This window comes from Mytilus galloprovincialis, chromosome 1, assembly GCF_965363235.1.
Source record: "Mytilus galloprovincialis chromosome 1, xbMytGall1.hap1.1, whole genome shotgun sequence".
NCBI lineage: Eukaryota > Metazoa > Mollusca > Bivalvia > Mytilida > Mytilidae > Mytilus > Mytilus galloprovincialis.
Window position 1 is genome coordinate 28,802,395 of NC_134838.1, and position 144,179 is coordinate 28,946,573.

The window sequence follows — 144,179 nt, forward strand, 5'->3', positions numbered from 1 at the left end:
ATAGTTTTAATATACATTTCCTTGTAGACAAGAATTCAAATTAATCTGAAGTTTTCTGCATTTGTTGCAGATTATTGTTTATATTTAGTTCTTTTGTCTTTTGACCATATGTATTGTATAATAATCGTTCGCCCTTTTCGTTTAATGCTATTTGGTAATTTTTAGATTTTTTAAGAGAAATAATTAGTTATCAAGAACAGATGTGAATTTGTAATTTTGAGTTTGATACTTTGTTTTGCGTTTGTGCTTAGAAGTTTGTCCGATTCATTTGATAAAGAGCAACCCCCTAATTGGACCTCTCGAAAAGTAGAAAAATGAAACAAACCTTTATGGTGGCGGTAATTGACAGTCACATACCTTGATATTTCTTATAGAGGCAAGCACTTGGTAGCTTCTGACGACTACTTGTATAAAGTGGCTACCGTAGAACATAGTGTTCTTGTCATATGTTCTTAGTTTCAGTATGTATTGTTTGTGAGAAAATACACCCTCTAGTTTCATGAAAGGTTCAGTGAATACCAGGAGAATAATCAATGACTTAGGTCGTACAAATTTATAAGACAAACATATTTGTATATATTTTTATATGCCAATTCTTAACATACACCCTCCAACCAAATACACAATTCTTCTCAATAAAAAATAAACAGTTACCCCAAACTTCCAAAACATATTTGTTTAGGAAGGCAGAAGGGGGAGTAGTTTTTTTTTACACAAATTGTTTGATTCTTATTTAAGCGTTCCTTAAGGAAATCACTTGTTTTAAAAAGAAAATGCAAATGTAAATTATTTCTTTCAAGATTATTTAGAAAATGTGATTTAAACTAAGTGTAATATAGAAGATGATATAAAAGTAAAAAAAAGCTATTAAATTTTGTTTTAATTTGTCTTATCAGTTTATTTTCCATTTATGAGTTTGACTGTCCCTCTGGTATCTTTCGTCCCTCTTTTAAATTTATGATGCACATCTCTACACAACAAAGCATGCGAAGCGTAACAGTTTACAACAGTAGTTCACAAAGTTGAATCTCATTAATGTATTTGATATGATACATTTATTATGATAAATCGGAAATTAAATGAATATAAAGTTGTAAAGTTCATTCTTTGTTAAAATTCGTTCACCGTATCAATGACTGAAATGCTATTTTTGAACTAATTGAAAACTGTTATGGTCCGAATGCTATCTGTGTTAAATACATGCATCATAACCAGAATCGGATGTCAGTTTGTGTGAACTCAAATAAATTCAGCTATTCGTTTAATTTCTTTTTCAAGGTTTGACCTGGGAGTCTGTAGTGGTGCGTGAAGACACGATTAACCTGGTACAATGTTTGAACAATTTTGAAGTACGATTTATTTACACGTGTGAATGACTAAGGGTGCATTTCTTTCTAACACAAACATGCAAACGGCTAAGCGCGCACATGTTTTGATCATTTGTTTCTAACATAAACTTTGACAAACTATGCACTCGCTAGAAATGCGTCTATAGTTAGTCTTTCATCGTTTGTTAGTACAAACTCTAAATTTGTTTCTATCTTCAACCTGATTAACCGATGTATTTGTGTCTCGTTTGTAAAAAAAAGTCTGTTTATCAATAACATATGTGCATGCATTATTGAAAGTTCAAACAGGGTCAATAACCACTGATTAAACGATGTATCTGTTTCTACTTTTGTAGCGTTTAGAAAACAACAACAAACGCCACACAACGTTTACAAAATTTTGATTAGACAGAAATGCACTCTATCGACTGTAGCCAACTAGATATATCATGTCAGCAGGAAGACCCCTGCTTTGATATCGCTAGCTGTTGTGTCGGCTTATTGGATGTTATAATCATGCAGCCATAGTTTTAGTAATTTTTCAACTCGTTACTTTATATTCGATGTTCTGTTTTAACTATTTTGATAACTATTAAGACCGTGTTAATTATTCTGCTTGTAAAAGGTCTCTTGTAATAACTCTTCTATGGTCCATGATAAAACGAAATTCTGACCAATAACTACATGTAAGATCCCAGCAAAAAGTGGTCATACACCGTATTGACTTGAATTGTGTATACATTCTGATTAATTTGTCCGAAATGTGCAATATAGTTTCAAATAACGATTTTTTAAATTTGTTTCTCTTCAAAATAATGCACATCTTTGCTGAGCATTATCCAGATTATAGCACAATAAGAACAAAGAGATTTTACCCATGTCATGTGTTAATTTTCTAATAATAACGGTTGACACGAAGAAACGTTCAAAAAAGCGAGAAGTGTTAATTGAAATAGAGGAAGAGGCGGATTTCATTGAACTCCTCTGAAATCATACAAAGTAAAAAATATTTGTGATATGACGTACGAACGTACCGTTTTGTACTTTTTTTAACCTTTTCTTTTTCACAGGGAACACAATCTTTTTCAAATCGAAAGAGAGTTTCCTTCTGTCGATCCCAATGTTGTGTTAATTAATATGACATTAGATCTATACTACTAAAGAAAAAAAAAACAATTGCCTGGAGCAGCAAATCCTCTGAAATCATCCATATGAAAGTTGGAAATAACTGTTTTTTGACATATAAATCATGTAGTGTTTCGTACCTCCTAAATTTGGGGTGACCATGGAATGAATTTCGCTTCCCTCCTCCTTACAACTTTTTTTTTATCACTGAAGCATACATTATCCCTTGTTCTCTCCATCTGGTTCTCGCTCCCTTAATTGACTGTATGACGGGGTAAACATTGGGTTATTTCAACATCTCTCCCCCTTCATAATTTTTTTTTGGTGAAGCATAAATTATCCCTTTTTTACTACCCTCGTTACCTGGTTCCCGTCTGTCTCTCAATTCCCTCCAACCGAACTCCCAATCATTCCCAGGCTCCGATTCCAGAACGGATCATGGGGAGCCCGATCGGTTTTGGAGGGTGGATAGGGGGTTGAAACATTCTTTTTTGAATCCCCTTTTTTGAACGATCAATTAATATGTATGGGGCATATGGTTGGAATCGGCATCTGCTAGTAAGGTTAAAAGGATACTGAGCTACATGTATATGTCAAATACGTAGAAAGTCCAATAAATGATCCAGACGAAAAATGTGAAGTTTATAAAAATTGGAAGTGACTTTTTTTTTTATCCAAGAAATAAAATCCAAAAATCCTAAATTTCTAAAAATCGAGAGAGAGCTTACACCAACAGATACTTATTTATAAACAATACACCGAAGTTTCTATATAATTGTATACAGCTGAAGTCTTCAATCATGCAATTTACTCAATAATAGTTTGTTTGATGTTTGGTTTTGAGTTAAAATTACTACTACCAAAATGATACCTGTTAATGATGGAGTGAACATTTGACATTCCCACTTCTCTCTCCCTTACTTTTTTTTGTCAGTGAGGCATACATTATCTCTTGTTTCCTACCCACTTCATCTTGTTCCCCCTGTAGTCGAGGGGTGAACATAGGGTTTTTACTTCCATACCCCTTACTTTTTTGTGCGAAGCATATATTTTTTTCTATTTTACTACCCTCGTCACCTGGTGCCCGACGACTCCGAATTCCCTCTAACGTAACTCCCGCCCATTCTAAAGCCTCGTTTCAAGGATTTGACCCCACACTTTCTCCTTGTTTCGGAACCCCCTTAAAAAATGACTGGATCCACCTGCTCGTATTTTTAAGCATAATTGATACAAGTACAATACATCTACATTTGTAGCACCCGTCGCTTTTAATTGAGTGGTGCAAATTGGGTTTTCACTTCCATCCCCTTACTTTTTTTGTGAATCGTAGAATTTTAGAATTTTTCTATTTTACTACCCTCGTCACCTGGTTCCCGCAAGTCTCAATTTCCTCACACTTTACTTTCACTGATTCCCAAGCCTCGATTTAAGAATCCTGTCCCCGTCAGTGGAGGATTAGGAATGGGAAGGTCCGAGGGTTGGAACAGGATTGGAACCCCCATTTTATCATGGTTTAGGAATCCCCTTTAAATATGGCTGGATCCACCCGCTCGCATTTGTAATGAGTATCATAATTGATATATGTTCAATACAATAGGAATCATATTTGGGAAAACATTTAATTTGAATCAAATAGGAATAACAGCTAAAGGAAACCTTCCGTATCAAAGACATTGTCAACCACAGTCAAGCGGTATGATGACCATAATTGTTTACTGATTACTTAAACAGATAATAGTAACCTTTATGTAGACTAAGACTATTGAACATGAAATGAAATATAAAAAGAAAGGAATATATATATGAAAAAGACACCTAGTTCAGCAATTGCCCTGTCCCATTGGTACGTGCATTTCGAATTGCCTTAAATTACACAGTGTGACCTCTGACACTTTCGATCGGCCAGTTTGTCACATATTATGCATCCTAGGCTAGTCGAATCGATTATGAAGGGGTATTCAGAAAACAAAAAAAATATCATATAATAAATTAAATGATACGTTTTACGGAAGCGAAGAGAAACCAATTTTTTAAAGCATGTTTTAATAGTATAAATTCCTTGATGGATATTTAATGATTAAGTATAAATATCCTGATGGAGAGCTTATTCGATTCTTTAATTGAGGGGTGTATCGTGTCTATTTTGATGGAAACATTTGAATTTACCTGGATGGACATTTTTGAAAATTTGACCTATTTGGTCAAATGAATATTATTTTTGTTTAAATCGTTGTTAATAACTTCTAAGAAAACCCATAGAGCAGATACATAATTTTGATTTTTTTACCCATATAGTTTGCAGTTTAGTCGAAATTGGATGAGTCGAAATTTCGGTTGAGTCGAACTAAATTTACAGTCCCAAGGTTAACAAAAGCATTCAAAATTCATTATTTATCTCGAACTAATACAAATATGTCAAAACATGACCTCCGGGATTTAAATGGATTGAAGAGTTAATCTGACAATACACGTGTAATTAAATTTCCAGTCACTGACCACTGTAATTGATTTATGACATTCTATTTCCACGACTGTTTACTTTAGATTATCTTTTATAGAATTTTCATAAATGATTAGCATTATTTGTGATACATTGTTAATGTTCATGACAAAGTATTTAAAATGTTTACAAAACAATTAAGGATAATGTACCCTTGTGTTGATGCAATGCTAAACATATGGGAATTTATAGAAAATCCACAGCCTTTATCCTTGTTTTATCATATTTGACAATTTGATGACTGATATGTATAGGACTACTGCATGCAGTGCTAGCATTAATTTCATTAAAACAAGTTTATTAATGTAGTTGTTGGTTAAAACAAATAATAATAGGGACCAAATCAAGTACACCTTTTAGGGTGCACTCAACTTCAGTGACTCATCACGAGGTATTTTGGAATAAACAGGTTGATTAGAACTTTTTGTAAAAGATAAACACTAGCACATCATCGAAAAGCAAGGGAGTAATCTATGTTTCAAATTTTATAACACAAATCTCTATTTTTAAGGCTGTGGATTTTCTATAAAAATCTTGGTTTATTTGCCTTAAAGTACTCTTTTTTTATTTTTCTGTTTCCTCTGGGTATATGTACAAAATGGCATATATCCATTATTCATTATATCTGTAGTTTTAGTGTGTACAGAAATGGCTACAGAAGGGGTCATAACGGTTGCGGGAATTTCTCGCTACATTGAAGACCTGTTGGTGACCTTCTGCTGTTTTTTTATTCTATGGTCGGGTTGTTGTCTCTTTGGAACATTCCCCATTTCCATTCTCAATTTTATAAACCTTAATCATGATTTACCCTAATGAGCTTGGTGTGTATAAAGTGGGGATTAAGACTTCTGTTGATGATAAACTAAAAACTACTCAATCGGCGTCTTTTATCTTGTTGTATTTTCTATTGAAAAGAAAGAGTGAGATGAAACAAAATGAAGAGAAATCTAAATTTTCTATAATCTCTTGTATCGAGAATAAACATTTTTGGCAACTTTTAACGACCTAAATAACTCTAAGATCGATTGGAAATTACTCTCTCGGATAAAGGCCATAGGAAAAAATTGTAACTGAAACAATTGAATAAGTAAAAATAATTTTGTTTTAATAATGAAAGACCATCGATCTAATACCAGAATATCGATCCCCTTCCCATATTAATCAAGATTTATTTAAGCTTTACCAACCTAAAGCTAAGCAAAAGTTGCGTCTCTTGGTCTTTCAAACATCTGGTTTTCGTTTGAGTCGAACTACGTGTATCTCGAAATAATTCTCTGGTCCGACTGACTTCGAGATAACGAGAGTCGACTGTTTATTAAAGGAACTGTTTAAATCACACAAGGGATTGCCATGCTTTCTTCAAAGGGGAGGAGGGGAGCAGGAGTATTTTGAAAATAAATAACTAAGCCTTGATAATAACAAAAAAAAAATGGTTTGTTCTGGGTTAGTTTGAAAATAAATAACCTGGCTGATGGTGTATTAAAAAAAAAATGGTAGGTCTTCCACTTTATGATAAATGCTATTCTTTAAGTATGAGATGGCACCAGGTTTCTCTCAAAATTCGTCTTTTTTCATATTTTTTTCTGGAAAAACTTGCCAAATCTTTATATAATACAATGTATGAATATAAATTTACTTGAAATGTCCAAAAATTGGTTTCATTTAACCAGGGACTTTCTATACTAAAACGATACGTCTAAGTTTAATAATTCATCATTCTTTCAAAATCTTATATTTTTGTCATCGTAAATGACTTTTAATCAGATTTTGTATTAACAACTAATAATATTTATATATTTACAATATACTGTGAAATACGCAAATAACTACTGGCATCGTATATCAGAGATACGAAACTAACTTTATTGTTGGTTGGTAGTTTTAACAGGCGGCTTAATAATCAGTTAAAATCATAAAGACTAGTCCCGTTAGTATGAAAGTCCCTGATTTAACCTAAGGTATATTGTCTCGGGAACATTTACCTCTTTTTTTACGGGGCTGTAAATACATAAAGGCAAACGCCTCATGTAGGAAATTTCAAAAGCAAAAGCTAGTCTACATCAAATTGTTTTCACGGCGAGTGTCTAGCAAGAAGCAAGTTCTGTTCACCCTCTGACGTAGCCCCAGTTTTTCGGGATCCATGTTTCTCATTAATATTTAGTTTCCAGTGCTATCTGTCTTTTGTTTGTTGTTTGGGGTTTTATTTGTTGCCGTGTTTGTTTTGTTCATTTGTTGCCCTTCTTTATTCTCTTAGTTTTGCATTCCAATTGTTAATTTAGTAATTTTGTTTTAAACATGAGTTTTATTTTATTTTATATCTAATTTTATGAACTTCTTTAAATTGTATTCCAGTTAGGAGATACATCAAGTTGTAGTTAAAATGTGTTGTATCAATGATAATCAGCCCCCTTTTAACTTAATTTGACAACCCAAATAATTGACAGGTATGAAAAATTATCTGCAGGCAAAACATCGCTAAAGAAACCAGCCGCCAGATACTTAACTGTGTGAATTAAAACTATGTGAATTACATGTTTTGCTTTATCCTACAAATTGGTCTTTTAGATTATCAAATCGTCTTCCCCTTATTGTATATTAAAATTTACTTTTAATCAAATGGTATCAAATTAAATATGTGTTCATTTGTTCAACTTTATGAAGTTCTTTGTTATGTCGACCCTTATTTCAGAGGTTACATATAGTCGATAAACTTTCGACCCAAACACGATTACATTTTCGTTGTCAGTTACAAATTGCAACAACAACAAAAAACAGTCCTCCGTTCACAAGTTAATCGCATTTGAGTTGCATTAACTTATGCTGCGTTCACACACAATACCGAATTAGTAATTAGTTTAGTTCGCATTCGAAACATTTTATGTCCTAACGTAAATTCTGATACGAATTGCAATGCGCGTCAAATTCCCTTTACTGTCCTAACGACGTTAACTTTTAAATCGCATTATAAATTAAACCACCGTATAATTAATTCGAATTAATGCGAATTAGCCAATCCTTATTCGATTAGAAAAAGAAGAGAGTGATAACGCAATTAGCGAATTCGATTCGCAATCGAATCGAATGTACGTGTGATCGAGGTCTTATTCGAATTAGTTTAATTCGCATTCGAAACGCTACAGGTCTCACAACGCAAATTCTTATACGAATTGTAATGTGCGTCTAATTCGCTTTAATGTCCTAACGACGTAAACTTTAAATTCGCATTATCAATAAATTACTGATAACTTAAATCGATTTACAATTTAGAAGTGTCCATACCATCGTTTAATTTGAATTAATGCGAATTAACTAATTCGAACGAAAATGCTTTTCTAATGAGAATTGGATAATGCGTATAATTTAATTCTATCTCGATTCGAACCAAAGATAAGAGGAGTTTGTGAACGAGTTTAACAAATTCGATTCGTATTTGATTCAAATTAAATTCGGTTAAATGTACGTGTGAACAAGGCATACATCTTTTTATCTTCTTTTTGTTCACTCGAAAACATAAAAACACAGTTGCATATTCAACACACATTTTTTTAAAGACGAAAATTGTTATGTAATGTTTCTTTGGCCTGTAATAGTTTAGTTTTACAAATTGTGACTTGGATTGAGATTTGTCTCATTGGCACTCGTACCACATTTTCTTATATCTGATAATAGTTTGACCGCCGTATGTGTCTTGTTAATTGATTAGGATTTTTGCTTTGTAGGCCTCAAAGTTTTTTTAAGGCTTATTTTAACAAAGATCTACATTGTTTACATCGCCCTGAAGGTATGTTATTTCGACTAAAGGGAAATGTTTTATAATGTTTGGTGAATATTCTTATATTCAAACTTATTAAATTTGCATTTGAAATATTAAATCAAAACTGGTTAAGCTGGGACGAAAACCCGTTTTACAGGGATGACAAACTAGGTGCAAAAACATTTACGAGCAGAATAATGAAAACTGTCTTAAACGGAACATGTAATTTTAAGTTGACATATTATCAAAACTATCATTGCGTGATTGTACATTATATAAACAGCACAACAACTAGCGCCATCAAAGCAAGGGTCTTTGTTTAGACATGGATATATCTAGATGACTATATGTCAATACCCGATTCACGCTTGGATTTGATACAGTTTAAAGATAGTCCTATGTCATTCAGACGTGGTAATTAAACATACTTTGAAATTACCATGTTATCCGTGTTGGAGACACACATCACTTCAGAATCAAGATCAAACTTTGAAAAGTAAGATAAAACGAATAGCTAAATTAAATTGAAATCATACAGATTTGACCTTAGATTATGTTAAACGATGTGTGTACTTAACACAAATAGCATGCGGACCATAACCGATTTAAATAAGTTAAAAAAATAACATCTCAAATATATCACGTTTGATACGGTGAACTAAATATAACAATGAATGAACTTTACACCTTTATATTTATTATATCTGAACCGTCTTTGTAAAACCATTAATTTACAAATCAATTCATATTAAAATACCCGATTAAACGTTTTCGACACAATATAGAGAGTCAAAGTGAATGGTTTTACCTTCATTACAAAATTGTTTTGATGCGTTTTAAGTCTGAATTAAACTTCATATTAATAGATTATTTGCATTAATCAAGTATTTGCTGGCGTATCCGTATCGACGTATCGTATAACACGTATATGAGGAAAGGATAAATTAAGTCAAATTGGTCCCGATGAAAATATTATATAATGCATTTTATTTTAATTGAGATCGGGGTAAAATCATTATTGTAAACAAATCTGTTCGATACGTATACGTCGATCCGTGCACGTATCCTGATACGTGAATAATGCAAATGCTCTAATATTAGAGCATTTCATTAATCAAGTATAACACGTATATGTGGAAAGGGTAAATTAAGTCAAGTTGGTTCCGATGAAAATATTGTATAATGCATTTTATTTTGATTGAGATCGGGGTAAAATCATTATTGTAAACAAATCTGGTCGATACGTATACGTCGATCCGTGCACGTATCCTGATACGTGAATAATGCAAATGCTCTATTAGAGGTCGGTCATTTGAAAACGTATCAACCGTATCGTATACGTTGACGTATCCGCATCTGCAGATTTATCAAAAAATATTATGTGATCCCGAGCTTAAGAACACTTTACGTTCGAAACAATCAAACATTCACTTTCAAAATATGAAATCGTGGTGTTTTGTAAAAATAATAATAAGGGGGTCTATCAACTACTTTTACATGCCCTTAAAAGGGAGCCAATGTGGGGCAGTTACACGAATATTGTACACAATCCTTTAATAATCTAGTTAAAAAATATTTCAAGATCTTACACGAATAAACACACACAAGAAATCAAATGTACTACTTATATACATGTAAGGAACTTTGAATATTGTTCATTTGCGATGTTGTCATAAGAGGTAATAGAAACACGAGTTGTCTTCAGATGTCATATAAATGCATGTACATTTAATAAAGGAGTACTGAGTATCACTCTATTTTGTCAAATAACAATTTGGTTCTACGTGAGCACAAGTTAGCACATAAATAAACGATTTTAACGATTATCACTCCTATCATGCCTGTAAACTGTTCCAACTACCTGGAATATCTTTAAAAGTCGGATTACATGTTCCACAAAAACTCATTATTGCCTAATTGTTTTATTAATTTTTGCATTAGAAATTAATCAGTTGCTCATTTGCATTATCTCAGATGGTGCCATTAAAACAAAATACATATATGGTTTGGCGATATCTGGCCACAGCTTTTATTCATAATATGATAGATTCATATAATATATAATATACATATATAGATAGATAGACCATAGACCATGTATATGCGATCATATGTAGATAGATCTATGGTCGGTTACCCGAAGATAATATGGCAACCAGGTAGATAGATAGATATATATGAAGATAGATATATGTGAAGATAGATATATATGAAAATGTAAAGATGCACCGTGGGATACACTGGTGCTTTAAATTTAGAAAACACCGTGGGATACACAAGTGTAGTCTGTATCATCCAAAAACCTAAAATTTCATAGTTAACATTAAGATTCTATGCAGCGAATTCTGCCACATTGACAGAAGATAACAGAGACTCTGTCAACCGCCAAAAAAAGGACGGTTCGCTGCAAAGCTGTGAACCAGATATGAGATAACTACAGATAGGTAGATAGATAGATATTTTTATTTACCGGACAACTTGGTACATATATATATATTAAATAATCTAGATAGATATATAGATATTATTTAACGTACTACTTGGTACATATATATATATTAAATAATCTAGGTAGATAGATAGATAGTTTATTTAACGCACAACTTGGTCCATATATATGATAAATGTCTAGATAGATAAATAGATATTTTTATTTAAAGTACAACGGTACATAATATATGTTAAATAATCTAGATGAAGTTTTGTGAACAACTGTTCAAAACATATTTACCTACACAGATAAGAATACTAACCAAAAATAAGGCAAACCATAAGATAGTTGATTGTATTTGTATATCATAAAATATAGTACATTATGGTATATCAACAAATAATTTAAAGATGTTTAAGAATTCATTTCATAAGCAGGTTAAGGGTGACAAGTGTAAAACATCCAGTTGAAAAAGTTCTGGTCTGATCGAACATCATAATATTTTATGTAGCAACCCGACAGCTTATTATAAAGGCAATAAATAGTTGTAAATTCTATAGCAGCACCAGTCCATGTTTGCATTGGTCTAAATTAAGACCATCCTTACTTAAGAATGATGAATCTCACACTCCATCTGATCATGTTCTTCATCTCATTGGCAATGACCCACTCTAGAACTACATGTGTCAATACCACTACAAGGTTATTAAAAATATGTTGGATCCTTATAGTTTCATTATATATTCTGAGTTAACTTTTAACATGCGCCAAAATGCCACCACAAAAATTCTTTTCCATCCCTAGACCTAAGTCAACCCCTTTTGGAGGATGTCAGTCTGCTACAAAAACATACTTACTATTGAGGATTCTACTATTCAAACATCAAACATTAAAAATCTCCTACAATTCTGTACGGCAAATAGCAACATGGAATTATATATGCTACATAGTAATACGAATACAATTTAAAGCATAATAAATCAAGAAAAATAATAATTCTTCTGTAAAACACTGTATTAAGTGTCAGTATTGGATCTCCAACCCATTTAAAAATCCTCCAAAATCAATGAAAGGACAGCTTCAAATACACTGAATTCATACCAACACAAGATAAGAAAATATTGCTAGACTTCAGCATGACTCTGGTTGTGGTAAATTTAAAGGCCTGGAGTGTTTAATACCTTCTCAATTTTGACACACATTAAATTACTAAAAAAAAATATCCAATCCTAGTAAATTAGTAATGTCACAATTTTTGTTGAGAGATATACAAAATGTACAAGTAAACAATACCTTAACAATTCATAAAGAGATAGGAAATGTATTCAATAACTATAAATAGAGAACCGAACTCATGAAAAAAAGAAAGACTGTCCTCTCTGATACATGATATGTACGAGTGGTGTGAAACTTACAAATAAACGGTTACTAAAGGTCTGAAATAACTGTAAAAATTCCCGTAGGGTAAAAGCAGGATAAACATCTACAGTTAGGGCCAAGCATCTGAAGCAATCCCTCTAAAAACCAGACATGGCTTCATCCATAATGATTTTTTGTAACAGATTAGTGATAATGAATGTCATAATAAACTGTTATCTAAAATAAAAGTTCATCCCAAGCTCACATAGGCCAGAGGCCCCAGACTTGGAACAGATACTTAAATGCCGAGAGGTTAAACAAGTTTTTCAAAATCTCAACTAAATGAAGAAGAAGCAACGCACAACAATACGCACAGTAAAAATCACACAGTTTAAACTAATAAAGAGTCCAATATCAGAATAAGTAACAAATTAAACAAAACAAAAATTGAAAATGACGACATTACAAAAATCAACAACGCACTACGAACAGTTACCGACATGTCAGCTCCAGACCTCAATTAAACTGTTCGAAAAAATATGTCTTGAATATATACGAAAATCTAGCACCATCCCGTCATGGGGGTTTAATATCATATCACCATCAAATATATTAGAGAAACATAACTCTTATTATACCTGCAACTGGTTTAAAAATAAAGGAGTTTTAGCCTGATGCATAGATGGCAAGGGAATCAATATTGAAGCCAAAATAAGCCGTATATATGCAGACAACAGTATTTCTACTTTATATAAAAATGCTTTTATGTTTTGTTACTTTTTGAGGTAAAAGCTGACATTTGTCCGTTGTAAAGTGTATTACCATAAAAGATTGGATGGTCAAATACCTGAACGTGTAAGATGCCTATGTAGGAGTGAAATTCTTATAATGTAAACGCTCATAAATACAAAGCAGAATAACTGGATCAACTCAGGCAAACGCAAATTAAAAGAATGACTATGAGAACCCTATACTACAGTCTAAATCCATGTAAGCAGAAACAAACATTTAGTATAACAGCAGCAACCACTCTCTCTCTCTCTCATCTTGTGTTTGAACCAGGTTGCCCAAATGAAACCTTATTTCCATTAAATGACAAGGTGATTTGAACTTGGATATCACAAGAAAGCCTAGATTAATCAAAGTAAACCTGGTTAAAGTTACCTGTTAGGACATCCAAAAGTTATAAAGGATGACCTGTGTTACACAAAAAAAAACCACACAAACAAGTGCTTAACAACATCTATATATCCTCTTAATTAAAAGCATAACATTTTAAATCGTCCCAGCGTTCATGCTAACTGTTACTGAAATTCAACCTGTACTATAATTTTCATAATAAATAACAACCATAATGGAATCAACTGTTGTCAAGCAACCAGTAGGGCCAATGATTTATGCAAATGAAAAGTTCCTCATAATGCACCAGCCTAAAATAACAACGCCACCTAAACATACAGCGTACGATACTCATTAATTGGGCAACTTCTAGAATCTCCCAGGATGAAGATTACAATAAATTCTACACTAGTATATATATATATATATATAAATTAAAGCTGTTTTCGACACCTAAATACTAAAGATTGTTAACGGTGGAGCAGACTGCAAGACAAGCTGTAAATAATTACATAGTTTGTACAAGATTTGCTAATATTACATGTACATACATGTATATAACCGTTTCACTGCGACTGACAAATTTAAATTACACAAATAGTTATCAAAGGTACCAGGATTATAATTTAGTACGCCAGACGCGCGTTTCGTCTACATAAGACTCATCAGTAACGCTCAAATCGAAATATTTATAAAGCCAACAGGAACATAACAATGTCTGGGAAATACTTCGAGGCTCTACATGTATTTTCTAGTTTCTGTTGTAATGTGTTGTAAGGAAAAGTGTTAATTCCTGAATACTGATTTGAACCCATCAAGCATCTGGGGTTAATAACAAATCTATGGTAGTGTCTTTTTCTTTACTCGCAAAGTATTCACCTCAATCATGTTTTATTTATGAAAATTGCTCATTGCTGGCGAATGTTAAACATTGATATCTAAAGATATAAACGCGACACCGTACGAGAGTCGTTATTTTACATAAACTATTAGTATTTTTTTCTTTAACCAAAACGAAATACGAAACCACTTCTCGCAATTCGCTTTGGAGTTATTGTGCTTGTCTTTAAAATATAGCATTGTTTCAAAAACAAAACGTATAAAGGTAATATATAAAACTGAACTAGAGTGAAGAGTTGGGAAGTAGGAATTCCGAATTTTAATTGAATGTTCTAAATCTTAGTGTATTTCTGATATTATACAAAATATAGCCTTTGTATGAGGTCGATACAAGGATATATTGACCTGAAAGAAGTATATTGACTGAGGACGAAGTCCGAGGTCGATATACTTCTTTGGGTCGATATATCCTGTATTGACCTCATACAAAGGCTATTTTTGTTATATTATTAATTTCAGACCATTATGTATATTTGTATCAAAATCGTCATTTGATTTTGTTTGAATTTTATACATCATATTGTCTCCTTGACAATAACAACATATTAGTTGTTATTTAATTATTTTGTTTGTTTGTTTGACATCTTAGGTATTTGAAAACTTTTTTCGTCAAATAATCGATTACAGATATCATTTGTTTCAAAACGTTTAACGATATCATGAAAGTCATTACATGACGTCACAAAGTAAATCGGTTTTTAGATATTCTAAAAATAACCGTGCAATATGCTCTGTGCAATATGCTTTTTGCTATCCGCCGTTTTCTCTCTGCCTTCGAAAATATAGTTTAACATGTGACTATCCCTAAACGAATCAAATTTGTTAAAATATACGAATTAATAATATATGATTGTACAGACTCAAAAATGTCTTTGTTTTGCTGAAATGAAAGGTCACCGTCACCAGCCAATAAAAGCTAAATGGATATAGTAGATCTTTCTAATTTTGAAAACAACATTTCTCTTGCTTCGTTGATAAAAGGGCACTTAAAAATAGTGAATACTATCCTCAACAGAATGACCACAGCTGCTTGCGGGATTGGGTTTAATATTGATAAGGTTTACATCTGCATTTGAATAACTGCACCATATTTCTCAACTGCACTGGTATTAAACTGATAACCGTAACTGGAATTACGACTATCCCAATATGGCGACGGCAGATATAGGTAAAATCTTAACAGCCATTTTTCTAAAATGTAGCATGTTTTTGTCAACAATTACAAAACTGCAAGGTTTTCTATACCATTACATCATATTTGAATCGTAACGGTGCACTGGAATTGTCTAAGCACTTTGAAAATTGCCGTTGTAAAATACTGCCAAGATCTGTTACAGAATAAGGTTGTCAAAGTTTATAAATAACATTGAAAGTACAACAGCTCAAAACGATAATCATTGATAACATTAATGTAAATGAGCCACTCTTTCTCAGGTTGAGATGGAATATGTTCGTTATTTGATTTAACGAGTTTAACAATCGAAACCCCGGAAATTTCGTCTTATGACAAGCACGAAAAATGGCGAAACTGAACTTCCAACAGCGGACAATGATTTATAATTATACAATGTTCTTTCAATGGATGTTTTAAATGCAATGTAGAACTTATCAATTAAGACAATTCTTATCCCTTTTGAAATATATATATATATGAAGTCAGATGCACGAAGAAGTTTGTCTGACGTATGAAAATTGAAAAGAAAAAAAGTCATGACAGGAGTTAAGAGAAAAAAGGCAGTATGGCCATCTTGCCAAAAAGAAAAGTCATGACAAACTTATGAAAAACAAGTCAGGATACATTAATAACTAAGAAAGGCAGGACAGAATAGAGTGTAAAATAAAATAAAACAGGATTACATTTACATTGAGATTACATTGAAGAAAAAAAAAGGACAACATTTTTCATCCTGGCCACAACTCCCCCACCCCTACCCTGTACAAATTTAATGGTATCTCCCTAGTGTTGATTTCGACAACGATCTTTAATTGTAACCGCAGAGAAATATTCAATTGTAAGTCGGTGTGACTCTATCCACCACCAACACATAACCACAAGCTGAGTGAGGAGACTTTCTTGCTATTAGACCTCTAGAACTATTTCCGACCTTGTCGTCTTATTTTTTAAATTACGTCATTGATGATCTGATCACTACAACGTTTTAACAAAATATTCGTTCCCGTGAAAACTAAGATTTGTTTAACTTTCAAATTTCATCGTGGTCTCTTCTCAGGATATAGCGGCTATCTTTATGTTGGCTTTACAGCTAATTTCCTAATGCATGTAAAGCGAGACTTTGGTAGCTTGATTGCTTAGTTTGTATCATTTACAATTGTAATTTGGATAATTTCCAATCAAATTTAAATATAATATATACAGATTAAAATATACCTCTATATTGTTTGAAGATGTCAATGTTATTTACAAAGCTTGAATTCATGTTCATACAAACAGAGCAAGCAAGCTTACCAAAGTTTTACTCTACAAGCAGTAGGAAATTAGCTGTAAAGTTGACAAGATAACAGGTTAATGTATTCAAGTGAATTTAAGATTTGTTGCAATTCTAAAGTACAATGGTTAAATCAATCTTAACTTTGATGTGCCACATGGGCATCCCTATAAAATAAGACAGTCCATGCGTGACCCATGGCATTAGATATTATGCATGTCAGTGGATATTTTTTTTGTAAAGCTAGCACTGATAACCTAAATGTATATTATTTACGTGTTTGAAATATTTTGAAAAGTTAAACTAAACTCTTGAACAGACCATTCATGAACGTCGTTTGTGTGGATTCTGGATTTACACGTATGAAAAACTCTTCACTTTTCGGGATTCGAGGAAAACAAATTTAGCAAACACTGTTGAGGAACACAAATAAAAAAATAATTCTGTATCATAAATTTAATTTGTTAATATTTGCAACTCTTAAAACCAGCTGATAATTTTTTATTCATCATGTTGAATAACCTAACAAATGGGGATACATGTAAACACGACTTCCCAAATTTAATCTAAAATTCAACTACAATGTACGTTACCCAACACTTTTAATATTGAAACAATACAAGATATAAATATTTTTTTTTTATCAAATTCGAATACTGGGAGCTATCTGAAGTCTGTTCATAGGATCTCATTTTTAATATAGGCGTGGCAATCCATCACTTTAATCCAATCAACTGTCCTCAATAATAAAGATTGACGTGCAATTGTGTCTGTGTCAAGTTAGATTAATATATTCATATTTCTGGACGTACATATGTCAGGGTTTAGGCTATTTCATTCGATAGAAGTATATGAAAAAAAAGGATTTTCTGATATTCTATCTTTAACTGAAATAAATGGCATTAAATCGTAGAGGCAGTCCCACTTTATGTGAAGAATAGAACATATTGGGCTTTTTTTGGATTTTCTTTGTCCACTAGCAAATGTCTGCCTGTACCACTGATTATATATATAACTTCCGGACTAGCAAACACAGGCAACCCAGTTATTAATATTCCTGCTTCCAACTGAACGACATATTCCAGATTGTTGGAATCTTGTTTAGTCATTCTTTAACTCACGTGCATATTACATAATTGATCTTATAAGTGTATGCGAATAAGATAATTCCTAGTCAATGCATATTTCATTTTTTTTAGAAATTTAATCTTGTGCTTACATGCACACTTTAAAACGTTTTCTATATTGTATAGAATTTACCATTGGAATCAAAAGTAATACTTAAATGTTTATGACAGGAGACAATTCTACCGGTGTGTAGAAATACCGGAAAGGACTTCTTAGTGCACTAAGAAGAAAGCTTTGGCACTAAGGACATTAAAACGATGTTTTGAGACCCCAAAGAACGTGGATATAAGAGGCTATGAGTATATAACTCATATTTATAAAGTTTGGTATCAAAAGATGTTGTAATTTTGAATTAAAATGCTTTTTAATCGGCGCGTGCCACTCGGCAATCATCATGTTCAATAAACCTTATCCAATAAACAATTGTCATGCCACCCACCAATCATCATGTTCAATCAACCTTATCCAATTAAAAATTGTCTTTTGATCGTTACTAATTGATTAATTAATGGTTGTTGTTGAATGCACCTAACGGTTTAGCATGGTATAATTTCAAGTTGATGAAAGAAAAATAAAAAATTGAATTTTGTGTTTACTTTGCCTTTGTTAAAATTTGTTTTTAAGGAAACTGATTTTTTTTTAAGAGGCCAATTTTGAGATACAAATTGAGAAAAACAATGCTTCTGAGCTTTCATTTCCTATACATACTTTCATTATACTTTGAAAGACATATGAAAGTATGTGGCGTCCTTAGGGTTCTTCAAAACCCGATTACAAAAGTAGTATAGAAATTTTAAAACTTCAAGTCTGACCGGCTTTAGAAACGCAACGCTAGATTATTCTTTTCAATTTTCATTTTTAATTATGCATTTTTTTGTAAACAAACTTATGAATAGAAAGTTCTGTCATTACTTACAGTAAATGTTTGAAAAAAAATGCAGTTCGAAAGTTGAATTGATTACGTCATTTTCGATGTTCAAATATTGTGGTATACACTGAAACCCTGGTTTTCCCCTTACCAATGAACGTGTCACCGTCAAAAGCAATGACTGCCTGTAACAAACGCCAAAATGATAGTCAGAAAGGTCAACCATTTCTGTTCGGCACGTTTTGGTTTCTGTTTTGCACCTTCTGATTTTGCCGTTGATCCACCCATTACAATGTGTTTTGTCAATTATGCGGTTTAAACTTTAAGGCTCTAAATGTTTTTCTGCAGTCGATTCTTTGCCAGTTCAGTTAATGGGAAACATTTATGGCATTAATCTGTGCAAAATTTCATTCATCAATTTGGTTAGCAGTTGACGTTCCGGCCGTAGATCTGTCTCACAAATGACGTTGTCTAATCAAATTCTATTGACGTTGCATTGTCACTACATGTTGATCTAGTCTTTGATGGTCTTCAACAAATCCAGTCTACCGGTATCATTGTCGGAAAGACAGTAAGACGAGTTTCTGACGTCAATTTTTTGTGTTGCAGCACGTTCACGTTTTCCTGTTTGCAGAATTCTAATGAGTTGATTCAGCTTTTCATTCCTGAGTTTTGTCAATATGGAGATGCAACATTTTTTAAATGATTAAAGTGTGTCCACAGATTGAACGAACTGTTTCTCAAAGAAAAAAACCGGAAAAAATCTTTTATTGGCTCGAAATTTCTCTTTCTGAAATTTCGTGCGATCTAAAAAATCTGGTATGTTCAATAACCACAGGTAAGTCAGATGTTTATTTTTCGAAAGGAAAAGACATATGATGAGCATGAATAGTAGTTGCATGAGGATCAAACATTATTTGGTGAAAAAAATCTACAAAATGAGTATTGCGTTTTTAAAGCCAGTCAGTATACTATTTTATGTTTAAAAAGAGAATATAAATCATAAGTGTCTTCTATGAACGATAAATTTATCATTGAATAAACAAAAATTCATCTTTATTTTAACAATTGAAGATAAATACCATTTTCATTTATAATGTAATAAGCATAGTGATGTAAGAAATATAATGCACAATGTGGGAGAACTTAATAATTTAGTTAACTAAATCATATGGCTCTAGAGCCCTTTCTGCCATGATTATTAATTTAAGAGACGCTAAAGAACTGGACAACTGTGAAAATAAATGATTTTAAGATTTTAAAATAAATGAAAGTGATGTATGAATATATGAATATATACAACAAAAATAAGCGAAAGGAGATGTGGTATGGTTTTCCACAAAAGTTAAAATAAAGTAGATGGAAATAAATAAGTCATATTTACACTCTTAAAATGTGTTTAGGGCCTAAACATCAAACTATACATATTTTTACTTGTAATGCATTTGTAAATAAGTTCTTATCCTCAATATGTTCCTCTCCTAAACACGTGAAGGAAAGTGTTTAAATTTAAATATGTTTAACCCTATATGTATTTAACCTGACAACATGTTAAAGATAAACATGTTTTGGTGCTGCCTCTTATCAACAAAAATGATACATTCTCAGTAAATCACATCAGAAATTAGATTAGACTAAAACCTCATTGAAACTGAATATATTTGTTTTTGTAGAACATGAGTTTAGTCTCCCTTAAAACATAATAAATCATCATATAGAGACCAAGGCAGCAAAGATAGTCAAAATAATCTTTTTGCATTTGCCAGTATTCTATCCTTTTAAAATCCTTGCTGTGAGGTTTGATTGACATCAGAAAAATGAATGAAATATTGGCCACTGGACCTTAAGCAACCAAATATCATCCTCACTTTTCCGTGAAGAGTTCACAATTATTTGTCTTTTTAAAATTAAAAGGATAAAAAAAATATATGAGTTGAAAATACGCCATTACATTAGAAGTAAAAAAAATATAACAGACAGAAATACAGAATAAACACGGCAGGAACAAACAAACGGAAAAAAAACCAGAACAACTTGAAATACCATATACATGTTTAATCAGTATACAAGCGGATTATAAACGGGTCAAGGTTGGGCGAACACGAATTTCTACCGATTACACAGGTGACAATCAACTGATTGAGGCACGTGTCGAGAAAACCTTAAATAACTCTCTAATAAAAAAAGATATAATTATGAAATTTTTACAAAGTCTATTTCTTGATGCCATGTCCCTTGTGACAGTTGTATCATTCCATCAGGTCCTTAATGCACACTTTTGTTCTTAGTGCACCAAGGAGGTCCTTTGCGGTATTTCTACGGACCCCAATTTTACACTTGATTTTGAAGTCCTTATTTTAATATCTTCTGGAGAAGAATTACAGGAGAATAGCATAGTAATTGTCTTGTTCCGATTAAAATCAATAAACCAATCCTTAGACCATGCTAAAATTTGTTCTAAATCGCTATTTAAGACATTCGCTATTGTGTAAGGACTAGTTCTTGAATAAGAAAGGGATGTTTCATCAGCACACAATCGAGTTAGACTTATCAAATTACCAGCTATGTCATATACATGAATAAGGAATAGTAGGGAACCGAATACAGAGCCTTGTGGAACTCCTGCATTAGTATTCTCAAAAGGCAAATATGAAACAGAAACGCATTTTGTATATTTGAAATATAACTAATTAAGTGATTAAATACATTTTTAAATACAATTTCTTTTTAAATACTTTGCCCACTGCTGAAAATAATGAGATTGGTCTAAAATTGAGAAATCAGTGATTTGTCCCTGGTTTTGAAAATAAACATATGCTCAAAGTCAACTCATTTTAAAGAAGTTTTGAAAATAAAATGGCTAAATGCATTTTGTTTTTACATAAAGCACAAATAGATTTACATGTTACATTCTGAGATCAAAATATCTTAAATTCCCCAGTCCAGAGATACCATGTATATTCGCCTGAATATACCATATCGAGAATTTTACATTCATACTTGTTACGTAATAAGATATTTGCCCAGGTAAAAAGATCCAGCAGGTGATGTATATTCTAAAGTGTTTATCGCCTTCCATAATAAATGCTGACGATGACATTTAGCTTTAGGGACATTTTGTTTTCGCAAAGAAAAACAAAAATATACTGGTGTGTCAAAAATTAAACAGTTTTATGCATATAATATTCTGTTGAAAAATCATTTTTAAAATTAAAGGTAAACAGGTAAACAGATAAGCATAACGACTTCGCAATTTCTTGTTCAGATCCATGGACACAGATGTCAGAATGAATAAGAAAACACTAAACTCTTAAACAATATATTGTTAAATGGACACCAAACACATTTTGATAGAATAGTGTACTGATAGATTTCTTGTGTATTTTCTATGTTCTGAAAACTTCAACATCCCATCAACAATACTTAAATTAAAGTCCTAAGTTTTATAAAGTAAACATATTTTTTTTAAATATCATTGGCAAGGCTGCATGTACATTGAACTATCGTTTTCATATATTTCTTTTCCGCCATGCATAAGTTTAATCTTTACTTTGACTTAATTCTCATGATATAATTTTTTTATGTATAATTTGTTTCAGAGATCGATTTATAAACGTTATGCTTAAAATAGTTAACCGACACAGAGCGATAGCACAGACAGATGTAGTAGTCTCAGCCGAAAACAATACGTAATATTGATAATATAAGCAAGTGTGACAAACCAATCCCAAATTTGTTGTTTTGGATTATTCATGGTTGACTAGTTCTATATTAACCAGTGACACGTGTCCTAATTTTTAAGAAAAGGGACAGAAAAAGTATTTAACAAAAATAACCGGTTTTTCAAAACTATATTTTCAAAATGCACTGCATAATTTATACAGCTTTAAAGTGTTTCATTTTATTTTATGTTTGTGTCAATGTTCATGACTTACGAGTATTATATTTCTTGTGAAATTGATAGATGAGCGTTTTTTTACAACTACCGAACAAAAGAATATAGCGTAAACGTCAATTAATGGACAAGCAACCCAACGAGAAAAATAAAATTTAAGAGGCATCTACATGTACATGTATAACTAGTTTGGAGATAGAGAAATCATTCAATGCCATATGATTCTATTCAGATTTGTGCGTTTTTCCGATTTACGAATAAGTCAATAAGATAAAAAAGTAATTGAAGCCAAAAAAAAAAAAAAGGTACATGAAATAACGTAATAACATAAGATTACATATACATATGTACCTAGTAGCATTTAATAAAACAACATTTGAACTTATTATTACCATTTTTTTTCAATTGTAATTTTATGTTTATGTATATTTAATGTTACCCGATATGGAGTTCTTCTAAAAATGAAAATCATTTGAATGGGTATTTCTTGTGTATATACATGTATCACACATGCTATCTACATGTACAACATACGGAAATGACACGGCTGGGTATTGTAAAGTTACTGAAGGAAGATTAATGTCAGGTGTATATCCCCGGACGAAGAATTTACTGGTGTGTCAAAACGTTTAAGTGTAATTTGTCATATTGTAAAGGTTTGAATCGCGCTCGTCTCTTCTTTTTTTATAATATGAATTGCGCCAATAAATGGAATTTGCCACATTCCCCATTTCCATTCTCTAATTTATTAATTGTTTTATAATAACCTCGAAACGATTAACCTATTTACACCTTCATGTTACATTAGAATACTGACTTCAACTGTTAAATAACTTTATAATTACTAAAATTACTAAAATTTGAAAGTATGTACTTTAAGAAAGTCTCCTTCTGTATGCCATGTTTTTTGTCTCAATTCTATCATTCCATCAGGTCCTTAATGCACTATTTTGTTCTAAGTGCATGCACTAATTAAGGAGGCGCTTTGCGGTATTTCTTCTTGTACCTTTAAATACCGGAAAGGACCTCCTCGGTGCACTAAGAACAAACATTTGAAAACAAGTCTATAATATTTGCGCAATTAAATGATTGTTTTATTGGCGCAAATGAATGCTGCAGTTGTTACAATAAAGTGATGCAAAATAAAATTGGCGTAATTAAGTTGTGGCGCAAATTAATTCTTTTTTAGCGAAACTGGATATCGACCTTCAAAACACATCCATGGTATTTGTTCTCCTCAAATGTCAGACTCTGACATTGAGGAGAACAAATACCATGGATGTGTTGTCTTTTTTTCTAATACATTTAGATATAAAACGTTTACTTCATATAAAGCCTCATTTATATAACATTATATATAATTTATTGTGTCAAAGAAATATTTGGATCAGTGAAATATTTGGCGGAGGAGAGAGAGAGACATATAGACTTATATCGCGGTATTTGGTCTCTTGTTGTTCATGTCAAAATGTGATGGGAGGAAACGTTTCCCCTTCGTTTTATATATATTCCATAATGATATTAGTTAGAGATTTAATCCAATCCAAACTAATAATTGTTTTTTTTTTATCTCGCATCTTTTTATATCAAATCATTTTAACTCAACACTATAATAATTGAAATAACTTTCTGAAATAAAACCCTAACATACTTGTATATCAGACGCTTAACAAAACGATATACCATACGATTGATGAAACGCTAAACGATATTACATACCATACGATAAACGAAACGCTAAACGATACCATAAACCATACGACAAATAAAACGATTAACGATACCATGAAGCATACGCTATACAAAACCCTCAACGGTGACATTTACCATACGATGAACGAACGATGTACGAATGCTGACCGAACGTTGTACGGACGATGACCGATCTCTATACGAACGATTACCGAACGCTGTACGTACGATTCCCGAACGAAAAAAGTGTTAACTTTTACGTTACAGGGACTGTAAATGAAAGGCAATTCAACCTCATCGTAATAACTATTACATTGTAGTGATATAAATCAGTATTCTCTGGTTTGTTGTTATACATTATTTTTTTTCAAATATTTGTATATACCAGTAACATGTTTATATAATTTTCATCCATTTGTATATCATTCTATTCTTATATTTTAATTATAGAGCAGTGCATATGCATGGTGGACACTTTTCTGTAATAATTTATCTAATCGATTGAATTTAAGTCGGCATTCATATTTTCCCACAAAACGCTTTTGAGATATTCTGTCTTGTGTGTTAACATATTTGTTTCTGTATGTGTGCATATATATTAATGATTTATATATATATATATATATATACATTTCTAACGTCGAATGACATTTACATATTATTTATTTGTGTTCTAATTTTGTTTTGTTTTGAGTATTCATTGAAGAAATTAATTTGTAACAAGCGATACGGATTGTTATTTTGCACTAAGAAATGTCCGCGTATTTATACGATCGGTTACCAGTCAAAAACGAAAGTCAAATATCTGTAGCAACAATACATCGGAATGCCCTCACGATCATCGCGATGTAAAAGAGCGTCCAAACGGCGAGCTGATTATGTTCATAGAGATATGGAATTACCATCGGATAAAGTCTTTGATATCCAACAATAACTGTTTTCATTCTCAATATTTTTTCAATGTTAATAATAATATAGGGTTATTGCATGAATATTGGGAAATATTGTCCCGAGTAGAATTTTATATTGCACGAGCTTGCGAGTGCAATATATGTTCTACGAGGGACAATATTCCCAAATATTCATGCAATAACCCTTTTATTATATAGCAATATAATATTTGAAAGTAAAAATTGTTTTAAACTAAAAGGAGTAGGGGCAATAAGGCCCTTATTTGGCCCAAAAATTACTGCACATTTTAAAGTTATCATACATATTCTTTAAATACTGAAAACTTGTCTAAGCTATAAGGTACTTAGAAAAACCATACAGATTTGACCTCGAACAAGTTTCTATGGCAACACATCATAACCTAATTTGCATATTTTGTTAAATTTCGTGATTTTCCTTGTTTTTTCATCAAATTTCAAGTACATTTTAGACTGAAAAAGTATGTGCGCACCTAAGAAACAAGTTTATATTTGGTGAGATAATGCCAATAGTTATAATAAAGCTTTTGCTAAATTATTTTGTTGTTTCTCGGCTGCGCAGGATATTTCCCCAACGGAATTAAAGTCAGAAAATTGCATAAATTCTGTATTTTTCATCGTTTTTGTGAAAACAGTACATATCATGACGTAATTGTGACGTCATCAGATAAAAATCTTAATGTTTTCCATTTATATTTCTTGACCCCATGCATTTCTAAACATTATGTGGCAATTTGAAAAAGTTATCAAACATTTATTTTTCTTGGGCCAAAACTAGGCCTTAATGCCTCTACTCCTTTGGTTGTGGGTGACGTCATGAATTTTGAAGATTTATTGCACTAGTGCAATATTAGAATTTATTGCACGCTAACTTTTGGTTACTTTCTGTGGGAAATATTATATTGCTATACAATAAATACATTTTTTGATCGACAAGATTTTTGATTCTCGTGGTATCTGAAGTTGTTCAATTTATAGTTTGAGGCTACTCAACTGGTATCTTCAAATTTCGGATCATCAGCATTTGTACATTTTAATTTGTTTGGAATATTTATTCTCCCATTTGAATATTCATTGTCAAATGTAATTGAAACTGTATTGGATTGGATTGTTTAAATGAATTGTTTTTTTTTTCTTTCAAGTAATGATAGTTTTTGTGTATTTCGATATTACCCATGTGAATAGGCTATAGCAGTGTGACATATATTAGATTCTGATATGTCGGTAGACTATTTACAGCCGCATTTAAATTCCACCATTGCATCGTCACTTCAAACAGAATTAGTCGGTTAAACCATATGATTGAAAACAATGGACTGATCAGGTTGTTAACACTGTCAACTATCAATAGGGTCAAGCAGCATTTTCGAAACGTTAAGTTTATGTAAGCGCTAATGTTGTTACAGGTACGAAATTTTAGTGATATTGATACTCGAACATTAAACTGGTTATGACATAGTTTGTGAATTATGTTTGCGGTTTTCTTGACATGCATTGTGACGTGTTATCGTATTCATTTTAAATTAGAAAGCTATAGCAGTTATATAAGAAAAGTATCGCATTCATAAAATGTTGATATCAAACACACATCGCTATTAAATGAGGCAAACATCGCATTGATATAATAAAATATAGCAATATCTTCGACTTATAGGTGATTTTGGCTTAGCAGACAATTGGATTTATCTCAATTGCATTCCACTGGATTTGCTACATGATATTTATTAAATGTGTACATCTACAAATGATAAATCGTGCATTTATGTTTCATTTATTCAACAATTCAATTTTCTCGTTTAAATACACCTTGTTTGTTATTATATAAAATAGTTCATGGAAATTTTACAGCAGATGTATGTCGTGTTAAATGTCACCCTGTTTTAGGAAAAGAGTCATTTCTTTATACCGATAAATCTGCCTTTCTTCGTACAAATCATAACATTCGTCTGAAATTTCCCATCATGCAACTCGTTGATATAAGACAATATCGCTCGTTGATATAAAAAAACGTTTATATTGATTCGCTTCTTCCATAGACTGAAAAATCAATAATTTTTAATCCCCCGTTTTCATAACCGCCAATTAGTGTATTTCTTTTTACTTTGTCATTTTTACAACCCAAATATATTTAAAACAGCATCTTACAATCTCTTCAGTGAATTTGTTTTGAACAATACACGAAGTGGCAAAGAATGTAAATTTTGGTTAGGTCCAATATTTAATAACTGATATTGTTACAATTATTGTTAGTTTCCTATTTCCCATGCCTTAAGTATGGATTTTATTTTATCAATTTGAGTTCTCAATTTAACTTTTCACATTCGTTTGTGTTTTAACCAAAATAAATTTATAACCTTTAACTGGTTTGTTCATCCAGCATAATCTCTGCATTGTATCATTACTATGTTTAAGCTCCCCTATCCATATTCCTTCTGTTTTACTACGATTTAATCTCAGACCTAAAAAAAAACCCAAACGTTTCTATCGGATTCATAGCAATTCATTTATCAGATTTTGAACTTCAAAAAAAAGTTGTATCATCCTCCAATTGAGATACTTCTATGTTATGTGTTTTTTTTATCAATAGTAATTCGAATACCTTTGATGTCAGGGTTTTGTCGTAATCTTAAAGCCATAATTTCTACTGACAAAGCAAAAAGTAAAGCAGATAATGGGCATCCTTGACAGATTTTTGGAGTTTTCAAAAATCTCAGATATCCATCCATTATCTATTGTACATGTTTGTATTCCCTTATATAAATTTTCCATCCATGATATACATGTTTCATTAAAACCAATTTTTTAAGAACGCTTAACATGAATTCCCATTCCCATACGATACTGCATAATCCATAATGTCTTGAATTTGCCTTCAATTGAATCCAATAATATGATTGTTTGCACATCCAGTTTGATCTTCATTTATTAGTTTAAGAAGCTGTTTTTTAAGTCTCTATGCCAAAACATGGGTAAGTTTTTTTCTTCAAATCTACGTTTAATATTGATATAGGACAATAATTGTCCAACAATAATGGGTCATTCTTTATAAATAATAAAGATAGTACACCTGTTTGTTGGGTATACGATACAAGATTTTCCTCGTGTCCCTTATTAAGAACTTGAACTAACATTAGTTTGAATTTTTCCAAGAAAGTCTTATGAAATTCCAAAATCAAGCCTTTAAGACCTGGTTATTTATTTAGCTTCATCGTGTTTATAGCACCAATGCATCCATCTATAGTTACTTCCCCATCACATTCTTTAAAGTCATCAACATTTATATCCCTTTCAATGATAATATCAGAAATGTATGAATGTAACAAAGGAGTAGGTCCGGTAAGGACCGATTTTGGCCTCAAATTTCAGGTTCATCTGATGAAAGATTTTGACCACTTTTTAAACACTTAAGTGTCCATTTCATTTGATTCAATTAGTTTATGCGAAAGATTTTAACTGATTTAGTCATTAAAAACGATCCGATTCAAGCTCAAATATGAAAAATCTACCAAATATGCCGAAAAATGTCACTTTTCAGATGGGTTTTGTCAAAGATGAAAGTGGCCGCATCCGTGTTCATCCACAACCTTTATATATGTTATGTATTATCATCAAATACAACTTACATTACTCAATATTAAGTATGAACACGAATGCGGCCAATTTCGTTTTACACGGAAACCGTCTAAAATTTAACTAAAATGCTAGAATTGTGGATATTTCAGTAATTTAGCATGACTTTCTAGTGCTACTACCCGATATATGTGCATTGTATTGTAAAAACAGCCCATATGTATGTAGCAGAAGCATTCTTCTGTCCGATAAATAACTAAAGGTTTACATTTTTACAATTTTGTAAAACTGCTATATTTTGGGGCCAAAAAGGGGTCTTACTGGATCTACTCCTTTTTATCGAGGCATGTTGTAGTGTATAATAATTCTTTATTTTTTTCAACATTTCTTCCTGGTTTGTTGTTACTTCGTTTAATATATATATGTAATTGTCTTAACCCTTCACGTAAATAGTTGTCCTTGTCAAGAATACATAGTGTTGAGTTTTTGTCTGCCTTACGTATTATAATGCTGTATTTTTTTCCTTTTGATTCCGAATAGCCAACAATTCCGCGACAGATATATTTCTAATATGTTTGTTTATTTTCTTTCTACTAAGTTCGATATTTGTGGAGAATATGTAATTTTCAATTGCTGGACAAGAATCCAACGGTTCGTACCCGGAATTTTTGTAAAAAGGGTGTATTTTGTATATTATACCGTTTTTGAAGAGAAACCGACATCTAAGTTTTCTTGATAATTCGTCAAAGTCCTTCAAAACGTTTTGTATGGCATTTTTGTTCGAAGGGTTGATGATGAATGTTACACCTTTTGAAAGTTATAAAGTGAGCTGTCAGGTTATGTCCCGATAAATTTTTCACAAATAATCTGGCATTTTTTACCAACTTAGTATGTAATTTCGTAAGTCCTTTTATTGTTCTTGTTTCCTATAGGTTTATATGATACGTTTTTGCTTTTAATAGTTCGTTTCAAGTGTCCTGCAATGTTGATTGTAAAGAAGTGAATAATTGATACGGGACACGTGTTATGTTAGCCTCATTTCACGAATTATACAGCGATCACCTGCAGATAATGTTAGGGTCTGATTTGTAATAAAAAATAGAATAACTTGTTGAAAGTTAATTAGTTGAATACTTATGAACGGAATATCTGTCCTTCTAAGACCTTCACATAACTTAAGTAATTGTAATTTTTGATTTTGATTAATAAAAAAATTAATGTTACATTTTTCTGAGCATCCCTGAACAATGGGTTATAATACAGATGATACCGTTTATTTTATTACATTGTATATATAATGTATACATGTTTAATTGTTGTAATCGTTGCTAAAATGATATTTGTTTTAAATATATTAACTGGTACACTCTGTATCATAATTAATGTTTGCAAGGTTGAGAGATAAGTCATATTGAGTGAATTTATATCGTTATTCAAATCGATTTTCTAAATCATTATTATTACTTCAGACTTTCATGAAAACATTGACTATAACAATCAATCTCGATACAATAGTTAGATAGCCTTAAATAGTTATGAATACCAATAGAATATCAAAAGATTGCCAAATATAAATGTGGAAAACCCCCTAGTTTTGAATAATAACATCAACGGTACCAATTTTTCTGCGCCAGATGCGCATTTCTACAATACATGTCTCTTAACATAGACTCAGACTCCAGAAAATATCAGTCACTGATATCACCGTTTTATGACAAAATAATTACTGGAACTCTGTAAATAAAATACAAATACGTACTTTAACAAGCTTTCGATAATTGAATAATCGATCTAAATGGATCCCCAATTTAGAAAAAGGCTTTGCTTTCAGAAAAACATCCGATCAGCTGGGTATTCAAGTTTTGCTTCCCGATTTTTTTTTAAAAAGTAACGGATTAAGTCAAAACACGCCTTTTCCCCGTAAAACCAAATGACTCGCATAATTTATATCAATAGGTACTGAAAGTAACTAAAATGATACACAATTTAACGTAAGACAATTCATATAATTTATCATACAATATTTACAATATTAAATCAAAAATGAACACACATTTAACCGGTTTATTCATGGAATATTTACCATTCAAGAAAGGATAACTTGTACATGAAAGTCCGTAATGAACTTTTCGACTTTATTAAAAGTAAGCCTTTCAACATAACTAAACATTCTAGCAATGATAGAACATAATAAAGTCCAACGTGATCACAGCAATATCATAGTTTTAAATAGTTTAAACTACGCTCACCACTGAGTTTATATTCAAAACATCGCGGTTTTTAAGGGGAAATTTTAAAGGTTTATAGATATAAGAAGATGGTGTATGAGATCGAATGAGACAACTTTCCATCAAAGTAATAATTTGCTTAAAGTAAACCACTATGGATCAAAGTACGGCCTTTATATAGTGATATAAAAGTCCAAAAACTAAGTTAGAACACATAGCATAATATACCCAAATGCACATTGTATCTTCATTTTAGTTTGCCCCAAGTGTGACTAGGGGATTTTGGTCACTAAGGTACTTCCGATCGCCAGTAGAACGCTTGCCAAAGTGGGACGTTCATTTGGCTGTGCGGGGTGTATCCAATTTGCAGCCACGTCCGATTAGAATGAAGACGTTACATCCGATGCCTCGTGTAAAGAGAGTACCACGCTCTTTGCACGCTATGAAACCTTTCAACAACTCTTGAGGGGTCCGTAGGTGGCCTGTTGCAAAATGTTTGTCCCAATCCAATATACCCTCATTTTCTAGTGGCAGTATAAACTTCCCCGATCACCATCCAGAATGGCCTCTATTACAAGACCTACCATTTGTATTTATTGTTAACTTGTTATCGTCCTGCAATATTTGCCATTGCATGTAAGCAACCAACAATCAATCAATCTGTTAATTTTGTCGGTAGATTCGTGCCTGTTGTAGTAAGAGTGCTTTAGATTTCCATTAAACTTGGTGGAATTACTGGATGTTGAGTTCACTCTGTTAACACTTGTTTTTAAGTTTAAGTATTTCATCATTGAACTCGGTGAGCCTTATTTCCAAATTTATAACCCGAGGTTAATTCTTTGTAAGCTCAAGTTTTAGTTTATCTGCGTTAAAAGTCTAAAGTCAATGTCTGTATTAAAAAATATGGGTGTTCTTGTTAGGTCCTTTCTAATTGTATATTATTCCAGTGTAAAAATATGAACGTCTGCTTGCAATGATACCTGTATTTGAACTCTCAATAGTTAATGTCACAACTACGGTGACTTCGTGTACATAGAGAACGGTAGCCGAAACACCTCATATGCAATCCTTAACATTCTGGGGCCCGCAAATGAATTAAATTACAAAAAATGCTGAAAATTTTACTTTTACTGTCTCTGATAAATATGAAACTTTAAATATATTTAACTGTCTTTGATAATTCACACGAAAAACATAAAAAAAGGTTCATAGTCTATAATTAAGCACGATTAAACTCATTAGGGTATAAACTACATCTTTTAATATAAAAAAGAAGATTTGGTATGATTGCCAATGAGACAACTGTCCACAATAGACCAAATGAAACAGACATTAACAACTATAGGTCACCGTACGGCCTTTAACAATGAGCAAAGCCCATATCGCATAGTCAGCTATAAAAGGCCCCGATAAGACAATGAAAAACAATTCAAACGAGAAAACTAACGGCCTTATTTATATAAAAAAATGAACGAAAAACAAATATGTAACACATAAACAAACGACAACTACTGAATTACAGGCTCTTGACTTGGGACAGGCACATACTTAAATAATGTGGCGGGGTTAAACATGTTAGTTAAACATATTTTATTTGCTGAATTATAGCAAAATGGATTAGACACAAATAAATCATACTTATAAAGTCTTCTCCATAATACAATATTAAATTTTAATAATAGTATAATATAATGGACATACAAATAAAGCAAACAGTAAGAATATAATGCTAGCTTTCATAGGTAAAAAGAGGAGAGAGAGAAAAAAAGAGGAAAAAAAGTATGAAAAGTCATATTATTCTGTGATGATGACAATGATGTTCCATGCCAGTAACAATAACGCTCAATCAAGACATGAAAAAATCTGTTTGACCTTTTTATGAAATTTGGAACATGTTTGAAAATTTTAATATTTTTTCGTTCGAAAGTTCCAAGTGTCCGCAAATCAATTTTGTATCTAAAACAAAGTTTAAGATAGCCAGTCAATATTATTGAATAAGGTTTTTTCTTTTTCTATATGATGTGTATTTTGGGCAAACGAAGAAGTAATGGTGGACATCCTCAATATCTGCCCGATTCCTTCGCTTTGTGTTGTATGGTACTTACGTTTACATTGTCTTGATTAATTATTTGTATATTATCTTTAAGCAGACTCGTGTGATGTCGATTTTGACAATTTCTGCATGATTTGATTGACTGACAATCAACCAAGTTGTGATGTTCTTAACAGATAAAACATAAGTGGTCTCTTTTTTATATACACATCCGGTCTTTATATTCCAGTTGTTTGGTACAATTTAATGAGGTGTGGGACTCGCAGCAATAAACACACGGTTTAATATGGAAGTTAGCATTTTTGTAAACCTTATTTGGTTGGATGTGACTTTGTTATGGATTGCACGGTTCCGTGTTTGGCAAAATTGCTGGAGTAGCTGTGGGATTTCAAGGCTGTCTATTGAGTAACCGGCTTCCGTGATATTTTATTCATTAAATATGCCCTTTCGTAAGTTGGCCAAGCGTATGTTAGAAGACCCCAATTCTCTTACAAGGTTTTTTAAAATTTCCCCTGGTAGTTTGCTCAATATTGTTGTTACTAATAGCGCTTCGTAGGAATCGTCACTTTGTCCTAATGATGCTACACCTCGTATGTAAATTTCAATGTTATTATAAAAATATCGGAGGCTGGGATGGGGATGGGGGTGTTGATTGCTTGGACTAACCGACAAACCATCAATACTATAAAATAAGAAGTCTCCCATTTTTTTACGTGAATGATCATTTAAACATAAACGAATGTCAATCGTTTTACAGCGGATGACCGTGAGGGCATTCCGGTGTATTTCTATCGCCTAGATTTCCATTACGTAATATTCGTTTTGGGTTTTTAACCGATCTATAAACATGATGATACTTAGACATCATCAAGGGCAAACGAATTTTCCTTATCGATTGTTATAAAGTCATTTCTTCAATGAATACTCATCAAATACTTTTTAAAGAAGATAAATGGATAATATTAAAATGTGTTATTAAATGTATATAAATATAACTGAAACATCATTAATATATATGCACACGCATGCGGGAGTATATCTCAAGAACGTTTGCAATCTCAAGGAACGATAACTCTGCATGGATGGTTAAACATTTCTTGCGGGAAAATACGAAGGCTACTCAAATCCATTCCATTAGAAAAATCAAATTATTACAGAAGAGTGACGCGTCCAACAAATACTTACACTGCACTATTATCAATATAGTAGAATAAAATGATATACAAATGCATGAAAATATTTTGTACATGTACCAGTAATATCCAAGTATTAATATAATATATAACAATAAACCAAAGTATACTGATTATATCTGTACATTAACATCACTTTCAGGTATAGAGATGTGATTTTTTTTTCTGAAACAAGTGTTTTTCGGACCATCCACAAGAACTTGCGGTCATCCAATTTCAGTAATTCCGTACTTTGATTATCAATTGAATTCTCTGATCTACCTCTCACTAATTGAGATATTATTTTTTTTGAATATCTGTTTCACATGTGACGACGGATATGTTCCAGTTGCCGTAACCATAATACCGTCATCTTTTCCTCGAGTGTGAACTACCAAACAAAAGCAAATCGCTGGGTTTGTACTTTCACGAATAACACGACGGGTGCCTAACATCGAGCAGAATCTCTTAAATTTTTGGAGCACCTGAGATCAACCCGATGTATTTATATTACCCAATCATAGCGATCTATTGAGTCGGCCAATTGAAACTGTTTTTTTATGCCCCTGCAACTGAAAGTGTGGGGGGAGGATAATGTTTCACCCCATCCACCCGTCCGTCCCATTATGTGTATATAGTTATTCCGCATAACTTATCCTACAGTTTGAATCTTAGGAAGATTTCTCTTTATTGTCTGTTTGAACATATATTGAAGGTGTGCATGTGGTCAGGGTTTTTAGTTTTATTAATTTTTGCTCTTTTGGGAGGTAATTGAACTCATTTTTTGGGGTATAAGCAGTTGAATGTTATAGTTATTTTTAAATTACACTTTGCATCTGCAGGGGCAGCAATTGTGTCTCCCAGACACAATAATATCCCAAGAAAAGTCATACGTTGACTTCGTTATAATACAGTTGCTTTAGAGTGAACTGCGGGGAGTATCACTTTTGTCTATTGAAGGCTGTACGGTTGCCTATACATGATTTCGTACATCCACTACATTTAAACTCTGGTGGCAATTGGCAATCACACCACATCTAACTTTATTTCAACTTCTATGTTGCGTTTTGTATACTGTAACATTGTTTATCTCAGTTTGTACGCATTCCTCGGAGCCCTCTTTTCGGAAGCCCTAGCAAAAGCTCTTGGTCCACGATAGAAAATTTAAATACGAACTCATATAAGATAGCTCGAATTTCAACTCGAAATCTTAATTAATCTAAATGAGACTTAAATTTGAATCTTACTCAGACTCTACCTCAAAAAGTGACTCAGATTCGAAGTTATAACTAGAACTCTACCTTTAGATATGACTCAAACTAAAGTTCAACTCGAAACGCAATGCTTACTAGAACTTTAATTTTATAATGATGGCTTGAATTCGAAATCGAAGACTGACTCATAGTTTTCCTTAACAGTAACCCGAACTTTATCATTACGTAATGTCAAAACCATATTAAGTAAAGACAAAATATAATTAAGTTATAGTAGGACAACATAACGTTTTATCGTCCTTCCCTCTGCCTATATCAACCAGCTCTGTTGCTCCGGAATTCTCGTATCAAGACTTCAAAACGAGTCCAGGCATTATCAGTGACGTCACAATGTGAGAGGAGAAGTTTTCAGCGACGTCACAATGTGAGAGGAGACGTTATCAAGCTTGCTTTTTGCAAGCGTTAAACGGTCTTAGGGAAAGAAACGACCAGTAATAGAACGATAAAAAGATAATCGGATTTTCTTCGTATAGATATCATAAAATATCAGCCGCTCGACACGATGTGAAACTTTTTAGCTCGTTCGCTACGCTCACTCGCCAAAAAGGTTCACATTGTAGCTCGCGGCTGATATTTTACGATATCAATGTGTAGAAAACCCGATAATCTATACATATCAGAGTTCCACATAAGACAGCTGTGGCGTTCCATATAATGTAGTTGTTTCATTACCTAATGTGGTTTTGTTATTTCGTAATGATGATTTGTCTATTCTTTATATGGTTTTAACATTACGTAATAAGTTCCACATAAGACAGCCCAGCACTTCTATGTTGACATGAGTTATCATTGATATGGTCATACGTATAAACTAAAAGTGAAAACAACTTTGAAATATGAAATACTAAGGCTTTTTTACCTCAGAAATAGAGTACCTTAGCTGTATTTTACAAAACTTTTAGGAGGTTTGGTCATCAGTGCTCTTCAATTTCGTACTTTATTTGCCTCTTTTAACATTTTTGTATTCGAGTGTCGCTGATAAGTCTTTTGTAGACGAAAGGCTCGTCTGGTGCAAATACGAGATATCAATCCTGGTATCTATGATGAGTCTATTTACAACCACTTGGTCGATTCCACTGCTGGTAGAGTTTTTATTGCCCTAGGGTATCACGAGCCCAGTATTCAGCAATTATGTGTTGACATAAATTATCATAATTATACATTAATAGTTAGCACAACTTTGAATGTTTGAAATACTTAAGCTTTTATACATCAGGTATCGATTACTTGTTTTGTATTTTGCAAAATGTTAGGAATTTGTGGTTCTCAGTGCTCTTCAACTTCGTACATTTGTTGGCTTTCTTTTAACAGTATTGAGGGTCATAGATGAGTCTTTTGTAGACAAAACATCCTGTAAATATCCTGTACCTAGGAATATGGCAGTTGTTATCTATTATAATTCGTTTATATGTATGTTGGCATTTGTTTTTGTTGCACGTCAGTGTGTCTGTTGTTTTGTTGTTTTCCTCTTAGATAGTTGATGTGTGTCCCTCGGTTTAAGTTTGTTATCCGGATTTGTGTTCTCTCAATCGATTGATGACTTTAGAACAGAGTATACTTATGTTGACTTTATATAACGTTACATATAGTAAAATAATGGTATGAACAAACATGTTCGCTGGGTCATACCTAATAAGGATAACCTTAACCGTTATCAATAAAGACATATAAGTCATAGGGTTTTAGTAAACAACGTTTAAGTAAGATTGCAAAATGCAAAGATCATATCTGCTTGTTCATTTAAATTACATGCTGACAAAATATATCTCGATGAAATATTATTTAATCATCATATCATCATATTTATCCAGTTGGTAATGTGCAAAATATACCTTCGTATTTTTTTGTGAAAACATATCGAGGCCCGTAATTTTTAATTACTTTCGTTGTACAAATAACCATACAATGTTCATAAGTCAATGAGGTAGCATCCATGCACAATATATAATCAGACATCTAATCCTAGTTCCATAAAAAAGGGTATTGTGTAAGTTCGTTTGAAGGTCATGATAATGTGGGAAATATAAACTTTGTGTAGCTTTGAATGAATAGTACTATGATTGGGATATAATTCCCTGTATTTGTTCCAGTGATTTTTTTTGCTGTAGACTATTCATTTACACAGGTTGATAGTACGGATAATTTATTTAGGGCGAGCTGTTTATTCTCACTTTTTGAACACAACCTTTTTTGCAAAGTCAGTAGGACAAAATTTACATTTTCATCATGTCCTTGCTAAGGGTATTTTCACAGTAAGTACTAGTCCAGCACATGCATTTCCCAAATCACCTTACGTGTGACAGATGAATAGAAATATAGTCATTTAGATTTTTATCCGATTGCCCGTGGTGCCCTTGCCAAAGAAGGGTGTCCGTTTGGCTTTGCGGGATGAGCAGGTGCTCAGCCACGTCCATCTTCGTCTCGGACAGTCTCTATAACAGGTTAAACATAGTGTATGCATTGTGGATTTGTTCTTGTCCTTAAAATGCATGAAATGTTTGCAACTAGATATTTATCAATCCAAATCAATCAATTAATTATTTTACCAATTTTTGCTTATAATGCGCTGTTTTAGCAAACGTAATTAGGATATCTCTAGAACTGTAAAATGTGCATAAATTTATAAAAAAAGAGTGCTTCAAATGCAACCATTCTGGTGTTTAAAGTTAGAGTAGAACGGAATGCAACCTTTGAGATATGATATTAATTTTGGTCAAATGTCAAACACGACCACACAAGCGCCGTCTATTTTTAAAAAACACTGTCGACACGGTTGGTTGAAAGTTTTTAAATGCATATTATATCTTTTAATGTACTTAATGTATTTGCATATATATACTAAGAAAATTGAGAGTACATTACAATGACATTTTTTTTAGGTCTTACAAGAAACGGAACAATTCATATTGCAACATGGAACGACAACATTGGTGTTTATATTGTCTTATCCCTTTTCAGAATAAGTACAGTTTAAGAGGTCATCTTTATATCCATTCAAAGCAACCACGCGTTCCTTGTAGTATATGTCCGTTAACATTTGCGCATTATAGTCAATTAGGGAAACATCTCAGATATATGCATTCAGATTATATCATCAACACGTTTGTTGAAAATGCTGAAAGTATTTATAGAAAAGATATAACAGGCATCACACCTGGGATAGAATCGGGTTCCGAATGGGCAGACAGTTCCGAAGAAGAAACTATAACGAGCAGTGAGGAAGAAAATATTTCGGAGGATACAGATTCTGAAAATGTGGAAGAGTCCGTTGAAAACTTTTCGAATGAAACACAATACATCTTAGCAACAAATGTAAATGATGTTTCTGACAATAAAAATACTGTAGGCGAATTCGTTTCGAAAGGAGTCAATACTAAACATATGAATAATTCAGTTGGACATAATAGAAATGTAAAGAGTTGTGATGTTTCATTTCTTGTCGAATTAGAAAGGGGAAAAGCAGGAATACATCATTTGAATATCACAAGAAACATTTCTAATTCAAAAGATAATTCTAAACGACACATATTACAGCAGCATATGGAGTCGGAGTTCCTCAGTACAGATGATAGAGTGTCTTTTCAACGTCCTCGTGATGGAAACACAGACCCTGATTTAAGGTTTGTAGGAAACTTAAACATTAAGATACACATTGATTGTTATTTTTACAACACCACTTCATTGTTTCCCTTAACTATTACGTGAACTTGTACGGTGTATATCATATAAGATAAAATGATCATTGGAGTGCCGCTTGAACGAATCTCTACTAAACACGTATATATTATGTTTGTTTTTTATTCTATATCTTTCTCGAAGGATATACGTTAAGCTGTTAACAATAACTCTAAATCATAATATTTTACAAAATCAGTTTTACATGTCATTTGTCAACATGTGATTGTCAAATAATTTAAGACACAATAATGACTCTCTATGACTTAATATATAAAAACTCCTGTTATAGCATATTTGATTTAGGTTATTCAAATATTATATCTAAGTAAATGCCTGAAAATGTAGACGAAATTAATAAACAGGTTTAATTACAACTGCTGAATACATTAGACTTACAGATCGATAGTATAATAATCGCATGGTGAATCAGTATTTTGTTATGTCAGGATGGATCGCATGATACAAAAGTCTGCAATATTGGACCACATGACTACAAGTTTCTGTCTGCATCAATTTAGATTGTCAATATACCATCTTTTAATACAAAATAGTGGCTCGTAACAAACTTTTATTAGTTTTGATACCTTGGCTTTCTGGTATATTACAATTATTTGAAGCATCAATTAAAACTGACCATATTTTGAAACACAAATTCAGAAGTTTCGATACTTCAGGAAAGCTCGTATAAGAAAATCACGTGCTTTCATCGACTAACACTGCCCATGTTTCCACTTTAATGTGAAAGTTAACATGGCCAACAAATCAGAATAATAAATCAAAAAGTTGTTTTGTGTCAAGATTGATTGTATAATACAGGTGAGACAGGTTTTGGAACACAATGACTACCAAATAGTGTCTGCATCAATTTCGTGTACTCTTTTTATTCGACATATTTACTCCCTCTAGTCAGGAGCCTGTAATTCAATAGTTGTTGTTTATTTATGTGTTACATATTTGTTTTTAGTTCATTTTTTCTACACGAACAAGGCCTTTAGTTAGTTTCGTTTAAACATATTTATTTATAGTGGATTGGGAAACAAGTTTTGCAACTTATATTAATCCCTTTTCACTTTGCGGGTGCGAGTGCTGCCTTGTAGCGGCATTAGCCTGCTCTTTTTCGAAATCTACAAGGATGTCTTTAGCGTGCAAGAGATATGGCTCTCTCTTAACACGGATCAGCCATATATCGTCCCCTTCCGACGGACTATCATCGTTTCTTCGAGATCATACTCGCAAATGGTGTCTAGGGAGAGCCGAAAATGCAGTTCCTGAAATTTTCATCCCAGACGGGAATCGAACCAGGAACCTTTGTGTTAGTAGTCCGATGCACTAACCACTACACCACGGCTTTCTAAGTGGCCGTTAGTTTTCTCGGTTGAACTGTTTTACATTGTCATTTCTGGGCCTTTTATAGCGGACTATGCGGTATGGGCTTTGCTCATTGTTGAAGGCCGTACGGTGACCTGTAGTTAATAATTTCTATGGTATATGATATCTTGTGGAGAGTTGTCTGATTGGTTATCATACCACATCTTCTTTTTGATATCATAACAATAGTCATAATAGTCTTGACTGGCCGGCTGGCTTGTATAACGAAAAATATTTGCACTTTATTTTGAAAATGTACATAAATGTATCATAAATCAGTAATTTTAATTCTTATTATGCCAGGACTGGTCGTTTGATAAAGGTGACTATAATATTGTAACACAATGACTACAAAATGTTGTCTTCATCAATTAAGTGTGCCAAGATGTTCACGCTTTATTCAAAATATTGGCTTGTCAAACAAATTCAGTAGTTTTGATACCTCAGACTAGTTTACATAACAGAATCATTTAACTGCACCAACCTAAACTGGTCGTATTTGCACTTTAAATTCATATGGACGCATAATCATGATGACAGATTACAATTTATTTTTATGTCAGGATGGATTGTATAATAAAAATGACAGCAATACTGGTAGACAATAAGAACAAAATTTTCTCCGCATTAATTTAAAGTGCAAGCATGATTTCTTTTATTCAAAATGTTGACGCATCACAAAAAAATCAGCACTTTAAATATATCAGGCTAGCTGACAACAAAGTTTGACGGCAACATCGATAACAGATATGCATATCAAAATAAAATGTGGTATTATTGCCAATGATACGCAAGAGATCAAATGACACAAACATTAACAACTATAGGTCAACATACGGCAAAGCCCATACCTCATAGTCAGCTTTAAAAAGCCTCTAAATAAAAAAATGTAAAACATTTTAAAAAAGAACACAAACAGTCGAATTTTTGCTAATAAAAAACAAAAAAATAAATAAATGCAACACATCAATGACTGATTATTTATGTACTTTACAATGAAAAGTATGAGAAGGTATCATCTGGGAATAGTGAACTGACTGACTCTCAGTATACAATGACGCTTTATTGTTTTTATTGGTAGCTTGATGTCAAGTGGCAAATATAACATTCCAAACCAGGACGAGTACATCTTATTTTCGAACGTCCGAGATATCGTAATGCGTGATGATTGCACAAGGTTTTGTAATTTGAATTTTTACTACAATCAAGTCGATGTCAAGCTTCTCCATAGAAGACACTTTACTGCTCTTGGATTATTCCCCGAGGGCATCATTAACTTGGTAGCTTGAGGATGTGTTCTAAAGTAAAATTAAATAACTCAAGCATTCAAAATTGATTATTTTAACTGGAAGAATATTAATTAAGGATCAAAATAAGCTAAAAATGTTGATAGGTCATGGAGCTCCTTTTCAAGATATTTGATTTATAAATAATGGCGGGAAAGGCTTACTCGGAATTTTACCTTATATTTGTATTATTAGGATCTCAAATCAAAAGAAGGAAAATCAAGAATCTGCTTGAATTTTGTCAAATGACCTTTTATGAGTTATTAAGTCTTATGTTGAAAGATAAACAGGTGTTATTGGGCAAAATATTTCACCTTGTATCGTATGTAAAAACACCAAGGAGTCCGAACATTCGACACGTATTCCAAAACCTCACCTAAGTACATTCTTAAAGCATAATGAATATAAATCAATTAGTGATTACTACTAATGTTATTCTATGTAAACTATGATCGTATTGCTTTTTCAAGTACACTAAATAACTTTACTCGTTAGTGACTCTTTTTACATTTTATACACCTTTCATCTTTTTCATTTTTTATTTTCTTATAGTATACATATAATAATGGATATCAAATTTCAGCATTTTGGATCCAAATATATACAGTCAGCTATAACAAAATGAAGGACCCTTTTTAATTGAAAGGCAGATAAAAAGGGTATCCACCGCATTGGAAAACTATTTTTATTTGTCTTGATATCAACATCATAGTTTACGTTGGGTCGTTTCACGATTTTTTTTGTAGTCTCTTTCTAGATATTATTTTATGCATTACATGCATTTTTCTTCGTTTTTCAATGGATTCTGTTTCCGGTGAAATGTTCAAACGATGTCCGTATAGTGTCCGGATATGAAACGTGTTGTTTATGAACTATCTCGCCAATTTCAGAAGATTCATAGTTATCGATTATAAATGATTTCTGAAACGTCCGAAAAAGTAAACTCTCTATTACCATGAATGAAATATTTGTCACTGGACATTAAGCTACCAGCAAAACAATCAGTCAACTAACTTAATATACTATCATTCATTCAGTATAATCTTTCCAGATGACACCTGCATTAATTTTTTATTATCAAGTACAAATAAAGTCAGTATATAACAGTCATGTCAGTGTTAGATGACGCGGGAAACTGGATTTATACCACACAGCATTATGAAATAGGAAACTACCTACTTCAATGACGGTTAAAAATCATGAAAGATGAAATCCTGACTCTCTAAATTGATGTGGACAAAAATGTGTAGTCATTATAGTCACCGTGTACAAGTATTGCTGTCATTTGTTTGATACATTCCATCAAGAACTAAAAAAATATACTGACTGATATGCGGCTTTAACGTTGTCATAAGAAAGTGAAAATGATCATGAATACGGTCAGTCAGTAAACGTTTCACTTTTGATATCAACGCATATAAGTCATACTTTTTATTATAAAGTACAAATATATTTAATGTTTGTTGATGCGGTCAAATAGTTTTGTTACACGGGCCAGCATATTGAATGTGATTATTTTTTGTGGCGCGTCAATATTTTTAATAAAAAAAAGGACAGACATAGATGCGGGAAGCATGTTATAGTCATTGTGTTTCAATATTGCTACCATTTGTATTATTATAATATATCATGACATAAAAAAAAAAAAATACATTCATTTTGCAGCTATATTATTGTCATGATATAGTTCAAATTTGATCAATTTAGGTGATACTGTCAAATAGTTTTTTTTACACATTTTACTAAATACACAAATATAACAAAACTACTCAGTTTTTTAACAAGTTAATATTTTGATTAAGAAAAAGAAGACATGCTGGCACAATAAATTTATGCAGACAAAGTTTTGAAGTAATTGTGTTCCAAGATTGCTGTCATTTGTAATAAATAATCCATCCGGCGTTAAAATAATTACTGATTTATTATGCACCTATATACATTGTCATAGCACTATACAAATATGGTTGGTTTTGGTTGATGTGGTCAAATACTCTGGTTATACAAGCCAGTTTGAAATATAAAAACTACTGATTTGTTGTCAACCGCTGTTCAATAGTTATTTATCAATGCAACTCAAACCAAACCATAATCTGAGTAAAATACATCAACTATAAGTGTAAATACAACGGAACAAAATAATTCCTCCTTACATAAAACACATAATTGCTTTAATGTTTTGCAGAATGAATTTACTTTATAAAGTGCAAATATGGTCAGTTTTGGTAAATGCTTTATTTATGCTATCCAGCCTGAGATTTCAAAACTGGTAATTTTGTGAATAATTAATTTGAGTAAAAAAGAACATGCAAGCACTATATAATGACGTAGCAATTGTGTTTGATATTACTGTCATTTTTTATATATAATAAATCGTGAGGTAAAAAATAATGATTTATTATGCGGCAACATGCTTTTTTTATATAGTGCTACTTTCTTTTTTGGTTGATGTGGTCAAATTTTTTGCTCACCTGGCCCAACGGGTGATCTATCTGCCCTGAAATTTTCAGACAAATCAGACAACCCGTTGTTGGGTTGCTGCCCCCGAATTAGTAATTTTAATGAAATTTTGCAGTTTTTGGTTATTATCTTGAATACTATTATAGATAGAGATAAACTTTAAACATCAATAATGTACAACAAAGGAGGATCTACAAATAAGTTAAACACGGCCAAAATTGTTAAGTGACTCCTTAAGGGGTTATTGCCCTTTATTGTCATTTTTAACCATTTTTCTATAATTTTAGTTATCTTTTTAAAAAATCTTCTTTTCTAAAACTACTTGGCAAAATTTAACTAAACTCTGCCACAATTATTAATGGGGTATTTAGTTTAAAAATGTGTCTGATGACCCCGCCCATGAAACAAGATGGCCGTCATGGCTACAAATAGTACTAAAGGTAACATGCAATTTTTGGTTCATATCTATGAAACCAAAGCATTTAGACCTTTCAGACCAATCGGACATTTTTTGGTTGAGTTGCTGCCCCTGAATTGGTAATTTAAAATTTTTTTGCAGCTTTTGGTTATTATCTTGAATATTATTATAGATAGAGATAAACTGTAAACAGTAATAATGTACAGCAAAGTAAGAACTATAAATAAGTCCACATGACAAAAATGGTTATTTTACTCCTTAAGGAGTAATTACCCTTTATAGTCAATTTTTCGGTTGTTTCCTGTAATTAGTTAATACTTCAGTTTGATCATGTATATCTTTTATATAGTCATTTTATAAAATTTACCGTTTACAAAAGTATAAATTATTCTAAATAATAGGGATGTTCTGGTACCTAACAGAAAACCCTGGCCGTTTTTGGCACAACTTTTTTGAAATTTTGGTCCTCGATGCTGTTCAACTTTGTACTTGTTTCGGCTTTCAAACTTTTGAATCTTGGCGTCACAAGTAAGTCTTGTGTGGACAAAATACACTTCTGGCGTATTAAATTTTAAACCTGTTGCCTTTTGTTAGCTATTATTCGTGTGTTTCTTTGTCTATTGTGTTCTCCTATTTATTTGTATTGTAGTCCTGTAATGTTGTGTTGTCATTTTAATGTTATATTTCACATGGCCATAAAAGAGGGAGGTTCGGCATGCCACAAAACCAGGTTCAACCCACCATTTTTTTTATTTTTTTAAAAATGTCCTGTACCAAAAGGATTATGGTCAATGTTATATGATAGTTCTTTTCTGTGTGTGTTACATTTAAAAGTTGTGTTTCTTTTGTGTCGTTTGTTTCCTCGTATAATCATTTGAGTGTGAATTCACATTATTATAAGACGTGTCACGGTACTTTTCTATCCCAAATTCATGTATTTAGTTTAAATGTTATATTTGTTGTTCACATCGGATTTTGTCAAATGCTTAGTACGTTTCTGTGTGTGTTACATTTTAATGTTGTGTCGTCATTTTCTTGTATTTAATGCATTTCCCTCGGTTTTGGTTTATGACCCGGATTTGTTTTTGTCTATCGATTTATGAGTTTTGAACATCGGTATAGTACTGTTGCCTTTATTTAACAATTTTTGCAAGTTTTGTAATTTTTTGTGTAAATTTTTACAAATTATTTTCTACTGTCACTTCTGGGCAACATTAATTATAAATAGAGATAACCGTAAGCAGCAAGAATGTCCAGTGAAGTAAGATTTACAAACACAGCACCAACACTAAAAAACAATTTTGTCATGTTTCCTTTGTTTAATATGCACAAAAACCAAGGTGAGCGACACAGGCTCTTTAGAGCCTCTAGTTTTGTTATACGAGCCAATCATAGATACCAAAACTGCAGATTTTTTTAACGAGGCGTCAGTATTTTGAATATGAAGAGGAGGCCTGTATTATAGTATTGGTGTCTTTTGCATTATAAAATCCATCTGTTATTGCCATCACTTAAACAATCCGTACATATACTCATTTACTATGTGGCTTTGTAATTTGCGCTCCTCTACTTGCAAGTTGTTTTAGTATTCCAATGAAGTAGAATTTATCCAAGGGCTTGTACAGAAAGGAGAAAAGAAATTAACCAAGTCTTTTAATTTCACCTTTCGGTATATTGATGATGTACTGTCTCTTAATAACAATAGATTCAGTGATCACTTACATTTAATATATCCAAGTGAACTTGAAATAAAAAATACTACCGACACAGATAAATCTGCTTCATATTTAGACCTTTTTCTCGAAATGACTACTGATGGTAGTTAAAATACCAAAATTTATGACAAACGCGATGATCTTAATTTTCTTATAGTCAACATTCCATTTCTGTGTAGCAACATCGCACCGGCACCAGCATATGTAGTATATGTGTCTCAATTGATACGTTTCGGTAGAGCTATCTCAAAGTACTTAGTTTTGTTGAACGAGGAATACTGCTTTCTCAAAAGTTGCTTTCACAGGGCTATAAATCAAATTAAGGTCATCACTCAATACATTTTACGGTCGCCATCATGAGCTGATTGGCCATTATGACAAAAGAGTGTCAGAAATCATAAATGATATTATTTCTCAGTCATAATAACCTTCAATTATTACCGAACATTGCAAAGAAAAAACACGACGGGTGCCGTATACGGTGCAGGAAATGCTTACCCTTCCAGAGCACCTGATTTCACTCCCGGTTTTTAGTGGAGTTCGTGTTGTTTCTTATTTATTATTTATAACTGTTGATGTAAATGTTCTTTGGTTTTGTGAGTCTTTGTTTGCTCCTTGGTTTAGATTGTTATTATCTTTCATTATATAAGTGCAAATATGGTTAAGTTTGATTGATTTGTGAAATCTTTTTGTTATACAAGCCAGTCTCAGATATGATACTAACAATTTTTGGTGACGATTCAGTTATTTAAATAAATTGAGGACATGCTGGCACTCTTAATTGATGCAGAAAAAGAATCAGTGGTAATATGTAAACTCTGAATTTTATCTGAACCATTATAGTAACTAGTTAATTACTTATTTAGTTCAATTATTAGATTAAGTCAGGGTCAACTAAATTTATATAATATATTTGTTTCATAGCTTTGTTATAGCGAAACGCGCGTCTGGTGTATTAAATTATAAACCTGATATCTTTTGATAGCTATCAGGCGTGTGTTTCTCTGTCCTATGAGTTCTCTCATTTGTTTGTATTATAAGTATTTTTTGATAAGTTTGATATATTATATATTAATATAACATATGAGATGAGAAATCATATACAACAATCCAAGATGAGGGGTCAGTAGAAGCCTTTGTCTTATGTAACGACCCGACGTTAAAGGTATACAGGTATAAGGTATAGTCCTGTCATGTAATGTTGTCATTTAAATGTTATTATTTAAATTGCCATAAATTGCGGGAAGTTTAGCAAGCCACAAAACCAGGGTCAACCCAACATTTTTTTTTAAATATCCTGTACCAAGTCAGGAAAATGGCCATTGTTATATTATTATTCGTTTCTGTGTGTTTTACATTTAAGTAATGTGTTTCTGTTGTGTCAAAGTTCCCTACTTATATTTGATGTGTTCCCTCAATTTTAGTTTGTAACCCGGATTTGTTTTTTTTCTCAATCGATTTATGAATTTCAAAAAGCGGTATACTACTGTTGCCTTGATATATTTACTGTCTGTAAACCATTATTGCTTTCATTTATCATGATTAATTGATGCAATATATGTTTAATTATTATTGCAATTGTTAATCGATTTTATCTGATGAACAATTTTTTTTTTAAGATTGTTGCTATATTTTCAAACGGTCCAGAACTCCAAGATTTTATATAACATATATACGCCTTACACAAATTGATATATTTTTTCAATTGCGCATTCAAATCGCGTAATTAGTGTTACCCCCATCGTTTCGATTTATAAAAGACAGTTTACGGATAAATTTGTATAACAACCAGTATTAGGCGTTCTTCATTTACAAATGTATCTAACCTGTAATATACAAATCAAGTAACAAAGGCATTATTTTATCAATCGATGTTGAGCGGTCCTGGTTGCAAGTTACTTTACTGTTGGGCATACTAGCCATACATATCTTAAAATAAGGTTTCGCTTGATCGGTTATATTTTGTATATTTAAACAAAACGCATTTGATTAACAGGTCGAACACCTGTTGTTCTTTAACCCTGCGGACTGCCATTGGCGATTGCTAAATAAAATTGATTGCAAGATGTAATGGATTTTAATATAAATTAAATACTAAACAGAACACAATAAACTTGTGGCCAAGATGTTCTGCCACAAACATAATTTTTTTTTTGGTACACCAGATTTGCGTTTTTTTTCCAACGGAATCAGGTTTTAACTTTTAACTTACTTTTCAATTTAGACTTGTTTATATATATATATATATATATATATATATATATATATATATATATATATATATAAGAAAATTATTAAAAGATAATAACGGTTTCAATGCATCACTTTTTTACTAGTACTTTCACTGCTTCCGCAGATCTTCAGGTAATGTGACTTGTATATAAATAAAACAATTGATTGACGTTAACAGTAGTATGACGTTAACAAATACAAGGAAGACTACTAATGTCATTTTAAGACTTTAAAATGTTACGTTAAAATTAGAATATCATTTATCATTTAATCCCGGGTTGAGAATGTTTATGAATAATTCTTCTTTCTTCCTCCGGAGAAAATCATTTTGACGATATATATATACAACTCAGTCTAAGGATTTGCACAACTGTACTGATATAAGATGTTATAATACGAAAATGTTGTTATTAAATCGTGTAGACAAATATTTCGGCTCAACAAATGGCCTTCTTCAAGTGTCACAAGTTTGTATATGTATATATTATAATTCAAAAATTCGCAGACTACATTTCACATCAAATAATACCAGTTCGTTTAAATGTTGCCACTAGCTCTTGCATGCCTTCTGGCAATCTTCAGGAGACGTGTTAACAATTTCCTTGACAACACTACTATTGGTAACGCTCGTTACGTTACAATAATGGTAAGGGGAGATAAATCAAATGTGTTTACGTAGATCTGTTTAATTTTAATTGAAAGATCTTTATAAAGAGTGCTTCCTTTGCCAGTCTTTTATATTTACTATATTCGTTCATTTTATAGAATGGAAATACGGTAAATTTTCCCCTACTGCACGTTTCGAAATGTTCGCTTACATCTTGCATTCGTATGGTTGGATCTCGTATATTTTGTCTGTAAATACGGACTATTTGACATATTGAATTACCAATCTGTCCGATGTAAAATTCCTTGCAAGTGCTGCATACAATACAGTAAATTAGGTTTACCGTTTTGCAATAAATGTCTGTATTTGAAAAAATTGTTTGGCCGTTGAGTAATGTTATTTGCGGCCTGGTTTTCATATATTCACAAAGACCACATCTAGGGTCATTACAATTTAAAACGTTGTATTTTATTCGAGTTGGGTCTTAAAATTTAGACCTTGTTTAAATCTTTTTAAAGGCTGTCTTTTACTTTTCAGGAATTTTTCTGTTGGGAAAAGCTTTTTTATTTATTTTTTTTTTTTTTTTGTAAAACCGGCAAATTTGCTTTTATGACTTTGAATATGTCAGGATTGTTTGGGTTATGAGTACTAACAAACAGAATAAATTCTGTAGTACTCTCTCTATGTGCTGTGGACCTTCGTTCCTTCATTATCATTGCTTTTGCCTTTTCTATTCCCTTTGATTATTCAGTTTTTGTACATGTACATGCATACTAGTAATTCCTTGAATATATGTAAGGTATTCGATTGTTTTTGGTTATCAATTATTTTTTTCATAATTAAGTTATGTCTACTCATAACATTATTCAAATCATTGCAAATTAAGACGAAGGAGCAAGATAGCATCCAAAAACGAGGGCATGTCGAATAGGAATATTTTGTGTATCATGATCTAAGGAAACAATTTATTGAACTATTGTTTAATCATAAAGTTTATCATTTGATATATTGAACAGTCACTCATGGTTGATAAAATGTGTTTATCAGTAACTTTTGATCTTTTGTCAAACGTGACTAGAAAATGTGTATTTCACCTGTATCAGACTGCACCAAATTGTATCACCGATCCTAACAGAGTAGACAATATGGACTAGATATTTTGTTTTACTGTAATAAAAACAAATACACGTATTCATAGTTTTGTATTCTTCATTATTGTAAATTCTTTTTTTCTTAAATTATACTTATAAAGTGTCATTTAAGTTTGAGATTGCATCTCAACTACTCAATTTTGGCAAAAATTTAATTTTTTGTTTGACAGTTTTTGTAAATAACTAGTACATAATTATCCTCCAACATGTCCAAATTGATTACAAAAAAATATTTTTTTATGTTATTGAAATATTGTAGTATTTAGGCCAATCAAGCTGCAACACATCAAATTGTACATTCATCTGGATGTGCGATTTCTTAACAGTGTAAACGTGAGAGAGAATCATTGTGTTGATGTTGTTTATTTAAGAAAAAAAAGAGATACTCAAAAGACTTGAGTTAGAGATCCAGTCTTTAGAAAACTGTGTAAATGGCAAACATTGCAAAATTAATGTGACTTCAATTAATAGAAAGATTGTTAATTAGAGAATAAATGACAGACCTTAGTTAGGGATCTTATTGGAACAATAGAGAAGTTGCAGTTTTTGTAAATTAGAAGAGAAAGCATTCGTTTGGAAATCCGTTAATGAACTCATCAATGTCCAAGGACACCACATTTCTGACACTATATGCATTCTCTTTAGTATGGATAATTAAAACATTGTAGTGACGTCATTCTATTGTTGTATCCTTTTTTATTTCAGTGATTGAATTATCAGGTACCTGTAATAAACCATAATGTTACTTTTAACTGTCCAAAATTCTAAAGAATAACTCTCCTCTTTCTTGGACAGCTGAAGGTATCATAATTGTTTCATACAGGTAAAGACAGTCAAATCTTTAAAAAATAAAACTATCAATTCCGCCATTTTTTCTCATGAGAGCAAAAATATAACTAAAGAAAAACTGAGAAATACAATGTCACTCATCAAAACGGTTTCTTGAGAAAAAAATCACTTTCAAATTAATTTTAACACTGTCAATACTTATATCACAACTATTTTTCACATGTTTTCGGTTGTCTCCTTTAACACTAATTGAATTGATTGATAATGCTCGTTGTAAGTCTTGTTTTTGTTACGTTTATGCATTTCTTTTTTCAAAGATATATCCTCATTCGTCATTGGTTATCAAAATTGACCTCTGGTGCTGCTCGTATTCTTCCTAACATCATTTTCAGCTACCATTAACATGAAAACAGAAATAATGCTTCGAATGAATGATATATCATGCCGCAATTCGAAGGCCTATAAACAACCCAAACCTCACCATGTGTACAAAGTACAAATCTTGAACCTGCTCCATAAACTAGAGTATTACAATAGTATTGATAAATTTTGATTTTTCGTCCGAACATGCATTTCATATTTTCAACTGTCCGTTTAACAACAAACAATCAATCAATCAAATAATTTAGGTTTCGAGGTTGATTTACAAGTTGATGTATTGTAAGTCTGATAATATTGCTTGAATATTAATGTAATGCAACACTTCGCTGATGAACGACGATGAACATGGGAAGCAGAATGAAGGCAGACGTTACCACATGGTACCGGTACCTGTTAAACAAATAAATCGTGTGTCCGATTCGCACTTTGTTCGTAGTAATCGTTTTATGTTTTAACGTCAAATGGAAAAAAATGATGTTTTTTTTTTACTAAATGGCTAGTTTTTATATTTCAACTTATTTACATATAATTTGTCCTCAAGAAAATACTACATTTTTTTTATAAATTTAGAAGAAATTTACTTTAATTTAATAGTTTTTTTCCAGTAAACAATTCGCGAATATGTTTTCCGTATGCTGTGAACTCAGCGTCACCTTTCTCGTAAAAACCTAGTGATCACATTACGCATGAATCTGTCATCGTAAAAAACTATTATCTTATTGTACATGTTATATGCGTGCTCAATATCCATGTTTCTTTGTTATTTATTGATTTAAAGGTGACAATCGGTAAATTATGAGCTTTAAACACGACAATTACCTATTTGCCCTTTTTTCAAACCATATCAAACCGAGAGGAAACACATTACGATTATACCATTTGGATGCGTAAAAAATGATAAAAATCGTGCACAGAAGTTTTTGATATATATGTTGTGTACAAATTGTAATGTTGTACTCATTATGATTTGTACAGTTCGTTACCAGTGTTTTATGAACTGCCTAAAAAAAATGATGCATGTACGAAGTCTTTCTTTTAGCATTTTTCTGTTATGTTTTCGTTTCTGCAAAATATTACATAAAACATTAAAAGAACACAATTTGTTTTTAAGATATAATTTGGTATCAGGAGAAAACAAAAATAGATTTCAAACCATTCAGGTGTCCTTATGTCTAGTTTGAGGACACGGAGAATAGCACAATTTGTTAGGTTGAAGTATATAAATTTGAAATTTTGCACAAGTTGTAGATTTCCCATCATATAATCATTGATAATAGATGGTGAATTGCTGGTGTGCAAAACCTCCGTCACATTGTTGACTTTACACAATAGTCTTTTTGTGAAACATGCACATCCTTCGGTAGTAATATTTTCAAAAATGGGAGTATAAGCTGCATATCAATATTGCAAACTGAAAAAGTTTTTTTTTTATGCATTTGAATTAAAAATAGAGGAATTACTCTTATAATATAGAACAGTATATGGCAAAGAAAATAGAAAAGCGTTTTTTCACTTCAAAAACTGTGGGCCTCTATGGAAATTATTGATACAATATGTTTTACTCCTATATTTGGGCAAACATCGTGCAATGTATGAACGGTACATGTTATTACTTATATAAGAGAGAGAGAGAGAGAGAGAGAGAGAGAGAGAGAGAGAGAGAGACAGAGAGAGATCTTTACAGTTGTATTTGATGTTATAATTTTCCAAAACCATGTTACACTTCAGTAAATTGGTGCTGCAAGGGGAAGGTAAAAAACTGACTATTCAAAAAAAAAATGAATTTATTGAAACAAACAGCAATATTAGTTTTATTTCGTTTTCATAAAGAAGGAAAATGTAATTCATGACAACTGTTTACCAAAATCAATTGAACACCAAACACTTGTAACACTATTCAAATATTTAGCTTTTTAGCATTTTGAATTTCATTTTCATACTTTTAAAAATGTTGTTTTGTTCAAAATTCAAACCATATAGGGAACCTACTAGAATAGTACCACTTTATGGAATTATAAAATACAAATGTTCTAAAGTGTTAAAAAATACATTTAAATAGATATTAAAGAAAGCAATCATTTATGTTATTAAAAAGTAATTTCGTTGTATTCCTTTGGAATCACTCTACACCCTAGCGTTGATCAGTCTTACTAATATCTTTTCATTTTCCTCAATAGAATATCAAATGCAGCAATGATTATCTGTTATGTTCAAAGCGTTTGAAATACAAATGTAAACACATTTTCTATATATGCAAACAACAGCCATAGTGAATATCAGTTTTACAAAAGACAATTGAACCTCATTTTAACTTCACTAAAAGACATGTATTGTAAGATAAATTAAGAATATTCAAAGAAAGACAAAAATGATGCAGCTATTTATCAAAACCAATTGCGCTTCAAACATTCTACCATAGTTATACACTTAAATCATGTGATGGATAGCGCGGTGAATATCACTTCTTTTTAATATCAAATAATGTTTATTATAGGATTAAACGTTTCAATATTTGACATTATAGGGATGAAGATCCACCTGAAAAGACTCCACTACAAACGGAACAAAATATACAGGTATCATGTTTATCATTGTATTTATTGAAAGGAGAAGACTAGCCTTCTTTGCATTTTCTTAATTCTAAACCGCAAGAATGATACAATGGTGTTACAAAAGAGTTCAACGATTATAAACATCACTTTTCATTACATCAATTTTCACTTGAAACTAAAGTATTTGGGATTTTGTTAGATACAATACACAACCTTAATCTTATTAAAGCATTTGAACTCTTCAAAACATCTGTAGAAAAAAAAAAGAAGCACCAGGGTAGTTTAATGTTGAAAATGTAACATTTATGTGCTGTTGGATAATAATTTATATGGAATAATGTGTTTTGTTAAATAAGTTTTTGTATTTGGTCAATGTTTTAATTTAGGGAAGATAATTCAGAGCCATACATAAGACTTGCCGTTGTTCGACAACTATCCCATACTTTTGTTATGTTGTTTACACATGCATTCTTTTATGGAATCAATACAAATCAAGATACTTCCTTATAACTAAACAGAAAAAATGTACGTTCATGCAGGGCCACTTTTGTTGGACTGACATTCCCTGTGATTTCTCTCTGCCAAAAAGTCAATTGCATGGTTTCAGTTTCCTATTGAATTAAATGGAATATTTTGATCATAAATGCTTTTTCATAATTTGAGATAAGACTTCAAAATTTGAAATCAATACTTTTTTTTTGTTAAAGCTAATTAGATTCGGACGTTTTTACTTTACTTGTGTTCAATAACGGTATTTCCGTGATATTTCTCACAGAACCTGATATAGCATGTGCTGTTCGCAAAGGATTTTATCATATACAATAAAAATGAAAATTCCAGAGCATAATACAACCATTACGAAACGGATGACACTTCACATACAATGATGGAACGACATGTCGTAATTCTATTTTATTTGTATAAGTTTACTATGTGAGATACCAGAAATTACAAGTATATTTTATTTAAAGGTTTCGATGAAGTTATTGAATTGTAGAAACTCGTAAAGGTTACTCCAGATTGCTTTTATGTGAAATTAAATCATAAGTAGCTGTATTCTATTTTTGTTCTGTCATAAGATGGTAAAATGTAAAATTTGGAAAGTCTATGCATGACGAAAAGTTTGAAATTCAACGTGTAGCTATAATCACTAAATGAACAATGTACTTTCTGTTCACAAGTTACACATTAGCATTTTGATACAGATTTCCATGTGAGACACATCAAATATATTCATTTACACTCGTATATTTTGAATTACACGTAGGATTTTTTTTAATATCCATGGTATTTATAACTGATAACTCCAAGAGTGTCACCATTTTAAAATTGGTAATGCATTTGTCTTTGATAATGTTTGAGGTCGTATAAAATTAGAAAAAAATGTAAATAAATGAAAATATTTATTAGATTACGTCGCACTGTTATACCTTTTATGTGTGTTTAAATATTTTATTCATATTGATGATTGTTGGATTATGTGTTCCTTTAATTTGTAAGCAAACCCCATGGGCTGACTTGGATAGAGAAGAGAAAGAGCAACTTGATTATGGGGAATTGATAGCTATGGTAGGCCAAGATGGGGTTAACGATGAAGAAGAATTAATAAAAATAAATGAAGATCAGGAGGTAAATATATTTGAGCACTTATTAAGTACTAACGAAATCCATTTAAAAAAAGATCGTTTACAACTAGTATGGTTAAAACAAATATACAAAGTAACACATATGTGAACACATTATTACTTGTTTATTTACTGTAATCTATTTTAATTTAACATACATATTTTTGTTTGTTCTTTGTATGTTTGTTGGTATCAATGAAAGATATTTCCCTTAGTTTGCCGAACCGTTCGTTTCGTGACTGTTACAACGGTATAGTAAGGTTGTATCTGCATTCAGTATTTCAGCTGCTTCTTTAATATATTCATCGCAATTATAATTGTTGCATGGGCACATTTTTAAGAAATGCATTAAGTCTCTTATTAAGACCATTTTAACTAAATGATGTGCATTTACCTTTATATAATGTTAAATTGTATCTTAATGATGTGAGTAAATATCCTTATATGATGTGTAAACATTCTAAATGATATGCAAATATACTTATATATGATGTGCAAATATACTTATATGATGTGTATGAATCCTTTTATCATTTTCAAATATCCTTTTTTGATGTGAAAATATACTTATAATGACATATGATGTGTATGATCATTCAAAATTTGTGCGATCACGAAAAAAAGTTGAATTAAATTGGATTATCCTCTCGATCTTAGTAGAGGTGTTGCAGAACTGAGTAATTTAGATACGTATACGTATCAAAGTATGCATATACGTGCGGTACAGTTAAAATGGGTACCGAAGAATGATTTTCAAAGTTATTAATCAGAACAAAATATAACTTCGGGAATCAAGTGTAAAGTCAAGCACGCCTGTTGAATTCAAAGCGTGTTCAGGTCGATTTTTTTGTCCTTTAAATGTTTAATACAGAAACTAAAAAAATATCATCTCGCTTCAAATTCCATTATTATTATATTTTAAAACTAGATTTTTATATATTTGACATTCAAATTTCATAGCAAATGAAAGCAAACAATATGGGTCAAGCAAAATCGCTTTGTAATGAGTCATCATAACAGGGTAGGCGTGTTTGATTATAAAAATAACATTTTGCTAATTTGTTGAACGTCTTAAGCATATATAATTATTCATATCCAAGTAATTCATGTTATTTTAAAAGCTCCCCCTTCTACATGTTCTACATAGATTTCAAACATTTATGATACATGTACGTCAACATATTTGGGAAGTATTCAATTTCACTCCATGTGCTAATAACACACTTGATTTGATTGGTTAAGGTCAATAGTAAACCTTTTAGATTCGTCGGATACGTTGGAAGAACATTCGATTTGCGATGATGTTAGTTCACTGACTGTTCGATACATATAGAAACTTCACAGGCAGGTTCCATTTTATCTGTCGTTCTAATTAAGCGGACTTTGATCTTTAACTGATTTATAAGTACAGAGGCTTTTCAGGGGTAACATATTGTTGGTTATATATGGAATCACGAAAGCATGACTGGAGCGGGCCCATCTTTGGCAGTCGGTGCCACCTTTCTGATTTCTACCACCAAATGTATGGCTGTTTACAGAAACCTCTCTGGAATACTCTATTTTAGGTATCCATTGAATGATATTCTATCATTCTTGTTTTATGTTTCACGTGATAAATTTGTGAATTGTTTTATGTCACAAATCAAAACAAGGGTCAAAATGTGGAATTCCTATTCAGAGCAGTTCATATTGATTTTTTTAAACAGCTGCTAATATTTAAGAGATTTGAATATATACGTCAAATATGTTCTGGGAATATTCAAATTTTACTACACTTGCAATGTACACAATTTGATTGGTTGAGGTAAACAGTTGACTTTATTGATACATCGGATACGTCGGAGAGGAGCATTCCATTTCTAAAGCTTTTATTTCATTGGCTGTTTGCTACGTAAGAAGCTTCTCAGGGAGGTTCCATTTTATTAGTCGTGCTAATCAAGCGAACCTTGCTCGGATATGGTGTACTCATTATCTATTTATGAAAACAATTTATAAAGTTTCTATAGTGGTTTACGGAACGACATGTCGTAATTTTATTTTATTTGTACAAGTTTACTAGGTAAGAGACCAGAAATTACAAGTATATTTTGTTTAAAGGTTTCGATGAAGTTATTAAATTGTAGAAACTCGTAAAGGTTACTCCAGATTACTTTTATGTGACATTAAATCAAAAGTAGCTGTATTCTATTTTTGTTCTGTCATAAGATGGTAAAATGTAAAATTTGGAAAGTCTATGCATGACGAAAAGTTTGAAATTCAACGTGTAGCTATATCACTAAATGAATAATGTACTTTTTGTTCACAAGTTACACATTAGCATTTTGATACAGATTTCCATGTAAGACACATCAAATATATTCATTTACACTCGTATATTTTTAATTACAGGTAGGATTTTTTTTAATATCCATGGTATTTGTAACTGATAACTCCAAGAGTGTCACCATTTTAAAATTGGACATGCAGTTGTCTTTGATAATGTTTGAGGTCGTATAGAATTAGAAAAAAATGTAAATAAATCAAAATATTTCTTAGATTACGTCGCACTGTTACATCTTTTATGTGTGTTTAAATATTTTATTCATATTGATGATTGTTGAATTATGTGTTTCTTTAATTTGTAAGCAAACCCCATGGGCTGACTTGGATAGAGAAGAGAAAGAGCAACTTGATTATGGGGAATTGATAGCTATGATAGGCCAAGATGGGGTTAACGATGGAGAAGAATTAATAAAAATAAATGAAGATCAGGAGGTAAATATATTTGAGCACTTATTAAATACTAACGAAATCCATTTAAAAAAAGATCGTTTACAACTAGTATGGTTAAAACAAATATACAAAGTAACACATATGTGAACATTCCATTTCTAAAGCTGTTATTTCATTGGCTGTTTGCTACGTAAGAAGCTTCTCAGGGAGGTTCCATTTTATTAGTCTTGCTAATCAAGCGAACCTTGCTCGGATATGGTGTACTCATTATCTATTTATGAAAAACAATTTGTAAAGTTTCTATAGTGGTTTTCAGGAATTGTTCTGGTATACTCTACTTAAAGTAGCTAACGTCAAATGCGAAATTAAAAGTATGTTAAACACGATAATATATTGAATTTCAATAGACAAAATTAAACTCAAACGTGCATTCATTTCAGAATTGATTACAGCTTATACATAGCGAACAAAATTGATCCTCTGCTTAAATTCACATTTGAGGTGTCAAGATCTATTATAACCTATTTAGATACCAAAAACGTACAAAGGTGAAAGATTCCATAATAATAACATCATTGATGTTGAATCTCATATTAAAAAAACTAAAATGTTACAATATTTACCTATCACATGTGCACATCCAAAAAACCCAAAAGTATAACAGTGTGTGAACATATACGTAATATTAGAAATAAAAGTGACATCACTGAATTAAATAGACATTTTACTGACTTAAAAGATAAGTTAGTTGAAAGGGGATACTGTAAAAATAAAACAGAGAATGTGATAAGAAACATTAAAAATACCACAAACAGAAAAACAACTTTATTGAAGACCAATAGAACAAAGAATGTTCCACTCACTCTCATTACTAAATATAATACAATGGTAAAAACCTTAGTACAGTTATGAGAAAACATTGGAGCAATCTGCAAAAAGACAAACAATGTGAAATCTTCACACATGTGTCTATCATAGCATATAAATTTACCATAAATATCAAAGAATATCTTGTTAAATCAAGGAAAAGGGACCCATGCTTTAACAGCATACGTAAAAAATCCCGAAACACTGTTAGTTATCATCTTAATTATAGGCAACATACTTTCATATAAATGAAATTTAAACAACGGTGTAAAGTCTTGAGATTTATTACTTAATATGTTGGTTGAAGGAACCGCATTTAATTATAAATTGATATCGTATATGTTCCTTATGTCGTAATTTCAAAAACCTTCCCTTTTCACGAATGTGACTACCGAATTGGACTATTTACCGAATTTTTGGTCACATAAGCAACACGACGGGTGTCACATGTGAAGCAGGATCGGCTTACACTTCCGGAGCACCTGAGACCACCCCAAGTTTTTGGTGGGGTTCGTGTTGATTTGTCTTTAGTGTTCTATGTTGTGTCTCCTGTACTATTATTTGTCCGTTTGTCTTTTTTTTTTAGCCATGCCAATGTCAGTTTATTTTCAATCTAAGAGTTAAACTGCTACACTGGTATCTTTCGTCCCACTTAAAAAACTTAGGTATTGATTTTCGATGATTACATCGATATATAAATATGATGTCATTATATGCGACTTTGCGACACAAGACTGGCTAGAATGTTTTGTCAACTTCAAGTTTGGGCTTGTCACAAACAGATGAGCACTTTTTTTATGATAGAAGTCAGTGTCAAAGTCCATCAAAAACATCCTAATATAGAAGGAGTTTGCTTATATTTTGAGGTAAGTTGTTTAAAAGTATTTTAGCCTACAGGTTCGTCGCTATTCATCTTATTAATAATTGAGTTTCGAGTGATAGATAAAGCTGCATTGTTTACTTATAAATGGTGTTAATGTATACACATTTCGCTGTCAACATGACTAAGCACATCAATGAATCCACCATAAGAACGATGAAAAAAGGATATTTGCTACAAAAGATGTGTCATTCATCTGATTCCGATTCCGAACCTTTGCTTCAAAGGGGAAAAAGAGGACAGCATACCCTTCTTGGAAAATACGATGCCGAAGTCCAAGAATATATAAGGAACTTACGACTTGCTGGTGGGATAGTGGACCGTCCTTTTTTGTTTGCTACTGCAAGACGGACAATAGTGGCTAAAGATTGGTAGTTATTAAGTAAATTTGGAGGTTCCATTGAACTTTGTAATTCTTGTGTCCAATCCTTTCTACGCCGCATGGGATATGTTCAACGGAAATTAACTAAAGCAGCGCGTAAATTTCCAAATTATTTCGAAAAACAGAAAGAGGAATTTCTGACTGCTATTCTAACTCAAGAAAAATTAGATACCAAGTGACTTCATAATTTTTGATCCGACACACGTGTACAGTGGAGATCACTTTTAACCTCTCATTAAATCAGTCAGAATCTGCCAGGAGAACTGTTCTAGAACAGTATGTAGAACTGTTAGCCTGTCACCTTTTAGACAGTTCCAGCTAGAACAGTTCTAACCTAGAACTGATTTGGTCAGTTCTACCTAGAACTGCTTTGGACAGTTCTACCTAAACTGATCCTGACAGTTCTACCCTAGAACAATTTTAGACAGTTCTACCAAACAGTTATACGGTTATAATTGATTTATAAATTCTACGGCTAGAATTGATTTATAAATTCTACGGCTAGAATTGATTTATAAATTTTACGGCTAGAATTGATTTAAGAACTATTTGTATTTGATATATTAAGGCTTCGGCAAAATAGCGATTTATATAGAGTTTTGCTATTTTGCCGGTCTTATTTTATATTTTTAAACAAGAGATGTGTGTGACTGTTCCATGTCAGGAGCCTGTAATTCAGTGATTTTAATTTGTTGACGCGTTACATAAATTATGTTTTTTCGTTCATTTTTTTGTACGTAAATTAGGCCGTTATTTTATCATTTTAATTATTTTACTTTTGTCATTCCGGGAGTCGGGGTGACTCGTATAACAAATTATTTGACCTCATTAACCAAATGTAATAACTTGTTTCCTAATCCACTATTATAAATGAATATGCTTTTGAATTAAACTTAAACTGACCATATTTGATCTTCATCATGTAAATCTATGAACATGTAGCTGTACACGGCAGTATACAGTTATATTTTTAGGCAAGGATGGATTGTACAAATGATAGAAATTATACAAGTATTGGAAAACAATGACTTCAAAATTTTGTTTGCATCAGCTTAATATAGCAGCATGTCCTCTTTTTATTCAAAATATTGAATCGTAAACAAATATTATATCTGTTTACGAGTAGTTTTCCTACCTTTAACGGACCCGTTTAACAAACATCTTTTTACTGCATCAACCTAAACTGACATTATTTGCTCTTTTTTCTGCAAATCTATATAGCTGCACAGTAATTCAGTTATAATTTTCGATCAAGACGGACTGTAATATAAAGATACAGCAATATTGGAAAACAATGACCACAATTTTTTTTCCGCATCAATTTATAGTGCCAGCATGTCCTCATTTTATTCAAATATTGAATCGTTAAGAAATATCAGTAGTTTTCATACCTCAGACTGACTCTTCTAATAAAATCTTTTGACCGCATCAACCCAAACTGACCATATTTTTTTTTAATGTAAATCTATATAGCTGCACAGTAATTCAGTTATAATTTCACGTCAAGAGAGACTGTAGTATACAAATTACCGCAATATTGGAAATGAATGACCACAATTTTTTTCTCTGGCATCAATTGAGATTACCAGCATTTCCTTTTTTTATTCAAAATATTGAATCGTAAACAAATATCTGTAGTTTTCATACCTCAGACTGACTTGTGTAATTCAATCTTTTCACCACATCAACCCAAACTGACCATATTTGCTTTTTTATGTAAATCTATATAGCTGCACAGTAATTCAGTTACAATTTTAGGGACTGTAGTACACAAATAACCGCAATATTGGAAATCAATGACCATAATTTTTTTCGCATCATTTGAGAGTGCCAGCATTTCCTCTTTTTATTCAAAATATTGCATCCGAAACACATATCAGCAGTTTCATACCTCAGACTGACTCATGTAACAAAATTAATTGTCTGCATCAATCAAAATTGACCATATTTGACAGCATCAACCAAAACTGACCATATTTGACTGCATCAATCAAAACTTACCATACATGTATGTGCTCTTTTTTTTATGTAAATCTTATAGTCGCATAGTAAACCCGTAATATTTTTATGTAGGCAATGGTAGGGATGGATTGAATATTTCAAATGATAGCAATATTGGAACACAATGACTACAAAATTTTGTTTGCATCAATTTATAGTGCCAGCATGTCCTCTTTTTATTCTAAATATTGCATCGTAAACAAATATCAGTAGTTTTCATACCTCAGACTGACCATGCTGACTGGTACAAAAAAAATGTTTGTCTGTATCAACCAAAAATTACCATATTATGTAAATATAAATAGCCGCAAAGTAAATAACTTATATTTGATATCAGGATGGATTGTATAATTCAAATGATAGCAATATTGGAAAACAATGACTACAAAAGTATGCTCGCATCAGTTTATAGTGCCAGCATCTCCTCTTTTTATTCAAAATTTTGAATCATAAACTAATTTCAGTTGTATTGATATCACAGACTGACTCATATAAACAAATTATTTGTCCACTTTAACCAAAACTGACCATATTTGACAGCATCAACCAAAACTGACCATATGTGACAGTATCAACCAAAACTGACCATATTTGCACTTTATTATGTAAATCTTAATATATATATATATCTAGCCGCATAGTAATTTACTAACATTGTATAGTTACATATCACGATGGATTGTATTATTCAAATGACAGCAATATTCATGATATTGGAACACATTGACTACAAAAATATTTCAACATCAATTTAGAGTACAAACATGTCCTCTTTTTATTCAAAATAGTGAATCGTAAACAAATTTCAGTAGTTTCGATATATCAGACTGAGTCATTTTAACAAAATTATTTGACCGCATCAACCAAAACTGAACATATTTACACTTTATCATGTAAATATTTATGGCCTCATTGTAAACCAATAATATTTCTATATATATATATATATAGCTATGTCAGGACGGATTATATGATGAAGATGACACCAACTTTGGAACACAATTACTACCATGACTACAAAAGTTTGTCCACATCAATTTAGAGTGCCCATATTTTCTCTCTGTATCCATAATATTATTAATAATTAACCGTCACTAAAGTCAGTGCCTTTCGACTTTTGTGTGACGGGTTGGTCTGTGCATAAATTAGTCGCGCTTGCTGGGGAGTATTGATTTAAACTCCTTGGTTGTAGTGACGCACACTACAGAGTCTTCTAGATGGTTCCAATCTACTGCAGTGCGCACAAAGATGGAGGGTTTGGAACTGGTCAGTCTTACTATTAGGAACTACATGTATGACCGCAAGTTTGTTGTTACGGAGTTGTTGGTCTATAATGTTCTCAGTTACAAAATTGTTATATGTTGTACCTCTTATTTGTCGTTTGGGTTTTTTGAAGATGGCAAAGAAGAATGATTGATTTTGTTTGTAGCCTAAAGTCCAGGGGCAAATGTTTCATTCATGTTCAGATCGAGTATATTTTTCTGACGTCCCAGACTCCCAGATATCATTTATAAGTGTTATGGGTAAGTCTGTCTAAATTGTCAAATGCCCTTACTGCAGTGACATCACTTAGAACTGTTCTACAGTCCCGACTGATTTAGTCAGTTCTGTTGACAGTTCTACTGTAAGAACTGATTTGGACAGTTCTACCCTAGAACTGATCCTGACAATTTTAGACAGTTCTATACTAGAACTGTTCATGAAAGTTTTACCTAGAACTGATTTAGTCAGTTCTACTTAGAACTGATTCTGACAGTTCTTCTTAGAACAGTTCTAGGGTAGAACTGTTCTAGGTAGAACTGTTCTAGGAAAGTTTATAACTGTTCTGTGACAGATTATTCTGACAGTTCTAATGAGAGGTTAGAAGTGATCGCCACTGTATACAATTTTGTTTGTGTGAATAAATAAACTATGACATTTGAAAGCTAATTACCAGTCAGTACGTACTTGTTTTCAAAAAAAGTTTTGTATTTGTAAATATGTTTATTAAATATTTAAAGTTTCATTAATTTAGTATTAATTTGTTAAACAAAAGATAAACTTATGAAAAAAAGGTCAGTCAGTGGTATTGCTCACAAAATAAACACAAATTTTAGTTACACAATAAAACTGTCAAATCGGCTTTGGTTATTGTTTGTTACCTTTTGTCCTTTATTGATTTTTTGTATGGATCACTGGTGTTGTTTTAACAGTTTCACAGTTCAAATGAGGTCGTGTTAAGGAAAACCAGGTGAACGTTGTAAATTACCGAGAAGATTATTTACATTTATCTAAGCTGCATTTGTATTCGCGTGTATTCATTTTCCCGGAAATATACCTACCGCGAAATTCGTGAAAATAGGTACACCACTAAAAAGTATATGTACAGTATTTAATAATCAATTGATACTCACAATAAACTTACGAAGTAAAGGCTTTGTTTAGCATACTTAGCCTTTTTATTAGATAAACACATCTTTTTTTTATTTTTGTTTTCTAAAGCAATAGAAAATAAATATTTATTTATCTAGTATTATATTGTTTGCTGGTTTTGATCCTTGAACAATGGACTTTATTGATTAAATATATCTAATACTGAATGCTGAATTTTCAACAATGTATAGCTTAAAGGATAGGTTTTTGATAGAAAGATGTGATAGTTTTCTGATCCATACTAAAATCAGTGACCTATTTACAAATGTTAAAAAGACATTTCCTAGATTTCTGGTCTGCGAAGATTAACATTTCTCATTTCTCTCACATAATTTGAATGAAAGAGCTTCACACTAACTTTTAGAAAGATGTTAGTGCCGTTCGACATCTTAAAGTCGTAAAAACCTTATGAGAATTGAAGTTAAGTAATAAACAAGTTCATTATATTTACAGTTGTCGCATATGTGAGGTTAGAAATAAACATGATGTTACGTAAGCTCTCAAAAATTATATAACAGCTAACGTTAAATTGTACCTAATTTTCCCTCATATCATTCGTATTCACCGTGATTTTTGGAAGATTCATTCATCCATGCAAGTATAAACATGATAAACATAAATTGTTTTATATCTTTTATGTGTCCATTTCTGTCAAAAACGTCGTTTATTCTTTCCCGGTTCGTGAACACCGTGAAGGGGAATTATCGAATCTGAATGATGTCAACACTGACATGTCGCCGCAAAAATACTTGTGTATTTATTCGAGCGTCTCTGATGAGTCTTTTGTAGACGAAACGCGCGTCTGGCGTATTAAAAAAAAAATTAGTACTGGTATCTATGATGAGTTTATTTATAAATTTATTAAAATTGTATAGGAGTACCCTTTAATATACATGATGTAAATTGATCTCCTTAAAATTTGGGATATATATTCTTGAAAAGCTGATAAATACCGAGATTAAATTACCATAATTATTAATTGTGGAAGGTGTATTGTACCATGGTGTATAGTGTAAAGGGGAATACTGTTACAGTGTAATGTGCGATCGGAAATGGTGTGAATGTACAGTGTGCGACATTCAAAACGATATATATTGATACGAACTTATTTTTGATTTTATACATTAAATTGTGATACAAATTCGATTTTTAAAATATATAAATAATTTTGTAGTCGCACGCTTTCTTTGTTTTTGTATGTTGTATGATGCAAAGGTGGTCGGAGGGCAGAAAGATAATCAAACAAAAGGATTTGTCTGTAAAAAAAATCTGTTATTTCATTAATAAATACTACCAGACTAAGAGAATATTCATTGTTAAGGTTAAACTGAGTCTGAATTTATTCCTAATAATTATAGAATAATGATCAACATTGTAATTGTATACGTGCATTATGTTTCACATGTTTGATCAGTCTTTACATTTATGAAAATTATTTGTAACGCATGAGCACCAATAAGCAGGAATGCGTACCCAAAATTAGCTAAATATCTAAATTTTAAACGTCGTGAATGAAAAGAATACGGCGTAATTCTAATTCAAAAGGGAATTTTAAGTATTTGCACCTCACAAAACAGCAATTAATGTTTTACAACATAAATCATAACAATATTAAATGCTATCATAATGCCAATTATTTTATGTATAGCAATATGTTCATAATCTTTAAAAAGAATCTGAGATTCATTTGATAAATAAAATGTCCATCTGTAAATATTTGACATTTGTATTTATTTATATCATATTCAAGCTATTTTCGGAGAAAAAGTTCACAAGCAGGAATGTATGTTTTTTATACAATTTCAATTCTTTTTTTTCCTTTCTTTTATTAGTTAAACCTTATAGCATCTAAATATGTGTACTATGATACGATTTTGAAAACTGTATTCATTGTGTGTTGACCAGCTATACTACAGATGTCTTGATTCATTCACATTATACACCCTGTCCATACGCACACTATCGGTTTGCATTCACAAAATTTCCGGATAAAATGTCAATGAATCCGGAGTCAAAATACTTGAGATAGGCAGTTTGACATCTGAATTCAACTATTATATTAGTATATTTAATGACGTAAATGCATATAAGTGCACATGCTTTCTATTTACCATTTTGCGCTAAAATACTGTTTTCAGGCTTAAGTATTAATTTCACCCGCGAATGTGATTTTTCTCTTTTTTTTTCTATCTAAGGAAAAGGTAACTTAAATTCGTACAGCATTTAGTTTTTTTTTTTAAACTATTTGCATTCGAGCGTCACTGATGATTCTTTGTAGACTTGACTCGCGGCTGGTGTACAATATATTAATTCTGGTATTTTTCATATCTACATGGCTAATTTAAATAGATTCTTGTGATAGTATGACTGTGTATTTATACATAAAACGTCTGAAAACAAGATATTCTTCAAACCAAAGTTTCCCTGTAGAATATTTGGATTTATTGAAGAAATTCAGAAATCTTTAAAATTTGAGATGTTTTATGTGACCAAAGTAAGTCTATATAAGAGGTCCAAATGAACATAGTGTGTTAGTCTTAAGAAATATATAGAACGTAAAAATCTGAAACATTGCATGCCACAGGGTTTCACTTCACATGGAAAATGTATCTATACAATATATATCGAGTTGATAATATGAAGGACACTCAATATAAAGATATGATATATAAAAAATATGCATCAAGATTATAAAGCAAACTGAGTGTCCTAAATTTATATTTTTATTGGTTTGTACAAACTGGGATTTGCAATAGGTGTATGCAAAAAAGTTATGTATAATCCCAAGAGACAAATGAAATAGTCGATCTTTAAAATGTATATTCAAATAGTAGCTGTACATATACACTTTTTTCTTTTCACAACTATCCACCATTACTTTCAACTGTCTTGTACAAGAATTTTCACATTATTACAAATTTTAAAACAGTCAGGTGGTTTAACTTCATCATTTTCTCCGCCAATCACTCAATTCAAATGGAAACAAAAATTCAGCAACAATCTTTTGTTGACCAGTCAGCGATCTGAGGTTCACGTATTGCTATTCTTTTTGTAAAAAAGCCTATTTTAGCTGACTTTGCAACTATTTTTTATACGATTTTCCAATTTTATTTTTAGGCCACACCAATTTGATTCCTCGTTCGACGGACCCGCCCGCACCTATTTTTTTCAAAACAGAATTTTTTTATTTTTTTTATATTCCCGCTTCCCGCATCCGGAAATGTAATCATGTCTATTTCCCGCACCGTTTTTTTTTTGTAAATATTATAATTAGATATCAACATTGGTTTCTTTCCCCCTTACTTATATTCCCTATCAAAACAAGTTCGTTGTTAGAATAAAGTTCAAAGAACTTCTGAAGGATTTGCATTCAACTGCAATTATATTGTATGCTGGCAAAACAAAACTATCTATAGCCGCTGCATGTTTATGCACCTGTCCTGATTGATTCAGGGGCCTGTCGTTCAGCAGTTATCGTTTGTTGATGTTGTTCATTGGTATTTTCCCGTTTGGATATATATATAAATTAGATCGTTGGTTTTCCTGTTCGAATTGTGTACGCTAATAATTTTGGGATCCTTTATAGCTTGCTGTTTGGTCTGTATCAAAGCCCTGTGTAAAAGGCCGTACTTTGACCTGTGTTTGATATTGTCAGGTTGAGAACAACCCTCCCTCAGACAAGGGGTCATTTTACTGATGTAGAAAAGAAAATAGAAATACCAAGGATTTTTATAGTTCTTCTATACAAAACCTTTGAAAACTTAAAATTTGGTACTCAAAAAGAGGAGAGTTACATCATATTTAAAACAACTTTTTCTAAAAGAGGGGTCCACTTATTTTGAATAATATTAAACTGTTAAAGTAAATGTGTTAATTTAACATGGTTATAGTCCAGGAATATCACAAAATTCTTGCACATGTTTTGACCATTTTATTCTAGATAGATATATAGTTCTTTTAGAAAATATGAGCCCTTTTGTACAAACAAATATATTACAACTTATATTGATCCCTCATAAAACATGTAAAAGGGATATTTATAACATTAAGGGGTTGCCCCCAAACTGATTATGACTTGGATTGAGAATTGTCTCATTGTCAGTCACACATACATAAACCAGATTAAATTATTTCTAGGTGAACAGGGAAAAAATACTACAGAAATTAAAGAAATGTCAAAGTACAAGTTATAAATCAAGTTTTATTATTGTCAAAACCTACTATTTTATGTTTACAAAAAAAAAATATAATCGCTCGCCTTTACTTTTCAAGCTTCGCCTCAAAAATTTGCAAATTAAATATTTTTTTATTAAAATTTTCAAATCGCTCGCTCGCCCCATATTTTGGAGTCCAAAAATCCGTAGAACAAGAAATTAATTTGGTGTGGCCTTATAACAAAGATATATATTCATTCGTATATTTAACGAGATTAACTTGTGAACACATTAAACATGTTCACCACATTGTAAACAAAAAAGAAGGCATAAGAAATATTTCTATACCTCATTGGTAGTCTTTACTTGCTTTCCATAGGTTTAAGTACTCAATTTTTCAAACGACATATTGGCAAAGTCATATTGGCACAGCTACATAAGTTCGACTTCGAAAACATTTTGTCTTTCTGTATTAAACTCGTATATCCCTTTATGAACTTATACAAGCTTAATTATAACGACCACATTACCACAACAGTGTTATATTGTTTCACTCATTCAATCAGTTAGTCTTTATTTCCATCTTTTCGTCTTTTTTCTGTCTGTTCCTCTATCCGCCTGTTTTACATATCAATTACACTTGACTAAATATCTAACCACTACTTCACAGTGAGACCCTGACAAAAACCGATACTAACGAAATTGTGGAAAATGTGGAATATATTAAGTTTGTTTTGTTAAAAATCATATCAATGATAAATATTGTGCTAGCTATAATTATAACTATTTATTCACCATTTTGTTTTAGCTCGCAGTAGCAGACGTGGTATATAATCCGGGACAATCAGGTATATTTTTTGTCAGATGTTATGAAATTGAAGAACAAAAATCGTTAATGTCTATTGTTTATTGAAACTACTTAAATAATTACTGTTATGATTTAATCCGTTAATGCTTGAAAACGCATCTTGAATATTATGTTATGTCTTTTTCAACACTAACCGAAAAAAATAAAAAAATCAAACGCAAGGTTTTAGAGAAATTTACTTAGCTAGCGGCACGGAGGGGTAATAAAAAATGAATGTTTTGATTATAAAGTAGAAAGGGTTGCTTCCATGTATTCTTTTCAATTTAAAATGTCTATAGATCTGTTATCCCATGACTTTTTTCTTGTTATAAAAATGTTGGTGAGATCACTTTCATAGAAAATGTCCATTCAATTACGACAGGAAATTATCGTTAACGATATTGTTTTGTTGTATTAATTCAAAATAAACACCAGTCAATCCATGTTTTCTTATTAGCTCACTTTTTCAAATGAAATATGAGCTTTTGTCGTCCGTCCGGTGTAATCTATTTCAAACATTTTCTTAACATATTTCAACTAAACCTATGCTGAATGATCCTTATGGTATTTAAAATGCAATTTGTGTTTTATTGTATATTTCGTAAAAAAACATGGATGTCAGGCTAAACATAGAACATAGGGGTAAAACGCAATTTTTGGCCTTTATCTCAAAAACTAAAGCAGATAAAAATATCTGACATGTAGTATAATGTTCATCATGTCAAGTTCTATCAGCCCTGATATGTTCAGATGAATATAACAAACCATGGTTGGGTTGCTGCCACAACATTGTTAAATCTCAGGACTTTTTGAAGCTTTTGTTTATTATCTTAAATATTATTATAAATAAAGACAACCTATAAACAGTAAAAATGTTAAGCAAAGTAAGATCTGTAAATTATCGGGTTTAAGGACTAATATTGTCAAATGACCATTAAAGATGTTCGCTACTCAGTTTCAAAATAAATAGCTTTTAATAAACTAGAATAGATTGATAGGGGATAAATTACGGAATCCAAAAAGCAAAAAAATATATAGAGGTCAATGTGCTTGTTTTCGAAATAATAACCATTTTTCATAGCTTTATCTGTGACAAGTTAAAGTTCTTAAAAAATATTAAAAAATAAATAAGATTTTATAAGACTTTTACAAATGGCTTATAATTATACATGCAAAAGATTTATAAAAAGAAAAATGGGATTCAAAGGGCAAAATTTGTTAAGGCATTCAAATGGATAAAACCAGAGGATTGCGAAAATCTGACAAAAATTCCAAAACATGAAAAGCGAACATCCTTAAGGAATTAATGACAGTTATAAAGAATTTTGAACAATTTGTTTATCAGGTTTTTCTCATTTAAAAAATCGTCTCCTCTGAAACTGCTAAACCAATCTAAACCAAGTTGAAGCTGAATGGTTCTTAGGTTATCGAGGATAAAGCGTTTGTTTTATTTTCTGTTTTCTCTGAAAACATGACCGCCATGGCTAAAAATAGAACATATGGTAAAATACAGGTTTTTACTTAAATCACAAAAACTAAAGCATTTAGCAATGTTTAGAGCAAATCAAACAAGAAAATAAAGTATTCATTAGGTCAAGGTCTACCTGCTCTGAAATAATAAGCCACATCGGGAATCTGGCTTTTTGGCTCCTGCATTGATGGTGTTATAGCCAGACTATTTGCTGAATATTAAAATGAAGATTCAAGTCGATATAAAGTTAAACAATTTAATAAACGATCCAACTAGAATATAAACGATGTTACAATATTGAGTCCGGTGTTAAGGGTTTAAGAACCTATCCAAAACTGAATATAAATTATTTCTCAGAAGTATTTAAAACAGAATAATAAAGAAATACATGTAATTAGGGATTAAGCAATTATTGTCCATTGTATAGATAATCTGCTAAACCTGTGTTTGACACGTAGATACGAAGTCCATTATCGGATTAGCAGACACATATATTTTAAACCAAAAGATAATTGTGTGGTAATATTTGAGTTCATAATGACAATTAAAAGATATAATAATTAGAGTCAGAAATATCATAGTCCAAATAATTAACATGCTATTCATCCGGTCATAGTTTTAAGGAAATGTTGCAGTTTTCAATTTTCATCCTGAATATTATAATAAATACAGATACACTGTAAACAGCAAACATGTCCATGAAAGTGCTACAAATAGGTCTATATGATCAAAATACTCAATTGGCCCCTTAAAGTGTTATTGCCCTTATAAGACCATTTCTCATGATTTGAAAATTTACTTCGCTTACTGTAAAATAAATATTCGTCTTTGCAACTGGCGAATCAAGTTCAGCTTAACTTTGAATGAATGAGTTTCAGTGTAATAGGAATATATTTTGTATTTCTTCTTTCCTTGTACTTCAAAAAGCAGGGGTAAAATGACAATATTAAGCCACGGATTGAACATAAAAAATAATCATTGATGAAAGATTCCAGCCAAAATTAACAGATGATGGATAAAGGTTCTAATACGGCCTCTTGTTTATATTACACATGAATAATCTATGTATCATATTTCTGAAAAAAATAATACCGCTATAAATACCAAAGAAGGAAAAGTACAAAATTGACTTTTGGTGAACAAACACTGCGTCTTGATTATATTAAGAAAATAACACAATATAAACTAAATTTAAAAAAATGAATAAAAAAGATATGCCATTCACTGTGTAGATGTTTCAATGAACAACGCTCTTAAATTGCAGTATGGACAGAGGCTATCGACATACTAAAGGCTACTTTTATGAAAAAAAAGAAAATAGCTAGGGTAAGAGGAATGTTTGCTTCAACAAATACAGTTACGTTCACAAAGTGGTTACCTGCTAATTTTCCTGTGGAAGGTGTTATGTGTGGTTGTGGAAGACACCTAAAAACGCCAAACTCGCTGTTAGCTCACTTACGAAGGAAAAGCTCTGCCGACCGAAAAAATGTTAAGTTATTCAAAAAGGGAATATAATCAAAATAATATTAATGGTTTTGGAGACGTAACATAGTGCCATGCATATCTTATACTGAATACATTAACGACGACTGAACATAGATAGAATATCAAAGTGCGTTATGTTAACAATTCTTTAACGAGATTAATACCATAGTGGATATGTTTCATGTTTGACAATATTTTATAGACGCTTGTTCAATTCAAATGTCATCACACAGTTTTACATAATAAAGATACAAAAGTTGTATCCTGTACTTTTATTCTCCAATACATTTGATGAAATCAATTCATTTGCAACTTATCATCGATTATAATATCTTAACTGCAAACACAGCAGATTGATGGAAAAGAAAAAAGACTGTCTTTCATTCCGTTTTTCGGAATTCAACTTTTTGTGTTTGAAAGGGTTTAATTCATGCAATCTGATAAAAATACAGCCTCTGTCCGACATTTTCTTATTATGATATGAAAGCGATTTCTATTTAAATACCTTTCGGGGTTTTTTGCTTTTTTATTGATTATACTGGATGAGTTTGCCATTTGATGAAGGACTTTTTCGTTTTGAATTTTCCTTCGACTTCGGTATTTTTTTATATTCTACATTTTACTGACTTTTTGGCGGATATGTTAAGTACCAAAAGAGAAATACAACGATATCTTGTCAGATCATTGTAATATAAGCAAATCTAAGACATAGGATGTTATATAATCCCGATCAGAGACTGGGTTAGGTAATTAATGGATTAAATGATGTTTTACCTGATAATGTATTTTTTGTTTCTTTTTGTTGTTCATGGTCTTGAAAAATTGCGTTTTTTCATTCAATTTCCAAATCACGTCATCATTAGGCTCAGATAATGTACATGCTGTATACACCAAAGAATCTTTAAATAATCATAAGAAACAGTAAGCAATATTTTAGTATGTGATATGGAATAATTGTCAATGAGAAACACTATCTACAATAGTCAGAACGAAGTGGAAGCAAGCAACTATGGGTTCTTGTCAAACCATGAACAAAGGGCAACACCCAAACAGCACAGTAAAAGAAACTTCAAATAATTTGAAATCATGACAATGCCGTCGTAGAAAAAACATGATAGCAAGACATTAAACAGTACACAACAAATAATATACATGATATAGAACACGTAAAGAGAAAAACAATTATCCCGTCATGAAACGGACAGCTTTCATGTGCTCCATTAGGATGAGATAATCCTGATGCATATGCGACACCCGGTTGTTATTTCTGTTTTGTCATGCATGTAAGTACAAACCGGGGGATCATTCTTTTTCAGTAAATCATTATCCAAGAAATGACGATAGGATTGTGTTTTCATCAATTGGAACAAATCCATCGCCCTGTCTGAAACAAAACAAAAACAGCCAACGGATTCATGCTGGCGTCTGTTAACCTTTTGAAGTTTCAATTTCAAATTTACCACTCGGTGTGATGTTAGTGTCTCACACGTAATTAACTAAACAAAATTACGTTCCCATTGATAAATCTCAATGTTTACATGTAGTTTACATCATGTTTTGCCTACATGCAAACACTAGTCAATGTAGGCCTTGTGTAGTTTAAGTGTACACTAAACTAGGCATTTAGAACATCAATTTTGCCATATGTATTTAAAGAAGAAACGATTTTTTAATAAAAATTGATATTTATAACAAATAATAATAAAGTTCTTTACAGAAACATTTGTATTAACTTTATTTTTTGGTGTTAATAAAACACATAACGTAGCTTTATTAACCCCTTATCAAGACTCAAAGCATCATCATTTCAGAACAAATAGTTCATTTGAAAAGTTCTTCCCGAATTGACTGGACATACACTGAAATATTTGCCATTGGTCTTACTCAAACAACGATTCACTCATAAATGCATTACTAAAAAAGTGTGAGGTAAATTGTTTTGTTTGTCTAGTTTCTCAGATCCGTTAAAATACACTTAGAAATATATAGAAACAACATTATCCCCTCCTTTTGCCAAAGACTCATAGGAGAACAAATACCAACAACAGAAAAAGAAACAAACATAAAAGATAGGAATGTAGTGATCATCTCAATCCTTTTTCATCGTCTGTAAGATGACAATGACGCAGCCTACGTTTTCTAATGCGTTACCGATACATCTTTAGTACATTCAAACTACTGCAAATCATCAAAATGGCGTTCATAAAGGAGCAACGACTTCATTTCAAAAAGGAGGGCGGGAGGGTCTGAGTGGGATTTTTTTTTCGCGCAAACATTTTTATTCATTTTTTATCGATGCTAGCATTCAAATATTTTTTTCCATATTTGACACTATAATGTATGGGGAAGCTCTGGATTCAGATTTATTTTGTTTATCAAATTGGGGATCAGAATATTTTTCTAGGAAGGATCCATTCCCCTCCCCCTTTTTTGAAGTCAAATGGTTGTTCCCTAACTGCTATACACGACGTTTGGTGTGAATACGGTATAAGATTGCAACACACGTAATGTTGTCATTTTAGCGGTATTTTCAGCATTGCAATACAGGGGTTTTAAAATCCATATCACACTTTTCTTAAAGTGTCGCGTACGAAGTCAGGAATATGGTAGTTGATATTAATAGTACGCTTCTTTGCAGTTTTGCGTTTGCGCAGGGACGTTAAGGGCTTTTCAAGAAAATTCCAATCTTTATACACAGCAAAATTCATATTGAACTCAAAGTTGATTTTCTCTGTATAAAGGCCAAAATGTACGTCAAAGGCGAAAACAGGGGTAAAAGGGTCTATTATGGATTTCCTCCCAAACTTGTATTCATAAAAAACATAGATAAACAGTGTCACATTTCCCATAAATATCAAAGAAGCTAGTGCACGATGACATCGGATCGTCCTGGTTTTTGGCTTCCTGAAATCAAAATAACTTATTTTACTTGAAAATTGCTGTGAAGATTCCTTTATTCAAACGCTATAAAACTAGGCAAAGCAATTAAAAAAAAGAACTGTGGCCTTTCCACCTGTACAAAAATGAAGTGGTTTAGTATAGCTCTTACACCTGCCCTTTTTAATCAAATTGGATCGGCTGTCGGAAAAACTAAGTGATTTTTTTTTGTATTACCGCGATGCGTTTCATATTTTATAACGACATGCTGGAGCAAATGCACTATTATTCTTTTTATGCTTGTCATGCATGCTCAAGTTTATGAAGGGTCAAATTGAGAACTGCATTTCTTCAGATAATTTGAAATGTGACAAGCTGGATTTTCAAACTACTTGATAATAATCCTCAAGTAATTTGCATTTCACCTGTGGTGTATTATCGCAAATGACAGAAGCGGATTCATGTGTGTTCGGGCCAACTTTTGGAGCAACCATTATATGGTTAATGCATACGCTTTTTACATGTCGTACTCCAAACGTCGCTTAAGTGTTATAGGCAACATCCCCTTCTTTTTGGATTCCGGACCAGTTACCTTCTGTAGTTCTCATTTTGCATTTGCAAGTGAAAGTTTATTATACAAAATATTAACATACTAGGTCTGTCCTAATGAATGTATATTGTGAACCTTTATCATTTTTTTATTTCACTTATATTCTTTGTTTGTTCTTCGTCATTGATAATGTTACAAATATAAATACAAACTTCCTACCCGCATATACATATTCAGATTTAACTTGTTATCAGTCCAAAGTGAGAACTGGTATCGATTTGAAAATCATGATTGGGAGGTATTTTTGACGGCTGATTTTTTTAATTCTGAATATTCATTTTCACCAGCCAGCCTTATGACTGGCTTGCTAACGTTTTATTTTGTTCCGAATTATATCCTGCATTGGAAGGACAGAAAATTCCTTTTCATCCCGTCTGGAGTAATTTCTTTCTCTTTATAACTTTTTTGGTAAAATGTTCTACCCACTTTTCTAAATTATTTGGAATATTCAAAATGACAAACCAGCATTACCAATGGGGGATACCATTCCCCTCTCTAGAATGAGCGACTAATAATATTTGCACTTGCGATCCACTTGTGGTAAGGTTAAGCAGCTGCGACATCAAGTACCCAAGAAAAAGTATGTGTTGCATTTTTCTTTTTGTAATCAGTTCTTCATTTTAATTGTTAACTCTATTCGGTCCTTTTTTTATAAGTTATCCTGACTTTTTTTACATGAATTGTTATTCAGCCTTTTTGTTTGGCAAAGTTGCTCATACTGACTTTTTTTACCCAAAACTCGTCCTGTCTTTTTCTGAAATATCATTCTCGCTCACCCCTTCCCCGTCCCTCCCTTAACCTTATAGTTTGTAATCTCTCAATACATAGTTCCTTTATACCCGCGTCCACCAATAAAAATGAATAGCCTAGATTGAGCAAAAGTGCTAAAGTGTGATTCAACACAACCAATCAATTGTTTTTACATTATAAAGTGCATATATAATGTGGAGGTTTATCGCAAAGCATAAATGATAATGATAGATCTAAAATTGCGATTCGGCCTTATGCAATTTATAAATTGTTTTTATATTTGTTTGTTTTTTTCACTATTGCAGGTATTTTGTTGTCAATTTCTATCCTAGTATGACTTCTGTCAGAAACTGTTTTATCAGTGGTGTAAAATGTAATCATTGCCGACACAACGCAGGAGAATGAAGCAAGGTTATTTTGGAGAGATGATGATGATGATGATGATGATGATGATGATGATGATGATGATGATGATGATGATGATGATGATGATGATGATGATGATGATGATGATGATGATGATGATGATGATGATGTCATACATCGTAGACAAAAAAATGTTTAATTCATTTCCATCAACACTTGTCATACATCGTAGACAAGACATTGTTATTTCTTGCATCAAAGACAAGATAACTATAATTAAAGTAACTTTCCAACTTCCTCAATTTAAATAAACAATAAAATAACTAAACAGAATTCAAGTAAAGTGTTGTGTTCACTGTTTGGAACAGGTGCGTATATACTAGGGTCAAGGTCACTGGCCATCTCTGGTCTGGTGGTTATGATTTGTTTGTTTAAACATAGATATTACATTACGCCTCATAGAGAAGTTAAGCTTATTCATTTCTTGAGACCTAAAGGCGAAATATGAATAAGAATCAACTGTACATACATTCTACGTAATATAACGGCACTATTGAATGTGCTTTACTTTTGCTGAAAAAAATAACTAAAAAAGTAGACACGTAAAACAATCTTATCCTAAAGTAAATGCTAATAAAATGACGTTTTTCTTTTGCAAGGAGAGTCTTTAATAAGTCGAAACTAGTGATAAGGTTTGCCAAACACTAGATAAGCACTTTTGTAAAAAGATTCTTTCAATGAACATATCAATCATGATTTGATTTTTCAGAAAAGAAGTCGTAAACGCATTCGAACACATATATCTGCATTCGAGGTTGCTGACTATTTTTGTAAAAAAATATAGATGAACAAATTTAGTATTTCAATTGTTCATTACTAACTTACTTCATTAATATTCAATTATTGACTCGTTTTGTTCTTAATTTCAGGAGAATTTTCAAACTTGTAGAATAATCTCCCAACATCAGAAGCAAAACTTTTGGCGAGTTTTTAAACAGGTATATTCGAATGACTGTCAGAAAAAAGAAAATCGTCGAAATCAAGATAATCAATTGTAGATTTATTCTTCCTAACATAACGGCACTATTGAATGTCGTCTACTTTTGCTGAAAAATTTACCTAAAAAAAAAGGCTCGTAAAACAGTCTTATCCAAAAGCAAATGCTAATAAAGTGATGTTTTTTTCCTTTTCAAGGAGAGGTTTTAAACAGTCGAAACTAGTTACAAGGTATACACCAAAATAAATAAGCACTTTTATGAAAAGATGCTTTCAATAAACATAACAATGGAAACTTCATATTTCAGACAATTGGTCGTAAACGCATGCGAACGTATATATCTGCATTCGAGGTTACTGATAATTTTTTGGTAAAAAAATATAAATGAACTTATACAAAGTTAGTGTATACTGTTTTCCATTGTATAATGATTACTATCTGCATTGATATTCAATTATTGACTTTTTTTCTATTATTAATTTCAGTAGAATTTCCAAACTTATGGAATACCCTTACAACATAAGAATCAAAACTTTTGGCGACTTTTATTGTTTGTTTTATAGAGATTAACATAATAACACAATGTTCACTGCTGTGCCTCTATTTTTAACATTTTTACTTATTATGTCTGTTTGTTTTGTTAAATTTTTTATAAGACAATCATACAAGTGAGAGGTTTACCTAGCTTTAAAACCAGGTTTAATCCACCAGTTTTTATAAAAGAAAATGCATGTACTAAGTCATGATTATGACAGTTGATGTTGATTGGTTTGATATGGTCGTTATTTTCTATTGTACTTTGATTACTATCTTCATTAATATGCAATCTTTCACTATTTCCTATTATTAATTTCAGGAGCATTTCCAAACTTATGGAATGATCTAACAACATCAGGGTCAAAACATTTGGAGACATTTACAAAAGGTTTATTCGAATGACTGCTAGAATAAACTATACATCAATATCAAGATAATCAACTGTACATTTATTCTACCTAATATAACGGCACTATTGAATGTAGTTCACTATTGCTTAAAAAAATATGAAAAAAGTAGGCACGTAAAATTGTCTTTCCTATAAACAATTCTGAATAAAATGACGTTTTCTTTTGCAAGGAGAGTCTATAAAAAGTTGAAACTAGAGGAAAAGTATGCACAAAAATATATAAGCACGGTTATAACAAAATTATTTCAATGAACATAACAATGGTAGGGTCATTTTTCAGACAATTAGTCTTAAACGCATTCGAAAACATATATGTCTATATAACTTTTTGTCTATATGTCTGTTGTTTGTCTATATGTCTTTTTGTGTTTCTTTCTTATATATAATGTGGCTTTGTACTTATACATCCCATCATTGTATTATTGTGCAATGGTAAATGTTTGTTAATATATTTGTTTGTTTTATAGGGATTAAGATAATAACACAATGTTGACTGCTGTGCCTCTATTTTTGACATTTTTTACCTGTTTTGCCTGTTTGTTTTGTTCACAAATAGTTGTCAATATAATGGATTTTAATACGACAGTCATACAAAGGAGAGATTTAACAAGCTTTAAAAGCAATTTAATCAACCATTTTTTATAGAAAGAAAATGCCTGTACCAAGTCAGGAATATGACAGTTGGTGTTCATTGGTTTGGTATGGTCACTATTTTCTATTGTACATAAATTACTAACTTCATTAATGTTCAATTATTGACTCTTTTTATTATTAATTTTAGGAGGATTTCCAAACTTGTGGAATAATCGCACAACATCAGAAGAAAAAGTTTGGCGACTTTTATAAACAGGTAAATTCGATTGACTGTTAGAAAAAAGTAATATATCAAGATCAAGATTATCAACTGTACATGCATTCTATCTAATATAACGGCACTATTAAATGTGGTTTAATTTTGCTGAAAACCAAATAAAAAAGGTATGCACGCAAAACGGTCTTATCCAAAAGCAATTACAAATGAATTGATTTTTTTTCTTCTACTGCAAGGAGAGTCTTTAAAAAGTCGAAACAAGTGACAAAGTATAATAAAAAAGAATAAGTAAAGACTTTTATCAAAAGACGCTTTCAACAAACATCATAAAATTGAGAATGGAAATGGGGAATGTGTCAAAGAGACAACAACCCGACTAAACAAAAAACAACAGCAGAGGGTCACCAACAGGTCTTCAATGTAGCGAGAAATTTCCGCACCCGGAGGCGTCCTTCAGCTGGCCCCTAAACAAATATATACTAGTCCAGTGATAATGAACGCCATACTAATTTCCAAATTGTACACAAGAAACTAAAATTAAAATCATACAAGACTAACAAAGGCCAGAGGCTCCTGACTTGGGACAGGCGCAAAAATGCGGCGGGGTTAAACATGTTTGTGAGATCTCAACCCTCCCCCTATACCTCTAACCAATGTAGAAAAGTAAAATGGTAAGTTCATAGTTCAGACAATTAGTCGTAAACGCATTCAATCAAATATATCTGAGTTCAAGATTACTGATTATTTTTGTAAAAAAATCTAAATGAACTTAAACAAACTAAGTGTACACTTATAAAGTGTTCTTTATTCTGTGCATTGACGTCAAACATTTGCTATTTTGAAATAAAAAATACATTTTGCAAATTACTCTGCAATTTTTTAAGTTCATTGTTTGGAAATATGTAACAATCATCTTTTGACATCAACTCATAAAAATCTTTTCTTGAATGCGATTTGAAATTTGTAATATTCGTGAGATTACACATTTTGATTTCATGAGGATATTTAAAAAAAAAATAAGTTTGTGTTAAAATGAGTTAATTTTTCAACAGTTTATATAAATAAAACATTTGTATATGCTTGTTTAAGAAAAAAATATATTTTAATTTCATTGTAAAAAGTATATATTAAAATTGCTGACCTTAAGCATTTTTTGATTTGACTTTACATATTGAAAATGAAAAATGCTCCAATGTGGAGCATTTTTCAATTTGACATCAAATATTGAAAAATGAAAAATGCTCCAATATGGAGCATTTTATATTTTATATTTTGACATTATAAATTGAAAAAAGAAAACTTATTCCGAACATGAGTAGTATTTATATATTATATATATGATAACATTGAGAATAGAAATAGGTAATGCGCAAAAGAGACAGCAATTCGACCAAAGTGCAGACAACAGCCAAAGGCCACCAATGAATCTTTAATAAACCTCTAGTCAACAAACACACATCAATGCGCACAGTAATGCTCATTTCAAAAGAAGTCCGAGTTCGATGTCAGAACAAGTAATGTAGTATATGTATTTGATTTTAACGACATCAATCTCTGTATTACTAAAATATATTACACCATGGTTTTCTGTATCGCAAACTAGTCATTACATTCACTCAATGGTATCAACGGTACAATGACACCATTCGCTAGAAAAAAATACAAATCAACACACAGACATGTTATATGTTCAGATCTACACATCAAATCTTATTCTGTAACGGTAATATTCTATACAAAACACAAATATGTCGGCATTCACCTCAAAACCTAACCAAACAGGCTTATTCAAAAGGGATACAGTTACGATACTGTCCATAAGAATGGCATATTTTAGTATGAATATTTATTTACTCAATGACATATGGTTTTTGCATTGTAAATAAACAAATTTATTATAAAACAAGTTGTTGGCATAAAACGGTTTATGTTCTTTTCACATATTTTATGATGATATCATACAAAAACCCCGAATGAGAGAGATTATGCTAGAAATTCAGTTGATGAAGACATTATCTTTCAATCAGATTAATTTATGTCTGGAACGGGCATTTCAGTAATTGATAGTAGTCCGTTGTTAATGTATGTATGTATCATTGTCATTTAGCTTAGTTTTGAAATATATTAGGCCCGAAACCACAATCAATTCCTTTATCATTTCTTTATAACGTTTTGTCGCATTAAAAACAAATCTATTTTTTTTTGTTTTGTGTGTGTGTGTGTAATGCACAGTACGTCAAAACAAAAATATCAAGTATACATCATACACATTTGGTAAATACATATCCATACCCCTTAGGCAATTCAAGAGATGTTCCGAAAAGTGTAATTATACCGTTTTTGTACCTGGCCTAATCACTATTTCCATATAAACATCAGTTAAAATGAAAAATCCAAAAGTTTTATTTAAGCTCTCTTCTATCATTTCCACCCCAGAAAAACTAAGAAATCTGAGGAAGGGAAAGAAAAAAATAAAGACAAAATACACTATTATTAAAGGGAACTATATTCGTAGACAACGAAAAGCGGGATCATTAATTGTGGTTTTGGGCCAATAAGATATCTGACTCTGAGTTTTACTGTGCGTGATTTCGTGTCTATGTTTATTCTTCATTGTTTAGAGGTGTTAGATGGTCTAACAATACATATGTATGTCCAAGTCAGGAGCCTCCGTCTTTTGTTAGTCTTGTTTATGTGTTGTCAATTGAATTAATTGTTTTCTAAATATTGGACTTGTGTGTAACTTCTATTTTCAATGCATACGTACACATGTTAAGGGGTCAGCTGCATGAAGCCCGCCTTCGGTCGCAGAAATTTCCCGCTGTGTTGAAGACCGATTGGTGATCTTGAGCTCTTTTTTGCCTTTTGATCGGGTTGTTGCCTTTGTTACACGTTCCACATTACCATTCTTAATGTTATCATACACATTTAAGGATAATTGTCATGTTCCAGACACGTGTAGGTATTCAGTCGTGTGTTCTGCGGGTAAACTAATTAATAAAAATTCACATCTTTTTGGTCATAATTGTACCTTTTAGTATATTTCTCATGTTCAAAATTAGGTGATACACACATAGTGCACACGTATACATAATTAACAAGTTCTTCAAGATGTTTTAAAATACTGTCGACAATTTGAATATTTAAAACACATATATTAAAACAAATTTCATTTCATTCTAGATCTACTCATTAAAAATTAAAAAAAATTATGCAGTTTTGATCATCCTTTTAAATTTTTATATTGCGAAATAATTTCAATTCAAAATGAAACATGCATTTTTTCATTTTTCAACCTTTTAAGTCAAATTACAAAATACTTAATGTCAGCAATTCCAATTTTTCTTCTGAAATGAACTTATATTATTTTTCCTTTCTAAAACAAGCATCTGCAAATCATTTGATGTATTCAAACTGTTGAAATTTTATCTTTTTTTAATATCCTCGTGAAATCAAAAAAAAAAAAAAATTCCATATAGATAACAAATTTTAAATATCATTAAGAAAATGATTTTTCAAAAGTCACTTCAAAAGAGTTTTGCCTTATGTTTAAAGTGTGAAGAGCAATTTGCTATATTCATTTTTTTCTGTTAAAAATGCCATTTTTTGGCGTAAATATACACGGTCTTCTGTTGTACATTGATTACCTATAGTACTTCATTTATTTATTATTCAATTATTGACTATTTTTTTATTATTAATTTCAGGAGAATTTCTCAACTTGTGGAATAATCTTTAAACAGAAGAACAAAAACTTTCGGCGACTTTTACAAGGTTTGGACCTACTTAAAAAAAAAACTTTAAGCATAACAAAACCCTGGATTTTTTGTCAAGTAGATAGCTACGAAGCTTCCCTTTTCATCTAGTACGAACAACAGTCTTGCCGTAGAACTTTTTTATTAACTTTTCTGTAAGGTGGGGTAGGATGTTCGACCCTAACTCTGGATCTAGTTTAATAATAATAAAAAAAAAATCAAACAATACCCTGGATTTGTTTTCTCAGGTACACCTCATCTACCTTACTTCCCTTTTGCGCATCGTGCAGACAGATGAATTGCCGAAGAACATTTGTTTATTAACTTTTCTGTAAGGGTTGGAGAGGGTGTCAGACCCCTACGTTAGACATACTTGGAAAAAAACTAAGCCGAAGAACATCCTGAACTTTTTCTCAGACAGACCTCAGCAACCTAGCTTCTCTCTGCACCTAGTGAGACAAAAGAGTTGCCGTAGAACATTTTTTTGTAACATGTGGGAACGATATCCGGTCACAACTTTGGACCTACTTTAAAAACAAAATAAGCCGTAAAACACCCTTGATTTTATTCAAGTAGACTTTAGCTACCTAGATTTATTTTCAACCTAGTACGGACAAAAAAATTGCCAAAGAATATTTTTAGTAACTTTTCTGTAAGAGTTGGGAGCGATGTCCTGTCCCAACTTTGGACCTACTTTACAAAAAAAAAAAAAAAACTAAACCGTTGAACACCATTGCATTTTTTCAAGTATACCTCAGTTAACCAGCTTCCCTTTACATCTGTTGCGGACAAAAGCATTGCCGAAGGATATTTATTTAATAACTTTTCTGTAATTTGCACCTTGTGCTGTGAAAAGTATGGCAGTTTAACATTGTGTTTAACACTTTTCTGTAAGAATTGGAAAGGGTGTCCAACCCCAACTTTGGACCTACTTAAAACAGAACACAAAACAACACCCCGGATTTTTATTCTCAGGTAGACCGCAGCTACCCAGCCTCTCTTTGCATTTAATCGGACAAAATGATTACCGTAGAACCTTTTTTTATTAATTTTTCTGTAAAAGATGTCCGACCAACTTTGGACCTACTTAAAAAAAAGAATCCGAAAACCACCCTGTATGTTTTCCATTTAGACCACAGTAACCCTTTTTCCCTTTATACCTAGTGCAGACATTGCCGAAGAACATTATTTTATTAACTTTTGTGTAAAGGTGGGGTAGGGTGTTCAAAAACAGACACAAGTTTTGACGTAGAACATTTTTTATTAACTTTTCTGCATGGAAGACTTTAAGGTGAGAAGACTGTCCGACTCAATCCTTGAACCTAAATGAAAAACAATAAATTAAGCCGAAGAACACACTGTGTTTTTTTCTCAAGTAAACCACAGCTACCCTGCCTTCCTTTGCACCTAGTGCAGACAAAAGTATTGCCGTACAATATTTTTTATTAACTTTTCTGTAAGGTAGCGGGGTTGGGTGTCTGTTCTTAAATTTGGACCTACGTTCCAAAAAAAAAATGTGCTGAAGAACACCTAGGGTTTCTTCTCATGTATACCCCAGCTACCCAGCTTCCCTTTGCACCTAGTGCAGACACAAGTTTTGCCGTAGAACATTTTTTATTAACTTTTCTGCATGGCACACTTTAAGGTGAGAAGACTGTCCGACTCAATCCTTGAACCTACGTGAAAAACAAGAAATTAAGACGAAGAACACACTGTGTTTTTTTCTCAAGTAGACCACATCTACCCAGCTCCCCTTTGCGCCTATTGTGGACAATGATTTGACATAAAACATGTTTTATAATTTTTTTCCTGTAAAGTAATGGGGTAGGGTGTCCGGTCCCAACTTTGTACTTTCTTTTAAAAAGAATAAACTAAGCCGAAGAACACCCTATATTATTTCTCAACCTTTCTTTGCACCTAGTGCAGACAGACGTATTGCCGTACAATATTTTTTATATTAACTTTTCTGTAAGGTAGCGGGGTTGGGTGTCTGCCCTAAATTTGGACGTACTTTAAAAAAAACTGTGCCGAACAACAACTTGCGTTTCTTCTCCAGTACACCTCAGCTACCCACTTCCCTTTGCACCTAGTGCAGACACAAGTATTGCCGTAGAACATTTTTTATTAACTTTTCTGTAAGTGTAAGGTAGACCGTAAGGTAATAAGACTGACGGACTAAATCTTTGAACTTACATAAAAAACAATAAACTAAGCCGTAAAACACACTGTGTTTTTTCTGAAGTAGATCACAGCTACACAGCTTCCGTTTGTGCCTATTGCGGACAATTATTTGACGTCAATATTTTTTTTATTAATTTTTCTGTAGGGTGATGGGGTAGGGTGTCCGACATCAATTTTGCACTTTCTTTCAAAAAAATAAACTAAGCCGAAGAACATCCTGTGTTTTTTCTCAAGTAAACCACAGTTACCCGGCCTTCCTTTGCACCTAGTGCGGACAAAAGCATTGCCGTACAATATTTTTCATTAACTTTTCTGTAAGGTAGCGGGGTTGGGTGTCTGTTCCTAAATTTGGACCTACGTTCCAAAAAAACTGTGCGGAAGAACACCTTGGGTTTCTTTTCCAGTATACCGCAGCTACCCAGCTTCCCTTTGCACCTAGTGTAGACACAAGTATTGCCGTAGAACATTTTTTATTAACTTTTCTGTAAGTGTAAGGTAGACTGTAAGGTAATAAAACTGACGGACTAAATCTTTGTACCTACATAAAAAACAATAAACTAAGCCGTAAAACACACTGTTTTTTTTTTCAGAAGTAGACCACAGCTACACAGCTTCCCTTTGTGCCTATTGCGGACAATTATTTGACGTTAATATTTTTTTATTAATTTTTCTGTTAGGTGATGGGGTAGGGTGTCCGACATCAATTTTGCACTTTCTTTCAAAAACATAAACTATGCCGAAGAACATCCTGTGTTTTTCTCAAGTAAACCACAGCTACCCGACCTTCCTTTGCACCTAGTGCGGACAAAAGTATTGCCGTACAATATTTTTTATTAACTTTTCTGTAAGGTAGCGGGGTTGGGTGTCTGTTCCTAAATTTGGACCTACGTTCCAAAAAAACTGTGCGGTAAACACCTTGGGTTTCTTCTCCAGTACACCTCAGCTACCCAGCTTCCCTTGCACCTAGTGCAGACACAAGTATTGCCGTAGAACATTTTTTATGAACTTTTCTGTAAGTGTAAGGTAGACTGTAAGGTAATAAGACTGACGGATTAAATCTTTGAACCTACATAAAAAACAATAAACTAAGAGGTAAAACACACTGTGTTTTTTTCTGAAGTAGACCACAGCTACACAGCTTCCATTTGTTCCTATTGCGGACAATTATTTGACGTCAATATTTTTTTAATTAATTTTTCTGTTAGGTGATAGGGTAGGGTGTCCGACATCAATTTTGCACTTTCTTTAAAAAAAATAAACTAAGCCGAAGAACACCCTGTGTTTATTCTCAAGTAAGCCACAGTTACCCGACCTTCCTTTGCACCTAGTGCGGACAAAAGTATTGCCGTACAATATTTTTTATTAACTTTTCTGTAAGGTAGCGGGGTTGGGTGTCTGTTCCTAAATTTGGACCTACGTTCCAAAAAAAAACTGTGCCGAAGAACACCTTGGGTTTCTTCTCCAGTACACCTCAGCTACCCAGCTTCCCTTTGCACCTAGTGCAGACACAAGTATTGCCGTAGAACATTTTTTATTAACTTTTCTGTAAGTGTAAGGTAGACTGTAAGGTAATAAGACTGACGGACTAAATCTTTGAACCTACATAAAAAACAATAAACTAAGCCGTAAAACACACTGTGTTTTTTCTGAAGTAGACCACAGCTACACAGCTTCCCTTTGTGCCTATTGCGGACAATTATTTGACGTCAATATTTTTTTTATTAATTTTTCTGTTAGGTGATGGGGTAGGGTGTCCGACATCAATTTTGCACTTTCTTTCAAAAAAATAAACTAAGCCGAAGAACATCCTGTGTTTTTTCTCAAGTAAACCACAGTTACCCGGCCTTCCTTTGCACCTAGTGCGGACAAAAGTATTGCCAAACAATATTTTTTATTAACTTTTCTGTAAGGTAGCGGGGTTGGGTGTCTGTTCCTTAATTTGGACCTACGTTCCAAAAAAAAAAACTGTGCCGAAGAACACCTTGGGTTTCTTCTCCAGTACACCTCAGCTACCCAGCTTCCCTTTGCACCTAGTGCAGACACAAGTATTGCCGTAGAACATTTTTTATTAACTTTTCTGTAAGTGTAAGGTAGACTGAAAGGTAATAAGACTGACGGACTAAATCTTTAAACCTACATAAAAATCAATAAACTAAGCCGTAAAACACACTGTGTTTTTTCTGAAGTAGACCACAGCTACACAGCTTCCCTTTGTGCCTATTGCGGTGAATTATTTGACGTCAATATTTTTTTTATTAATTTTTCTGTTAGGTGATGGGGTAGGGTGTCCGACATCAATTTTGCACTTTCTTTCAAAAAAATAAACTAAGCCGAAGAACACCCTGTGTTTATTCTCAAGTAAACCACAGTTACCCGACCTTCCTTTGCACCTAGTGCGGACAAAAGTATTGCCGTACAATATTTTTTATTAACTTTTCTGTAAGGTAGCGGGGTTGGGTGTCTGTTCCTTAATTTGGACCTACGTTCCAAAAAAAAAAAACTGTGCCGAAGAACACCTTGGGTTTCTTCTCCAGTACACCTCAGCTACCCAGCTTCCCTTTGCACCTAGTGCAGACACAAGTATTGCCGTAGAACATTTTTTATTAACTTTTCTGTAAGTGTAAGGTAGACTGAAAGGTAATAAGACTGACGGACTAAATCTTTAAACCTACATAAAAATCAATAAACTAAGCCGTAAAACACACTGTGATTTTTCTGAAGTAGACCACAGCTACACAGCTTCCCTTTGTGCCTATTGCGGTGAATTATTTGACGTCAATATTTTTTTTATTAATTTTTCTGTTAGGTGATGGGGTAGGGTGTCCGACATCAATTTTGCACTTTCTTTCAAAAAAATAAACTAAGCCGAAGAACATCCTGTGTTTTTCTCAAGTAAACCGCAGCTACCCGACCTTTCTTTGCACCTAGTGCGGACAAAAGTATTGCCGTACAATATTTTTTATTAACTTTTCTGTAAGGTAGCGGGGTTGGGTGTCTGTTCCTAAATTTGGACCTACGTTCCAAAAAAACTGTGCGGAAGAACACCTTGGGTTTCTTCTCCAGTACACCTCAGCTACCCAGCTTCCCTTTGCACCTAGTGCAGACACAATTTTTGCCGTAGAACATTTTTTATTAACTTTTCTGTAAGTGTAAGGTAGACTGTAAGGTAATAAGACTGACGGATTAAATCTTTGAACCTACATAAAAAACAATAAACTAAGCCGTAAAACACACTGTGTTTTTTTCTGAAGTAGACCACAGCTACACAGCTTCCATTTGTGCCTATTGCACACAATTATTTGACGTCAATATTTTTTTTATTAATTTTTCTGTTAGGTGATGGGGTAGGGTGTCCGACATCAATTTTGCACTTTCTTTCAAAAAAAGAAACTAAGCCGAAGAACACCCTGTGTTTATTCTCAAGTAAACCACAGTTACCCGACCTTCCTTTGCACCTAGTGCGGACAAAAGTATTGCCGTACAATATTTTTTATTAACTTTTCTGTAAGGTAGCGGGGTTGGGTGTCTGTTCCTAAATTTGGACCTACGTTCCAAAAAAAAAAAACTGTGCCGAAGAACACCTTGGGTTTCTTCTCCAGTACACCTCAGCTACCCAGCTTCCCTTTGCACCTAGTGCAGACACAAGTATTGACGTAGAACATTTTTTATTAACTTTTCTGTAAGTGTAAGGTAGACTGTAAGGTAATAAGACTGACGGACTAAATCTTTGAACCTACATAAAAAACAATAAACTAAGCCGTAAAACACACTGTTTTTTTCTGAAGTAGACCACAGCTACACAGCTTCCCTTTGTGCCTATTGCGGACAATTATTTGACGTCAATATTTTTTTTATTAATTTTTCTGTTAGGTGATGGGGTAGGGTGTCCGACATCAATTTTGCACTTTCTTTCAAAAAAAGAAACTAAGCCGAAGAACATCCTGTGTTTTTCTCAAGTAAACCGCAGCTACCCGACCTTCCTTTGCACCTAGTGCGGACAAAAGTATTGCCGTACAATATTTTTTATTAACTTTTCTGTAAGGTAGCGGGGTTGGGTGTCTGTTCCTAAATTTGGACCTACGTTCCAAAAAAACTGTGCGGAAGAACACCTTGGGTTTCTTCTCCAGTACACCTCAGCTACCCAGCTTCCCTTTGCACCTAGTGCAGACACAAGTATTGCCGTAGAACATTTTTTATTAACTTTTCTGTAAGTGTAAGGTAGACTGTAAGGTAATAAGACTGACGTACTAAATCTTTGAACCTACATAAAAAACAAAAAACTAAGCCGTAAAACACACTGTGTTTTTTCTGAAGTAGACCACAGCTACACAGCTTCCCTTTGTGCCTATTGCGGTTAATTATTTGACGTCAATATTTTTTTTATTAATTTTTCTGTTAGGTGATGGGGTAGGGTGTCCGACATCAATTTTGCACTTTCTTTCAAAAAAATAAACTAAGCCGAAGAACATCCTGTGTTTTTCTCAAGTAAACCGCAGCTACCCGACCTTTCTTTGCACCTAGTGCGGACAAAAGTATTGCCGTACAATATTTTTTATTCACTTTTCTGTAAGGTAGCGGGGTTGGGTGTCTGTTCCTAAATTTGGACCTACGTTCCAAAAAAACTGTGCGGAAGAACACCTTGGGTTTCTTCTCAAGTACACCTCAGCTACCCAGCTTCCGTTGCACCTAGTGCAGACACAAGTATTGCCGTAGAACATTTTTTATTAACTTTTCTGTAAGTGTAAGGTAGACTGTAAGGTAATAAGACTGACGGATTAAATCTTTGAACCTACATAAAAAACAATAAACTAAGCCGTAAAACACACTGTGTTTTTTCTGAAGTAGACCACAGCTACACAGCTTCCATTTGTGCCTATTGCACACAATTATTTGACGTCAATATTTTTTTTATTAATTTTTCTGTTAGGTGATGGGGTAGGGTGTCCGACATCAATTTTGCACTTTCTTTCAAAAAAAGAAACTAAGCCGAAGAACACCCTGTGTTTATTCTCAAGTAAACCACAGTTACCCGACCTTCCTTTGCACCTAGTGCGGACAAAAGTATTGCCGTACAATATTTTTTATTAACTTTTCTGTAAGGTAGCGGGGTTGGGTGTCTGTTCCTAAATTTGGACCTACGTTCCAAAAAAAAAACTGTGCCGAAGAACACCTTTGGTTTCTTCTCCAGTACACCTCAGCTACCCAGCTTCCCTTTGCACCTAGTGCAGACACAAGTATTGCCGTAGAACATTTTTTATTAACTTTTCTGTAAGTGTAAGGTAGACTGTAAGGTAATAAGACTGACGGACTAAATCTTTGAACCTACATAAAAAACAATAAACTAAGCCGTAAAACACACTGTTTTTTTCTGAAGTAGACCACAGCTACACAGCTTCCCTTTGTGCCTATTGCGGACAATTATTTGACGTCAATATTTTTTTTATTAATTTTTCTGTTAGATGATGGGGTAGGGTGTCCGACATCAATTTTGCACTTTCTTTCAAAAAAATAAACTAAGCCGAAGAACATCCTGTGTTTTTCTCAAGTAAACCGCAGCTACCCGACCTTCCTTTGCACCTAGTGCGGACAAAAGTATTGCCGTACAATATTTTTTATTAACTTTTCTGTAAGGTAGCGGGGTTGGGTGTCTGTTCCTAAATTTTGACCTACGTTCCAAAAAAACTGTGCGGAAGAACACCTTGGGTTTCTTCTCCAGTACACCTCAGCTACCCAGCTTTCCTTTGCACCTAGTGCAGACACAAGTATTGCCGTAGAACATTTTTTATTAACTTTTCTGTAAGTGTAAGGTAGACTGTAAGGTAATAAGACTGACGGACTAAATCTTTGAACCTACATAAAAAACAATAAACTAAGCCGTAAAACACACTGTGTTTTTTTCTGAAGTAGACCACAGCTACACAGCTTCCATTTGTGCCTATTGCGGACAATTATTTGACGTCAATATTTTTTTTATTAATTTTTCTGTTAAGTGATGGGGTAGGGTGTCCGACATCAATTTTGCACTTTCTTTCAAAAAAAAAAACTAAGCCGAAGAACACCCTGTGTTTATTCTCAAGTACACCACAGTTACCCGACCTTCCTTTGCACCTAGTGCGGACAAAAGTATTGCCGTACAATATTTTTTATTAACTTTTCTGTAAGGTAGCGGGGTTGGGTGTCTATTCCTAAATTTGGACCTACGTTCCAAAAAAAAAAAACTGTGCCGAAGAACACCTTGGGTTTTTTCTCCAGTACACCTCAGCTACCCAGCTTCCCTTTGCACCTAGTGCAGACACAAGTATTGACGTAGAACATTTTTTATTAACTTTTCTGTAAGTGTAAGATAGACTGTAAGGTAATAAGACTGACGGACTAAATCTTTGAACCTATATAAAAAACAATAAACTAAGCCGTAAAACACACTGTTTTTTTCTGAAGTAGACCACAGCTACACAGCTTCCCTTTGTGCCTATTGCGGTGAATTATTTGACGTCAATATTTTTTTTATTAATTTTTCTGTTAGGTGATGGGGTAGGGTGTCCGACATCAATTTTGCACTTTCTTTCAAAAAAAGAAACTAAGCCGAAGAACATCCTGTGTTTTTCTCAAGTAAACCGCAGCTACCCGACCTTCCTTTGCACCTAGTGCGGACAAAAGTATTGCCGTACAATATTTTTTATTAACTTTTCTGTAAGGTAGCGGGGTTGGGTGTCTATTCCTAAATTTGGACCTACGTTCCAAAAAAAAAAAACTGTGCCGAAGAACACCTTGGGTTTTTTCTCCAGTACACCTCAGCTACCCAGCTTCCCTTTGCACCTAGTGCAGACACAAGTATTGACGTAGAACATTTTTTATTAACTTTTCTGTAAGTGTAAGATAGACTGTAAGGTAATAAGACTGACGGACTAAATCTTTGAACCTATATAAAAAACAATAAACTAAGCCGTAAAACACACTGTTTTTTTCTGAAGTAGACCACAGCTACACAGCTTCCCTTTGTGCCTATTGCGGTGAATTATTTGACGTCAATATTTTTTTTATTAATTTTTCTGTTAGGTGATGGGGTAGGGTGTCCGACATCAATTTTGCACTTTCTTTCAAAAAAAGAAACTAAGCCGAAGAACATCCTGTGTTTTTCTCAAGTAAACCGCAGCTACCCGACCTTCCTTTGCACCTAGTGCGGACAAAAGTATTGCCGTACAATATTTATTATTAACTTTTCTGTAAGGTAGCGGGGTTGGGTGCCTGTTCCTAAATTTGGACCTACGTTCCAAAAAAACTGTGTGGAAGAACACCTTGGGTTTCTTCTCCAGTACACCTCAGCTACCCAGCTTCCCTTGCACCTAGTGCAGACACAAGTATTGCCGTAGAACATTTTTTATTAACTTTTATGTAAGTGTAAGGTAGACTGTAAGGTAATAAGACTGACGGATTAAATCTTTGAACCTACATAAAAAACAATAAACTAAGCCGTAAAACACACTGTGTTTTTTTCTGAAGTAGACCACAGCTACACAGCTTCCATTTGTGCCTATTGCGCACAATTATTTGACGTCAATATTTTTTTTATTAATTTTTCTGTTAGGTGATGGGGTAGGGTGTCCGACATCAATTTTGCACTTTCTTTCAAAAAAAGAAACTAAGCCGAAGAACACCCTGTGTTTCTTCTCATGCAAACCACAGTTACCCGACCTTCCTTTGCACCTAATGCGGTCAAAAGTATTGCCGTACAATATTTTTTATTAACTTTTCTGTAAGGTAGCGGGGTTGGGTGTCTGTTCCTAAATTTGGACCTACGTTCCAAAAAAAAAAACTGTGCAGAAGAACACCTTCGGTTTCTTCTCCAGTACACCTCAGCTACCCAGCTTCCCTTTGCACCTAGTGCAGACACAAGTATTGACGTAGAACATTTTTTATTAACTTTTCTGTAAGTGTAAGGTAGACTGTAAGGTAATAAGACTGACGGACTAAATCTTTGAACCTACATAAAAAACAATAAACTAAGCCGTAAAACACACTGTGTTTTTTTCTGAAGTAGACCACAGCTACACAGCTTCCCTTTGTGCCTATTGCGCACAATTATTTGACGTCAATATTTTTTTTATTAATTTTTCTGTTAGGTGATGGGGTAGGGTGTCCGACATCAATTTTGCACTTTCTTTCAAAAAAATAAACTAAGCCGAAGAACATCCTGTGTTTTTCTCAAGTAAACCGCAGCTACCCGACCTTCCTTTGCACCTAGTGCGGACAAAAGTATTGCCGTACAATATTTTTTATTAACTTTTCTGTAAGGTAGCGGGGTTGGGTGTCTGTTCCTAAATTTGGACCTACGTTCCAAAAAAACTGCGGAAGAACACCTGGGGTTTCTTCTCCAGTACACCTCAGCTACCCAGCTTCCCTTTGCACCTAGTGCAGACACAAGTATTGCCGTAGAACATTTTTTATTAACTTTTCTGTAAGTGTAAGGTAGACTGTAAGGTAATAAGACTGACGGACTAAATCTTTGAACCTACATAAAAAACAATAAACTAAGCCGTAAAACACACTGTGTTTTTTTTCTGAAGTAGACCACAGCTACACAGCTTCCATTTGTGCCTATTGCGGACAATTATTTGACGTCAATATTTTTTTTATTAATTTTTCTGTTAAGTGATGGGGTAGGGTGTCCGACATCAATTTTGCACTTTCTTTCAAAAAAATAAACTAAGCCGAAGAACACCCTGTGTTTATTCTCAAGTACACCACAGTTACCCGACCTTCCTTTGCACCTAGTGCGGACAAAAGTATTGCCGTACAATATTTTTTATTAACTTTTCTGTAAGGTAGCGGGGTTGGGTGTCTGTTCCTAAATTTGGACCTACGTTCCAAAAAAAAAAAACTGTGCCGAAGAACACCTTGGGTTTCTTCTCCAGTACACCTCAGCTACCCAGCTTCCCTTTGCACCTAGTGCAGACACAAGTATTGCCGTAGAACATTTTTTATTAACTTTTCTGTAAGTGTAAGATAGACTGTAAGGTAATAAGACTGACGGACTAAATCTTTGAACCTATATAAAAAACAATAAACTAAGCCGTAAAACACACTGTTTTTTTCTGAAGTAGACCACAGCTACACAGCTTCCCTTTGTGCCTATTGCGGACAATTATTTGACGTCAATACTTTTTTTATTAATTTTTCTGTTAGGTGATGGGGTAGGGTGTCCGACATCAATTTTGCACTTTCTTTCAAAAAAAGAAACTAAGCCGAAGAACATCCTGTGTTTTTCTCAAGTAAACTGCAGCTACCCGACCTTCCTTTGCACCTAGTGCGGACAAAAGTATTGCCGTACAATATTTATTATTAATTTTTCTGTAAGGTAGCGGGGTTGGGTGTCTGTTCCTAAATTTGGACCTACGTTCCAAAAAAACTGTGCGGAAGAACACCTTGGGTTTCTTCTCCAGTACACCTCAGCTACCCAGCTTCCCTTGCACCTAGTGCAGACACAAGTATTGCCGTAGAACATTTTTTATTAACTTTTATGTAAGTGTAAGGTAGACTGTAAGTTAATAAGACTGACGGATTAAATCTTTGAACCTACATAAAAAACAATAAACTAAGCCGTAAAACACACTGTGTTTTTTTCTGAAGTAGACCACAGCTACACAGCTTCCATTTGTGCCTATTGCGCACAATTATTTGACGTCAATATTTTTTTTATTAATTTTTCTGTTAGGTGATGGGGTAGGGTGTCCGACATCAATTTTGCACTTTCTTTCAAAAAAAGAAACTAAGCCGAAGAACACCCTGTGTTTATTCTCAAGCAAACCACAGTTACCCGACCTTCCTTTGCACCTAGTGCGGTCAAAAGTATTGCCGTACAATATTTTTTATTAACTTTTCTGTAAGGTAGCGGGGTTGGGTGTCTGTTCCTAAATTTGGACCTACGTTCCAAAAAAACTGTGCGGAAGAACACCTTGGGTTTCTTCTCCAGTACACCTCAGCTACCCAGCTTCCCTTTGCACCTAGTGCAGACACAAGTATTGCCGTAGAACATTTTTTATTAACTTTTCTGTAAGTGTAAGGTAGACTGTAAGGTAATAAGACTGACGTACTAAATCTTTGAACCTACATAAAAAACAAAAAACTAAGTCGTAAAACACACTGTGTTTTTTCTGAAGTAGACCACAGCTACACAGCTTCCCTTTGTGCCTATTGCGGTTAAATATTTGACGTCAATATTTTTTTTATTAATTTTTCTGTTAGGTGATGGGGTAGGGTGTCCGACATCAATTTTGCACTTTCTTTCAAAAAAATAAACTAAGCCGAAGAACATCCTGTGTTTTTCTCAAGTAAACCGCAGCTACCCGACCTTCCTTTGCACCTAGTGCGGACAAAAGTATTGCCGTACAATATTTTTTATTAACTTTTCTGTAAGGTAGCGGGGTTGGGTGTCTGTTCCTAAATTTGGACCTACGTTCCAAAAAAAAAACTGTGCCGAAGAACACCTTGGGTTTCTTCTCCAGTACACCTCAGCTACCCAGCTTCCCTTTGCACCTAGTGCAGACACAAGTATTGACGTAGAACATTTTTTATTAACTTTTCTGTAAGTGTAAGGTAGACTGTAAGGTAATAAGACTGACGGACTAAATCTTTGAACCTACATAAAAAACAATAAACTAAGCCGTAAAACACACTGTGTTTTTTTCTGAAGTAGACCACAGCTACAGAGCTTCCATTTGTGCCTATTGCGGACAATTATTTGACGTCAATATTTTTTTTATTAATTTTTCTGTTAGGTGATGGGGTAGGGTGTCCGACATCAATTTTGCACTTTCTTTCAAAAAAATAAACTAAGCCGAAGAACATCCTGTGTTTTTCTCAAGTAAACCGCAGCTACCCGACCTTCCTTTGCACCTAGTGCGGACAAAAGTATTGCCGTACAATATTTTTTATTAACTTTTCTGTAAGGTAGCGGGGTTGGGTGTCTGTTCCTAAATTTGGACCTACGTTCCAAAAAAAAAAACTATGCCGAAGAACACCTTGGGTTTCTTCTCCAGTACACCTCAGCTACCCAGCTTCCCTTTGCACCTAGTGCGGACAAAAGTATTGCCGTACAATATTTTTTATTAACTTTTCTGTAAGGTAGCGGGGATGGGTGTCTGTTCCTAAATTTGGACCTACGTTCCAAAAAAACTGTGCGGAAGAACACCTTGGGTTTCTTCTCCAGTACACCTCAGCTACCCAGCTTCCCTTGCACCTAGTGCAGACACAAGTATTGCCGTAGAACATTTTTTATTAACTTTTCTGTAAGTGTAAGGTAGACTGTAAGGTAATAAGACTGACGGATTAAATCTTTGAACCTACATAAAAAACAATAAACTAAGCCGTAAAACACACTGTGTTTTTTTCTGAAGTAGACCACAGCTACACAGCTTCCATTTGTGCCTATTGCACACAATTATTTGACGTCAATATTTTTTTTATTGATTTTTCTGTTAGGTGATGGGGTAGGGTGTCCGACATCAATTTTTCACTTTCTTTCAAAAAAATAAACTAAGCCGAAGAACATCCTGTGTTTTTCTCAAGTAAACCGCAGCTACCCGACCTTCCTTTGCACCTAGTGCGGACAAAAGTATTGCCGTACAATATTTATTATTAACTTTTCTGTAAGGTAGCGGGGTTGGGTGTCTGTTCCTAAATTTGGACCTACGTTCCAAAAAAACTGTGCGGAAGAACACCTTGGGTTTCTTCTCCGGTACACCTCAGCTACCCAGCTTCCCTTGCACCTAGTGCAGACACAAGTATTGCCGTAGAACATTTTTTATTAACTTTTATGTAAGTGTAAGGTAGACTGTAAGGTATTAAGACTGACGGATTAAATCTTTGAACCTACATAAAAAACAATAAACTAAGCCGTAAAACACACTGTGTTTTTTTCTGAAGTAGACCACAGCTACACAGCTTCCATTTGTGCCTATTGCGCACAATTATTTGACGTCAATATTTTTTTTATTAATTTTTCTGTTAGGTGATGGGGTAGGGTGTCCGACATCAATTTTGCACTTTCTTTCAAAAAAAGAAACTAAGGCGAAGAACACCCTGTGTTTATTCTCAAGCAAACCACCGTTACCCGACCTTCCTTTGCACCTAGTGCGGTCAAAAGTATTGCCGTACAATATTTTTTATTAACTTTTCTGTAAGGTAGCGGGGTTGGGTGTCTGTTCCTAAATTTGGACCTACGTTCCAAAAAAAAAAAACTGTGCCGAAGAACACCTTGGGTTTCTTCTCCAGTACACCTCAGCTACCCAGCTTCCCTTTGCACCTAGTGCAGACACAAGTATTGACGTAGAACATTTTTTATTAACTTTTCTGTAAGTGTAAGGTAGACTGTAAGGTAATAAGACTGACGGACTAAATCTTTGAACCTACATAAAAAACAATAAACTAAGCTGTAAAACACACTGTTTTTTTCTGAAGTAGACCACAGCTACACAGCTTCCCTTTGTGCCTATTGCACACAATTATTTGACGTCAATATTTTTTTTATTAATTTTTCTGTTAGGTGAAGGGGTAGGGTGTCCGACATCAATTTTGCACTTTCTTTCAAAAAAATAAACTAAGCCGAAGAACATCCTGTGTTTTTCTCAAGTAAACCGCAGCTACCCGACCTTCCTTTGCACCTAGTGCGGACAAAAGTATTGCCGTACAATATTTTGTATTAACTTTTCTGTAAGGTAGCGGGGTTGGGTGTCTGTTCCTAAATTTGGACCTACGTTCCAAAAAATCTGTGCGGAAGAACACCTTGGGTTTCTTCTCCAGTACACCTCAGATACCCAGCTTCCCTTTAAACCTAGTGCAGACACAAGTATTGCCGTAGAACATTTTTTATTAACTTTTCTGTAAGTGTAAGGTAGACTGTAAGGTAATAAGACTGACGTACTAAATCTTTGAACCTACATAAAAAACAAAAAACTAAGCCGTAAAACACACTGTGTTTTTTCTGAAGTAGACCACAGCTACACAGCTTCCCTTTGTGCCTATTGCGGTTAATTATTTGACGTCAATATTTTTTTTATTAATTTTTCTGTTAGGTGATGGGGTAGGGTGTCCGACATCAATTTTGCACTTTCTTTCAAAAAAATAAACTAAGCCGAAGAACATCCTGTGTTTTTCTCAAGTAAACCGCAGCTACCCGACCTTCCTTTGCACCTAGTGCGGACAAAAGTATTGCCGTACACTATTTTTTATTAACTTTTCTGTAAGGTAGCGGGGTTGGGTGTCTGTTCCTAAATTTGGACCTACGTTCCAAAAAAACTGTGCGGAAGAACACCTTGGGTTTCTTCTCCAGTACACCTCAGCTACCCAGCTTCCCTTGCACCTAGTGCAGACACAAGTATTGCCGTAGAACATTTTTTATTAACTTTTCTGTAAGTGTAAGGTAGACTGTAAGGTAATAAGACTGACGGATTACATCTTTGAACCTACATAAAAAACAATAAACTAAGCCGTAAAACACACTGTGTTTTTTTCTGAAGTAGACCACAGCTACGCAGCTTCCATTTGTGCCTATTGCACACAATTATTTGACGTCAATATTTTTTTTATTAATTTTTCTGTTAGGTGATGGGGTAGGGTGTCCGACATCAATTTTGCACTTTCTTTCAAAAAAAGAAACTAAGCCGAAGAACACCCTGTGTTTATTCTCAAGTAAACCACAGTTACCCGACCTTCCTTTGCACCTAGTGCGGACAAAAGTATTGCCGTACAATATTTTTTATTAACTTTTCTGTAAGGTAGCGGGGTTGGGTGTCTGTTCCTAAATTTGGACCTACGTTCCAAAAAAAAAAAAACTGTGCGGAAGAACACCTTAGGTTTCTTCTCCAGTACACCTCAGCTACCCAGCTTCCCTTGCACCTAGTGCAGACACAAGTATTGCCGTAGAACATTTTTTATTAACTTTTATGTAAGTGTAAGGTAGACTGTAAGGTAATAAGACTGACGGATTAAATCTTTGAACCTACATAAAAAAAAATAAACTAAGCCGTAAAACACACTGTGTTTTTTTTCTGAAGTAGACCACAGCTACACAGCTTCCATTTGTGCCTATTGCGGACAATTATTTGACGTCAATATTTTTTTTATTAATTTTTCTGTTAGGTGATGGGGTAGGGTGTCCGACATCAATTTTGCACTTTCTTTCAAAAAAAGAAACTAAGCCGAAGAACACCCTGTGTTCATTCTCAAGCAAACCACAGTTACCCGACCTTCCTTTGCACCTAGTGCGGTCAAAAGTATTGCCGTACAATATTTTTTATTAACTTTTCTGTAAGGTAGCGGGGTTGGGTGTCTGTTCCTAAATTTGGACCTACGTTCCAAAAAAACTGTGCGGAAGAACACCTTGGGTTTCTTCTCCAGTACACCTCAGCTACCCAGCTTCCCTTTGCACCTAGTGCAGACACAAGTATTGACGTAGAACATTTTTTATTAACTTTTCTGTAAGTGTAAGGTAGACTGTAAGGTAATAAGACTGACGGACTAAATCTTTGAACCTACATAAAAAACAATAAACTAAGCCGTAAAACACACTGTGTTTTTTTCTGAAGTAGACCACAGCTACACAGCTTCCATTTGTGCCTATTGCGGACAATTATTTGACGTCAATATTTTTTTTATTAATTTTTCTGTTAGGTGATGGGGTAGGGTGTCCGACATCAATTTTGCACTTTCTTTCAAAAAAATAAACTAAGCCGAAGAACACCCTGTCTTTATTCTCAAGTACACCACAGTTACCCGACCTTCCTTTGCACCTAGTGCGGACAAAAGTATTGCCGTACAATATTTTTTATTAACTTTTCTGTAAGGTAGCGGGGTTGGGTGTCTGTTCCTAAATTTGGACCTACGTTCCAAAAAAACTGTGCGGAATAACACCTTGGGTTTCTTCTCCAGTACACCTCAGCTACCCAGCTTCCCTTGCACCTAGTGCAGACACAAGTATTGCCGTAGAACATATTTTATTAACTTTTCTGTAAGTGTAAGGTAGACTGTAAGGTAATAAGACTGACGGAATAAATCTTTGAACCTACATAAAAAACAATAAACTAAGCCGTAAAACACACTGTGTTTTTTTCTGAAGTAGACCACAGCTACACAGCTTCCATTTGTGCCTATTGCGGACAATTATTTGACGTCAATATTTTTTTTATTAATTTTTCTGTTAGGTGATGGGGTAGGGTGTCCGACATCAATTTTGCACTTTCTTTCAAAAAAATAAACTAAGCCGAAGAACATCCTGTGTTTTTCTCAAGTAAACCGCAGCTACCCGACCTTCCTTTGCACCTAGTGCAGACAAAAGTATTGCCGTACAATATTTTTTATTAACTTTTCTGTAAGGTAGCGGGGTTGGGTGTCTGTTCCTAAATTTGGACCTACGTTCCAAAAAAACTGTGCCGAAGAACACCTTGGGTTTCTTCTCCAGTACACCTCAGCTACCCAGCTTCCCTTTGCACCTAGTGCAGACACAAGTATTGCCGTAGAACATTTTTTATTAACTTTTCTGTAAGTGTAATGTAGACTGTAAGGTAATAAGACTGACGGACTAAATCTTTGAACCTACATAAAAAACAATAAACTAAGCCGTAAAACACACTGTGTTTTTTTCTGAAGTAGACCACAGCTACACAGCTTCCATTTGTGCCTATTGCGGACAATTATTTGACGTCAATATTTTTTTTATTAATTTTTCTGTTAGGTGATGGGGTAGGGTGTCCGACATCAATTTTGCACTTTCTTTCAAAAAAATAAACTAAGCCGAAGAACACCCTGTGTTTATTCTCAAGTAAACCACAGTTACCCGACCTTCCTTTGCACCTAGTGCGGACAAAAGTATTGCCGTACAATATTTTTTATTAACTTTTCTGTAAGGTAGCGGGGTTGGGTGTCTGTTCCTAAATTTGGACCTACGTTCCAAAAAAAAAACTGTGCCGAAGAACACCTTGGGTTTCTTCTCCAGTACACCTCAGCTACCCAGCTTCCCTTTGCACCTAGTGCAGACACAAGTATTGCCGTAGAACATTTTTTATTAACTTGTCTGTAAGTGTAAGGTAGACTGTAAGGTAATAAGACTGACGGACTAAATCTCTGAACCTACATAAAAAACAATAAACTAAGCCGTAAAACACACTGTGTTTTTTTCTGAAGTAGACCACAGCTACACAGCTTCCATTTGTGCCTATTGCGGACAATTATTTGACGTCAATATTTTTTTTATTAATTTTTCTGTTAGGTGATGGGGTAGGGTGTCCGACATCAATTTTGCACTTTCTTTCAAAAAAATAAACTAAGCCGAAGAACACCCTGTGTTTATTCTCAAGTACACCACAGTTACCCGACCTTCCTTTGCACCTAGTGCGGACAAAAGTATTGCCGTAGAATATTTTTTATTGACTTTTCTGTAAGGTAACGGTGTTGGGTGTCTGTTCCTAAATTTGGACCTACGTTCCAAAAAAAAACTGTGCCGAAGAACACCTTGGGTTTCTTCTCCAGTACACCTCAGCTACCCAGCTTCCCTTTGCACCTAGTGCACACACAAGTATTGCCGTAGAACATTTTTTATTAACTTTTCTGTAAGTGTAAGATAGACTGTAAGGTAATAAGACTGACGGACTAAATCTTTGAACCTACATAAAAAACAATAAACTAAGCCGTAAAACACACTGTGTTTTTTCCGAAGTAGACCACAGCTACACAGCTTCCCTTTGTGCCTATTGCGGTGAATTATTTGACGTCAATATTTTTTTTATTAATTTTTCTGTTAGGTGATGGGGTAGGGTGTCCGACATCAATTTTGCACTTTCTTTCAAAAAAATAAACTAAGCCGAAGAACACCCTGTGTTTATTCTCAAGTACACCACAGTTACCCGACCTTCCTTTGCACCTAGTGCGGACAAAAGTATTGCCGTACAATATTTTTTATTAACTTTTCTGTAAGGTAACGGGGTTGGGTGTCTGTTCCTAAATTTGGACCTACGTTCCAAAAAAAAACTGTGCCGAAGAACACCTTGGGTTTCTTCTCCAGTACACCTCAGCTACCCAGCTTCCCTTTGCACCTTTATAACAAGATGGAATTTGTTATCGTTTATTAGCCTGCCTGAGTCGATGTCCTTCATACAATCAAATCCACAAGTATATATACAGAATATAAGGTGTCAATGTTTCTATTAATTTGACCATTATAGTCTTAAATCAAAAGATACAGGGATGAATATCTATTAAGTTGTCTCTAATTGACATGTTTTGACATGCTTCGACCAACCTGGAGATTGATGGTCAAAGAATGCACGTATGTCCATTGTTTTAACTAATTGCTACATGTCACCATTTGGTCTGAATGTAAACATGTTATATATATATATAACCTAGAGGTCAATTGAACAACCTTTTACAAGGTCATGTTTTTCTTAATAGATATCCCCCTGAATTTCATTTAATAAACATTTTTGAGAATATATAATCCTAAATATAAATATAAATATATATAATATATATTTATATATACATTTTAAGCCATCATATTGTCACATTCCTCCCTTTCTCAAGAAATATAATTTTATATTTTAGTTAAAATCGGTGACAATATGAATGCTCGCAATTTCCCTAAAAACAACAACAAGTATTCATAAACAAAATCATTTCAAAAGTTCAACAACATCTAAATGTTCAGCAATGTATAGTTCATACAATTCTTGTGTGAATAACTAAGTTCGTAACATCAAATATCGGAACTTCTTATTTCCAGAAAAAGGCGCAACCATTAACTGCGGACCGTCTTCATAACCCCGACTCCAGTGAACTGCTCCTCTGATAATCGTTGTCAACTCCAACAATCCCTTTGTTTATCTGCAACGCCAATTCCCATCATTTAGAAGTACTGCAATTACTCCGACCTGCATGTGATCCACCATCCATAGTCGAAAATCCAACTTGCATGTGATCCACCATTCATCGTCGAAGATCCAACTTGCATGTGATCCACCATCCATCGGCGAAAATCCAACCTGCATGTGATCCACCATCCATCGGCGAAAATCCAACCTGCATGTGATCCACCATTCATCGTCGAAGATCCAACTTGCATGTGATCCACCATCCATCGGCGAAAATCCAACCTGCATGTGATCCACCATCCATCGGCGAAAATCCAACCTGCATGTGATCCACCATCCATCGGCGAAAATCCAACCTGCATATGATCCACCATCTGTCGTTGATTTACTCCTAACTGACCTAGCTTACCTACTCTGTTAATTCAGAGTCCCTGACTAGGTTGCTCAGTTATCACCGGCTGAAACATTACAGGCAAATCTACCTGTGATGCTGTAGAACAATTCCCTCTACCAATATAAGTTATGTGATCGTATAGTTTTATGTACATCTAATCGTCTGCGTTGTGTCCAATGATCAAAGCCAATATCCAATACTGGATAATGGTTCTTAGTGGCTGGTTCTTGTAATGGTGCAGAAGCTATTTTAACATCTCTGGAGGCAGTACCATCGCCCTCAACATTAGTTGACACCATTTGATCGCCACCAAGGTATCGTGTGACTATTTGAATCTCTCTTTTACTAAATTCTCTTGGCTAAACACCTTTTATTAAACTTAAGAATAGATTAATAACAAAATACCTATAAATATAGCAACAAAATGAATTAATGCATTTACTAAATTTGATAGTTCAAAGTCGACCTCAAGTTCTAACTGCTTTAATTTGAAAAAAATTTAATTATCGATAGGTTATTTATTTTAATTAAGAACAAAAAATAAAAATAAACTCAAATACAAAAACAATAAACTAATAAGATAAACTTTTCTATAGTTAGGACTGAATTTTTTTTTTTTTTTTTAAATAAGGTTTGACATTCAACCAACACTTTCCTTCCTTTTTCATAAACAAAGCTGTGATTCAGAGATTATTGATATTTATAGGATTTCTAAACAATCAACAATTTTTCAGCGATCAATCTGAAGCGAGAATTAGAATGATTAATCAAAACAAAATTATTTTATATACACATATTTTAATTTAAAAAAAACAATAATCACGAAGCCTACGTCTACGACATGTTAGTCGTGCATTTTATTAAGATAACTAGAAATGTTTGAGAGAAAACTTAATATTAATTCGTCTTTCTTTTCAGACTTTTTAACTGTTTGCTTATGTTTCTTTGGTATTCTAACTTCATCAACAGACATTTTTTGACTGCGGTCTGAATTATACCCATCAGAACTATTATTATCCGACATTTCACTTGAACCGGAAGTGACGGAAGATTTGTCTTCTTCGTTTTCACGTCGGTTTCTATTTGCTATTTTTTGTTTAAGTTCAGCGAGCGGAATATCATCCTCGTCGGAAGATGTTTCTCGTTCTTGTCGGTAACGATTTATGAGTCTTTCTCGAGGATTAACGACCGGAAGTTCACTATCACTTTCGTCACTATCTTCGGGAGGTACAACATAATTTGCTTTCCTTAATTGCCTACCTTCTAGATTGGTTGGAATAACCCATTCATCAATCTTAGCTTTTTTAAGGTGTTCTAAATGGACTTTCTTAGCGACAGACCCATCTAATTGGTTTTTAAGGACAAAGGTTACCGGAGAAGTTTTTTCAATTATTCGGTAATAAGGTTTCCACTTAGTGTCTAATTTACTTTTTCTTAAATGATTTTTGAAATAAACCGGATCCCCAATTTCTAAATTAATTTCTTGTCTATTTTTATCTGCGTTTTGTTTTTTGTTTTTCTTTAGACTTTTTCAAATTTCTGTGAACTAAAATGAACGATTTGTGCTGTTGTTCTAACAAAATCTTGTGCGGATCTTCACCTACATATTTCCTTCTAGGTTTCAATAGGTTATCAATTGGAAGAACAGGGTCTCTATTGTACAAAAGAAAAAATGGAGAAAATTTTGTTGATTCATTTTTCTGAAACCTAATAGCTGCTATTGTTTGATTTAGGCACACGTCCCAAGTTGACGCGTCACTTTGCAATTTCTTTGCCATGACGTCATGAAGCGTCCTGTGAAATCTTTCTACTTTCGCGTTTCCCTGTGGATGATAAAAAGAAGTTGTTATGTGACTTATATTTAATTCTTTTAAAGTTTCTTCAAATATTTTAGAGGTGAATTCACCGCCATTGTCTGACACTATAACTAACGGCACAGAAAAGTTTGGGATTATTTCTTCAATTAATAAATGAACCACATTTTCCGAAGTTTTATTTGGAACAGGAAAAGCCAAAGGCCACCCACTGTAATGACAAACAAAGCTGACAATATACTTATTTCCTGACAATGATGTAGGATAAGGTCCAGATAAATCTACCCCTATCTTAGCAAATGGAAATGGTGGTATATCAGATATTTGTAATAAAGGTTTTGTTTTACCTGCACTTTGAGATTGACAGATAACACAGGAATTAATATAGGAATTAAGTTCCTTATATAACTTTGGCCAAAAATATTTTTGCCTAATTGAATCATGACATTTGTCGATTCCTAAATGACTTAGATTATCAAATAAAAAGTCACTTTACCTTAATATCCTTTGGTCACGGTTAACCAAAAAGAGTTTATAACAAGATGGAATTTGTTATCGTTTATTAGCCTGCCTGAGTCGATGTCCTTCATACAATCAAATCCACAAGTATATATACAGAATATAAGGTGTCAATGTTTCTATTAATTTGACCATTATAGTCTTAAATCAAAAGATACAGGGATGAATATCTATTAAGTTGTCTCTAATTGACATGTTTTGACATGCTTCGACCAACCTGGAGATTGATGGTCAAAGAATGCACGTATGTCCATTGTTTTAACTAATTGCTACATGTCACCATTTGGTCTGAATGTAAACATGTTATATATATATATAACCTAGAGGTCAATTGAACAACCTTTTACAAGGTCATGTTTTTCTTAATAGATATCCCCCTGAATTTCATTTAATAAACATTTTTGAGAATATATAATCCTAAATATAAATATAAATATATATAATATATATTTATATATACATTTTAAGCCATCATATTGTCACACCTTGTGCACACACAAGTATTGCCGTAGAACATTTTTTATTAACTTTTCTGTAAGTGTAAGATAGACTGTAAGGTAATAAGACTGACGGACTAAATCTTTGAACCTACATAAAAAACAATAAACTAAGCCGTAAAACACACTGTGTTTTTTCTGAAGTAGACCACAGCTACACAGCTTCCATTTGTGCCTATTGCGGTGAATTATTTGACGTCAATATTTTTTTTATTAGTTTTTCTGTTAGGTGATGGGGTAGGGTGTCCGACATCAATTTTGCACTTTCTTTCAAAAAAATAAACTAAGCCGAAGAACACCCTGTGTTTATTCTCAAGTACACCACAGTTACCTGACCTTCCTTTGCACCTAGTGCGGACAAAAGTATTGCCGTACAATATTTTTTATTAACTTTTCTGTAAGGTAGCGGGGTTGGGTGTCTGTTCCTAAATTTGGACCTACGTTCCAAAAAAAAAAAACTGTGCCGAAGAACACCTTGGGTTTCTTCTCCAGTACACCTCAGCTACCCAGCTTCCCTTTGCACCTAGTGCAGACACAAGTATTGCCGTAGAACATTTTTTATTAACTTGTCTGTTAGTGTAAGGTAGACTGTAAGGTAATAAGACTGACGGACTAAATCTCTGAACCTACATAAAAAACAATAAACTAAGCCGTAAAACACACTGTGTTTTTTTCTGAAGTAGACCACAGCTACAGAGCTTCCATTTGTGCCTATTGCGGACAATTATTTGACGTCAATATTTTTTTTATTAATTTTTCTGTTAGGTGATGGGGTAGGGTGTCCGACATCAATTTTGCACTTTCTTTCAAAAAAATAAACTAAGCCGAAGAACACCCTGTGTTTATTCTCAAGTACACCACAGTTACCCGACCTTCCTTTGCACCTAGTGCGGACAAAAGTATTGCCGTACAATATTTTTTATTAACTTTTCTGTAAGGTAACGGGGTTGGGTGTCTGTTCCTAAATTTGGACCTACGTTCCAAAAAAAAACTGTGCCGAAGAACACCTTGGGTTTCTTCTCCAGTACACCTCAGCTACCCAGCTTCCCTTTGCACCTAGTGCACACACAAGTATTGCCGTAGAACATTTTTTATTAACTTTTCTGTAAGTGTAAGATAGACTGTAAGGTAATAAGACTGACGGACTAAATCTTTGAACCTACATAAAAAACAATAAACTAAGCCGTAAAACACACTGTGTTTTTTCTGAAGTAGACCACAGCTACACAGCTTCCATTTGTGCCTATTGCAGACAATTATTTGACGTCAATATTTTTTTTATTAATTTTTCTGTTAGGTGATGGGGTAGGGTGTCCGACATCAATTTTGCACTTTCTTTCAAAAAAATAAACTAAGCCGAAGAACACCCTGTGTTTATTCTCAAGTAAACCGCAGCTACCCGACCTTCCTTTGCACCTAGTGCGGACAAAAGTTTTGCCGTACAATATTTTTTATTAACTTTTCTGTAAGGTAGCGGGGTTGGTGTCTGTTCCTAAATTTGGACCTACGTTCCAAAAAAACTGTGCGGAAGAACACCTTGGGTTTCTTCTCCAGTACACCTCAGCTACCCAGCTTCCCTTTGCACCTAGTGCAGACACAAGTATTGCCGTAGAACATTTTTTATTAACTTTTCTGTAAGTGTAAGGTAGACTGTAAGGTAATAAGACTGACGGACTAAATCTTTGAACCTACATAAAAAACAATAAACTAAGCCGTAAAACACACTGTGTTTTTTTCTGAAGTAGACCACAGCTACACAGCTTCCATTTGTGCCTATTGCGGACAATTATTTGACGTCAATATTTTTTTTATTAACTTTTCTGTTAGGTGATGGGGTAGGGTGTCCGACATCAATTTTGCACTTTCTTTCAAAAAAATAAACTAAGCCGAAGAACACCCTGTGTTTATTCTCAAGTACACCACAGTTACCCGACCTTCCTTTGCACCTAGTGCGGACAAAAGTATTGCCGTACAATATTTTTTATTAACTTTTCTGTAAGGTAGCGGGGTTGGGTGTCTGTTCCTAAATTTGGACCTACGTTCCAAAAAAAAAAACCTGTGCCGAAGAACACCTTGGGTTTCTTCTCCAGTACACCTCAGCTACCCAGCTTCCCTTTGCACCTAGTGCACACACAAGTATTGCCGTAGAACATTTTTTATTAACTTTTCTGTAAGTGTAAGGTAGACTGTAAGGTAATAAGACTGACGCACTAAATCTTTGAACCTACATAAAAAACAATAAACTAAGCCGTAAAACACACTGTGTTTTTTCTGAAGTAGACCACAGCTACACAGGTTCCCTTTGTGCCTATTGCGGTGAATTATTTGACGTCAATATTTTTTTTATTAATTTTTCTGTTAGGTGATGGGGTAGGGTGTCCGACATCAATTTTGCACTTTCTTTCAAAAAAATAAACTAAGCCGAAGAACATCCTCTGTTTTTCTCAAGTAAACCGCAGCTACCCGACCTTCCTTTGCACCTAGTGCGGACAAAAGTATTGCCGTACAATATTTTTTATTAACTTTTCTGTAAGGTAGCGGGCTTGGGTGTCTGTTCCTAAATTTGGACCTACGTTCCAAAAAAACTGTGCGGAAGAACACCTTGGGTTTCTTCTCCAGTACACCTCAGCTACCCAGCTTCCCTTTGCACCTAGTGCAGACACAAGTTTTGCCGTAGAACATTTTTTATTAACTTTTCTGTAAGTGTAAGGTAGACTGTAAGGTAATAAGACTGACGGATTAAATCTTTGAACCTACATAAAAAAAACAATAAACTAAGCCGTAAAACACACTGTGTTTTTTTCTGAAGTAGACCACAGCTACACAGCTTCCATGTGTGCCTATTGCGGACAATTATTTGACGTCAATATTTTTTTTATAAATTTTTCTGTTAGGTGATGGGGTAGGGTGTCCGACATCAATTTTGCACTTTCTTTCAAAAAAATAAACTAAGCCGAAGAACACCCTGTGTTTATTCTCAAGTAAACCACAGTTACCCGACCTTCCTTTGCACCTAGTGCGGACAAAAGTATTGCCGTACAATATTTTTTATTAACTTTTCTGTAAGGTAGCGGGGTTGGGTGTCTGTTCCTAAATTTGGACCTACGTTCCAAAAAAAAAACTGTGCCGAAGAACACCTTGGGTTTCGTCTCCAGTACACCTCAGCTACCCAGCTTCCCTTTGCACCTAGTGCAGACACAAGTATTGCCGTAGAACATTTTTTATTAACTTTTCTGTAAGTGTAAGGTAGACTGTAAGGTAATAAGACTGACGCACTAAATCTTTGAACCTACATAAAAAACAATAAACTAATCCGTAAAACACACTGTTTTTTTTTCTGAAGTAGACCACAGCTACACAGCTTCCCTTTGTGCCTATTGGGGACAATTATTTGACGTCAATATTTTTTTTATTAATTTTTCTGTTAGGTGATGGGGTAGGGTGTCCGACATAAATTTTGCACTTTCTTTCAAAAAAATAAACTAAGCCGAACAACATCCTGTGTTTTTCTCAAGTAAACCGCAGCTACCCGACCTTCCTTTGCACCTAGTGCAGACAAAAGTATTGCCGTACAATATTTTTTATTAACTTTTCTGTAAGGTAGCGGGGTTGGGTGTCTGTTCCTAAATTTGGACCTACGTTCCAAAAAAACTGTGCCGAAGAACACCTTGGGTTTCTTCTCCAGTACACCTCAGCTACCCAGCTTCCCTTTGCACCTAGTGCAGACACAAGTATTGCCGTAGAACATTTTTTATTAACTTTTCTGTAAGTGTAATGTAGACTGTAAGGTAATAAGACTGACGGACTAAATCTTTGAACCTACATAAAAAACAATAAACTAAGCCGTAAAACACACTGTGTTTTTTTCTGAAGTAGACCACAGCTACACAGCTTCCATTTGTGCCTATTGCGGACAATTATTTGACGTCAATATTTTTTTTATTAGTTTTTCTGTTAGGTGATGGGGTAGGGTGTCCGACATCAATTTTGCACTTTCTTTCAAAAAAAATAAACTAAGCCGAAGAACACCCTGTGTTTATTCTCAAGTACACCACAGTTACCTGACCTTCCTTTGCACCTAGTGCGGACAAAAGTATTGCCGTACAATATTTTTTATTAACTTTTCTGTAAGGTAGCGGGGTTGGGTATCTGTTCCTAAATTTGGACCTACGTTCCAAAAAAAAACTGTGCCGAAGAACACCTTGGGTTTCTTCTCCAGTACACCTCAGCTACCCAGCTTCCCTTTGCACCTAGTGCAGACACAAGTATTGCCGTAGAACATTTTTTATTAACTTGTCTGTAAGTGTAAGGTAGACTGTAAGGTAATAAGACTGACGGACTAAATCTCTGAACCTACATAAAAAACAATAAACTAAGCCGTAAAACACACTGTGTTTTTTTCTGAAGTAGACCACAGCTACACAGCTTCCATTTGTGCCTATTGCGGACAATTATTTGACGTCAATATTTTTTTTATTAATTTTTCTGTTAGGTGATGGGGTAGGGTGTCCGACATCAATTTTGCACTTTCTTTCAAAAAAATAAACTAAGCCGAAGAACACCCTGTGTTTATTCTCAAGTACACCACAGTTACCCGACCTTCCTTTGCACCTAGTGCGGACAAAAGTATTGCCGTACAATATTTTGTATTAACTTTTCTGTAAGGTAGCGGGGTTGGGTGTCTGTTCCTAAATTTGGACCTACGTTCCAAAAAATCTGTGCGGAAGAACACCTTGGGTTTCTTCTCCAGTACACCTCAGCTACCCAGCTTCCCTTTAAACCTAGTGCAGACACAAGTATTGACGTAGAACATTTTTTATTAACTTTTCTGTAAGTGTAAGGTAGACTGTAAGGTAATAAGACTGACGGACTAAATCTTTGAACCTACATAAAAAACAATAAACTAAGCCGTAAAACACACTGTGTTTTTTTTTCTGAAGTAGACCACAGCTACACAGCTTCCATTTGTGCCTATTGCGGACAATTATTTGACGTCAATATTTTTTTTATTAATTTTTCTGTTAGGTGATGGGGTAGGGTGTCCGACATCAATTTTGCACTTTCTTTCAAAAAAATAAACTAAGCCGAAGAACACCCTGTGTTTATTCTCAAGTACACCACAGTTACCCGACCTTCCTTTGCACCTAGTGCGGACAAAAGTATTGCCGTACAATATTTTTTATTAACTTTTCTGTAAGGTAGCGGGGTTGGGTGTCTGTTCCTAAATTTGGACCTACGTTCCAAAAAAAAACTGTGCGGAAGAACACCTTGGGTTTCTTCTCCAGTACACCTCAGCTACCCAGCTTCCCTTTGCACCTAGTGCAGACACAAGTATTGCCGTAGAACATTTTTTATTAACTTTTCTGTAAGTGTAAGGTAGACTGTAAGGTAATAAGACTGACGTACTAAATCTTTGAACCTACATAAAAAACAAAAAACTAAGCCGTAAAACACACTGTGTTTTTTCTGAAGTAGACCACAGCTACACAGCTTCCCTTTGTGCCTATTGCGGTTAATTATTTGACGTCAATATTTTTTTTATTAATTTTTCTGTTAGGTGATGGGGTAGGGTGTCCGACATCAATTTTGCACTTTCTTTCAAAAAAATAAACTGAGCCGAAGAACATCCTGTGTTTTTCTCAAGTAAACCGCAGCTACCCGATTTTCCTTTGCACCTAGTGCGGACAAAAGTATTGCCGTACAATATTTTTTATTAACTTTTCTGTAAGGTAGCGGGGTTGGGTGTCTGTTCCTAAATTTGGACCTACGTTCCAAAAAAACTGTGCGGAAGAACACCTTGGGTTTCTTCTCCAGTACACCTCAGCTACCCAGCTTCCCTTGCACCTAGTGCAGACACAAGTATTGCCGTAGAACATTTTTTATTAACTTTTCTGTAAGTGTAAGGTAGACTGTAAGGTAATAAGACTGACGGATTACATCTTTGAACCTACATAAAAAACAATAAACTAAGCCGTAAAACACACTGTGTTTTTTTCTGAAGTAGACCACAGCTACGCAGCTTCCATTTGTGCCTATTGCACACAATTATTTGACGTCAATATTTTTTTTATTAATTTTTCTGTTAGGTGATGTTGTAGGGTGTCCGACATCAATTTTGCACTTTCTTTCAAAAAAAGAAACTAAGCCGAAGAACACCCTGTGTTTATTCTCAAGTAAACCACAGTTACCCGACCTTCCTTTGCACCTAGTGCGGACAAAAGTATTGCCGTACAATATTTTTTATTAACTTTTCTGTAAGGTAGCGGGGTTGGGTGTCTGTTCCTAAATTTGGACCTACGTTCCAAAAAAAAAAACTGTGCGGAAGAACACCTTAGGTTTCTTCTCCAGTACACCTCAGCTACCCAGCTTCCCTTGCACCTAGTGCAGACACAAGTATTGCCGTAGAACATTTTTTATTAACTTGTATGTAAGTGTAAGGTAGACTGTAAGGTAATAAGACTGACGGATTAAATCTTTGAACCTACATAAAAAAAAATAAACTAAGCCGTAAAACACACTGTGTTTTTTTTCTGAAGTAGACCACAGCTACACAGCTTCCATTTGTGCCTATTGCGGACAATTATTTGACGTCAATATTTTTTTTATTAATTTTTCTGTTAGGTGATGGGGTAGGGTGTCCGACATCAATTTTGCACTTTCTTTCAAAAAAAGAAACTAAGCCGAAGAACACCCTGTGTTCATTCTCAAGCAAACCACAGTTACCCGACCTTCCTTTGCACCTAGTGCGGTCAAAAGTATTGCCGTACAATATTCTTTATTAACTTTTCTGTAAGGTAGCGGGCTTGGGTGTCTGTTCCTAAATTTGGACCTACGTTCCAAAAAAACTGTGCGGAAGAACACCTTGGGTTTCTTCTCCAGTACACCTCAGCTACCCAGCTTCCCTTTGCACCTAGTGCAGACACAAGTATTGACGTAGAACATTTTTTATTAACTTTTCTGTAAGTGTAAGGTAGACTGTAAGGTAATAAGACTGACGGACTAAATCTTTGAACCTACATAAAAAACAATAAACTAAGCCGTAAAACACACTGTGTTTTTTTTTTCTGAAGTAGACCACAGCTACACAGCTTCCATTTGTGCCTATTGCGGACAATTATTTGACGTCAATATTTTTTTTATTAATTTTTCTGTTAGGTGATGGGGTAGGGTGTCCGACATCAATTTTGCACTTTCTTTCAAAAAAATAAACTAAGCCGAAGAACACCCTGTGTTTATTCTCAAGTACACCACAGTTACCCGACCTTCCTTTGCACCTAGTGCGGACAAAAGTATTGCCGTACAATATTTTTTATTAACTTTTCTGTAAGGTAGCGGGGTTGGGTGTCTGTTCCTAAATTTGGACCTACGTTCCAAAAAAAACTGTGCGGAAGAACACCTTGGGTTTCTTCTCCAGTACACCTCAGCTACCCAGCTTCCCTTTGCACCTAGTGCAGACACAAGTATTGCCGTAGAACATTTTTTATTAACTTTTCTGTAAGTGTAAGGTAGACTGTAAGGTAATAAGACTGACGTACTAAATCTTTGAACCTACATAAAAAACAAAAAACTAAGCCGTAAAACACACTGTGTTTTTTCTGAAGTAGACCACAGCTACACAGCTTCCCTTTGTGCCTATTGCGGTTAATTATTTGACGTCAATATTTTTTTTATTAATTTTTCTGTTAGGTGATGGGGTAGGGTGTCCGACATCAATTTTGCACTTTCTTTCAAAAAAATAAACTAAGCCGAAGAACATCCTGTGTTTTTCTCAAGTAAACCGCAGCTACCCGACCTTCCTTTGCACCTAGTGCGGACAAAAGTATTGCCGTACAATATTTTTTATTAACTTTTCTGTAAGGTAGCGGGGTTGGGTGTCTGTTCCTGAATTTGGACCTACGTTCCAAAAAAACTGTGCGGAAGAACACCTTGGGTTTCTTCTCCAGTACACCTCAGCTACCCAGCTTCCCTTGCACCTAGTGCAGACACAAGTATTGCCGTAGAACATTTTTTATTAACTTTTCTGTAAGTGTAAGGTAGACTGTAAGGTAATAAGACTGACGGATTACATCTTTGAACCTACATAAAAAACAATAAACTAAGCCGTAAAACACACTGTGTTTTTTTCTGAAGTAGACCACAGCTACGCAGCTTCCATTTGTGCCTATTGCACACAATTATTTGACGTCAATATTTTTTTTATTAATTTTTCTGTTAGGTGATGGGGTAGGGTGTCCGACATCAATTTTGCACTTTCTTTCAAAAAAAGAAACTAAGCCGAAGAACACCCTGTGTTTATTCTCAAGTAAACCACAGTTACCCGACCTTCCTTTGCACCTAGTGCGGACAAAAGTATTGCCGTACAATATTTTTTATTAACTTTTCGGTAAGGTAGCGGGGTTGGGTGTCTGTTCCTAAATTTGGACCTACGTTCCAAAAAAAAAAAACTGTGCCGAAGAACACCTTGGGTTTCTTCTCCAGTACACCTCAGCTACCCAGCTTCCCTTTGCACCTAGTGCAGACACAAGTATTGACGTAGAACATTTTTTATTAACTTTTCTGTAAGTGTAAGGTAGACTGTAAGGTAATAAGACTGACGGACTAAATCTTTGAACCTACATAAAAAGCAATAAACTAAGCCGTAAAACACACTGTTTTTTTCTGAAGTAGACCACAGCTACACAGCTTCCCTTTGTGCCTATTGCGGACAATTATTTGACGTCAATATTTTTTTTATTAATTTTTCTGTTAGGTGATGGGGTAGGGTGTCCGACATCAATTTTGCACTTTCTTTCAAAAAAATAAACTAAGCCGAAGAACATCCTGTGTTTTTCTCAAGTAAACCGCAGCTACCCGACCTTCCTTTGCACCTAGTGCGGACAAAAGTATTGCCGTACAATATTTTTTATTAACTTTTCTGTAAGGTAGCGGGGTTGGGTGTCTGTTCCTAAATTTGGACCTACGTTCCAAAAAAACTGTGCGGAAGAACACCTTGGGTTTCTTCTCCAGTACACCTCAGCTACCCAGCTTCCCTTTGCACCTAGTGCAGACACAAGTATTGCCGTAGAACATTTTTTATTAACTTTTCTGTAAGTGTAAGGTAGACTGTAAGGTAATAAGACTGACGGACTAAATCTTTGAACCTACATAAAAAACAATAAACTAAGCCGTAAAACACACTGTGTTTTTTTCTGAAGTAGACCACAGCTACACAGCTTCCATTTGTGCCTATTGCGGACAATTATTTGACGTCAATATTTTTTTTATTACTTTTTCTGTTAAGTGATGGGGTAGGGTGTCCGACATCAATTTTGCACTTTCTTTCAAAAAAATTAAACTAAGCCGAAGAACACCCTGTGTTTATTCTCAAGTAAACCGCAGTTACTCGACCTTCCTTTGCACCTAGTGCGGACAAAAGAATTGCCGTACAATATTTTTCATTAACTTTTCTGTAAGGTAGCGGGGTTGGGTGTCTGTTCCTAAATTTGGACCTACGTTCCAAAAAAAAAAACTGTGCCGAAGAACACCTTGGGTTTCTTCTCCAGTACACCTCAGCTACCCAGCTTCCCTTTGCACCTAGTGCAGACACAAGTATTGCCGTAGAACATTTTTTATTAACTTTTCTGTAAGTGTAAGATAGACTGTAAGGTAATAAGACTGACGTACTAAATCTTTGAACCTATATAAAAAACAATAAACTAAGCCGTAAAACACACTGTTTTTTTCTGAAGTAGACCACAGCTACACAGCTTCCCTTTGTGCCTATTGCGGTGAATTATTTGACGTCAATATTTTTTTATTAATTTTTCTGTTAGGTGATGGGGTAGGGTGTCCGACATCAATTTTGCACTTTCTTTCAAAAAAAGAAACTAAGCCGAAGAACATCCTGTGTTTTTCTCAAGTAAACCGCAGCTACCCGACCTTCCTTTGCACCTAGTGCGGACAAAAGTATTGCCGTACAATATTTATTATTAACTTTTCTGTAAGGTAGCGGGGTTGGGTGTCTGTTCCTAAATTTGGACCTACGTTTCAAAAAAACTGTGCGGAAGAACACCTGGGGTTTCTTCTCCAGTACACCTCAGCTACCCAGCTTCCCTTGCACCTAGTGCAGACACAAGTATTGCCGTAGAACATTTTTTATTAACTTTATGTAAGTGTAAGGTAGACTGTAAGGTAATAAGACTGACGGATTAAATCTTTGAACCTACATAAAAAACAATAAACTAAGCCGTAAAACACACTGTGTTTTTTTCTGAAGTAGACCACAGCTACACAGCTTCCATTTGTGCCTATTGCGCACAATTATTTGACGTCAATATTTTTTTTATTAATTTTTCTGTTAGGTGATGGGGTAGGGTGTCCGACATCAATTTTGCACTTTCTTTCAAAAAAAGAAACTAAGCCGAAGAACACCCTGTGTTTATTCTTAAGCAAACCACAGTTACCCGACCTTCCTTTGCACCTAGTGCGGTCAAAAGTATTGCCGTACAATATTTTTTATTAACTTTTCTGTAAGGTAGCGGGGTTGGGTGTCTGTTCCTAAATTTGGACCTACGTTCCAAAAAAAAAACTGTGCCGAAGAACACCTTGGGTTTCTTCTCCAGTACACCTCAGCTACCCAGCTTCCCTTTGCACCTAGTGCAGACACAAGTATTGACGTAGAACATTTTTTATTAACTTTTCTGTAAGTGTAAGGTAGACTGTAAGGTAATAAGACTGACGGACTAAATCTTTGAACCTACATAAAAAACAATAAACTAAGCCGTAAAACACACTATTTTTTTTTCTGAAGTAGACCACAGCTACACAGCTTCCCTTTGTGCCTATTGCGGACAATCATTTGACGTCAATATTTTTTTTATTAATTTTTCTGTTAGGTGATGGGGTAGGGTGTCCGACATCAATTTTGCACTTTCTTTCAAAAAAATAAACTAAGCCGAAGAGCATCCTGTGTTTTTCTCAAGTAAACTGCAGCTACCCGACCTTCCTTTGCACCTAGTGCGGACAAAAGTATTGCCGTACAATATTTTTTATTAACTTTTCTGTAAGGTAGCGGGGTTGGGTGTCTGTTCCTAAATTTGGACCTACGTTCCAAAAAAACTGTGCGGAAGAACACCTTAGGTTTCTTCTCCAGTACACCTCAGCTACCCAGCTTCCCTTGCACCTAGTGCAGACACAAGTATTGCCGTAGAACATTTTTTATTAACTTTTATGTAAGTGTAAGGTAGACTGTAAGGTAATAAGACTGACGGATTAAATCTTTGAACCTACATAAAAAAAAATAAACTAAGCCGTAAAACACACTGTGTTTTTTTTCTGAAGTAGACCACAGCTACACAGCTTCCATTTGTGCCTATTGCGGACAATTATTTGACGTCAATATTTTTTTTATTAATTTTTCTGTTAGGTGATGGGGTAGGGTGTCCGACATCAATTTTGCACTTTCTTTCAAAAAAAGAAACTAAGCCGAAGAACACCCTGTGTTCATTCTCAAGCAAACCACAGTTACCCGACCTTCCTTTGCACCTAGTGCGGTCAAAAGTATTGCCGTACAATATTTTTTATTAACTTTTCTGTAAGGTAGCGGGGTTGGGTGTCTGTTCCTAAATTTGGACCTACGTTCCAAAAAAACTGTGCGGAAGAACACCTTGGGTTTCTTCTCCAGTACACCTCAGCTACCCAGCTTCCCTTTGCACCTAGTGCAGACACAAGTATTGACGTAGAACATTTTTTATTAACTTTTCTGTAAGTGTAAGGTAGACTGTAAGGTAATAAGACTGACGGACTAAATCTTTGAACCTACATAAAAAACAATAAACTAAGCCGTAAAACACACTGTGTTTTTTTCTGAAGTAGACCACAGCTACACAGCTTCCATTTGTGCCTATTGCGGACAATTATTTGACGTCAATATTTTTTTTATTAATTTTTCTGTTAGGTGATGGGGTAGGGTGTCCGACATCAATTTTGCACTTTCTTTCAAAAAAATAAACTAAGCCGAAGAACACCCTGTCTTTATTCTCAAGTACACCACAGTTACCCGACCTTCCTTTGCACCTAGTGCGGACAAAAGTATTGCCGTACAATATTTTTTATTAACTTTTCTGTAAGGTAGCGGGGTTGGGTGTCTGTTCCTAAATTTGGACCTACGTTCCAAAAAAACTGTGCGGAATAACACCTTGGGTTTCTTCTCCAGTACACCTCAGCTACCCAGCTTCCCTTGCACCTAGTGCAGACACAAGTATTGCCGTAGAACATATTTTATTAACTTTTCTGTAAGTGTAAGGTAGACTGTAAGGTAATAAGACTGACGGACTAAATCTTTGAACCTACATAAAAAACAATAAACTAAGCCGTAAAACACACTGTGTTTTTTTCTGAAGTAGACCACAGCTACACAGCTTCCATTTGTGCCTATTGCGGACAATTATTTGACGTCAATATTTTTTTTATTAATTTTTCTGTTAGGTGATGGGGTAGGGTGTCCGACATCAATTTTGCACTTTCTTTCAAAAAAAGAAACTAGGCCGAAGAACACCCTGTGTTTATTCTCAAGTAAACCACAGTTACCCGACCTTCCTCTGCAACTAGTGCGGACAAAAGTATTGCCGTACAATATTTTTTATTAACTTTTCTGTAAGGTAGCGGGGTTGGGTGTCTGTTCCTAAATTTGGACCTACGTTCCAAAAAAACAAACTGTGCCGAAGAACACCTTGGGTTTCTTCTCCAGTACACCTCAGCTACCCAGCTTCCCTTTGCACCTAGTGCACACACAAGTATTGACGTAGAACATTTTTTATTAACTTTTCTGTAAGTGTAAGGTAGACTGTAAGGTAATAAGACTGACGGACTAAATCTTTGAACCTACATAAAAAACAATAAACTAAGCCGTAAAACACACTGTTTTTTTTTCTGAAGTAGACCACAGCTACACAGCTTCCATTTGTGCCTATTGCGGACAATTATTTGACGTCAACATTTTTTTTTATTAATTTTTCTGTTAGGTGATGGGGTAGGGTGTCCGACATCAATTTTGCACTTTCTTTCAAAAAAATAAACTAAACCGAAGAACACCCTGTGTTTATTCTCAAGTACACCACAGTTACCCGACCTTCCTTTGCACCTAGTGCGGACAAAAGTATTGCCGTACAATATTTTTTATTAACTTTTCTGTAAGGTAGCGGGGTTGGGTGTCTGTTCCTAAATTTGGACCTACGTTCCAAAAAAAACTGTGCGGAATAACACCTTGGGTTTCTTCCCCAGTACACCTCAGCTACCCAGCTTCCCTTGCACCTAGTGCAGACACAAGTATTGCCGTAGAACATATTTTATTAACTTTTCTGTAAGTGTAAGGTAGACTGTAAGGTAATAAGACTGACGGACTAAATCTTTGAACCTACATAAAAAAACATAAACTAAGCCGTAAAACACACTGTGTTTTTTTCTGAAGTAGACCACAGCTACACAGCTTCCATTTGTGCCTATTGCGGACAATTATTTGACGTCAATATTTTTTTTATTAATTTTTCTGTTAGGTGATGGGGTAGGGTGTCCGACATCAATTTTGCACTTTCTTTCAAAAAAATAAACTAAGCCGAAGAACACCCTGTGTTTATTCTCAAGTAAACCACAGTTACCCGACCTTCCTTTGCACCTAGTGCGGACAAAAGTATTGCCGTACAATATTTTTTATTAACTTTTCTGTAAGGTAGCGGGATTGGGTGTCTGTTCCTCAATTTGGACCTACGTTCCAAAAAAACTGTGCTGAAGAACACCTTGGGTTTCTTCTCCAGTACACATCAGCTACCCAGCTTCCCTTTGCACCTAGTGCAGACACAAGTATTGACGTAGAACATTTTTTATTAACTTTTCTGTAAGTGTAAGGTAGACTGTAAGGTAATAAGACTGACGGACTAAATCTTTGAACCTACATAAAAAACAATAAACTAAGCCGTAAAACACACTGTGTTTTTTCTGGAGTAGACCACAGCTACACAGCTTCCCTTTGTGCCTATTGCGGTTAATTATTTGACGTCAATATTTTTTTTATTAATTTTTCTGTTAGGTGATGGGGTAGGGTGTCCGACATCAATTTTGCACTTTCTTTCAAAAAAATAAACTAAGCCGAAGAACATCCTGTGTTTTTCTCAAGTAAACCGCAGCTACCCGACCTTCCTTTGCACCTAGTGCGGACAAAAGTATTGCCGTACAATATTTTTTATTAACTTTTCTGTAAGGTAGCGGGGTTGGGTGTCTGTTCCTAAATTTGGACCTACGTTCCAAAAAAACTGTGCGGAAGAACACCTTGGGTTTCTTCTCCAGTACACCTCAGCTACCCAGCTTCCCTTTGCACCTAGTGCAGACACAAGTTTTGCCGTAGAACATTTTTTATTAACTTTTCTGTAAGTGTAAGGTAGACTGTAAGGTAATAAGACTGACGGATTAAATCTTTGAACCTACATAAAAAACAATAAACTAAGCCGTAAAACACACTGTGTTTTTTTCTGAAGTAGACCACAGCTACACAGCTTCCATTTGTGCCTATTGCGGACAATTATTTGACGTCAATATTTTTTTTATTAATTTTTCTGTTAGGTAATGGGGTAGGGGTCCGAAATCAATTTTGCACTTTCTTTCAAAAAAATAAACTAAGCCGAAGAACACCCTGTGTTTATTCTCAAGTACACCACAGTTACCCGACCTTCCTTTGCACCTAGTGCGGACAAAAGTATTGCCGTAGAATATTTTTTATTAACTTTTCTGTAAGGTAACGGGGTTGGGTGTCTGTTCCTAAATTTGGACCTACGTTCCAAAAAAAAACTATGCCGAAGAACACCTTGGGTTTCTTCTCCAGTACACCTCAACTACCCAGCTTCCCTTTGCACCTAGTGCACACACAAGTATTGCCGTAGAACACTTTTTATTAACTTTTCTGTAAGTGTAAGATAGACTGTAAGGTAATAAGACTGACGGACTAAATCTTTGAACCTACATAAAAAACAATAAACTAAGCCGTAAAACACACTGTGTTTTTTCTGAAGTAGACCACAGCTACACAGCTTCCCTTTGTGCCTATTGCGGTGAATTATTTGACGTCAATATTTTTTTTATTAATTTTTTTGTTAGGTGATGGGGTAGGGTGTCCGACATCAATTTTGCACTTTCTTTCAAAAAATTAAACTAAGCCGAAGAACATCCTGTGTTTTTCTCAAGTAAACCGCAGCTACCCGACCTTCCTTTGCACCTAGTGCGGACAAAAGTATTGCCGTACAATATTTTTTATTAACTTTTCTGTAAGGTAGCGGGGTTGGGTGTCTGTTCCTAAATTTGGACCTACGTTCCAAAAAAAACGGTGCTGAAGAACACCTTGGGTTTCTTCTCCAGTACACCTCAGCTACCCAGCTTCCCTTTGCACCTAGTGCAGACACAAGTATTGCCGTAGAACATTTTTTATTAACTTTTCTGTAAGTGTAAGGTAGACTGTAAGGTAATAAGACTGACGCACTAAATCTTTGAACCTACATAAAAAACAATAAACTAAGCCGTAAAACACACTGTTTTTTTCTGAAGTAGACCACAGCTACACAGCTTCCCTTTGTGCCTATTGGGGACAATTATTTGACGTCAATATTTTTTTTATTAATTTTTCTGTTAGGTGATGGGGTAGGGTGTCCGACATCAATTTTGCACTTTCTTTCAAAAAAATAAACTAAGCCGAAGAACATCCTGTGTTTTTCTCAAGTAAACCGCAGCTACCCGACCTTCCTTTGCACCTAGTGCAGACAAAAGTATTGCCGTACAATATTTTTTATTAACTTTTCTGTAAGGTAGCGGGGTTGGGTGTCTGTTCCTAAATTTGGACCTACGTTCCAAAAAAAACTGTGCCGAAGAACACCTTGGGTTTCTTCTCCAGTACACCTCAGCTACCCAGCTTCCCTTTGCACCTAGTGCAGACACAAGTATTCCCGTAGAACATTTTTTATTAACTTTTCTGTAAGTGTAATGTAGACTGTAAGGTAATAAGACTGACGGACTAAATCTTTAAACCTACATAAAAAACAATAAACTAAGCCGTAAAACACACTGTGTTTTTTTCTGAAGTAGACCACAGCTACACAGCTTCCATTTGTGCCTATTGCGGACAATTATTTGACCTCAATATTTTTTTATTAGTTTTTCTGTTAGGTGATGGGGTAGGGTGTCCGACATCAATTTTGCACTTTCTTTCAAAAAAATAAACTAAGCCGAAGAACACCCTGTGTTTATTCTCAAGCACACCACAGTTACCCGACCTTCCTTTGCACCTAGTGCGGACAAAAGTATTGCCGTACAATATTTTTTATTAACTTTTCTGTAAGGTAGCGGTGTTGGGTGTCTGTTCCTAAATTTAGACCTACGTTCCAAAAAAAAAAACTGTGCCGAAGAACACCTTGGGTTTCTTCTCCAGTACACCTCAGCTACCCAGCTTCCCTTTGCACCTAGTGCAGACACAAGTATTGCCGTAGAACATTTTTTATTAACTTGTCTGTAAGTGTAAGGTAGACTGTAAGGTAATAAGACTGACGGACTAAATCTCTGAACCTACATAAAAAACAATAAACTAAGCCGTAAAACACACTGTGTTTTTTTCTGAAGTAGACCACAGCTACACAGCTTCCATTTGTGCCTATTGCGGACAATTATTTGACGTCAATATTTTTTTTATTAATTTTTCTGTTAGGTGATGGGGTAGGGTGTCCGACATCAATTTTGCACTTTCTTTCAAAAAAATAAACTAAGCCGAAGAACACCCTGTGTTTATTCTCAAGTACACCACAGTTACCCGACCTTCCTTTGCACCTAGTGCGGACAAAAGTATTGCCGTAGAATATTTTTTATTAACTTTTCTATAAGGTAACGGGGTTGGGTGTCTGTTCCTAAATTTGGACCTACGTTCCAAAAAAAAATGTGCCGAAGAACACCTTGGGTTTCTTCTCAAGTACACCTCAGCTACCCAGCTTCCCTTTGCACCTAGTGCACACACAAGTATTGCCGTAGAACATTTTTTATTAACTTTTCTGTAAGTGTAAGGTAGACTGTAAGGTAATAAGACTGACGGACTAAATCTTTGAACCTACATAAAAAACAATAAACTAAGCCGTAAAACACACTGTGTTTTTTCTGAAGTAGACCACAGCTACACAGCTTCCCTTTGTGCCTATTGCGGTGAATTATTTGACGTCAATATTTTTTTTATTAATTTTTCTGTTAGGTGATGGGGTAGGGTGTCCGACATCAATTTTGCACTTTCTTTCAAAAAAATAAACTAAGCCGAAGAACATCCTGTGTTTTTCTCAAGTAAACCGCAGCTACCCGACCTTCCTTTGCACCTAGTGCAGACAAAAGTATTGCCGTACAATATTTTTTATTAACTTTTCTGTAAGGTAGCGGGGTTGGGTGTCTGTTCCTAAATTTGGACCTACGTTCCAAAAAAACTGTGCCGAAGAACACCTTGGGTTTCTTCTCCAGTACACCTCAGCTATCCAGCTTCCCTTTGCACCTAGTGCAGACACAAGTATTGCCGTAGAACATTTTTTATTAACTTGTCTGTAAGTGTAAGATAGACTGTAAGGTAATAAGACTGACGGACTAAATCTTTGAACCTACATAAAAAACATAAACTAAGCCGTAAAACACACTGTGTTTTTTCTGAAGTAGACCACAGCTACACAGCTTCCATTTGTGCCTATTGCGGACAATTATTTGACGTCAATAATTTTTTATTAATTTTTCTGTTAGGTGATGGGGTAGGGTGTCCGACATCAATTTTGCACTTTCTTTCAAAAAAATAAACTAAGCCGAAGAACACCCTGTGTTTATTCTCAAGTAAACCACAGTTACCCGACCTTCCTTTGCACCTAGTGCGGACAAAAGTATTGCCGTACAATATTTTTTATTAACTTTTCTGTAAGGTAACGGGGTTGGGTGTCTGTTCCTAAATTTGGACCTACGTTCCAAAAAAAAACTGTGTCGAAGAACACCTTGGGTTTCTTCTCAAGTACACCTCAGCTACCCAGCTTCCCTTTGCACCTAGTGCACACACAAGTATTGCCGTAGAACATTTTTTATTAACTTTTCTGTAAGTGTAAGGTAGACTGTAAGGTAATAAGACTGACGGACTAAATCTTTGAACCTACATAAAAAACAATAAACTAAGCCGTAAAACACACTGTGTTTTTTCTGAAGTAGACCACAGCTACACAGCTTCCCTTTGTGCCTATTGCGGTGAATTATTTGACGTCAATATTTTTTTTATTAATTTTTCTGTTAGGTGATGTAGGGTGTCCGACATCAATTTTGCACTTTCTTTCAAAAAAATAAACTAAGCCGAAGAACATCCTGTGTTTTTCTCAAGTAAACCGCAGCTACCCGACCTTCCTTTGCACCTAGTGCAGACAAAAGTATTGCCGTACAATATTTTTTATTAACTTTTCTGTAAGGTAGCGGGGTTGGGTGTCTGTTCCTAAATTTGGACCTACGTTCCAAAAAAACTGTGCCGAAGAACACCTTGGGTTTCTTCTCCAGTACACCTCAGCTACCCAGCTTCCCTTTGCACCTAGTGCAGACACAAGTATTGCCGTAGAACATTTTTTATTAACTTTTCTGTAAGTGTAATGTAGACTGTAAGGTAATAAGACTGACGGACTAAATCTTTGAACCTACATAAAAAACAATAAACTAAGCCGTAAAACACACTGTGTTTTTTTCTGAAGTAGACCACAGCTACACAGCTTCCATTTGTGCCTATTGCGGACAATTATTTGACGTCAATATTTTTTTTATTAGTTTTTCTGTTAGGTGATGGGGTAGGGTGTCCGACATCAATTTTGCACTTTCTTTCAAAAAAAATAAACTAAGCCGAAGAACACCCTGTGTTTATTCTCAAGTACACCACAGTTACCCGACCTTCCTTTGCACCTAGTGCGGACAAACGTATTGCCGTACAATATTTTTTATTAACTTTTGTGTAAGGTAGCGGGGTTGGGTATCTGTTCCTAAATTTGGACCTACGTTCCAAAAAAAAACTGTGCCGAAAAACACCTTGGGTTTCTTCTCCAGTACACCTCAGCTACCCAGCTTCCCTTTGCACCTAGTGCAGACACAAGTATTGCCGTAGAACATTTTTTATTAACTTGTCTGTAAGTGTAAGGTAGACTGTAAGGTAATAAGACTGACGGACTAAATCTCTGAACCTACATAAAAAACAATAAACTAAGCCGTAAAACACACTGTGTTTTTTTCTGAAGTAGACCACAGCTACACAGCTTCCATTTGTGCCTATTGCGGACAATTATTTGACGTCAATATTTTTTTTATTAATTTTTCTGTTAGGTGATGGGGTAGGGTGTCCGACATCAATTTTGCACTTTCTTTCAAAAAAATAAACTAAGCCGAAGAACACCCTGTGTTTATTCTCAAGTACACCACAGTTACCCGACCTTCCTTTGCACCTAGTGCGGACAAAAGTATTGCCGTACAATATTTTTTATTAACTTTTCTGTAAGGTAACGGGGTTGGGTGTCTGTTCCAAAATTTGGACCTACGTTCCAAAAAAAAAACTGTGCCGAAGAACACCTTGGGTTTCTTCTCCAGTACACCTCAGCTACCCAGCTTCCCTTTGCACCTAGTGCACACACAAGTATTGCCGTAGAACATTTTTTATTAACTTTTCTGTAAGTGTAAGATAGACTGTAAGGTAATAAGACTGACGGACTAAATCTTTGAACCTACATAAAAAACAATAAACTAAGCCGTAAAACACACTGTGTTTTTTCTGAAGTAGACCACAGCTACACAGCTTCCCTTTGTGCCTATTGCGGTGAATTATTTGACGTCAATATTTTTTTTATTAATTTTTCTGTTAGGTGATGGGGTAGGGTGTCCGACATCAATTTTGCACTTTCTTTCAAAAAAATAAACTAAGCCGAAGAACATCCTGTGTTTTTCTCAAGTAAACCGCAGCTACCCGACCTTCCTTTGCACCTAGTGCGGACAAAAGTTTTGCCGTACAATATTTTTTATTAACTTTTCTGTAAGGTAGCGGGGTTGGGTGTCTGTTCCTAAATTTGGACCTACGTTCCAAAAAAACTGTGCGGAAGAACACCTTGGGTTTCTTCTCCAGTACACCTCAGCTACCCAGCTTCCCTTTGCACCTAGTGCAGACACAAGTATTGCCGTAGAACATTTTTTATTAACTTTTCTGTAAGTGTAAGGTAGACTGTAAGGTAATAAGACTGACGGACTAAATCTTTGAACCTACATAAAAAACAATAAACTAAGCCGTAAAACACACTGTGTTTTTTTCTGAAGTAGACCACAGCTACACAGCTTCTATTTGTGCCTATTGCGGACAATTATTTGACGTCAATATTTTTTTTATTAATTTTTCTGTTAGGTGATGGGGTAGGGTGTCCGACATCAATTTTGCACTTTCTTTCAAAAAAATAAACTAAGCCGAAGAACACCCTGTGTTTATTCTCAAGTAAACCACAGTTACCCGACCTTCCTTTGCACCTAGTGCGGACAAAAGTATTGCCGTACAATATTTTTTATTAACTTTTCTGTAAGGTAGCGGGGTTGGGTGTCTGTTCCTAAATTTGGACCTACGTTCAAAAAAAAAAACTGTGCCGAAGAACACCTTGGGTTTCTTCTCCAGTACACCTCAGCTACCCAGCTTCCCTTTGCACCTAGTGCAGACACAAGTATTGCCGTAGAACATTTTTTATTAACTTTTCTGTAAGTGTAAGGTAGACTGTAAGGTAATAAGACAGACGGACTAAATCTTTGAACCTACATAAAAAACAATAAACTAAGCCGTAAAACACACTGTGTTTTTTCTGAAGTAGACCACAGCTACACAGCTTCCCTTTGTGCCTATTGCGGTTAATTATTTGACGTCAATATTTTTTTATTAATTTTTCTGTTAGGTGATGGGGTAGGGTGTCCGACATCAATTTTGCACTTTCTTTCAAAAAAATAAACTAAGCCGAAGAACACCCTGTGTTTATTCTCAAGTAAACCACAGTTACCCGACCTTCCTTTGCACCTAGTGCGGACAAAAGTATTGCCGTACAATATTTTTTATTAACTTTTCTGTAAGGTAGCGGGGTTGGGTGTCTGTTCCTAAATTTGGACCTACGTTAAAAATCTGTGCCGAAGAACACCTTGGGTTTCTTCTCCAGTATACCCCAGCTACCCAGCTTCCCTTTGCACCTAGTGCAGACAAAAATTTTGCCGTAGAACATTTTCTATTAACTTTTCTTCATGGAAGACTTTAAGGTGAGAAGACTGTCAGACTCAATCCTTGAACCTACATGAAAAACAATAAACTAAGCCGAAGAACACACTGTGTTTTTTCTGAAGTAGACCACAGCTACCCAGCTCCCCTTTGCGCCTATTGTGGACAATGATTTGACAAAGAACCTTTTTTATTATTTTTTTTTCTGTAAAGTAATAGGGTAGTGTGTCCGGCCCCAACTTTGCACTTTCTTTCAAAAATATAAACGAAGCCGAAGAACACCCTGTGTGTTTTCTCAAGTAATCCATAGCAACCCGACCTTTCTTTGCACCTAGTGCAGACAGAAGTATTGCCGTACAATATTTTTCATATGAATTTTTCTGTAAGGTACCGGGGTTGGGTGTCTGAAAGGGCAAAGTGAGCTTTTCTCATTACTTGGCGTCCGGCGTCCGTCGTCGTCCGTCGTCCTTAGCTTTTACAAAAATCTTCTCCTCTGAAACTACTGGGCTAAATTGAACCAAACTTGGCCACAATCATCATTGGGGTACTTAGTTTAACAAATGTGTGGCGTAACCCGGTGAACCAACCAAAATGGCCGCCACGGCTGAAAATAGAACATAGGGGTAAAATGCAGTTTTTGGCTTATAACTCAAAAACCAAAGCATTTAGAGGAAATCTGACATGGGGTAAACATGTTTATCAGGTCAATATCTATCTGCCCTGAAATTTTGAGATGAATTGGTCAACCCGTTGTTGGATTGCTGCTCATGAATTGGTAATTTTGAGGAAATTTTGCTTTTATTGGTTATTATCTTGAATATTATTATAGATAGAGATAAACTGTAAACAGCAATAATGTTCAGCAAAGTTAGATTTACAAAAAAATTACACGACCGAAATGGTCAGTTGACCTCTTTAGGAGTTATTGCCCTTTATAGTCAATTTTTAACCATTTTTCATAAATCCAAGTAATCTTTTGGAAAAATCTTCTCCTCTGAAACTACTGGGCCAAATTGAACCAAACTTGGCCACAATCATCATTGGGGTATCTAGTTTAAAAAAATTGTGGCGTTACCCGGTCAACCAACCAAGATGGCCGCCACGGCTAAAAATAGAACATAGGGGTAAAATGCAGTTTTTGGCTTATAACTCAAAAACCAAAACATTTAGAGGAAATATGACTGGAATAAAATGTTTATCAAGTCAAGATCTATCTGCCCTGAAATTTTCAGATGAATCGGTCAACCTGTTGTTGGGTTGCTGCCCCTGAATTGGTAATTTTGAGGAAATTTTGCTGTTTTTGGTTATTATCTTGAATTTTTTTATAGATAGAGATAAACTGTAAACAGCAATAATGTTCATCAAAGTTAGATTTACAAAAAAATTACACGACCGAAATGGTCAGTTGACCTCTTTAGGAGTTATTGCCCTTTATAGTCAATTTTAACCATTTTTCATAAATCCAAGTAATCTTTTAGAAAAAATCTTCTCCTCTGAAACTACTGGGCCAAATTAATTCAAACTTGGCCACAATCATCATTGGGGTATCTAGTTTAGAAAATTTGTGGCGTGACCCGGCCAACCAACCAAGATGGCCGCCACGGTTAAAAATAGAACATAGGGGTAAAATGCAGTTTTTGGCCTATAACTAAAAAACCAAAACAATTAGAGGAAACATGACTGGAATAAAATGTTTATCAGGTCAAGATCTATCTGCCCTGAAATTTTCAGATGAATCGGTCAACCCGTTGTTGGGTTGCTACCCCTGAATTGGTAATTTTGAGGAAATTTTGCTGTTTTTGGTTATTATCTTGAATATTATTATAGATAGAGATAAACTGTAAACAGCAATAATGTTCATCAAAGTAAGATTGACAAATAAGTCAACATTACCGAAATGGTCAGTTGACGCCTTTAGGAGTTATTGCCCTTTATAGTCAATTTTTAACCATTTTTCGTAAATCTTAGTTATCTTTTACAAAAATCTTCTCCTCTGAAACTACTTGGCCAAATTCATTCAAACTTTTCCACAATCATCTTTGGGGTATCTTTTTAGAAAAATGTGTCCGATGACCTGGCCATCCAACCAAGATGGCCACCACAGCTAAAAAGAGAACAGGGGTAAAATGTAGATATTGGCTTATAACTCTGAAACCAAATCATTTAGAGCAAAACTGACAAGGAGTTAAATTGTTAATCAAGTCAATATATATCTGCCCTGAAATATTCAAATGAATTGGACAACCAGTTGTTGGGTTGCTGCCCTCCAATTGGTAATTTTTAAAGAAATTTTGCCGTTTTTGGTTATTATCTTGAAAACGATTATAGATAGCGATAAACTAAAAACAGCGATAATGTTCAGCAAAGTAAAATCTACAAATAAGTCAACATGACCTAAATGGTCAATTGACCCCTTAAGGAGTTATTGTCCTTTATAGTCAATTTTTAACAATTTTCATTAATTTGGTAAATTTATGTAAATTTTTACCAAATATTTTTCTCTGTTACTAATAGGCAAAGTTCATTATAGATATAATTGTAAGAAGCAAGAACATTCAGTAAAGTAAGAATTTCAACCACATCACAATCACCAAAATACAATTTTGTCATGAATCCATTTGTGTCCTTCGTTTAATATGCACAAAGACCAAGGTGAGCGACACAGGCTCTTTAGAGCCTCTAATTTCCCAAGTAGACCACAGCTACCCAGCTCCCCTTTGCGCCTATTGTGGACAATGATTGACACAGAACTTATTTTTTTCTTTTTTCTGTAAGTAGTGGGGTAGGGTGTGCGGCCCCACCTTTGAACTTTCTTTTAAAAAGAATAAACTAAGCCGAAGAACACCCTGTGTTTTTTCTCAAGTAATCCATAGCAACCCGGCCTTTCTTTGGACCTAGTGCGGACAGAAGTATTGCCGTACAATATTTTTTATTAACTTTTCTGTAAGGTAACGGCGTTGTGTGTCTGACCCTAAATTTGGACCTTCGTTAAAAAACTGTGCCGAAGAACACCTTCGGTTTCTTCTCCAGTACACATCAGCTACACAGCTTCCCTTTGCACCTAGTGCAGACACAAGTATTGCCGTAGAACATTTTTTATTAACTTTTCTGTAAGTGTAAGGTAGACTGTAAGGTAATAAGACTGTCCGACTTAATCTTTCAACCTACATAATTAACAATAAACTAAGCCGTAGAACACACTGTGTTTTTTCTGAAGTAGACAACAGCTACACAGCGTCCCTTTGTGCCTATTGCGGACAAGTATTTGACGTCGACGATGTAATTAATGCATAACTATGCAGTATGAGAAAAAGAATGAAATGAAAAGTACATTTGCTTATAAACCTGAATGTGGACAATCATTACATTATGCTTCAAATGTCCTGTGTATCTCTATAACCATGTGACAAACCCACAAGTACCCATTTACGTAGTCTTGGGTGTAACTCCAAGGACTATGAACTACCAGAAGGGGTTTTAATACTGTACAGAAGTGGGATATTTTCAAAAGACTGTTCATCATGTGACATTTACATATGGATGATTTTGCAATATATTGCATGGACTTTTACATATTCAAATTAGGCCTTAAGTTGAAATGTGGAAGCGTCATGAGTATTTACTCTCTATTGATCGCACGGCCTTGAATACAAAATGAATTGCTAATTTCATTCTTAAAATGTCAGTGTTATATTAGATTTGTTATTCTCTGTTCAATGACCTTGCTCTGTTTACTTTTTCTCTAAAATTCTTCATTTAACAAAAAACGTCATACATACGTTTGCATAAAGTAAAGAAGCAAAAATACTGCACTCCAAGGAAAGTTCAAAACGAAAGTCTTTTACCTAATGGTAAAATCATAAGCTCAAATTCATCAAACGAATGAAAAACAACTGTCAAATTGTTGCAGACTGGTAACAAGTATATGACGAACAACTGAATACGAAGCCGTCAAAGAATTTCCCTTTTTACATAGGTATCATCTTTACATCGTATAAAAGAGGCAAATGATACCAAAGGGACATTCAAACTCATGAGTCGAAAATAAACTGACAACGCCATAGATTAAAACGAAAAAGACAAACAGACAAACAACTGTACACGAATCACAACATAGAAAACTTCAGACCAAGCAACATGAATTTACGACATCCTTTTCTATTTGTTTTCCACGGGGGATTTCATATGGCAAATAGATATTTCAGTATAGTTTAATTTTTCGAAGTTGATATAAATTTTTCTCCATTTAGTAATCCATAGATCGAAGAAGACGAATTAGTCAGTCCAAAAAATGTATAAATATTTATTATTAGTTCAATATATTATAAAAGTAATCCTGCTGGGGTTTAATTTATGTTTACCTGTTTAGTACGACATTACATGAAGTGGGTTCGTTTTGGCTTTCATACGAATATCTCGCTATTTGACATATTTGACTAACAATAACATATTTCAATTTCAAATTTTTATCTTATGTTGACGACAATGTGGGTAAACTTTATGTGGAAATAAAAGAAAGAAAATATATGTTATCCTCAAAAGAATGATAGTTCAAATAAGTCTAACAACTGTGTAATAGTCTCGAAAATAACCCTTTCACCACGGTACAAGTGAGATGCAAACATTTAATTAAAGTTGTTTAGTAAATTTATCACCTTGGCGAATCAGGCTGTTAGATCACGAAGGCAGGTATCCATTTCGATTGATACAAAGGGTGTAAATGTACTGTAGAGATATCTTAAATTTCAAGTTGCGGACATGTTATATGAGTTGTTAAATGCTAGTTCTTTTTTCGACAGGTTAATCTTATCATTATTCTTTAGAAGTGTAATAAAAAGTTATGTACATTTCGCTTCAAAATAAATAGTATCTTTATTAGTACGTCTATTAAGTCAAACAAAATGAATGAACACAATTATCATTCCTGTTAGCTTTATAAAATATATCACCGTGCAAAAGATCACTAAATGTCAAATTTATACAGATGAATCCCACTTCCAAAATCAGTCTCTTTTTGTGTGGAAACCTTTTATAAATTATGGTATTAATTTTACAAAGTTGTATAAATAACGAAATCTTAAATGGACATTGGTATCAAAACCAACATTGATATCAATAATAGGTGAGGCGATGTGGATCAGTTTAACATGTTTAAATTGTATATTTAGGCCAATCTGATAAAAGAAAATAAAAGACAATGTATAGTGGGCTCATATGGTTGATATGTATAATAATGTTGGCAACTGTAATGTCTCCTAAAGAAATGTATTTTGAATTATTCGAAGGTTTTCTATAATGTAGAATTGTTGTATTGGTAAGTCAATGGGATATATGTAGTGATTTTTGTGTATTTCTGGTTAGAAAAAGCTCGTTTTCATTAACAACGTAAATTTAAAAACAAGTTAACGACTTTCTCTTTTATATGATACACTTAAACAAAGTTAATACCTATATAACCTACTTCAATTACGTTAACACGGTCAAAATGGAAATTTCTAATGTCTACCCGAGTAAATGCGCGTTTACTCTGTGTCCGTTTAGTTAGTAGTAAACGGGCGTTTACTTCAGATTTCACAAAGTTATTTTTACGTGCACTTAAAAGAAAAGGGGTGTTAACTACAGATTTCACAAGTGTATGTATTCATGCACTTGAAAGTAAACGCGCGTTTACATGTTTACTTTTCGCGTTAACTGATTGTGTACATTAAGAAATAAACTTTGTGTTCATTTGTACATTTTATTTGATTAAAACGGCTTTTATCTTAATATTATACGTATATGTGTTTCAAACCAGAACAATTCAAAAACACTTTTAATTCGAAATCTGAACTTTTATTAATTACAAAAAATCAGTCCCAATAACATGAATAACTTTACTGAATAGCAGATTTTATATATTTTTCTTTTTTTTTGTACAAATGTCGAGGCGGCTAGACAGGTTATCAAACACACCGGAGAACTATTTTTATATGACGGGATATAAACATCATGGTTTACGTTGCTTCGTTCCCCATTTTTAGCAATCTCTTCCTAAATAAAACTCTATACATTCAATGTAAGGATTTTAATTGTAATTAACCTTGTTTGCCTTTGATTTACATGATTTAAGATTCTGTTTTGAAAAATGTTCAAACACAAATTGTACAGTGTGTGTATAGATATATTATTAAGGTGCTGTATAAGTATGTACATGTGTACCATCTCGTCAATGTATACACACTTATCCATAACGATAATAAATGATAACTGGGACGTCCGAAAATATACTCGTTCTGAAAATGAATGAAACATGTGCCCCTGGACGTTACACTACAAACAAAATCAATCAACCGACATAATATATTTACAGTACACTAATCCAAGAAGAGAACTTCTCTTACTTTTTCACTCGGCTTTTCATAAAATACATGAATCAGTCATATCAGTGTTTGGTGATGCCATTAAAGAGCTTTGTTTTAAACTGGTGGTGGGTACGACAGACAGTGTTAATATCCTTTATACCAGTATCTTGAAAAATTGATTTATAGGCGTAATTATACTGGTTTGTGCATCGATTATATTCACTGTAATTTATTCCTGCACATGCAGACAGTTGCTGATAGTAAAAGTTGTTTATCCGTGCTATATTACAAAAGTAGTGGTACTCCAGATAGTAGAGGAAATAATAAAGAAGAAGAAGAATACAAACCATCCCAAAATACTGACTTTAGTGACTGTTCATTATTTTGGATACAGAGAGGAAATGATGGCACTCTAAATTGATGTGGACAGCATTTTGTAGTCATTGTGTTCAAATATTGCTGTCATCTTTATTATACAATCCGTCCTGACATAGGAATATTACTATATTACTGATTTACGATGAAGCCATATGTTTCGGGACTGTTTCTAGATGACAATACGGTATGTTTTTTTTCACTTTTGAAGGCCGTAAGGTTGCATATAATTGCTTCAATTCACTTCATTTGAACGTTGGTGGAAAGTTGTCTCATTGGCAATCACACCATATCTCCGTATTTTATATAGAGAAAATATTTGTTTTATGACCACACATATCGGTTATCCAATATCTAGGAGTACATCTGAGCCGCTGCTTTCAAGTCTTGTGTCAGAACAAACTTTTAGTTTAACCCCAGTGTAAAGTGCTGTCTGTTATGTTTGATGATCGCGTTAATTTGTAGCAGAACTGTGTTCTAACATTTATAGTATACATGTACAGTCTCTTATTAAAACCGTATAAATGCATAGTGATTTTATTGTTGTTACGATGACTGATGTCGGAGGAATGCGTTTTATTATATCATCAAAAACTATATTTACCTGTATTATAGCATGTATGGGGCGAATGAAATGTTTTATTTTTGGCGCAAACGAAATATAGTTTCTGGCGCAAATGAAATGCCAATTGGCGCAAAATCATAGGACCGCATGATATACGTGTCACGACAGTCAACAAGAAATAATAATAAGCAATTAACAATCTTCTTGTATTCTTTTTATTATACACTATCTGACAAATTTCTTTTATACTTCCAAGTAATCTTTTGTTTTAACGATGACAAATTCTAATCTCCCATTTTGGGTATTCAATTCTTTTTTTTTTCAGTTTGTTTTAAACATTTAAGCAAGATATTAAAGATCCATATTTTTTTTATTTAGATAAAGCACATTTATATATGATATATATTATAGAATTCGTCTAAACAACAGCCCAACAATGTTATATCTGTAAATTTGTGGAAGCCTTGCACTATGCCCGAGATTCAAACTCATGCTATTGAGATATCGTGGCACCAAATCGCCTTGCACTATGCCCGACGCGCTAGACCACTCAACCACCTAGGCTCTATAAAGTTTTCGGTGGCCGTGTGTTACCTTTCCTTGACAGTTTTTATCTAGCGTCGTAACACAGTACACGATGTATTAGGCATGAAGATAGAATTGTTACAGATCAGCTGAATTATCTTTTGTAAAGGATCCTACAAATTAATGTAAGATGCAGTCACAGAAATAATTATATTATAAGTACGTCTGAACCAGTGACGACTCGACAACAATTTTGTTTTCCATCGTATCACCAGCAGTGATGTTGATACAAGGCTGAAAATACATTATGTGTATTATATAATTCGTCTAAACAACAACTCAACAATGTTAGGTCTGTAAATTTGCGGAAGTATGTATATAATGCATATTCCAAGTGTATAATACATAAAAACATGACAAACAATGTAAATACAGCATAAACCATTTAAAAGTCAATACAACCATCTGCATGCATATATCTAAATACTTTATAGAGGAAATTTATTTTCGAAACAAAAACATTGGCGACGCGTCTTCACAAAGTATGGACGATGTTGTTCTATGACCGTTACATCTTGATGATGAACGATTGAAGTAAATTCATAAAACACATTCAAAGCTAGCAAGTTGTTATTGTTTGCATTTGTGGTTGTATAGACCATTGGAAGTATGTTCTTATTACTAACGGTATTGAAGACTTGATCACTTTGATAGGCCACTAAAAAAATTAATAAAAAATATTGACGTCAAATCATTCTCTGCAACAGGCGCAAAGGGAAGCTGTGTAGTTGTGGTCTACTTCAGAAAAAAACACAGTGTGTTCTACGGCTTAGTTTATTGTTTTTAAGTAGGTTAAAACATTGAGTCAGACAGTCTTATTACCTTACAGTCTACCTTACAGAAAAGTTAATAAAAAATGTTCTACGGCAAAACTTGTGTATCCACTAGGTGCAAAGGGAAGCTGGGTAGCTGATGTGTACTGGAGAAGAAACCCAAGGTGTTCTTTGGCACAGTTTTTTTTTAACGTAGGTCCAAATTTAGGGTCAGACATCCAACCCCGCTACCTTACAGAAAAGTTAATAAAAATATTGAACGGCAATACTTTTGTCCGCACTAGTTGCAAAGGAATGTCGGGTAGCTGTGCTTTACTTGAGAAAAAACACAGTGTGTTCTTCGGCTTAGTTTATTTTTGTGAAAGAATGTGCAAAATTGATGTCGGACACCCTACCCCATCACCTTACAGAAAAATTAATCAAAAAATATTGACGTCAAATACTTGTCCGCAATAGGCACAAAGGGACGCTGTGTAGCTGTTGTCTACTTCAGAAAAAACACAGTGTGTTCTACGGCTTAGTTTATTGTTAATTATGTAGGTTGAAAGATTAAGTCGGACAGTCTTATTACCTTACAGTCTACCTTACACTTACAGAAAAGTTAATAAAAAATGTTCTACGGCAATACTTGTGTCTGCACTAGGTGCAAAGGGAAGCTGTGTAGCTGATGTGTACTGGAGAAGAAACCGAAGGTGTTCTTCGGCACAGTTTTTTAACGAAGGTCCAAATTTAGGGTCAGACACACAACGCCGTTACCTTACAGAAAAGTCCGCACTAGGTCCAAAGAAAGGCCGGGTTGCTATGGATTACTTGAGAAAAAACACAGGGTGTTCTTCGGCTTAGTTTATTCTTTTTAAAAGAAAGTTCAAAGGTGGGGCCGCACACCCTACCCCACTACTTACAGAAAAAAGAAAAAAATAAGTTCTGTGTCAAATCATTGTCCACAATAGGCGCAAAGGGGAGCTGGGTAGCTGTGGTCTACTTGAGAAACTAGAGGCTCTAAAGAGCCTGTGTCGCTCACCTTGGTCTTTGTGCATATTAAACGAAGGACACAAATGGATTCATGACAAAATTGTATTTTGGTGATTGTGATGTGGTTGAAATTCTTACTTTACTGAATGTTCTTGCTTCTTACAATTATATCTATAATGAACTTTGCCCATTAGTAACAGAGAAAAATATTTGGTAAAAATTTACATAAATTTACCAAATTAATGAAAATTGTTAAAAATTGACTATAAAGGACAATAACTCCTTAAGGGGTCAATTGACCATTTAGGTCATGTTGACTTATTTGTAGATTTTACTTTGCTGAACATTATCGCTGTTTTTAGTTTATCGCTATCTATAATCGTTTTCAAGATAATAACCAAAAACGGCAAAATTTCTTTAAAAATTACCAATTGGAGGGCAGCAACCCAACAACTGGTTGTCCAATTCATTTGAATATTTCAGGGCAGATATATATTGACTTGATTAACAATTTAACTCCTTGTCAGTTTTGCTCTAAATGATTTGGTTTCAGAGTTATAAGCCAATATCTACATTTTACCCCTGTTCTCTTTTTAGCTGTGGTGGCCATCTTGGTTGGATGGCCAGGTCATCGGACACATTTTTCTAAAAAGATACCCCAAAGATGATTGTGGAAAAGTTTGAATGAATTTGGCCAAGTAGTTTCAGAGGAGAAGATTTTTGTAAAAGATAACTAAGATTTACGAAAAATGGTTAAAAATTGACTATAAAGGGCAATAACTCCTAAAGGCGTCAACTGACCATTTCGGTAATGTTGACTTATTTGTCAATCTTACTTTGATGAACATTATTGCTGTTTACAGTTTATCTCTATCTATAATAATATTCAAGATAATAACCAAAAACAGCAAAATTTCCTCAAAATTACCAATTCAGGGGTAGCAACCCAACAACGGGTTGACCGATTCATCTGAAAATTTCAGGGCAGATAGATCTTGACCTGATAAACATTTTATTCTAGTCATGTTTCCTCTAATTGTTTTGGTTTTTTAGTTATAGGCCAAAAACTGCATTTTACCCCTATGTTCTATTTTTAACCGTGGCGGCCATCTTGGTTGGTTGACCGGGTCAAGCCACAAATTTTCTAAACTAGATACCCCAATGATGATTGTGGCCAAGTTTGAATTAATTTGGCCCAGTAGTTTCAGAGGAGAAGATTTTTTCTAAAAGATTACTTGGATTTATGAAAAATGGTTAAAAATTGACTATAAAGGGCAATAACTCCTAAAGAGGTCAACTGACCATTTCGGTCGTGTAATTTTTTTGTTAATCTAACTTTGCTGAACATTATTGCTGTTTACAGTTTATCTCTATCTATAAAAAAATTCAAGATAATAACCAAAAACAGCAAAATTTCCTCAAAATTACCAATTCAGGGGCAGCAACCCAACAACAGGTTGACCGATTCATCTGAAAATTTCAGGGCAGATAGATCTTGACTTGATAAACATTTTATTCCAGTCATATTGCCTCTAAATGTTTTGGTTTTTGAGTTATAAGCCAAAAACTGCATTTTACCCCTATGTTCTATTTTTAGCCGTGGCGGCCATCTTGGTTGGTTGACCGGGTAACGCCACAATTTTTTTAAACTAGATACCCCAATGATGATTGTGGCCAAGTTTAATTCAATTTGGCCCAGTAGTTTCAGAGGAGAAGATTTTTCCAAAAGATTACTTGGATTTATGAAAAATGGTTAAAAATTGACTATAAAGGGCAATAACTCCTAAAGAGGTCAACTGACCATTTCGGTCGTGTAATTTTTTTGTAAATCTAACTTTGCTGAACATTATTGCTGTTTACAGTTTATCTCTATCTATAATAATATTCAAGATAATAACCAATAAAAGCAAAATTTCCTCAAAATTACCAATTCATGAGCAGCAATCCAACAACGGGTTGACCAATTCATCTCAAAATTTTTTGGTTTTTGAGTTATAAGCCAAAAACTGCATTTTACCCCTATGTTCTATTTTCAGCCGTGGCGGCCATTTTGGTTGGTTCACCGGGTTACGCCACACATTTGTTAAACTAGATACCCCAATGATGATTGTGGCCAAGTTTGGTTCAATTTGGCCCAGTAGTTTCAGAGGAGAAGATTTTTGTAAAAGCTAAGGACGACGGACGACGACGGACGCCGGACGCCAAGTAATGAGAAAAGCTCACTTGGCCCTTTCAGACACCCAACCCCGGTACCTTACAGAAAAATTCATATGAAAAATATTGTACGGCAATACTTCTGTCTGCACTAGGTGCAAAGAAAGGTCGGGTTGCTATGGATTACTTGAGAAAACACACAGGGTGTTCTTCGGCTTCGTTTATATTTTTGAAAGAAAGTGCAAAGTTGGGGCCGGACACACTACCCTATTACTTTACAGAAAAAAAATTAATAAAAAAGGTTCTTTGTCAAATCATTGTCCACAATAGGCGCAAAGGGGAGCTGGGTAGCTGTGGTCTACTTCAGAAAAAACACAGTGTGTTCTTCGGCTTAGTTTATTGTTTTTCATGTAGGTTCAAGGATTGAGTCTGACAGTCTTCTCACCTTAAAGTCTTCCATGAAGAAAAGTTAATAGAAAATGTTCTACGGCAAAATTTTTGTCTGCACTAGGTGCAAAGGGAAGCTGGGTAGCTGGGGTATACTGGAGAAGAAACCCAAGGTGTTCTTCGGCACAAATTTTTAACGTAGGTCCAAATTTAGGAACAGACACCCAACCCCGCTACCTTACAGAAAAGTTAATAAAAAATATTGTACGGCAATACTTTTGTCCGCACTAGGTGCAAAGGAAGGTCGGGTAACTGTGGTGTACTTGAGAATAAACACAGGGTGTTCTTCGGCTTAGTTTATTTTTTTTGAAAGAAAGTGCAAAATTGATGTCGGACACCCTACCCCATCACCTAACAGAAAAACTAATAAAAACAATATTGACGTCAAATAATTGTCCGCAATAGGCACAAATGGAAGCTGTGTAGCTGTGGTCTACTTCAGAAAAAAACACAGTGTGTTTTACGGCTTAGTTTATTGTTTTTTATGTAGGTTCAAAGATTTAGTCCGTCAGTCTTATTACCTTACAGTCTACATTACACTTACAGAAAAGTTAATAAAAAATGTTCTACGGCAATACTTGTGTCTGCACTAGGTGCAAAGGTAAGCTGGGTAGCTGAGGTGTACTGGAGAAGAAACCCAAGGTGTTCTTCGGCACAGTTTTTTTGGAACGTAGGTCCAAATTTAGGAACAGACACCCAACCCCGCTACCTTACAGAAAAGTTAATAAAAAATATTGTACGGCAATACTTTTGTCTGCACTAGGTGCAAAGGAAGGTCGGGTAGCTGCGGTTTACTTGAGAAAAACACAGGATGTTCTTCGGCTTAGTTTATTTTTTTGAAAGAAAGTGCAAAATTGATGTCGGACACCCTACCCCATCACCTAACAGAAAAATTAATAAAAAAAATATTGACGTCAAATAATTGTCCCCAATAGGCACAAAGGGAAGCTGTGTAGCTGTGGTCTACTTCAGAAAAAAACAGTGTGTTTTACGGCTTAGTTTATTGTTTTTTATGTAGGTTCAAAGATTTAGTGCGTCAGTCTTATTACCTTACAGTCTACCTTACACTTACAGAAAAGTTAATAAAAAATGTTCTACGGCAATACTTGTGTCTGCACTAGGTGCAAAGGGAAGCTGGGTAGCTGAGGTGTACTGGAGAAGAAACCCAAGGTGTTCTTCGGCACAGTTTTTTTTTTGGAACGTAGGTCCAAATTTAGGAACAGACACCCAACCCCGCTACCTTACAGAAAAGTTAATAAAAAATATTGTACGGCAATACTTTTGTCCGCACTAGGTGCAAAGGAAGGTCGGGTAACTGTGGTTTACTTGAGAATAAACACAGGGTGTTCTTCGGCTTAGTTTATTTTTTTGAAAGAAAGTGCAAAATTGATGTCGGACACCCTACCCCATCACCTAACAGAAAAATTAATAAAAAAAATATTGACGTCAAATAATTGTCCGCAATAGGCACAAATGGAAGCTGTGTAGCTGTGGTCTACTTCAGAAAAAAACACAGTGTGTTTTACGGCTTAGTTTATTGTTTTTTTATGTAGGTTCAAAGATTTAATCCGTCAGTCTTATTACCTTACAGTCTACCTTACACTTACAGAAAAGTTAATAAAAAATGTTCTACGGCAAAACTTGTGTCTGCACTAGGTGCAAAGGGAAGCTGGGTAGCTGAGGTGTACTGGAGAAGAAACCCAAGGTGTTCTTCCGCACAGTTTTTTTGGAACGTAGGTCCAAATTTAGGAACAGACACCCAAGCCCGCTACCTTACAGAAAAGTTAATAAAAAATATTGTACGGCAATACTTTTGTCCGCACTAGGTGCAAAGGAAGGTCGGGTAGCTGCGGTTTACTTGAGAAAAACACAGGATGTTCTTCGGCTTAGTTTATTTTTTTGAAAGAAAGTGCAAAATTGATGTCGGACACCCTACCCCATCACCTAACAGAAAAATTAATAAAAAAAATATTGACGTCAAATAATTCACCGCAATAGGCACAAAGGGAACCTGTGTAGCTGTGGTCTACTTCAGAAAAAACACAGTGTGTTTTACGGCTTAGTTTATTGTTTTTTATGTAGGTTCAAAGATTTAGTGCGTCAGTCTTATTACCTTACAGTCTACCTTACACTTACAGAAAAGTTAATAAAAAATGTTCTACGGCAATACTTGTGTGTGCACTAGGTGCAAAGGGAAGCTGGGTAGCTGAGGTGTACTGGAGAAGAAACCCAAGGTGTTCTTCGGCACAGTTTTTTTTTTGGAACGTAGGTCCAAATTTAGGAACAGACACCCAACCCCGCTACCTTACAGAAAAGTTAATAAAAAATATTGTACGGCAATACTTTTGTCCGCACTAGGTGCAAAGGAAGGTCGGGTAACTGTGGTTTACTTGAGAATAAACACAGGGTGTTCTTCGGCTTAGTTTATTTTTTGAAAGAAAGTGCAAAATTGATGTCGGACACCCTACCCCATCACCTAACATAAAAGTTAATAAAAAAAATATTGACGTCAAATAATTGTCCGCAATAGGCACAAATGGAAGCTGTGTAGCTGTGGTCTACTTCAGAAAAAAAACACAGTGTGTTTTACGGCTTAGTTTATTGTTTTTTATGTAGGTTCAAAGATTTAGTCCGTCAGTCTTATTACCTTACAGTCTACCTTACACTTACAGAAAAGTTAATAAAAAATGTTCTACGGCAATACTTGTGTCTGCACTAGGTGCAAAGGGAAGCTGGGTAGCTGAGGTGTACTGGAGAAGAAACCCAAGGTGTTCTTCGGCACAGTTTTTTTTTGGAACGTAGGTCCAAATTTAGGAACAGACACCAACCCCGCTACCTTACAGAAAAGTTAATAAAAAATATTGTACGGCAATACTTTTGTCTGCACTAGGTGCAAAGGAAGGTCGGGTAGCTGCGGTTTACTTGAGAAAAACACAGGATGTTCTTCGGCTTAGTTTATTTTTTTGAAAGAAAGTGCAAAATTGATGTCGGACACCCTACCCCATCACCTAACAGAAAAATTAATAAAAAAAATATTGACGTCAAATAATTGTCCCCAATAGGCACAAAGGGA

The 144,179-nt window shown here is 34.0% G+C and overlaps 2 protein-coding genes across 4 annotated transcripts in view; one reads left to right on the forward strand and one right to left on the reverse strand.

Moving 5' to 3' along the window:
• Positions 1–1,280: 1,280 nt before the first annotated feature.
• On the forward strand, positions 1,281–73,502 carry LOC143071121 (uncharacterized). Of its 2 annotated transcripts, XM_076245236.1 has the most exons (7): positions 1,283–1,349; positions 38,652–39,392; positions 54,379–54,430; positions 55,907–56,035; positions 58,657–58,785; positions 70,248–70,287; positions 73,022–73,502. In XM_076245236.1, exons 2-7 carry the CDS (start codon positions 38,686–38,688, stop codon positions 73,270–73,272), a joined length of 1,308 nt encoding a protein of 435 aa, XP_076101351.1. In that variant the 5' UTR covers positions 1,283–1,349; positions 38,652–38,685; the 3' UTR covers positions 73,273–73,502. The 2 variants fall into 2 exon arrangements, with proteins under 2 accessions (XP_076101361.1, XP_076101351.1); XM_076245246.1 differs by lacking the exon at positions 58,657–58,785 and having other exon boundaries at positions 1,281–1,349.
• A 61,779-nt stretch (positions 73,503–135,281) lies between these two features.
• The window catches only part of LOC143071140 (uncharacterized), a 433,270-nt gene continuing 424,372 nt past the window's right edge, over positions 135,282–144,179 (reverse strand). Inside the window, exon 11 of one of the 2 annotated variants that reach the window (XM_076245290.1) lies at positions 135,282–136,873. The gene's annotated coding sequence lies outside the window, so the exon portion shown is untranslated. Of the gene's footprint in view, positions 136,995–144,179 lie in introns of both variants that reach the window. The other variant, XM_076245283.1, reaches the window with a different exon arrangement.

Coding starts and splice junctions, on each gene's coding strand:
- LOC143071121 (XM_076245236.1), top strand. CDS start 38,686: ATGGAACGACAACATTGGTGTTTATATTGTCTTATCCCTTTTCAGAAT. Junction 39,393..54,378: donor AACACAGACCCTGATTTAAG/GTTTGTAGGAAA, acceptor TTGACATTATAG/GGATGAAGATCCACCTGAAA. Junction 54,431..55,906: donor AAACGGAACAAAATATACAG/GTATCATGTTTA, acceptor TTAATTTGTAAG/CAAACCCCATGGGCTGACTT.